The sequence below is a fragment of the Chionomys nivalis genome, chromosome 1 (assembly GCF_950005125.1).
Source record: "Chionomys nivalis chromosome 1, mChiNiv1.1, whole genome shotgun sequence".
Classification (NCBI taxonomy): Eukaryota; Metazoa; Chordata; class Mammalia; order Rodentia; family Cricetidae; genus Chionomys; species Chionomys nivalis.
Window position 1 is genome coordinate 8,692,957 of NC_080086.1, and position 144,179 is coordinate 8,837,135.

The 144,179-nt window shown below is 38.6% G+C and overlaps 1 protein-coding gene across 2 annotated transcripts; it reads left to right on the forward strand.

Moving 5' to 3' along the window:
* The first annotated feature begins 45,258 nt into the window (after positions 1-45,258).
* On the forward strand, positions 45,259-102,120 carry LOC130874234 (solute carrier organic anion transporter family member 1A5-like). 2 transcript variants are annotated; one of them, XM_057769254.1, is made up of 14 exons: positions 45,259-45,318; positions 53,117-53,258; positions 56,234-56,366; positions 58,683-58,789; positions 65,365-65,511; positions 70,980-71,078; positions 72,817-73,038; positions 80,462-80,626; positions 84,657-84,862; positions 86,514-86,669; positions 91,059-91,231; positions 97,809-97,873; positions 98,924-99,041; positions 101,901-102,120. In XM_057769254.1, the coding sequence occupies exons 1-14, from the start codon at positions 45,259-45,261 to the stop codon at positions 102,118-102,120; spliced, it is 2,013 nt and encodes a 670-aa protein (XP_057625237.1). The 2 variants fall into 2 exon arrangements, with proteins under 2 accessions (XP_057625237.1, XP_057625228.1); XM_057769245.1 differs by having other exon boundaries at positions 84,657-84,858; positions 86,504-86,669.
* Positions 102,121-144,179: the final 42,059 nt, after the last annotated feature.

Consider the following 144,179-nt stretch of genomic DNA (forward strand, 5'->3'; position numbering starts at 1 on the left):
GTTGGCCTATCAAATGGGCCTAGGCAGTTTCTTTATTAATTGACCAATGAAAGCAACAGATTAGAAAGAGATCACTCCCACATCATTTCCCCTTTTTCTGTTTGAACAAAAAAGGTTTTCATTTTAACATAGTAAAATTACATATAACAAAACAGTTATCAAGCAATAATTACAGTTACAATATTTATATCTACTTTATCTTTTATCATAACTAAGAAAAACTATAACTAACCATTCTTTAATTCCATTAAAGACTCCAGAAGGATATAATATTACCTAAGTAAACAAGAAATCCAAAACCCTAGAAATGACAGAGACATCTCGCTGCCTGTACAGTCACCCAAAGTTCCTCTGTACCATTGGGGCATCCATCTTTGTCCTTCAGGCCCATAGTATCCAGCAGACTCTTCCATGAAGCAGGAAATTCTAAAGCAGTTCACTCACTTTCTGCTGTGTACTGCAGAATGTCTCGTAGACTCTTTCATAGGTCAGGAACCCTGAAAGACCATCTCACCTTTAGGCAAGTTCAGCAGTCCTCTCTGCGGGTTCTCTGTGTCCAGTTTATGTAACAGTCCAGGCAAGAGCAGTTTCTTGACCAAATGGCTATCAAACTCCTTAAGGAGCCTCTTCAGTGTCCATCTTTCTCTTGAAGTAGATTGGTGCTGCCAGGAGCAGACGTGTCTCATTGTCATGAAAAGCCCTAAGTTATTAAAATATTTTAAATGCCATATTTTGTAGTCTTTGAAAGATATGAAGAATGCCTATCTAAAATATATCTATGCACTTCTAGAAAATCTAAATAACATGACTACAAGCTTGACTATTATTGATGATTATCCATTAACAACCTATATACCTTACATTTTTAAATGAACTATACAACCACAATACCTTAATCAAGATAAGAAATATGCATATACATATAACAAAATTGACCTACAAATCCACACCAATGCAAATTATTCATATCTATATCATATCCCCCTTTAAATGTAAAAGAACATTCATAAACAATATTTGGGAATATGGGCGCAGTTTTTTCTCTCCAAACTGATTCCTGGTGAATGGGGGCATTGTTAATTAGGTCTTTTATGGTATAACCTGTGTGCCAGGGTCATCTCAGTTGGCAGTTGAGTGAAGTAATTTTTTGAGGGTGTTTACAGTAACCTTTCAGGAGGGCGTGGTCTATCATACCATACTGGGATAGAAGAAATCCAGAGGGTCTCATCCTCTGTGAAAACAAAAGAAGATCCTCTCCAAAGCATCATATCCTTAGACCCATATTCTGAAATCATAATACCCTTGTATCCATTCTGGTTTAGCTTGGCAGCCCATATAATGAAATGTCTCTCTGTACTTAGCTCCTTCACAGGCAAAAATTTTAAAGAAAACACAATAATACAAAGTATCCAGACTCTCTATGAATTTTACATTTTTACGTGGCTTATTTTTTATTTTTTTTTAATCTACAACTATCTGTATTCTGTCTCTTTAAAGACTTTACCTTTTTTTTTAAACCATTAACTTTATTTTTTTATATTTGTTTTTTCTCTCTCTCAAGCCTACATACAGTCACCAACACTCTGGTCATTTATGTCTGAATCTGTTTTATTGTGAATCTGTAATTTTTTTACTTTCCAGGAGCATTTCTTAAAATGTTAAGCACTTCTTAAAAACTTAAGTTGCACCATGTACAGGTAATATGGTACTGCCTGTGTCCTGCCCAGTCTAAACCTTAACTGCGCTGTTATTATGGTAATTACAGTAGTTCCTGCCTGAGACCAGCACAGTTCAGCATGGTGGAGCTGAGCCGCTCCTGCCTCAGAGCCATTTGGTGTCCCTGAGCCATTCACAGTTCCAGACACATAGCAGTTCACATTGCCATCAAGCAAGCCATAGCACTTTACTCCAAAAGATCCATTCAAAGACTCTGTCTCCCGCAGGAGCCAGACAGAGATCGCGATGGCGGCACAGCCCAGAAAGCTGGCATTTTAAAACAGCCAAACTGTATTCTTTTGAACACTGCCTGACCCATTAGTTCCAGCCTCTTATTGGCTAGCTCTTACATATTGATCTAACCCATTTTTAATATTTTGTGTCGCACCATGAGCTGGCTTACCAGGAAAGATCTTAACCTGCATCTGTCTGGAGTGGGAGAATCATGGCGACTCCCTGACTCAGCTTCTTTCTCCCAGCCTTCTGTTCTGTTTATTCCACCCACCTAAGGGTTGGCCTATCAAATGGGCCTAGGCAGTTTCTTTATTAATTAACCCATAAAAGCAACAGATTAGAAAGAGATCACTCCCACATCATCAAAAATTGACCACATACTCGGTAACAAAGCAAACTTCTACAGATACAAAAAAATATTAGTAACCACCTGTGTCTTATCGGATCATCATGGAATAAAGTTAGAATTTAACAATAATTCTACTCCCAGAAAGCCTACAAACTCATGGAAGCTGAATAGTCAACTACTGAACCACCCCTGGGTCAAAGAAGAAATAAACAAAGAAATTAAAGTCTTCCTTGAATTCAAAGAAAATAAAGACACATCATAACCAAAGCTATGGGACACTATGGAAGCAGTGTTAAGAAGAAAGTTCATAGCTGTAAGTGCCTACATTAAAAAAAAAGGAGAAAGTTCACATTAGAGACTTAACAGCACAGCTGAAAGCTCTAGAAAAGAAAAGAATCAGATTCCCCCAGGAAGAGTAGAAGATTGAAAATAATCAAACTGAGGGCTGAAATCAACAAAGTAGAAACACAGAAAACTATCCAAAGAATCAGTGAAACAAAAAGCTTGTTCCTGGAGAAAATCAACAAGATTGACAAACCTCTATCCAAAGTAATCAAAAGGCAGAGAGAGACCATGCAAATTAACAAGATCAGAAATGAAAAGGGGGACATAACAACAGACACTGAGGAAATTCAGAGAAAAATTAGGTCTTACTACAAAAGCTTATATGCCACAAAGTTGGAAAATGTAAAAGAAATGGACTTGTTTTTAGATAAATACCATTTACCAAAATTAAATTAAGAGCGGGTGAACAATTTAAATAGACCTATAAGTCGTGAGGAAATAGAAGCTGTCATAAAATACCTCCCAACCGAAAAAGCCCAGGACCAGATGGTGTTAATGCAGAATTTTAACAGAACTTCCGAGAAGAGCTGATACCTATACTCCTTAATGTGTTTCACAAAATAGAAACAGAAGAGTCATTGCCAAACTCTTTATATAAAGCTACAGCCACCCTGGTTCCTAAACCACACAAAGACCCAACCAAGAAAGAGAATTACAGGCCAATCTCACTCATGAACATCGACACAAAAATCCTCAACAAAATACTGGCAAACCAAATCCAAGAACACATTAGAAAAATTATCCATTATGATCAAGTAGGCTTCATCCCAGAGATGAAGGGCTGGTATACGAAAATCTATCAATGTAATGAATCATATTAATTAACTGAAAGGAAAAAAATCATATGTTCATTTCATTAGATGCTGAAAAAGCATTTGACAAAATTCAACACCCCTTTATGATAAAGGTCTTAGAGAGATTACGGATACAAGGGTCATACCTAAATATAATAAAAGCTATTTACAGCAAGCCAACAGCTAACATCAAATTAAATGGAGAGAAACTGAAAGCCATTCCACTAAAACCAGGAACATGACAAGGCTGTCCACTCTCTTCATACCTCTTCAATATAGTGCTTGAAGTTCTAGCAATAGGAATAAGACAACAAAAGGGGCTCAAGGGGATTTGAATTGGAAAGGAAGAAGTTAACCTTTCATTATTTGCAGATGATATGATAGTATACATAAGCGACCTCAAAAACTCTACAAAGAACTCCTACAGCTGATAAACACCTTTAGTAATGTGACAGGATACAAGATCAACTCCAAAAAATCAGTTGCCCTCCTATACACAAAGAATAAGGAAGCAGAGAAGAAAATCAGAGCAACATCACCTTTCATGATAGCCACAAACAGCATAAAATATCTTGGGGTAACTCTAACCAAGGAAGTGAAAGATCTATTTGACAAGAACTTTAAGTCTTTGAAGAAAGAAATGGAAGAGGATACCAGAAAATGGAAGGATCTCCCATGCTCTTGGATTGGGAGGATCAACATAGTAAAAATGGCAATTCTACCAAAGGCAATCTATAGATTCAATACAATCCCCATCAAAATCCCAACAAAATTCTTCACAGATCTTGAGAGGACAAAATCAACTTTATATGGAAAAACAAAAAACCCAGGATAGCCAAAACATTCTTATACAATAAAGGAACTTCTGGAGGAATTACCATCCCTGATTTCAAACTCTATTACAGAGCTACAGTAATGAAAACAGCTTGGTATTGGCATAAAAACAGAGAAGTCGACCAATGGAATTGAATAGAAGACACGGATTTTAACCCACAACCATATAAACACCCGATTTTTAATAAAGGAGCTAAAAGTGTACAATGGAACAAAGAAAGCATCTTCAACAAATGGTGCTGGCATAACTGGATTTCAACCTGTAGAAGAATGAAAATAGATCCATATCTATCACCATGCACAAAACTCAAGTCCAAATGGATTAAAGACCTCAATATCAATCTGAACACACTGAACTAGATAGAAAAGAAAGTGGGAAGTAGTCTACAACATATGGGCACAGGAGACCACTTCCTACATATAACCCCAGCAGCACAGACATTAAGGGCAACATTGAATAAATGGGACCTCCTGAAACTGAGAAGTTTCTGTAAAGCAAAGGACACTGTCACTAAGACAAATAGGCAACCTACTGACTGGGAGAAGATCGTCACCAACCCCACAACAGACAAAGGTCTGATTTCCAAAATATGTAATCTTACATATCACCATAGAACCTTCATCTGGCGATGGATGAAGATAGAGACAGATACCCACATTGGAGCAATGGACTGAGCTCCCAAAGTCCAAATCAGGAACAGAAGGAGGGAGAACATGAGCAAGGAAGTCAAGACCGTGAGGGGGGCACCCACCCACTAAGACGGTGGGGCTGATTTATTGGGAGCTCACCAAGGTGAGCTGGACTGGGACTGAAAAAGGCATGGGATAAAACTGGAATCTCTGAATATGGTGGACAATGAGGGCTGCTGAGAAGCCAAGGACAATGGCACTGGGTTTTGATCCTACTGCATGTACTGGCTTTATGGGAGCCTAGCCTGTTTGGATGCTCACCTTGCTAGACCTGGATGAAGGGGGAGGACCTTGGACTGCCCACAAGGCAAGGAACACTTGTTGAAGGAGCTGCGGGCTGCATTCCTGCCGCCCGGCTCCTGGCCACCAACTAGCTTATGCTCCGAAGTAATTACACGGAAACTGTATTCTTTTAAAGACTGCCTGACCCATTAGTTCCAGCCTCTTATTGGCTAGCTCTTACATATTGATCTAACCCATTTCTAATATTCTGTGTAGTACCACGAACTGGCTTACCAGGAAAGATCTTAACCTGCGTCTGTCTGGAGTGGGAAAATCATGGCGACTGCCTGACTCGGCTTCTTTCTCCCAGCATTCTGTTCAGTCTACTCTGCCTACCTAATTTTCTGTCCTAATAAAGGGCTAAGGCAGTCTCTTTATTTAACTAATGAAATTAACACAAAACAAAAGGCTCTCCCCCATCATTTCCCCTAGTCTATTTAAACAAAAAGATAGGCTTTCACTGTAACATAATAAGATTACACATAACAAAACAGTTATCAAGCAAGAATTACAGTTACAATATTTATATCTATTTTATCTTTTATCATAACTAAGGAAAACTATAACTATAACTAGCCATTCTTCAACTCCATCAAAGACTCCAGAAGGATATAATATTACCTAAGCAAACAAAAAGTCCAAAGCTCTAGAAATGACAGAGACATCTCGCTGCCTGGACAGTCACCCAAAGTTCTTTTCTACTGTAGGGGCATCCATCTTCAACCTACATGCCCATAGTATCCAGCAGACTCTTCCATGAAGCAGGAAATTTCAAAGACAGTTCAGTCACTTTCTGCTGTGTCCTGCAGAATGTCTCGCAGACTCTTTCATGAATCAGGAACCCCGAAAGACCATCTCACCTTTAGGCAAGTTCAGCAGTCCTCTCTCTGTGGATTCTTTGTGTCCAGTTTATACATCAGTCCAGGAAAGAGCAGTTTCTTGCCCAAATGGCTATCAAACTCCATAAGGATCCTCTTCAATGCCCATCTTCCTCTCAAAGTAGATTCGTGCTGCCAGGAGCAGACGTGTCTCATTGTCATGAAAAACTCTAAATTATTAAAACATCTTAAATGCCATGTTCTGTAGTCTTTGAAAGATATGAAGAGTGCCTATCTAATTGAAATATATCTCTATATATCTAGGAAATCTAATTAACATGACTACAAGCTTGACTATTATTTATGATTATCCATCAACAACCTATATTTCCTAATTATACATTACATTTTAAAAATAAACTACATAATCACATTACCTTAATCAAGATCAGAAATACATATAACAAAACTGATCTTAAAATTCATACCAATGCAAATTATTTATATCTATATCATATCCCCCTTTAAATGTAAAAGAACAGTTATAAACAATATTCAGGAACATGGGCACAGTTTTTTCTCTCCAAACTGCTTCCTGCTGAATGGGGGCACTGTTATTCAGGTCTTTTATGGGATAACCTGTCTGTTAGGTTCATCTCAGTCAGCAGTTGAGCAAAGTAATTTTTTGAGGGTGTTCACAGCAACCTTTCGGGAGGGCATGGTCTGTCATACCATATTGGGATAGAAGCAATCCACAGTGTCTCATCCTCTGTGAAAACAAAAGAAGACCCTCTCCAAAGCAGCATATCATTAGACCCAAATTCTGAAATCAAGATATCTTTAGAACATATATTCAGGTTCAGTTTAGCAGCCCATTTAATGAAATGTCTCTCTGTATTTAGCTCCTTCATAGTCAAAAAATTTAAAGAAAACACAATGTACATAATCCAGACTCTCTGTGAATTTTCCATTTTTATGTGGCTTATTTTTAATCTATCACTTTATTTTATTGTCTCTTTAAAGACTTTACCCCTTTTTTAAAGGCATTAACTTTATTCTCTCTATTTTTTTCTTTTCTCTCCCAAGCCTATGTCTGAATCTGTCCTATTGAATCTGTAATTATTTTACTATCCAGGAGCAGTTTTGATTTGTGCCTTTAAATCACTAAGCACTTAAGAATCTAAGCTGTGACATTCCTAGATCAAAAACAGGTACTGCCTGCTTTCCCCACCCAGTCCAACATGGAGTGCTCGTGACTCTGAGCCGCAGCACGCAATGACCCCCTTTTAGGCACACAGCGAGTCTAATTGCCATCAAACAAATTGTAGCACTTTACTCCAAATGCTCCATTCCAAAGCTCTGTCTCCCGCAGGAGCCATACAGAGATTGCAATGGCGGCACAGCCCAGAAAGCCGGCATTTTAAAACAGCCAGTTTTTCCTGCTACTGAGTCAGGAAAATTTCTTTGCAGCAAGCCACTCACAAACAGCCAAAAGCTGTGTTAAACTCTCTATCCTTTTTGTTTTTTTAAAGCCCTCTCAGGTTTTTAAATGGATTTATGTAGTATTAGGAGCAGTGGGCTACATCCCTGGTACCTGGCTACCTGGGCAGCTAGCTTTATAAGAAATAATTACACAGAAACTGTATTCTTTTAAACACTGCCTGACCCATTAGTTCCAGCCTCTTATTGGCTAGCTCTTACATATTGATCTAACCCATTTCTAATATTCTGTGTAGCACCATGAGCTGGCTTACCAGGAAAGATCTTAACCTGTGTCTGTCTGGAATGGGAGAATCATGGCAACTGCCTGACTCGGCTTCTTTCTCCCAGCATTCTGTTGAGTCTACTCTGCCTACCTAATTTTCTGTCCTAATAAAGGGCTAAGGCAGTCTCTTTATTTAAGCAATGAAATTAACACAAAACAGAAGACTTTCCCCCATCAAACCCTGACTGCTCTTTGGACTGGAGAGGAAGGGGGAGGGGAGTGAGGTGTGGGGAGTGGGGGGAGGAGGAGTGAAAAGGGAAGCAGGGAGGAGGTGGACATTTTTAATAAAAAAATAAAGTAAAATAAAATTTAAAAAAGAGAAAAAAAGACTTCAAGAAACTAAACTTTAAAATGCTAATTAACCCAATTTAAAAATGGGGCACTGAACTGAACATGGAATTCTCAACAGAAGAATTTCAAATGGCCAAAAGACACTTAAGGTCATGCTCACCCTCCTTAGCGATCAGGGAAATGCAAATCAAAACAACTTTGAGATACCATCTTACACCTGTCAGAATGGCTAAAATCAAAAACACAAATGATAGCCTTTGCTGGAGAGGTTGTGGAGTAAGGGGTACACTCATCCATTGCTGGTGGAAAAGCAAACTTTTGCAACCATTTTGGAAATCAGTGTGGCTGTTTCTCAGGAAATTCAGGATCAACGTACCTCAGGATCCAGCAATACCACGAGATGCCCTATCGTATTACAAAAGCATTTGTTCAACTATGTTCATAGCAGCATTATTTGTAATAGCCAGAACCTGGAAATAACCTAGATGCCCTTCAGTGGAAGAATGGATGAAGAAAGTGTGGAATATATGCATATTAGAGTACTACTCAGTGGTAAAAATAACAATGACATCTTGAATTTTGCATACAAATGGATGAAAATAGAAAACACTATCCTGAGTGAGGTAGCCCTAGATCAGCCCTACCGTCTTGATGGGTGGGCGCACCCCTCGCAGTCCTGACTTTCTTGCTCATGTTCTCCCTCGTTCTGCTCTTCATTTGCACCTTAAGAGCTCAGTCTGGTGCTCCACTGTGGGTCTCTGTCTCTATCTCCATCCATCGCCAGATGAAGAGTCTATGGTGATATGTAAGATATTCATCAGTATGCCTATAGGATAGAGTCATTTAAGGTTCCCTCTCCTCAGCTGCTCAAGGATCTAGCTGGGGACACCTCCAAGGACACCTGGGAACACCTATGGTGTGGGAGTGTCATATATCAATCTGTGGCTTTCATTGGTTAATTAATAAAGAAATTGCTTGGCCTTATAGGTTAGAACATAGGTGGGTAGAGAATACATAACAGAATGCTGGGAAGAAGGGTAGTTAGGCAGTTGCCATGCCTCTCCTCCCCAGGTCAGATGCAATGGAGCCAGATATGCTGAATCCATTCTGGTAAGCTACTGCCTCATGGTGCTACACAGATTTTAGAAATGGGTTAGTCCAGATGTGAGAGTTAGCCAAGAAAAGGCTAGATATAATGGACCAAGCAGTGTTTAAAAGAATACAATTTGTGTGTTGTTATTTCAGGTAAAGCTAGTCAGTGGCTGGGAGCCGGGCAGCAGGGCAGCAGCCCGCAGCTCCTACTACACACCTCTAGAGTCAAGTCTCTGGACAACCCTAAAATGGCTCTCTAAATTAAGATTTATACTTCCCTGCTCCCATATCCACCTTTCCTCCATCCCAACTGTCCAATTCCCACAATCTCTCCCCATGCTCCCCTTCTCACTTTTTCTCCCTATCTCTCCTTACACCCACCCCATCCCCACCCCCAAGTTTCCAATTTTTCCTGGCAATCTTGTCTCCTTCCAATATCCAGGATGATAACTATATGTATATATTGGGTTTACCTTTTTACTTAGCTTATCTAGGATCACAAATTATAGGCTCAATGTCCTTTATTAATGGCTAGAATCCACTTATGAGTGAGTACATACCATATTCATATTTTTGGGTCTGGGTTACCTCACTGGGGATAGTGTTTTCTATTTCCATCATTTGCATACAAAATTCAAGATGTCATTGTTCTTTACCGCTGAGTAGTACTCTAATGCATACAAATTCCACACTTTCCATAGCCATTCTTCCATTGAGGGGCATCTAGTTGTTTCCATGTTCTGGCTACTACAAATAATGCTGCTATAAACATAGTTGAACAAATGCTTTTGTAGTATGATAGGAAATCTCTTGGGTATATTCCCAAGAGTGGTATTGCTGGATCCTGGGGTAGGTTGATCCCGAATTTCCTGAGAACCCGCCACACTGATTTTCAAAGTGGTTGCACAAATTTGCATTCCCACCAGCAATGGATGAGTCTTCCTCTTACTCCACATCCTCTCCAGCAAATGTTATCATTTGTGTTTTTGATTTTAGCCTTTCTGACAAGTATAAGATGGTATCTCAAAGTTGTTTTGATTTGCATTTCCTTGATCGCTAAAGAGGTTGAACATTACTTTAAGTGTATCTTGGCCATTTGAACTTCTTCTGTTGAGAATTCTCTGTTCAGTTCAGTGCCTCATTTTTTAATTGGGTTAATTAGCATTTTAAAGTCTAGTTTCTTCAGTTATTTTTATATTTTGGAAATCAGACCTTTGTCTGTTAAAGGGTTGGTGAAGATCTTCTCCCAGTCAGTAGGTTGCCTTTTTTTCTTAATGACAGTATTCTTTGATTTTCAAAAGCTTCTCAGTTTTAGGAGGTCCTGTTTATTCAATGTTGCCCTTATTGTCTGTGCTTCTGGGGTTATACATAGAAAGTGGTCTCCTGTGACCATATGTTGTAGACTACTTCCCACTTTCTCTTCTATTAAGTTCAGTGTGTTCAGATTGATATTAAGGTCCTTAATCCATTTTACTTGAGTTTTGTGCATGGTGATAGATATGGATCTATTTTCATTCTTCTACAGGTTGACATCCAGTTATGCCAGCACCATTTGTTGAAGATGCTTTCTTTGTTCCATTGTATATTTTTAGCTCCTTTGTTGAAAATCAGGTGTTTATAGGTTTGTGGGTTAAAATCCGGGTCTTCTATTCAATTTCATTGGTCATCATCTCTGTTTTTGTGCCAAATTCCAACCTGTTTTTTTTTTTTTTTTTTTTTTTTTTTTTACTGTAGCTCTGTAATAGAGTTTGAAGTCAGGGGTGGTAATGCCTCCGGAGGTACTTTTATTGTCTAGGATTGTTTTGGCTATCCTGTGTTATTTGTTTTTCCATGTAAAGTAGATTATTATTCTCTCAAGGTCTGTGAAGTATTTTGTTGGGATTTTGATGGGGATTGCATTGAATCTATAGATTGCCTTTTGTAGAATTGCCAGTTTTACTATGTTGATCCTCCAATCCAAGAGCATGGGAGTTCCTTCCATTTTCTGGTATCCTCTTCAATTTCTTTCTTCAAAGACTTAAAGTTCTTGTCAAATAGATCTTTCACTTCCTTGGTTAGAGTTACCCCAAGATATTTTATGTTATTTGTGGCTATCATGAAAGGTGATGTTTCTCTGATTTCCCTCTCTCCTTCTTTATCCTTTGTGTATAAGAGGGCAACTGATTTTTTGGAGTTGATTTTGCATCCTGCCACGTTACTAAAGGTGTTTGTCATCCTTAGGAGTTCTTTGTAGAGTTTTTGGGGTCGTTTATGTACACTATCATATCATCTGCAAATAATGAAAGTTTAACTTCTTCCTTTCCAATTTGAATCCTCTTGATCTCCTTATGCTGTATTATTGCTATAGCTAGAACTTCAAGCACTATATTGAAGAGGTATGGAGAGAGTGCAAGGATTAGTGACTACATCTATTCCACTTAGATGATACCAGCTCTAACCAAATAATTAGTTGGGTATGTCTAATGTGGAACTTAATTGTTCTCTAAGAAGTTAAAAGAAGGTATATTTACTCCTATAAACTCTTAAATTTTTTAAACCTGGAAGACTCTGAGATGCTTCAACACAGATTCAAAATTAAATAAAAATAGGTTTGGGAGAGTTTTGTATCAAGATTGATGAGATGTTTTCTTCATGATTCATTGGTGATTAAAAAATTAAATTTTATTATCCTGTGAGCAGGAGTATCCATCTTAAACAAAAGAAACAGCTTTGTAAATAAGGTTTACGGGTGTTACCACTTCAATTTTTTGTAGAACATTTTTCTTCCATCTAAAACAAGTAACTATTATGCTGTTTAAGAATGTAATGAAATCCCCTGTAGGAAAATTAACTACAAAGTTAAAGTATTTGGCTACTATTGCATCCTGGTCTCTTGAGATATTCACTGGGGAAGAGGCAGGGCAAATTCTTTGATAAAGGGAAAGAAAGGAATGAATATTTAAGAAGGTGAGAGATAATCCTTTCATCTGAAATGTGGGAGAAGAAATTATGCACGAGGAGAGTTGAAAGACAGACACACATGCTGTCTAAATGTGGGCACATTTTAGTTTTGTTTTATAAGTATTTTTATTTAAAGGATACTGAAAATAATTTTTCTTAAACTTATTAATGTCCATGTAGAAAGCATTGTGGTAGTAAATATCCACATATTTTTGTTAGAACACAGGTTTTTAGACTATCAATGGACCTACAAAACAAATGGACGAAATGTGTTTTATGGAAATAGTAAGGTGGCTCACTGGAAAAGGCATTTGTTGTCAAGCTCGAGGAACAAAGTTTTAGCCTTGATGTAAGGAATCAACTGATTCCTGTATGAAGGCGCAAGTCATAATCAATCCCACACCAGTTTGGAATTGTGATTAATAGGGTGGTATTTATTTAAAGGGGAATAAACTTACAGATCACCATCCCAGACAACAGCCCTCTGCGCAGTTAGGAAGAAGTCTAGTCGCCGGAACCGGAGCAGGAAGTAAGAGAGAGTGAGGAGGGAAGTGGCCACTTTTTTAAAGGGAGAGAGACAACGCCCCAATGGGCAGGTATCTCAGCGGCTATTGGCTGGAGGAGCGGAAGGACCTCCTGCAACACCTCCCCCTTTTGTTTAAGTAAGAGAGTTCTAAACCTACTATGAAATTATATACAATAAGTACAAATATCCTATTCTAACTAGCTTAGGTCTTATATAATAAATAGCTTGGCTAAGTCATGAGTCGAAAGTAACTACATTTATATAGTCTTCAACCCCATCGAAGATTTGAGAAGGGAAATAATGTTACCTGAGTAATTAGGAAGTGCAATCAAACAACTTCCAAAACATGCAACAAATCACAGAGACAACTAGCTACCTGGGCAATCACACAAGGTCATGTTTGCAGCATTGAAGCAACCAACTTTGGCTAAGGCCTAACATAACTGACATACCATTTTCAAAAGCAAGAAACTTATCAAAACTATCTTACCCTGTCTTGGCAGGATATGACAGTCCTGTTTTTTCCATTCACAGATACTCTGTATTCTGTCAGTGGTTGAGGTATGGGCATTTCTTTACCCAAAGGCCAGTTCAGCCAAGAAGAAAGGCTCCAGGTGGAGTGTCTTTGGTGCTCAACATTCTCTCGGGAATAGAGCAGTGTTGCCAGGAGCAATTGTGTCTCACTACCACAAAACTCTGAGTTAGATTAAAGGCCATTTTCTACAGCTCTTTGAAGAGGTTGAAGATTATCTATCTATACTGAGTATAATCTCTATGTATCTGAAGAACCTGATTAGTCTAATTATAAATGACAAACTTAGAATACTATTGATCTATATAATTCTCAATACCTACCTAACTTAAAGACTAAGACAATAAACAACTGTGAAACAAATGAGGACAATGACCTCCAAATATAAACAATGTACAAATATACATTGCAGTATGGTAAATATATATCAATAAACAAGCAATATGTAAGTATCTTAATCAGAGTTAGAAATGTACACTGCAATATGGTAAATATATGCAACATATATATATATATCAATACAATATATGTCAATACATAAAATATGTTTTTAAACAGAGGTAGAAACATGCATGCATACAATAGTCAATATAATTTCACTTTGTATCAATATATAAGAATCGATACCAATACATTTGTCTCAAAACAATAACTCAAAAGTACCAACAAGTACCAATCTTTTATCCCTCTTTTTTTTTCAAATGATCCCTGAGCTTATAAAATTCCTTCCCCAACCCTCAACCGTATACCACTTATAATCAACCCCTATTTGATGTCCCTAAACCCAAGGGCAAACTTTACTGGGAGAGGGGAAGTCATCCTCTAGAGTTACTTCCAGCTGTCATGGGGGCGACGTTCTTTCTGGGGGATCCTGTGAAAGTAAAATGATGGTTAAATTTCAAGATCAATGTCTTTTAAAATTGCAAATAGTCTCTGAGTATTTTGTGCAGGTCTGGCCAGAATGTTGTATAAGATATGCACCATTTCAGCTAACCAAGTTGGGATCGTCTTGTGCAGCTGGTACCCAAAACAGGTCTTGTAGTAGCACTATCAGTATCATGATGTCATATCAACCAGGTGGAGTCGTTGGGGCCCCATCTTCTTCCTGGAAACTTCAAATGTCACTTCAGGAAAAACTCATTGTTCATTGTGAAAAACTTAAACATTAATCATATAGACATACACACACACACACACACACACACACACATATATATATATATATATATATATATATATATATATATATATATTCAATGAAAGGCATGATAGATATATTCAATGAAAAGTATGATAGATATGAAGAAAAGCAAAGATGTTTTCTAAACTCATATTTCTTTCTGTCCCCTATCATGGCTCTTGACATGAGACAGAAACTCCAGAAACTCTGGGTTTTTCTCTTACCAACAGGCTTGGAATTGGAGAGGGACTGAGCCAGAGTCCAACTTCTATAAATTTAGAATTATGGTTTAGTATATTTTACTTACACAACTCATTCAGTTTTCTTGATAGTTCCTATTGGGCAGGTGTTTTTTCATCTGTCAGTATCCAAACATCCAGGATCCCTTGAATTTTTCAAAGATGAGTGTTTTCCTGTGGAGATAATAACAGAACCCTGCTCCCATTCTATATGTTTTTCTTACCACCTGTATGAATATCATCATTGTGGATGAGTTGTCATTTCTTCTTTCCAAGAGGTTTCTCCTCTTCAAATCGAACCTTTATTAATTTTGATGGTATCCACAATTTTTCTTCTCCTGTGGAAACAAGAGCAAAACCCCTTCCCCAACGTAGCACATCTCCTGGCTTCCATTGAGAGGTCAGCACATCTTTGAAATAAATTGGTTGATTTAGTTCAGCAGACTTTTCCATTATCCAATGTCTTTCTGCTGCTGTTGTTCCTTTCTCATTAGCGTTAAGAAAATTAAAGGTCAATAAAGCATTATGTAATCCATTTCTGGGGGTATTTTCAGTCCCTTTCTGTTTGTTCAGCATATCCTTTATAGTACGATTTGATCTTTCTATAACTGCATGACCTGTGGGATTATGTGGTATACCTGTAATGTGTTTTATATTATAATAAGCAAAAAAGTGTTTCATTTTCTTAGATACATATGCTGGACCATTGTCTGTCTTTATTTGTGCAGGTATACCCATGATGGCCATAACTTCCAATAGATGTGTGATTACTGAATCAGCCTTTTCTGAGCTCAGGACAGTAGCTCATTGAAAACCTGAATACGTGTCTATGGTGTGGTGTACATATTTTAATTTACCAAATTCTATGAAGTGGAACACATCCATCTGCCAGATTTCATTTCTCTTAGTACCCTTTGGGTTACTCCCTGCAGGCAACAGTGTTTGATTATAGAAAGAACAAGTAGGACATCTCTTTATAATGTCCTTAGCTTGTTGCCAAGTAATGGAAAATTCTTTCTTTAGGCCTTTACTATCAACATGATGCTTCTTATGAAATTCTGAGGCCTGCAACACACTTCCAATCAATAATTGATCAATCTCAGCATTTCCTTGTGCTAGAGGACCAGGCAGACCTGTATGGGACCGGATGTGTGTTATATACATCGGACAAAGCCTGTTCCTGATTATGTCTTGTACCTGGATAAACAATGAAGTCAACTCTGTGTCATCTGGTATAAATTCAGTGGTTTCAATATGCAAGATAACTCTTTCTGCATATTGTTAATCTGTAACTATATTAAGAGGTTCTTTAAAATCCCTTAGCACCATAAGAATGGCATATAATTCTACTTTCTGGACAGAATTATGAGGGTTTTGTTCCACCTTACTCAATTCATCTGACTTATAACCTGCTTTCCTTGATTTATTTGCATCAGTATATAATGTACGGGCTCCAGTTATTGGAGCATCACCTACAATTCTAGGAAGAATCCAAGAAGTTCTCTTTATGAGGTTAAGTCTACCACTTTTGGGATAGTTGCTATTAATTTCTCCCAAAAAATTAGCACAAGCTCTTTGCCATGGTTCATTGTCTTTGCATAACTTTTTATTTCCTTCAGTAGTAAAAGGCACTATAATTTCTGCTGGGTCTATACCTGCTAGTTGACGAAGTCTCAGTTTAGCTTTTATAATTAATTCAGAGACTTTTTCCACATAAGTTTTTAATTTTTTACTTGGTTTATTAGGTATAAATATCCACTCTAAAATAATATCTTCCCTCTGCATTAGAATCCCTGTAGGAGAAATTCTGGAAGGCAATATGACTAGTATGCAGCTAAGATTTGGGTTCACCCTATCCACATGTGCCTCCTGTATTTTTCCTCAATTGTTGTCAGTTCCTTTTCTGCTTCATCTGTCAGTTTTCTTGGACTATTCAAATCTTTATCACCATCTAAGGTTTTGTTTAAATGAACTATTAGATCAGGTGTTATCCCAACAGCTGGTCGTAGACTGGAAATGTCTCCTAACAATCTTTGGAAGTCATTAAGAGTCTTTAACCGGTCTCGCCTAATTTGTGCCTTTTGTGTTTTAATTTTCTCTAACCCTATTCTGTAACCTAGGTAATTAACAGAATTTCCTCTTTGAATCATTTCAGGGGCAATTTGTAATCCCCACCTAGGCAAGACATTCTTTACTTCTTCAAACATCCTTTCTAAAGTATCTTTATTTGAATCAGATAACAAGATGTCATCCATGTAATAATAAATTATGGACTTGGGGAATTGTTTATGAATTATTTCCAATGGCTTACTTACAAAATATTTGCACAATGTAGGACTATTGAGCATATCTTGTGGGAGGACAGTCCATTGATATCTCCTATTAGGCTGAGAATTATTATAAGTAGGCACTGTGAAGGCAAATTTTTCTCTATCCTTTTCTTGTAACGGTATGGTGAAAAAACAATCTTTCAAATCAATAACTATAAGAGGCCATCCTTTTGGTAATAGAGAAGGCAAAGGAATTCCAGATTGTAGTGGGCCTATTGGTTGAATTACCTTGTTGACAGCTCTTAAATCTGTCACCATTCTCCATTTACCGGATTTCCTTTTTACAACAAACACAGGAGAATTTCAAAGGCTGATTGATTCTTCAATATGGTGAGCATCTAGTTGCTCTTGCACCAGCTGTTCCAATGCCTGTAATTTATCTTCAGCTAGAGGCCACTGTTTGATCCATATTGGCTTCTCAGTTAGCCATTTTAAAGGTAGGGCTGTTGGTACCTCTAAAGGTTTGGTATTTGCTGTATGTTCTTGTAGAGCCTGAATGGCTGGTGACCTTTTCCCATAATATCTCATCATATCCTTCCCAGAATTATGAGTTCCTGGAACTACAGGAATGTTAATCTGGATATTCCATTGCTGTAGCAGGTCACGGCCCCATAAATTTATTGCAATATTGGCAATATATGGCCTTAGTCTTCCTATTTGCCCTTCAGGCCCTATGCATTCAACCCATCTTGTGCTTTGTTTTACACGAGATAGGGTTCCAATTCCCAAGAACTGAACATCTACCTCTTGAAGAGGCCAATTCGGATGCCAAGATTCTGGAGTAATGATACTTACATCTGCACCTGTGTCTAATAAGCCTTCAATAAAAGTGCCATTTATACAGACTATTAGCTTTGGTCTTTGATCATTAATAGAAGTCTGCCAAAATATACGTTTACTCTGTCCTACTGGTTTTTTTGACTCATCCTCCATGCGTAATTCATCATTTAGACCAGTAATATTTTTTACAGCAGAAATTGGAGCTTTTAATTTTCTTGGTGAGGCACATTCTCTAATGTGACTGGGAATGACTGGGCCACTGTTGGCTTGGGGGCCTGCGAGAGGCCCCTCAAGGAGTTTCCCGATGGTATCGGGTTGCCTTGTCTGTCTGTTGTTGATCTGCATTTGTTGGACCAATGTCGGCCTTTACCGCATCTCCTACATATACCTGAAGGCCGAGGTCTCCTATTTTTGTCATTCCCAGAAGAGATATTATTCCTAGAAATCCTTTGCCTGTAATTCGTTTTCAGATGTCCTAATTTACCACAATTAAAACATCTGGCAGTTTGATGTCTCCTCATTGCTTTGGAAATTGCTTCTTCTACCCAAGAAAAAATTGACCACATACTCGGTAACAAAGCAAACATCCACAGTTATAAAAAAAATATTAGTAACCACCTGTATCTTATCAGATCACCATGGATTAAAGCTAGAATTCAGTAACAATGCTATCCCCAGAAAGCCTACAAACTCATGGAAACTGAACAGTCAACTACTGAACCATACCTGGATTAAGGAAGAAATAAAGAAAGAAATTAAAGTCTTCCTTGAAGTCAATGAAAATAAAGAAACAACATACTCAAACCTATGGGACACTATGAAAGCAGTCCTGAGAGGAAAGTTCATAGTGCTAAGTGCCCACTTAAAGAAAACAGAGAAAGCACACATTGGAGATTTAACAGCCCACCTGAAAGCTCTAGAAAAAAAAGAAGCAGACTCACCTAGGAGGAATAGAAGAATGGAAATAATCAAACTGAGGGCTGAAATCAACAAAATAGAAACACAGAAATCAATTGAAAGAATCAGTGAAACAAAAAGCTGGTTCCTGGAGAAAATCAACAAGATTGATAAACCCCTATCCAAACTAATCATACGGCAGAGAGAGAATTTGAAAATTAATAAGATCAGAAATGAAAAGGGGGACATAACCACAGACACAGAGGAAATCCAGAGAATCATTAGATCTTACTACAAAAGCCTGTATGCCACAAAACTGGAAAATGTAAAAGAAATAGACACATTTTTAGATAAATACCATATACCAAAGTTAAACCAGGACCAGGTGAACAACCTAAATAGACCTGTTAGTCGCGAAGAATTAGAAGCTGTTATCAAAGACCTCCCTTCCGAAAAAAGTCCAGGACCAGATGGTTTCAATGCGGAATTCTACCAGAACTTCCAAGAAGACCTAATACCTATACTCCTTAATGTATTTCACAATATAGAAACAGAAGAGTCATTGCCAAATTCCTTTTATGAAGCTACAGTAACTCCGATATTAAAACCACACAAAGTCTCAACCAAGAAAGGGAATTACAGGCCAATCTCACTCATGAACATCGACACAAAAATCCTCAACAAAATACTGGCAAACCAAATCCAAGAACACATTAGAAAAATTATCCATTTTGATCAAGTAGGCTTCATCCCAGAGATGCAGGGCGGTTTAACATACACAAATCTATCAATGTAATCCATCATATAAATAAACTGAAAGAAAAAACCATATGATCATTTCATTAGATGCTGAAAAAGCATTTGACAAAATTCAACACCCCTTTATGATAAAAGTCTTGGAGAGATTAGGGATACAAGGGTCATACCTAAATATAATTAAAGCTATTTACAACAAGCCAACAGCTAACATCAAATTAAACGGAGAGAAACTTAAAGCCATCCCACTAAAATCAGGAACACGCCAAGGCTGTCCACTCTCTCCATACCTCTTCAATATAGTTCTTGAAGTTTTAACAATAGCAATAAGACAACGTAAGGGGATAAAGGGGATTCGAATTGGAAAGGAAGAAGTTAAACTTCCATTATTTGCAGATGATTTGATAGTGTACATAAGCGACCCCCAAAACTCCACCAAAGAACTCCTACAGCTGATAAACACCTTTAGTAATGTGGCAGGATACAATATCAACTCCAAAAAATCAGTTTCCCTCTTATACACAAAGGATATGGAAGCAGAGAGGGAAATAAGAGAATCATCACCTTTCATGATAGCCACAAACAGCATAAAATATCTTGGGGTAACTCTAACCAAGGAAGTGAAAGATCTATTTGACAAGAACTTTAAGGAATTGAAGAAAGAAATTGAAGAGGATACCAGAAAATGGAAGGATCTCCTTTGCTCTTGGATTGGGAGGATCAACATAGTAAAAATGGCAATTCTACCAAAGGCAATTTATAGATTCAATGCATTCCCCATCAAGGTCCCATCAAAATTCTTCACAGACCTTGAGAGGACAATAATCAACTTTATACGGAAAAACAAAAATCCCAGGATAGCCAAAACAATCTTATACAATAAAGGAACTTCTGGAGGAAATACCATCCCTGATTTCAAACTCTATTACAGAGCTACAGTAATGAAAACAGCATGGTACTGGCATAAAAACAGAGAAGTCGACCAATGGAATCATATAGAAGACCCGGATTTTAACCCACAAACCTATGAACACCTCATTTTCGAGAAAGGAGCTAAAAGTATACAATGGAAGAAAGAAAGCATCTTCAACAAATGGTGCTGGCATAACTGGAAGTCAACTTGTAGAAGAATGAAAATAGACCCGTATCTATCACCATGCACAAAACTCAATTCCAAATCGGTCAAAGACCTCAATATCAATCTGAACACACTGAACCTGATAGAAGAGAAAATGGGGAAGTACCCCACAACATATGGGCACAGGAGATCGCTTCCTATGTATAACCCCAGTAGCACAGACATTAAGCGCAACACTGAATAAATGGGACCTCCTGAAACTGAGAAGCTTCTGTAAAGCAAAGGACACTGTCATTAAGACAAAAAGGCAGCCTACTGACTGGGAGAAGATCTTCAACAACCCTGCAACAGACAAAGGTCTGATCTCCAAAATATATAAATAACTCAAGAAACTAGACGTTAAAATGATAATAAACCCAATTAAAAAATGGGGCACTGAACTGAACAGAGAATTCTCAACAGAAGAAGTTCAAATGGCCAAAAGATACTTAAGGTCATGCTCAACCTCCTTAGCGATCAGAGAAATGCAAATCAAAACAACTTTGAGATATCATCTTACACCTGTCAGAATGGCCAAAATCAAAAACACCAAGGATAGCCTTTGCTCGAGAGGTTGTGGAGAAAGGGGTACTCTCATCCATTGCTGGTGGGACTGCAAACTTGTGCAACCACTTTGAAAATCAGTGTGGCGGTTTCACAGAAAAATTGGGATCAACCTACCCCTGGACCCAGCAATACCACTCTTGGGAATATACCCAAGAGATGCCCTGTTATATGACAAAAGCATTTGTTCAACTATGTTCATTGCAGCATTATTTGTAATAGCCAGAACCTGGAAGCAACCTCGATGTCCTTCAATGGAAGAATGGATGAAGAAAGTGTGGAATATATACACATTAGAGTACTACTCTGCGGTAAAAAACAATGACTTCTCGAATTCTGCATGCAAATGGATGGAAATAGAAAATACTAACCTGAGTGAGGTAACCCAGACCCAAAAAGAAGATCATGGAATGTACTCACTCATAATTGATTTCTAGCCATGGATAGGGGCCACTGAGTCTATAATTTGTGATCCTAAAGAAGCTAAACAAGAGGGTAAACCCAAGGAAAAACATATAGTTAACCTCCTGGCTATGGGAAATAGACAAGATTGGGGATATAGGAAGGTTGGATAGGGAAGCAGGGAAACTCATATCTTAGTTAAGGGAGCTACCTAAGGGTTGGCAAGAGACTTGAACTTGGAGTGGCTACCAGGTGCCCAGGACAATGTACCCAGTTAGTTCCTTGGGCACCTGAGGATAGGGAACCTGAAATGAACCTATCCTATATCCATACTGATGAATATCTTGCATATCACCATAGAACCTTAATCTAGCGATGGATGGAGATAGAGACAGAGACCCACACTGGAACACTGGACTGAGCTCCCAAGGTCCTAATGAGGAGCAGAAGGAGGGAGAACATGAACAAGGAAGTCAGGACCACGAGGGGTGCACTCACCCACTGGGGCTAATCTATTGGGAGCTCACCAAGGCCAGCTGGACTGTGACTGAAAAAGCATGGGATAAAACCGGACTCTCTGAACATGGCGGACAATGAGAACTGATGAGAGGCCAAGGACAATGGCACAGGGTATTGATCCTACTTCATGTTCTGGCTTTGTGGGAGCCTAAACATTTTGGATGTTCACCTTCCTAGACCTAGATGGAGGGGGGAGGACCTTGGACTTTCCACAGGGTAGGGAACCCTGACTGCTCTTGGGACTGTAGCGGGAGGAGAAGAGGAGTGGGGGGAGGGGGAGAGGGGAGGGAAATGGGAGGCGGGGAGGAAGCGGAAAATATTTCTTTCAATAAAAAAAAGAATGATTTCTATTTCTTGTAAGTAAATAAATAACAAAGTCAATTCTGAATTATACAGAATAAATTCAGCAATTTCAATATGTAAAACAACTTTTTTGCATATTGAGAGTCAGTATCTATATTAAGAGATTCTGAAAAAAAATCTAGTTATCTTGAAAATAGGATATGATTCTGACTTTTAAATAGAATCATAAAGATTTGAACCACTCTACTTAAATTTTCTGACTTGTAAATTGCCTTTCCTGATTTTTTTTTGCATCAGCATAGAATGTAGTGGTTCCAGAAATCGTCTTCCCATACATTGCAAAGAAGGGTCCAATTATTTCTTTTTGTAAACTGAGTTCTCTTGCTTTTGTAATACTTGTTTCTAATCTCTACCAAAAATCACTGCAAGCTCTTTGTCAATGTCTATTTTCTGCTCCCAAAGAGGAAATTTCAGCATTAGTAAAAGATCCTACAATTTCTACTGGGTCTATTCCTGCTAATTGACAAAGCCTTAATTTTCCCTTCAGAATCAACTCAGAAACATTTTCTACAGAGTTCTTTAATTTTTTGGCTCTTTTGTGTGGTAAAATATCCATTCTAAGATATGACCTTCTCTCTGAATTAAAATTCCTGAAGGACAAATCATATAAGGTAAAATGATCAGAACAAAAGCAAGCTCCGGATCCAAACAATCCACATGAGCATCTTTTAATTTCTTTTCTACCAGAGCTAATTATCCCTCAGCTTCATCTGATAATTTTCTTAGACTATTTGAGTCCTTATGACATTGGAAGGTTTAAAACAAATTACTTAATTACTTAATTTATACCAAATGTTGATTATAACTAATTAATGTCTCCTAACAAACTTAAAAGTTATTAAGACTTCACAATTGATCTCTCTTAATTTGTACCTTTTGGAGTTGAAATTTTTTGTAAATTTATCTTATGTCCTGCTAATAGAATACCGTTTTTGTATTTTTATGAACCAATTTGTAATACCCCAATAAGGCAAAATTTTATTTACTTATTCAAACATATACCCTAAGTTATTTATATTGAATCATCTAGTGAGATAATGTCCATAATATGGAAAATTATAGATTGAGTAAACTGTTTACAAATTGTTTTCAATGTTCGTGGTGCAAAATGCTGGCACAGCGTTTGGCAGTTTAATATCTCTTGTGGGAGAACATTCTCCTGATGTCTTTCAACAGGGTGCAGATTATTTTAAGTAGGCACTGTAAAGACAGACTTTTTTTTTCATGTTCTTGTAAAGAAATGATGAAGAAACAGTTTTTTAAATTAATCACTTTAATAGACCATCCTTTCAGTAACAGAGAAGGCAGGAGAAGTTCCAGGCTATAGAGAGCTCATTAGCTGAATTATGTTATTTATGGCTCTCAAATCTGTTAACATTCTCCATTTCTCTAGATTTTATTTTAGTGACAAATATAGGAGAATTCCAAGGGTGAGTCAAATCTTTAATATGTCCAGCATTTAGTTGCACTTGTACCCAATGCTCTAAAGCCTGTAATTTTTCTGATGTCAAAGTCCATTGTTCCCGCTAGAGATCGTTGTCAGTTAACCATTTTAAAGGAAGGGATATTGGTACATTTGATAAATCAATAACTTTGTTTTATGTCCAATTTGAAAGGCAAGTTGAAGGACAATTAATAAAACCTCAGAGGCTCCAAGCCACAGAGAATCCTTGTCTCAAAAACCAAAACCAAAACAAACAAACAAACAAACAAACAAAAAACCTCAGAGACAGAAATTAGGGTTCAACTTGAAGATCGGAAAAGCAAAACAGCTAACCACTGTCTCTTACCTCTAACTCAGTCCAAAATGGTGATCCTGCTTCCAGGAATCCTCAGAATGAGACTGTGTCTGAGAACTTTCTCCTCCAGTCTTATAATCCTCTAGTTCTTGGATTGAAGCCATGCACTACTGAGATTACAAGCTGCAATATTATACAGTAACTGCTCAACCATCTTTTCATGAGTGACTTATCAAAGCTAAGAATTTTGATAAAGATTTTTTTAAACCAGAAGGCAAGACTTTTATCGTTATTGCTTTGTAAATGAATAACTGTCGTTTGCTGTAAATTTTTCTTTGTAGCTGACTTCCCTTTTTATTACATATTTGGGAATTAGTTCCCTAGTTCAGAACAGTTTCCTACTGCCAGGCCTTGTTCTTCTCTTCTAGGTAAATTTAGAGATCTGCCTTCCTGCAATTATCTTTATCAGTAGGTATTTGGTCAGTGTTTATGGTTCAGGCATAAAGCATTTCATTTAAGATATTCACAGATCTCCAAAGACACAGAATTACTACCTGCCCTAGTTGATTTTACCCTACTTAAAAGATTCTTAACTCCTTACACTCACTTTCATCTCAGTTTTCTGATGATTTTACTTCAGGAAATTTATGGTATTTGTCTTACTCTCAAGGATAGCAGAGTATATCTCGGCCACAGACCCACAACATGGACAGTCAGAATGGCTAATAATAGCATAACCCAGAACTGATAATTTAGAGGCCTGGTTACCCTTTTTGTTTCTACCTCCTAGAGAAAAACTCTAGACCTAGGCCAGTAGAACCTGCAGTATCTGTGTGTGCTATCTGATCAAGAAAGGCAGATTTTCTCTCTGTTTACATAGTTTGCCTCTATGTTTGGTGGGAGAAAAGAAGGAGCACACCCATTTAAACAATTCATGTCCTATTCATAATTGTACTAAAAAATAAACATATCAGTTCTTTTATCTACCACCTCAAAATATAGTGTAGTGCACTAACTTTCCCCTCAGAATTCCATGATGATTTATTTCCTTTCTTAAGTAACTTTCCCAATTAAGGAGTTCACTAGTCATGTACTAACCACTTCCATGGTTCTCTGTTTGTGTGTGTGTGTGTGTGTGTGTGTGTGTGTGTGTAAACCCTTATCTGATTTTCTATGGGGCAACAAGAATTCCAGCCCTGGAACCTGATAGTGATGAGGAATTGCTGATTTTAAGGGTATATATGACTGGGAATATTTGTAATAAGTAGAACAAGGAAGAACAGGAAGAGACAATGAAAAATGATGAAGAGAGAAGAATAAAGAAACATAGCTAGACAGAACCTGTTATGAGTAGACTTCTTTATCCTCAGATTTTTTTGCCCCCCTTAGCTCATCGTGGTGCCTTCAATTGGGTTCTGAAAGATTAAAGGCATGAACTGCCTGGTTTCTATGGCAGACTACTGTGGCTGCTGGTATGTGTCATCACTCTCTGATCTGTAACACTGATCAGTAGGTCTGTCTAACTGTCTGATCTTTGGCAAGATTTATATATTGAAATGTAGATGAAATGCCACCACATTTCCCCTTTTTGTCTAAAATAAAGATGAAAGCAATAACAAATATAAGAAAAACAATATACAATAAGTACAATATATACAATATATACAGGCAACAATGCCAAGCCCACATGCCTTTGACAAATTCAGTTAAAATTCATATCTATCCTATCTTGGTGAGTAAAAGTCTTGTACCCAATTTACTTTATATCATAACATGCTTTCTGTGTCACATAAACAAGGAAAACTATAAATATCTAGTCTTTAACTCCCTCAATGATCCTAAAAGGAAATATATTAACTGAGTAAGCAGGAAGTGTAAACAAGTGATTTAAAAAAAAATATGAGCAATGACAGAAAGAACTGGATGCCTGGACAGTCACTCAAAGTTCCTCTGCAACATTGGGGCACCTACAGGCCCAGCATACCCATGAGATCTTTCTGAGAAGCAGGACATTCTGAAGGGTTGTCCCTCCTGTGTGACAATATCTGGCAGTTACTTTCTTTTGTGTCTGGCTTGTCCACGTAGGACAACATACTTTCAGCAGTCAGGGCAAGGGCATTTTCTTGTCCAGTGGATTTCTTTTGTCACAAAGAAAGTAAACTACATTTGGTATTGCTTTGATGCCCATTATCTTCTCTGAAGTAGATTGGTGCTGCCAGGAAGGTGCAAATATGTCTCATTGCCATAAATATTTTATTAAAGCATCTTAAATGTCATATTCTGTAGCTCTCTGACACCTTTGAAGATGATATCTCTATAAAAATATATCTGTTTGACCTTTAAAACATACCTAATGTTACTCTAAATTCAATTATAATATGTGACTAATTACTAAAACACATTTCCTTATTATTCTTAGCAGTTGGTAATAATAATTTTCAAAGACAAGTAATTTGCATTGCATTGTTAGATGAGCTGTAGAGGTACAAGCTCATTTGAACAAGAATAGAAAAATAAGTACAATATGTTTTAACAAAATTTATCACAAGTATGTATCAATATACGTAGTTTGTATACAATACAAAAGTCCAATTCAATGTAAAACATTTAAAACCAGCCACTGTTTTTTAAATATAAATTTATTAATCTACCTTTTTATCTTATCCTACTATCCTCCCCTTTTTCTTTTCTTTTCTTTTCTTTTTTTGATGCACTTGCTATTTATTTTCTTGCATAATTAAAAGTATTTCTATCAGGATCATTGGTGCTATTGGGTTTAAAGTATGAAGTGGAAGATCTAAAATCATACAGAAATTTTAAGTGAAGATCTTTCCTCATTTGCCATAGTCTTTATTAGCATTGTGTGGGAGTGTCAAGGAAAAAAGAACACTCATGATTAATGGGAAAGCCAAAAAGAAGTAACTCGATAGCATCCTCTTACAAATTTCCTTAAGAGTAAATTCAGTAATCCACCCCTTTATCCTATCATATCTAGGTCCCCCCTTTTTGTTTTCAAAACAAGAACCTTGAGTCTAATTTTCTTTGTTTAGCTTGTTTCCTGACCATTATCCATAACAATTTGTAACCAACACTCTAAATAAAGACAAACACCTATAATCCATTTATTTTGGAATGTGGGCATAGTTTTCTAGAATATTTCCTCTTCCTGATTGGGGACATTGTTAATCATACGGGGATTCAAAGAAAATTCAGGATTCTGGTCAAGTTCTGACTAGAGTATTTAGTAAGCCTGAGTCATTTCAGCTAGCAGTCTCAAAGTTGTTCTGAATGTAGACCTCAGAGGAAACTGCACCAGAGGTGCTCTAAAATGGATCACCTGTGCCATCTGGTCCCATTGAAAATTAATCAGGGAGGCCTTCCTCAATCAAACCTTGTGTAGAAAAGATTCAAATGTGGTGGAATAGATTTGTCATCCCAGGGGTGGAGTGGTGAGGTTGTATGCATCCTGAAATGACCTAGCCAGCCTTCCTTGTCTACTTGTGAGTTTAGGTCAAAGAGATTCTGATGTGGAATTTCCCTCTGTACGCTATGAATACCATTGGTTAATAAAGAAACTGCCATGGTCTGATAGGGTAGAGTAGAGCCAGGTGTGGAAAACTAAACTGAATGTTGGGAGAAAGGAGGCAGCATCAAGGAGAAGCCATGGAGCCACTCTTGGAGACTGACATGCTGAAACTTTGCTGGTAGACCATGATCTCATGATGATGTACAGATTAATGGAGATGGGTTAAATTAAGATGTAAGAGTTAGCAAATAAGAAGCTAGAGCTAATGGGTCAAGCAGTGATTTAAATAATATGATTTCTGTGTGAATATTTTGGGAGTCTGTGTTGCTGGGAAACGAACAAGCAGCTTCCTTACTACAAATTGGTACACTAATGTGGTTGACTAAATCCACATAAAACCTAAGAAAGCTTGAAACGAATTCTAGCCACTAAAAAACAAAGGTTAGCCACCTTTTTTTCCATGGACGGGCTCTTCTTGCTGGCAGAATGCTACAGCTCCTTTAAAGGAAGTCTTTCTGATTCAGAGGTAGCAGAGAAATACCATGCTCTTTTGAAATGGCAGCTTCCTGGTCCATCATGCTGCCAGCACAAAGTCTGTTTTGGGGGGGAGGGTGATGCCTACCACCCACTTTGGTTTGGGATGCTTATGTGACCAGTCAGGATTGGGAGAAAAGTAGCTGAGTCCATGCCCAGGCTCAGCACTACCCACCTGGGCAGTTGGCAGGATCGAGTCTGCTAGGAGTACACAGGCAGAAAAGCATGGCAGATTCCTGCTGCTATACACAGAGATATATCCAGGCTGTTCACTGTGCTCCATGGCAAATTTAGCTTTTACTGAGATAAAAAGGATTTATATGCTGCACAATGATACCAGGAGTTGAGGTGGTGAGGATGGCTCCTATCCACTGGTCCTAGAACCTGTGGTGAACTACCTCTACCATATTTGAAGCCTGAGACATGCAAAGCCAGCACCCAGGGATGCTGATACCATGATGCTTAGCATTTTATAATGTACTCTTGGACAGAAAATGATTTCAGATACAAAACAGGCCAGATTTAGGCATAAAAGACCTCTAAATAAGACACAGTTTGTTTAAAAAATATACATAGGCGTGGAAAGAGAAGAAAAAGAGTAAAGAGACAATAAACGTAATATAAAGGAGTACAGACAGTCACAGATTGAAGAAATAAAAATAACAAAATAAATATTAAACTTGTAGAAAAAGTAATAGAATGAAAATAATAAGCCATGTAATTATAGAATATACACAGAGTCTCAATTATGTATATTTTTTCTTTGAATGTTTGGACTGTCAAAGAGCTACGTGACAAGATACATTTCATTATGTGTGCTGCTAAGCTAAACCAACATATATATTTTAAAAGTATCTTGATTTCAGAATTTGGGTCTAAGGATATGTTACTTTGGAAAAGAGGTTTTTCTTTTGTTTTCACAGAGGATGAGAACCTGTGGAATCATTCCAGACTAATGTGGTTTGATGGACCAAGAGCCCCTGAAAGAGCATAATGTCTCCCAAAATTACTTCACCCAACCAAAAGCAGGAAGCAGTTTGGAGAGAACTATGCCCACATTCCCTAAAGGATTGCTTATAAATGTTTGTTTACATTTAAAGGGAGATATGCTATAGAGATTTGCATTGGTATGGATCTTACTTTACTGATACAAATTCAAGTTCAATTTTTTTGTATGTATATTTCTGCTCTTGATTAAGTTATGGTGTTTGTTCTGCTCATTTAAAAATATAATGTATAGCCGGGCGGTGGTGGCGCACGCCTTTAATCCCAGCACTCGGGAGGCAGAGGCAGGCGGATCTCTGTGAGTTCGAGACCATCCTGGTCTACAAAAGCTAGTTCCAGGACAGGCTCCAAAGCCACAGAGAAACCCTGTCTCGAAAAACCAAAAAAAAAAAAAAATATATAATGTATAATTAAGAAATATGGGTTAGTAGATAATAATCTATAATAGTCAAGCTTGTAGTCATGGTAGTTAGGTTTTCTGGATATATAGAAATATATTTCAGTTAGATAGGTATTCTTAAATGTTTCAGAGACCTTCATCATATGACAATTAAAGAGTTTAAGGACTTAGGACTTTTCATTGCAATGAGACATATATACTCCTGGCAACACCAGTCTACTTCAAGAGTATGAAGGGCATCAAAGAGGCTCCTCATGGAGTTTGCTACCCATTTTACAAGAATCTGCTTTTTCCTTGAGTGCTTGAAGGTATTCTGTGTACGCATACCATCTGGGCATGCAGGACCCATCGAAAATGAGTGCTGAACTTATCTAAACATGAGATGATCTTTCAGGGTTCCTGCTTCAAGAAAGAATCTGGTAGACATTCTGCAGTATACAGAAGAAAGTGACTGACCAAACTGCCAATAGAGGCAGAAATATCTTTAATATTTCCTGCTTCATGGAAGAGTCTGCTGGATGCTATGGGGCTGTAGGCTGAGGATGGATTCCCCAATAGTACAGAAGAACTGTGGGTGACTCTCCAGGCAGGGAGATGTCTCTATTATTTCTAGAGTTTTGGAAGTTACCTACAATGCACTTCCTGTTTACTTAGGTAATATTATATCCTTTTGGAGTCTTTGATGGAGTTGAAGAATCTATATAGTTCTCCTTAATTATGGTAAAAGACAAAATGGATATAAATAGTAGAACTATAATTCTTGCTTGATAACTGTTTCATGTAATTTTACTATGTTAAAGTTAAAACCTTCCTTTTTATTTAAACAGAAAATGGGAGATATGTGGGATTTACCTCTGAATGCTATGAACACCATGGGTTAATAATGAAACTGACTTGCCCTGGTTGGATAGAGTAGAACTAGGCAGGGAAAACTAAACTTAATGCTGGAAGAAAGGAGGCAGAGTCAGGAAGAAGCCATGGAGCTGCTGCAGGAGACAGACATACTGAAACTTTGCTGGTAGGACGAGACCTCATAGTGATGCACAGATTAATGAACTTGGGTTAAATTAAGATGTAAGAGTTAGCAAATAAGAAGCTAGAGCTAATGGGCCAAGCAGTGATTTAAATAGTATATTTTCTGTGTGATTATTTTGAAAGTCTGGGTGACCGCAAAATGAACAAGGGACCTCCTTACAACAAGATATCCTGTTTGTTTTTGATAGTGGATAGTTATAAAACACTAGAAATAAAAGTGTAAGGCTGTTCCAAAAAAAAGAGGAAAGGTCCTAAAGCTTTTCTGTAAGCAGAACAATGAGGATGAATTTTTAAATAAGTCAACCTCATATCCTGTTACCTTCTGTTCTCATAGATAGAAAAATGATTGTGTCAGGTTACTGATCACATAGACCAACCTCTTTGTTGGAGGCAAGACAGTTATTATCTATCTTATATGATTCAGTCCCTACAGGTATATTTATTGAAAAAAGAACCTGAACTGAAGATGAGCACAATCTCAAACATTAAGGAAGCTCACCACATTGTGTCTAAAAGCAACCATCCAGTGTAGTCATTGAGCTGTAGTGTATGTATGCTTACAGTTGTGAGGTATAGAGAGGTTGCATCTGCATCCAGATATATTCCAAAAACTAGGTTTGTAGCATTTTTACCTAATGTAACTAGGAGATCTCTCAAACATCTTGACCTATGTGACCCGCCCAGCAGATCCTAAGTTATTCCAGGGTCTGAAGAGGCACTATCTGAAAGACATGAGAGAGAGAGAGACGGACGCCAAGCAGTATCCTTTTTGTCAAGGCATCCATTTATTGAAGCAAGTTTCATGTCTTAAATGCTCCTCAGAAAGGAGCTAGGGCAAGGGGGAACTGAGGAAAAGGGGAAGGGAAGGAGGGGCTCGGTAGCTAGGCAACTAAGTGGGGGCAGTTTGGCAGCTAAGCAGGGCAGTTGCAAGGTCAGTGGCTAGAACACCTGCTGTTAGTGATAAGCAGGAAGCCATGAAGACACTCTGTGGTGCTTTCCAGAGATTGAGTCTCCACGGTCAGCATGTAATGTTTTGGCTAACTTTAAGTTTTCTTGTCTCAAGATTTTTCCTTCAAGGCCCCGTGAGATGTGAGAAAGGAGAAGCCTGAAATGGCTCCTGACATCTACGAATGTTCGTTTTTTTCTTGCTGTTTTGTTCAAAAGACTTGGAAGTAAGCTGGGTTCAAGTTTGGAAAGTATTGATTGATATTTTTCGTAAACAGCCCATGATTTGGACAATTTCATAATATTCTAGGGAACAAAGTGTGCTATTATCCCACAAAGTGTTGCTATTTACAGAAGGTGTCTGCTGTATTGTGCCCTTTCTTCTCATTTCTTTATATGTATGTGTACACATTACTATTTAATGTGCAGTTGATGAAACTGAAGCTAAAAATTTGTTAGAAATGTACACCAATGTTTGACAACACACCCAGGATGCTGGGAGAGCTCTGCCTTGTTCCCAAATTTGACACTGATCATTGTGTCATTTGCTCAGCATGCCAGTCACGCAACTATTATTATTTTCAATATCCTTTTGGTATTTGACTATTTGCCTGCAATCTAATGGGAAAGTCCTTGAAGAATTGACCATGTTGGGATTACACACTCATCAAACTTCTCATTGGATCAAAAAAAAAGAAATTTTTCTAGTTTTATATCAAGCACAGAATAAATAAGCTCAATAGGAAAATGTATACAATGATGGCTAGAGGGTTCAGTGGTTAAAGGACTTTACACACCAGCTTGAAGGCCTGAGTTTGAGTCCTCAGGGCCCATGTAGAAATGGACAGTAGCTTCCATACTCCAAGAATTTCTGTGGTTAGATGTGAAAAAGAGTGAGGAGCATCTCTGGATGCTTTCTATCTGCAGTGAGGAAACTAGCAAACTGTGGAACCAGCCTCAAGTAAGGCAGAAGGTGGAGACTGACACCAACATTATCTTCTGACCTCCACACATGTACTGTAGCACATGTGTGCCCACACTCTCTCACATATACATGTCCATCAAACACATCACACAAACATGTAAATGGAGACTGTGCATTCATTTCCTAACTGCCCACACCTGCATAATCACACCAAAAACTGTATTAATTGCAACACTGTTTGGTCTGCTTCATAGATGTAATTCTAACTAAGTCTTACATCTTAAATTAACCAATTTCTAAAGCTGTGACCTACTGGTAAGGTTCTGGTGTCTTTCCCCTTCAGCAGCTTCATGATGTCTCTCTAACTCTGCCTACTCTCTATATAATTCTGTTTGAATTTTCTGCCTCTCTTTATTCTGCTCTGCCATAGCTAAAGCTTGTTCTTTACTAACCAATGGTAATAAAACATACTCATAGCATACACAGGGAAATGAACATCATCAATACACCACACAAACACACATATGCACACTCAAATGGGAATATACCATTAAAATCATTGACATTTTGGAAGGAAAATACATACTATGAGCAAACTTTTCAAAGTTGGAAATATATGTTTTTAGGTTTAGTGTTTACCACCTTTTTTTCCAGTTTTGATTTGGAAAATATAAGATTGAAGAAAATCATTGCATACTGTTGAAGCAAAGACCAGTTTCTCAATACTCAGTTCTTCACAGTTTGCTTTAGGCAATATTTCTCATCAGAAGAGTAGAAAAATTCTCATTTTTCAGTCATGTGATACTGGCACATACCTTTAATCCCTGCATTCAATAAGCAGAGGCAGGGAGATCACTATGTGTTCAAGAACAGCTGGTCTATGCTTTTTTAGTGAAGTCCCACAGCCATTTAGTCCCAAATAAACATAAATGGACTTTTATTAATTATAAACTGTTTGACTTGTTAGCTCAGGCTTATTATTAGCTATCTCTTATAACTTAAATTAACCCTTAATTCTTTTCTATGTTTAGTCACATGGCTTGGCACCTTTCTCAGTGAGGCATTCTCATCTTGCTTCCTCTGTGTCTGGCATGCGACTGACTCTTTGCCTTTTTTTATTTCCAGAATTCTCTTAGTCTGATTGTCCCACCTACACTTCTTGCCTTGCTACTGGTCAATCAGCATTTTATTAAATCAATGACTGACAATTCTTTACAATGTACCAAAGCATTATTCCACAGCAGTCCCCCCCCCTTTTTTTTTCAAAATAAGTCCCCGAATCTAACCTCCTTTGTTTAGGTTTTTCCTTATCATTGTCCATAAGAACTTGTAATTAATACACCAAACAAAGAGAAACATCCATACTCCATTTTGAGAGAATATGGGCATAATTTTCTAGCCTTCTTCCTGCTGATTGGAGGTGATAGTAATGTTACGAGGACATAAAGAAAATTTAGGATTATGGTCAAGTCATGACTGGATCATTCTCTGAGACTGGATCATCTCAGCCAGAAATCTTGAGGCTGTTTTGAATGTAGAATTCAGAGAACACTGCAACAGAGGTGCTCTGAAATATTGGCCACCTGTTCCCATTGAAGATTTTTCAGGAGGATTTCTTTGATCAAATCTTATTTTTCTTAACCCAGAATGAATCCACATCCTGTTATTTCCTGATGAAACAAAAGTAAAGCCTCTTCGCCAGAGTAACATATCTTAAATTGTCTTAACTTTGAAGTCAAGGAATTTCATTTATAATCAAATGTCTTGTAGCAGATGTTTTGACTTGCTCAGCAAACAATTCAAAAATAGCACAATAACATACAGTATTCAGATTCTCTGTATTTCCATCTTTATGTATTTGTTTTTTAACTCTATTTTATTTTTATTCTTTAATTTTTGGTATTTTGAGACAGAGTTTCATTGTGTATCTTTGCTGTTCTGGAGCTCACTCTGTAGGCCAGACTTACCTCAAAATCACAGAGATTCACCTGCCTCTGCCTCCCAAGTGCTGGGATTTAAGGCTTGTACCACCATGCCTTTCTACTCTATTTCTTCTTAAGGACTTTTTAAAAATCTTTCTTTCTCTTCTCTCCCAAGCCTTAATTTATTTTTAAACACACTGTAAACCATTTAAAATTTGTTTTGTTTTGTGTCTGAATATGTCTTTAGTGTATATATCAATCTTTTTCTTTGCACATGAGTATTTAATCTGATAAGTGATATAAGTAGGATTAAGGCTATAGTTTGATGGCTGGATCCACCCCATTTCTTAGATTTTTGAGAGTCTAGCTTCATGGCAGAGGTACTGGCAGGAGTTCCTTTATTGCCACAACTCTGTGGAGTATCTAGGTCCATGCTACCACCAAAAAATCGAATGCTAACTTCTCACAAGCACTATTTAAGTGTTTGGTGTCAGGACTTCTTAAAAGAGATGTTAGGTTTGTACTGCTAATCCTGAGTCAGGAAGTCTCTATTAAAGGAACTGTGCCTCTACTTGCCTCTAGCAAACAGAGTTCACCTGAGAAAATTATGCTAACATGAAGCCATGCTTGACTCTGTTCTTTTGTGTCTAGAATCACTTCCCATGCTCTCTCAAGTTCTATGTGGATGTAGTTGCTGAATGTTGGACATCATTTGTTGATGGAAGTTTCTGTCCCACCCAGTCCAACAGCCATTCAGTACCAAATAAACATATAGAAGCTTATATTAATTATAAAGAGTTTGGCCTATTGGCTCAGGCTTATTATTGACTACATGTTATATCCTAAACTATTCCATAATTCTTGTCTATGTTTAATCACAAAGCTTGGTTTCTTTTCTCCATGAGGCATTCTTCTTCTGTATCTGGTTGATGATTAATACTCTATCTTTCCTCTTCCCAGAATTATCATAGCCTGGTTTTCCCGCCCACACTTCCTATCTAGCTATTGGCCAATCAATGTTTTATTAAGCCCATATGGGTGACAAATCTTCACAGTGTACAATAGTGTTATCCCTCAGCAATGGAGCAAGTTTCAAGACAGTCAAATCTACACAGAGAAGCCATTTCTTGATAAGCCAAATATATATTTAAACTTGAGCCTTCCCATTCTGGGATTGAATATCAGGCTCTTGCACACTAGGCAGCACTCCTTCCCTGAGTGTTAGTCCCAGCCCTAGAATCTGTTTTCTTCCATATACTGAGCTGCACAGATGTATTTCATTGGTTACTACTCTTGACAATTTATGTTTCATTACATAATAAGCTACAAGAAAATGTTGAATTCTTAGTTGATTGGCTACTTAAGATGATATTTACCAGCAATTCTGAAAATTATTACCTGTATATCATATGCTAGAGTAGATAGCATATAGAATGCAGATAATGGGTATCTACTTACAGTGATGAAAATGAAGCCTACAAGTACAGAAAGAAAGACCACTACTCGGTCAGAACTCAAGCATTCCTAGAAATTATAATTAAAAAATTGATGTGTGTGAGTATGTGTGTCCGTCACATGGGTTTTGCTGCCAAAGGATGCTAAAAGAGGGTATTGAATCCTCTTGAGCTGGAGTTACAGGTAGTTCTGAACTATCTGATGTGTGCTCTGGGAAGAACACCAAGTGCTATTAACCAACAAATTGTCTCTCAGGCCTGTGATGTCCTCTGTAAATGGTCAAAAATCCCCCTCTTGCCAAGAAAAGGCAAAAGCAATGGTTCTTATCCACAAGCTACAGATAATCACCTAAACACAATGTCTGAGATTGGATTTGTAGTGCAGGAAGTCCTTCTGTATATATGTTGCTTTTATTGGTTAATGAATAAAGAATCTGGCTTGGCCTATGATAGGGCAGAGTACAGCTCAGCAGGCAAAACTAAACTAAATACTGAGAGAAAGAAGGCAGATTTGTGAGAAGCTGTGGAGCTGTCAGAGGAGAAAGATATGAGCTGCTAACTGGAACCTTGCTGGTAAGCCACAAACCTCATGATAAAATATGAAATAATAGAAATGGGTTAATTTAAGATATATGAGTAAGTCAGACATATGCTTAAGATATTGGCCAAACAGTATTGCAAATAATATAGTTTCTGTATGATTATTTCAAGTCAGGGCAGTCTGGAAACAAACAAGTGGCCTCCAATAACAGATTTGGTCTTGGGACAATGATAGAAAACCTATAAAGGATGCTTTTTAATGATTCAGTGGATAAAAATCAGTTGTTGCCATGGACATTTACCTGAATCACATCCCTAAAATCCATGAGGTGGAAGGACAATACTGACTCTTGCAAGATTTCCTCTGACCTATGCATGTATGTATGCATAACACATATTCAAGATGCACACATACACACACAAAATAAATAAGTGTGATGAATTTTTTCAAAAACTATACAAAGAACTTTTAGTACAATGGGTCTAAATGGCATATAAAAAGTTTATCAGGTATTTGTTATTAAATTAATGTTAAATCAGATTATAAAGATCAGAGTTTTGGTTGTATCAAAATAAAAAATTATGAAACAACCCCAGTACCTAAAAATAGTTTAAATAGAGCTCTTTATACAAATTTTGTATTCACAAAGTTATCTGTGCTGGATAGTTTTATGTAAACAGGCATAAAGACAAGCAATAAGTTAGATAGTGAATATATGCACCTGCTAGAAGAACAGGAATTTTAGTTTTTAATGTGTGTGTTGGAGAGCTCTAGTAGGCCTCTGTTTTCAAGTATTAGGGCTTCCATGATTACAAAAGGAGATTGTAATTGGACCAATGCTGTCAATTCTTTTTGACCTGTAAACATTTCTTAAACTTTGCCATTTCAAAAGAGTTAGGTTCACTGAGTCCACTAATTAATTTTTTACTTTCACCTCTGTGCCTTTAAGATTAGGAGCTTGTGGGTCATTGGTTTGTGGTAGCTTTCAAGGGAACTCACAATTTGGATTTTGAACTACAAATATGTGGGTGATGATGCATTAAGATGAGACTGTTGATTCAGCTGCTTGAATGCTTTGTAATTAAATACAGGGAAAGATGCCAGAATGACAAAATTAATCAACAGTACTCACATACACATCATGCCTTCATGATATGTAAGTCATTTATTATATGAACTCAGATGCCTTAGGGTCTACTTATTATGTTAACAACAGAGAAAATCATCACCAGGGAGACCTGAGTACAAATGCTCCATAAATTAGTAATGTATTAAAGGATCTCAAAACTGTGGCAATTGCAAAATGGAGGGCAGAGATATTTATCCCCTGTGTGATACAAAGTGGAGTTCTGGAGGATGGGTACACTTTGGTAATGATGTTCTAGCAACAGAACATATTTTCCAGAAGAAAAGCAGCTCTGGTGATGTGTTTAACAATACAGCACATGCTCTTATGCTGCAAGAAGCTCTAAGATGGGAAGCTGGGGCAACTGTTTAGAGAGCAGTATGCTTGCCATGAAAGTATAAGGATCTGAGTTCAGACCCCCAAACCCAAGTATAGCTGGAAACATCTGAAATCCTAGCATTCCCACAAAGAGAGGGGAGGCAGAGCCAGAAGAAACCTGGAAAGTTCAAACAACAGTTGACCTCAGAAAGGAGCAGCAAAGAGAATTATCCCCGTCTCAATCAAATGAAAGGTGAGGAGCAATACTTGAGGTTTTCTTCTGATATCCACATGTGTATCTGTATGAATGGGTATGTGCATTTGCATGCATGCATGTTTCTCTGCAAACACACACACACATGTGTACACCCCTCACATGCACATGCACACACATTCACATGCACATACACCACACATATATACACCCACACATGTACATGTGCTCACACACACTTGGACATGTGCATATCCATGTATCACAGACAAACACAAAACCAAAGATGAAGAAAAGACATTAGCAAAAAGTTATGTGAACATTTCTGATTGAGTTACTGCCACTTCCTGTTATTTTGGCATCCCTTGCTAGATTTCCAGTGATTTAATGGCTATCTACTGTGGGTGCTAGGGTCCAATATTCCCAGTGTCCTCTACCCAATGAGCAAGTGCTCCTAACAGTAGCGCTCTAGTTCCTTTTCCATTTTTAACTAGAAAAAATCCCCCAATGATACTTATAGAAACAATATAGTAATTGACATAGGATTTTAAAAACAAACTCTGTTGTAAACTCATTCAGAAGATTCTGGCGTAAGTCTAACACAAAGACACATGAACCTAAAAGGGGCAACTGGCTGCAATTGGCAAAAGTCTACAAGGATAAATAGTAACTTTACCATAGGCATGAGAATGTTTCTCATTAATCTTTTCCCTATGACCCTGACTGCATCTTGGCAATAGCTACCCTTTATCTGTCTCTCCCTTAGCTTCTGAGACTTCTTGAAAGTAAGCACAAGCTTCATCTTCTTCATCTTCAGAACCCTAACACCTACAACTGTGCTGGGAATTTAGTAAAGCCTTAATAAACATTTGTGGAGTGAATGAATAATATTTACTGCCATTGACAGGGTGACTGTTTTATTCCAGCCCCAAGTCAGGGTGTTGATGGGGGATATACAATTCATTCTTCATAACAGTCTTGCATGATAGACATAAATATTCCTGTGCTTCAATATAAACAGGCAAAAACTTCATATAGGCAAGTCAACACATCTGGGATTAAAGTCACAATGGTGTCTCATGCCTGACACTCTCCAGATGTCTTCTTTTTAAGATGTGAATGAGAAAATGCAACCATAAATGTATTAGTGGAAAACCCTGCAGTTTTGCTGTATTTGCAGATATGAGGGGTACATGAAAAGAGGTAAACTCTTTTTTATATGAGAAAAAAAAGTTCAACTATTTTCTTCCACAAGATTAAGATATCTATTTTTGTTCCTAAGCTCTGCCTGTATAGATAAAAAAGGAGAATAATTGAGACTATATAAAAATTACAATTTCCATTGCATTGCTCTCTGAGGAAAACCATATTGGATAGTGAGCAGAACAGGCAAGCTTTTTTCAGAAACTGCAGCAACTGCAGAGAACGCTTCATTCTAGACTGGGTACAGTTCAGGATTCAGTGGAAATCAGTGGGGACTTGCAGACAAGGAGGGTGGAGGGATGCCATTGAGAGGAAACTTACTGCCAGGTGTTTTGGTGCTTGCTAAGACAATCCTTATTGGTAATGAAGAGGGGTGGAGAAATTGATCAAAGAAGCAAGTAGATATCTGATATACATACATACATACATATATACATATATATGTGTATGTATATATATATATATATGTTACATAAAACAATTATAAGTGTGTGTGTGTGTGTGTGTGTGTGTGTGTTAAAAGAGCCAGGGTTCATGACTACCACATGACACCCAGTTGCATGCTGATAGGGGCTTGCATGATGGCTTTTGTTCATTCTTCCAACAAGGGTAAGGAATATGTCCTTGGTCTGTACTGCACCTCCATTCCACATAGTTGTCTGTGGGCCATTCTGCCTTCAGACACCACACTGATCTGAGTAACCTGAACTGCAACCTAAGGTCATAGTGATATCTGGGGCTGTACTGCTGCAGAGAGCTGTGTCTGGGTCCTATTGGGGCTGGAGTCTGATTTATGTCCATGGTCTGTGTTGTCACAATAGGCCATGGGGATGTCCATGATTATGCTGCAGCTGGAATCCATGTTGATGTCTGTAGTCTATACTGCTGCCACAGAAGCCATGTTGATGTGAGTGGCCATCTCTGCCTTCACAAGTCATGTTTGTGTCCATCAAATGGACAGATTTCAAGAGCATTGTATAGGTCTGTAGGCTTACTGAGGCTAAGGGCCATGTTCATGGTTTATGTCATAGCCAGAAGCCAGGTGGAGGTCCATGATCTGTGTTCTCATTGACTGAAGAGCAATGGGAAAACTGTTATATGATATTGATAACTGTAGATGCACAGTTGAGAGGGAGAGAAATGGAAGCCTTCTGTGACAATCTGTAGCCCCCAAACTCCATCTCCCAAAAGTAACAGCCTAGAGAGGAAGCACCAAAGAGAACTCTTAAAAAGTGTGATGCAGATGTTGAAGAGTAGTTTCACACAATTGATGGATTCTGTCAGAGGTTTGGAGGAATAGTGTGGGAGATCCTTCTGTCTATGTGCTGCTTTTATTGGTTAATCAATAAAGAAACTGGCTTGGCCTGATACAGTAGAACAAATAGGGCAAACTAAATGGAATGCTGGGAGGAAGAAAGCAGAGTGAGATAAATGCCACATAGCACCACTAGAGCTGGAAAAAACTTTGCCAGGTTAGCCACAGCCATGTGGAGATACACAGATTACTAGAAATGGTTAAATTAAGATGTAAGAGTTAACCAATAAGAAGCTAGAGCTAATGGGCCAAACAATGTTACAAATAACACAGTTTCTGTGTGATTATTTTGGGGCAGCCAAGAACCAACAAGCAGCTTCCTCCAACAAATTGGTGCCAAACATGGGAATCAAATCTATGACCCTGAGATTAAGAGTCTCATGCTCTCCAGACTGAGCTAGCCAGGCAGCTGGGAACCAATGAGTGGCCTCGCTCCTCCAACAGAGGGACATTACTCAGTTCTATTTAAGGAGCAGGACACTACAAATTTGATCATGCTCCACTGAGCATATAGATAACACAAAGTGGACTTTATTTTTCTTATTCTTAATTCCTTTGGGGGGTGTCACAAGGGGGTGTGGACATGGGAAGCTGGTAAAGGATTGTGATGGGGTGCATGATATAATACTCTCAGAGAGTCATTTAAAATGTGATGTGAAATAAAGAGAGCACTCTGTATAGTGACTTGGCCTGATTCCTGCTTTAAATGGAAAGCACAAGTTTAAACAGGACTGTGTCTTACAGAATTTGACACTGCCTGGTGAGACCTAGGTCAAAGCAAGTGTGGGTACCAATTTCTGCAATCATCTCTTCATTCTCTAGATATGTTTCCTTCAGGAAGTGACACTGATGATGTTCAAAACTGGCTCCGCTAAAGGCAGAACTAAAGGCAGTTTTGAATTTCTAATTTTGTTTCTCAGTCTTAGAATACATCCAAAGTCACAAACTGGCAAGATTGCTTGTGAAGAGTTTGTCCATGTTCCAGACTTCTTTTGCAAGGTAGAATCACATGAATGGGTAATGTGTTAGATGTTAAGGTTTCTCTAGAGCAGTACATTCCAGATATCTTGAATGTAGGATATAAAAGTGTGCCTGTATATGTCAGGTTCAATAATTGGAATTCAGTATTGTTTCATTTTATTTTTGACTAGAAGAGCTGACCAAGGTAAAATAATTTTTTTTAACTCAAAACCAATAGTCTGTCTCTAGCAGTTAGAAGCAATTTGAGGATTTCAGGGAAAGGTGGTTTTCATAAGATTTTGGCTGCTGTGACTTTTTTTATTTTCCTTACTGAGGAGAGGGCTATATTCCAAGGCTTCTTCAGGTATGTATTATTTGCTTTGCCATAGTAAAGCAAATCCTTTGATTTATTAATTTCATATATAGAGTAAGATGGAATGAACAGCATATATGTACTGATAATCAGAAACTGTTCAGATACTGAACATAAGTGAATGTTTTTATACATCTTAATAGAGTTGTATTCTCCTGGGATTGAGATGTCATTAAGGACTATCAACGAGAGTTCCCCCTCCTAGGGTTTATGTTCAGTGTGTATAGAGTGTCAGTACTGCAAGGTAGTTACTGTTCTAGAGATCTGCTATGTAGCATGCTCATCCACTGACTTAGCAATTCTGCACTGTGCTCTTAAAATGTTTGAGAGGGCAGATGTTATGCCATACACTTTAGAATGAAACAAACAGTGCAAAATCACTCAGAGCTGTAGTGTCTTTTTCTTGAGAATAACAGTAGTGTGTTCTTATGCTTCATTTGGGTGTTAAAAAGGGGGAGACTTGACAGTGTTCTCTGCTTAATAAAAGTGTACCATTCTGTTTTCATGAGGACTGATGAGTGATACACATTTGTCTGTGATACTGTGTGATCCTGGCAACAGAAGCATTGTTTAAAAAATCCTGAGCTAACAAAGGCACACTGTTCATGTGACTGCCACTTAGTGCACATTTCTCATTTTGGTTCAATGTTCACAACAGAGGAATGTGACATGATTCAATACTGGGTTTTGTTGAATAAATGAAATATGTTTGCTTTGCCTCATTTTTTCTATGGACATGTGAAAAATACATCTAAGAAGACACTATGTTTTTCACAGACAGCATTGGCACAGTAGAGGTAGGTGGGTGTTAGTCTATTTACATTGAATCTGGTTTCAAGAGCTTGGCTTTGCACACTTTATTTACAGTTACGACACTTGTTTGTAAAACTTCTCTGGCAGAGCAAAAGCATTTGGAAAAAAATCTCAAGGTGGTGATAAAAACTACCTCAATGTTTACTTAGTGTGTGGGGGAAAAGTCATCCAAAGATCTGGTTGACAACTCTAGCTCCTCTTGGCTAAAAAATGGAAAGTAGATATTGAGATAACTACATTTTAAGACACTAAGGAAAGAGAAGACAGCTTTGATATGGAAGAGGAGCAAGCTTTCTTAGCAATGTGCAGGGAGACCATTTTGGATTCAGGAAGGGCAAAAAGGCAGAGAAGCTAGAAAAGACTAATAAGAGATTACATTAAGGATGAGGAGAAGAGGCAGAGAGGAGAATCCAGAGGTTGATGTTTCATTTGTATTTGGTAAAGATTTAAATCATGAGTCATTTCTTTACTGAACATTGCCACTTTCTGCCATTTTTTTCTCAATCAGTATCAGGTCCTCTCAGGAAGTTAAGTGGACCTGAACTTTCTTGTGGGAGCCTTGAGTCTGTGATTTCATTCCTATGTCTGTTCAAAACTGCCAAGAGAGTCACTATAATTTTCTAGATCCTATGAATTTTCTTTCTTTCAATAAGGAAGTTGTAACTCAACCTATGTGATCCCATTCTATCCCAGTGCACCTCTATTTAAAAAAAAATAAAAGAAATTGTATCTTTTTCAGAAGAAGCCTAAGTTCCTAAGGATTTGAGACAAAAAAATTACTTTGGTGACTGAGGTGTCTCAAACAACTTCAATTCTCTATAGAATAGCAAGTTTGTCTTGTTCTTTGATCAAGCTTGATGCTTCATAATAAAACACCTACCAATGTAGTAATCCCATGCTAGCTCAGAGTTGAATATAATAAAGGGTTCTTTAGATGTAGACTCACAGATCACAGTCCTCTGCAAAAACAGGGAACAGTAACCAAATCCAGCAGCTGAGGGAGGGGAAGGGACAGATGGGGATGAGAGAGAGAGAGGGAGAGAGAGAGAGAGAGAGAGAGAGAGAGAGAGAGAGATTTGTGGCTGCATTTATCGTATAAGATACCAAGCCCAAGTGGGCTGGTATCTTAAAGGTTATTGACTGAAGGAGTTCCCATAGCAAACCAAACCTTCTCTTACAGAATTATTTTCAAGATCAGTCAGAATAAAAAACTTCCTAGGTAATTTTATAATATTCAAAGTATTAGTTAAATTGTTCCTATTCAAATGGTTATGTATACATGTATGTAAATGCAGTGAATATGTACATATGTATATGTAGGTAGGTATGTATGCAGGTGCAGGTGCACATATACAGATGAGTCAATACTGAATATTTTCCTTCTAGAATGCTCTAACTTAGGTTTTATAATGGAGTCTTTTTACAAATATGTTGGGTGTTCATTTGGTTAGAGTACCAGGTCGGCACACTACAGTGATTCTGCTGTCTGGAGCCTCCCAGTGTTGGGGTTACAGGCAGGTTCCCAGAAGTCTGGGTTTTCACTTCATTGCTAAGAATTCAAACTGAGGTCCTCAGTCACAGGAATCAAACATGTTACTCACTGAACCACCTCCACAGCTGTGCTGAACAGTTTCATATCAACTTCACACAGGCTAGGGACATTTGGGAAGGGGGACTAATTAATTGAAAAACTCTACCAAGGAGTCATAGTCTTTTCTGTGGTGCGTTTTCTTAATTGAAGACTAATGTGGAAGGGCCTGGCTCACTGTGGGTGGAACACAACTGGGAAGGCAGTCCTGGGTTGTCTAAGAAAGCAGGCAGTGCAAGGAATTGTAAAAGGAACAGCGGGCCTGCTTTTCATCCTGCCCAGCTCCCGCATGGCTAGCTTTACACCCAACATAACAACACAGAAACCATATTCTTTTAAACACTTCCTGGCCGATTAGTTCCAGCCTCTTATTGGTTACTTCTCACATCTTGATTAACCCATTTCTAATAATCTGTGTAGCACCACAAAGTGGTGGCTTACCGGGAAGATTCTAACCTGCATTGATCTCGGGCTGGAGCTTCATGGCGTCTGCATGACTCTTCTTTCTTCCTCCCAGAATTCTGTTCTGTCTACTCCAGCCACCTAAGGGCTGGCCTATCAAAAGGCCAAAGCAGTTTTTTTATTGACCAATGAAAGTAACACATAGACAGATGACCCTCCTACAAGGGATGAGGAAAAAACAGGACACATTGTTTCTCCATAGCCTATGCACCTGCACCTGTATTCAGGGTGCTGCCATGAGTTTCTACCCTGACTTACAACAAGGATGAACTGTCATTGAAACATTGTAAGTTAAAATAAAACCTTTCCACTTAAGTTGATTTTTTCCTGGTATTTTATCACAACAATAGAAATCATGACTAAGAGACCTATGAAAACTTTTATGTTCATTTTTAAAATGACTCGTTACAGCTCAGTAAATAATTTAATTAACAATTGTTTGCTTTTTTGAAAAGGAAGCAGTAAGACATTTAAAACATTAACATCTGGAAACCATCAGAAGAACATGGGAGAACCCCGGAAAAGGGTTGCAACCCATGGGGTGACATGCTTTTCGAAAATGAAGGTATGAATTGTTATATATACATATGCATGAATTGTTAATATATGCATGACAATCTTTTAAAGCAAACATTGAAAATCCTTGTAACATTGCTCAGCTTATATGAAGTTTTCCAACATAAAAACTACTTTGCTTAATGTGTTCTTAATTTATTGCCCTTAAAGAAGTTGACTTTATTATTATGGTTGTCGAACTAGGATTATTTAACTAGAAAGATTTTTCAGACCTAACTTAGAGGACAGATTCTCAACTTATGACTGAAGACCCCTTAGGGGTTGAAGATACTTTCACAGGGGTCACCCAGGATCATTGGAAAGCACAGCTATTTACTTTACAATTTATAACAGTAGGAAAATTGAAGCTATGAAGTAGCAAATAAAAATAATTTCACTGTTGGGACCAACAGAACATGAGCAATTGTATTAAAGGATGCATCATTAAGAAGGCTGAAAATCACTGTTTTAGGGGGTCTTAAAAGAGCATGACACTTTATACAGGCCGGGCGGTGGTGGCGCACGCCTTTAATCCCAGCACTTGGGAGGCAGAGGTAGGCGGATCTCTGTGAGTTCGAGACCAGCCTGGTCTACAAGAGCTAGTTCCAGGACAGGCTCCAAAAACCACAGAGAAACCCTGTCTCGAAAAACCAAAAAAAAAAAAAAAAATGTGTTATACATAAATTATACTGTGATGGAATTTGGCCTGAGGTCAGAGGTCCAGCCAGTGCTCAGTTCTCAGAGATTTTTGACATAAGATCAGGGGTCACAGCTAGGAACAGTTCCCAAGTAGAAGTGTTGTGCTTATTAATATACAAAGATGAGCTAATGATCTAGTTAGATGGATATATTCTATGAGTTTTGACATTATTGCAATCAGTTTGTAAGAGAAAATATTCATTCTGTTTACTATTTTGGTGGTTTTCAGTAGTTATTAGAGTGTTGTCCTCACAGTTCCAAAGGCATCTTAGTGTGGTCACCAAATATGAATGTGGATTAACACAGGGACTCTGAGCATTGCCCTAGTCTCTGCTGAGTCCTTCCCAGAGTCCTCTCTAAGCTGCTGTCTCCTAAGTCATCCAATCACAAGCTCATTTACCTTATTTACATGTAGTGTACTCCATACACTAATGTAAAAGAGAGGAGACGTCAGACTTAGCCCTGGAAAGTGTTTTTATGTGCGGTGATGCGTGAATTATTGAAACCCAACCCCTCAAGTTATCTTTCAGTTCTCATATTCTGAGGAGTCCAGGGCCCCTGAATCTTAACCTTTGGAAGAGGTCTATTAGATGTATCACTTTGGACAATTTGTGGAAAGTGTCAGTATTTCATCTGAAAAGGATAGTGGTAGTCCTACATTTTAAGAAAAAAACCATCATTCTGAGACGTCTGTGCTTGTGTATCCCTCTCTGTGTCTATCTCTGTATGCATGTGAGTGTTCAGCATTTGATGCCAACCTATTTGAGTAGTATGGGGGATTAGACCCAGATGCTCAACACAATGGGCAATTCCTCTATCCCTAATCTATACCTCCTTCTCCACTGTTAAATATGTTAATTACCTTCAATTTATGTTTTTTATGCATATGACTCTTTTGCCCCCATGTATGTTGGTGTACCACTTTTGCATCTGGTATCCTTGGAGGCCAGAAGAAAAAGTTGAATTTCTTGTAACTGAAGATACAGGTAGTTTTTATTTATTTATTTATTTATTTATTTATTTATTTATTAAAGATTTCTGCCTCCTCCCCACCACCACCTCCCATTTCCCTCCCCCAATCAAGTCCCCCTCCCTTGTCATCCCTAAGAGCAATCAGGGTTCCCTGCCCTGTGGGAAGTCCAAAGACCATCCACCTCCATCCCGGTCTAGTAGGAGGAGTATCCAAACTGCCTAGGCTCCCACAAAGCCAGTACATGCAGTAGGATCAAAAACCCATTGCCATTGTTCCTGAGTTCTCAGTAGTCCTCATTGTCCACTATGTTCAGCGTGTCCGGTTTTATCCCATGCTTTTTCTGACCCAGGCCAGCTGGCCTAGGTGAGTTCCCAATAGAACATCCCCATTGTCTCAGTGTGTGGGGGCACCCCTCGCAATCCTGAGTTCCTTGCTCGTGCTCCCTCTCCTTCTGCTCCTGATTTGGACCTTGAGATTTCAGTCCGGTGCTCCAATGTGGGTCTTTGTATCTGTCTCCTTTCATTGCCTGATGAAGGTTGCTGTTCAGGAGGATGCCTATATGTTTTTCTTTGGGTTCACCTTCTTATTTAGCTTCTCTAGGATCACGAATTCTAGGCTCAATGTCCTTTATTTATGGCTAGAAACCAAATATGAGTGAGTACATCCCATGTCCCTCTTTTTGGGCTGGCTTACCTCACTCAGGATAGTGTTTTCTATTTCCGTCCATTTGCATGCAAAATTCAAGAAGTCATTGTTTTTTACTGCTGAGTAGTACTCTAATATGTATATATTCCATACTTTCTTCATCCATTCTTCCATTGAAGGGCATCTAGGTTGTTTCCAGGTTCTGGCTATTACAAACAATGCTGCTATGAACATAGTTGAGCATATACTTTTGCTGTATGATAAGGCATCTCTTGGGTATATTCCCAAGAGTGGTATTGCTGGGTCCAGAGGTAGGTTGATCCCAAATTTCCTGAGGAACCGCCACACTGCTTTCCAAAGTGGTTGCACAAGTTTGCATTCCCACCAGCAATGGATGAGTGTACCCCTTTCTCTACAACCTCTCCAACAAAGGCTATCATTGGTGCTTTTTATTTTAGCCAAACTGACAGGTGTAAGATGGTATCTTAAAGTTGTCTTGATTTGCATTTCCCTGATCGCTAAGGAAGTTGAGCATGACCTTAAGTGTTTTTTGGCCATTTGAAATTCTTCTGTTGAGAATTCTCTGTTCAGCTCAGTGCCCAATTTTATAATGTGGGTGCTATGAACTGAGCCCAGGTCTTCAGAAAGAGCAGCCAGTGATCTTGACTGCTGAGCCACATCTCCAACTTCAAAGCTAAGGATAATGATGGGTATTCTGATTATCAGTTAACAACATTATTAGAATTTATAGTCCAAATATCATCAGGTATCATAAACATTTCCCAATGCTCATCTTTGATTACTGTCTCAGGGTTTCTATTACTATGAAGAAAAATTATAACCATGCAACTCCTATAAAGGAAAACATTTATTTGGGCCTGGCTTAAAATTTCTGAGGTTTAGTCTATAACTATCTGGTTCAAAGCATGGTAGCCCAAGGGAGATAGAGTTCTTGAGAAGGATCCAAAGGTTTAACACCCACGTCAACAGGCAACAAGAATAGAGTGGTACTATGTCCACCTGGAGCTTCTGAAATTTCAGAGCCACCCTCATTGACACTGCCTCCTACAAGGCCAGAGCTCCTAATGCCACTACTTGGTGGCAAGGCATTCAAATCTATGAGCTTATGGGGCCATTCCTAATCAAGCCACCACAGTTACTTCAGAGTTTAACAACAGTAGATACTGGTGTGCAGTTTATGGAAAAATGTTAAAACCATAAGTTTACAAGTCAAAATTTAGAGGTGATTGTTTAAAAAGATTTAGACTTCTCTGACTTTAGAACTGTCTAGAATGCTAGGGTGGTCAAGTAGTCTACAGTGCCAGAGTGGAGCTTCTGTTTCTTACATTTAGGAAACAATCATTAAGAAAAGTGTCCCAGGATAGGGCAACTGATGGCCTTAACGACCTTTAATCATGCATAGGCCCGGAAATATGAAACTCATGTGAAATGATCAGTTATCAATTGCATTCCCTGAAAGATTTGTAGTGGGAAGAGGGAATATTTCTGAAAATACCATTTACTGTTAGACAAACTTCTAGAACAGTGTTAAAGTATACTGAACTCAGTGTTCATTCTTACCATTTTATTTATTTTTATGTAAATTCTGCTTAGGTTAATCCAGATTAATTGGTACTGGTGATAAAAAATTTTCAAAACAGTAAATACTAACCTAATCCAGGATGGCTTGCCTATTATTTCAGATGAGATTCCAGAAATTCTGGAAGCTGGGATGATGACATTACCAACAACCTACTGCTGGGATATAAGTTAAGGGAAACAGAAAACTCATTCACTACATCATTCAAAATAAGTTCATTAGTAACAAGAGTTCATTAGTGAGGAGTCTTATCAGGAAACAGACACATTTTATCCTGCACCTGAGAGACACCCAAAATATTCTTCCCTGGGTTTATATGCCGTGACATAGACTATTGTGTTAGGGGGTTATAGGGCATATTGCCCCAGCAAGAGAAATAAAACAGGTTACTTTGCTTCATCTATTGCCTCCAGGAGTGAGACTATAGCTTGTTTTTCTCAAGAATGTAAGGAGGACAATTGTTGAACTAGCCAAGGGCAGCACAAATTCTAATAGTTCTCAATAATAGAATCAGATCTTTATTAAAGGGTGAAAGCTAGGCGATCAGAGAAGTAGTGTAGGTAGCTATGAGAGAGAAACTTTAGCTCTGCCAAATCATCAGAGTGCAGTGTAATCCTGAATGCCCTGTCTACAAGCCTCAAACTTCATCCTCTGATAGAATCTGTAAACTACATTTGTCTCTCTGAATCCTCGGACTGATACTGAGCTCCAGTCTCCTCCTTTCATCTAATTGTTCCAGTTTTAAATCATGCATTGCATACTCATACAGAGACTTAACTTTCAAAATTACGATAGTGTTTCCCTCCTTTTATCGTGGGAAAAAGCTATCTCTTTTAACTAATTCTTCCTTTAAGGAATCCCAATTTTCTCAACAAATCTGCCACCAATGACAATTCAGATGCTGGTGAAGGGTGAGGCCGACTGCTGCTGCATAGAACAGTAGAAGCCTGAGCAGGTTTAATGCAGCTTCCTAGTGTGGCAGTGGTCAGAGAAGAGGGTACAGAAAATTCTACCAGGAGAGAAGAACGGAAAACACAATGGTGATGTGGTGACCCTGGCTGTGTGTAGCTTCAGTCAATACTGGTGACTGCAAAACCATGGACAAGCAGCTTTTTCATAGTTCTCACCCCAAAAGTTGATCACCAGATGTAGCACAAACTCATTATTCTCAATAATAAAATTCCTTCCATCACCAGATGAAGGTTCTATGGTGATATGCAAGATATTCATCAGTGTGGCTATAGGATAAGGTTAGTACAGGCACAATCTCCTGTAGAAAGAGTGGTGGGCTGCTTCCTGCCACCCGGCTCCCAGCTGCCTGGCTAGCTTATGCCCCATAATGACAGCACACAAATTGTATTCTTTTAAACACTGGCTGGCCCATTATATCTAGCCTCTTCTTGGTTAATTCTCACATCTTGATTAACCCATTTCTAATAATCTGTGTAGCACCACGAGGTGGAGGCTTATCAGGGAAGATTCAGCATATCTGACCTGGTGGCTGGATCCATGGCATCTGACCCAGAGAGGAGAGGCATAGCAATTGTCTCACTTCCCTCTTACTCCCAGAATTCTGTTCTGTCTTCCTCACCTACCTAAGTTTTGACCTATCAGGCCACGCAGTTTTCTTTATTAATCAACCAACGAAGCAACAGATAGATAAAGACCCTTCAACATCACTCTCCTCAGCTGCCCATGGAACAAGTTGGAGAAATTACCTTGGCCACCTGGAAACCTCTCTAAAGCCAAGACTCTAGCCAACCCTAAAATGGCTCCCTTGGTTAGGATAACTTCTTCCCTGTTCCCATATCCACCCTTCCTCCATCTCTATTATCCCATTCCCCAGATAGAGATACCTACATTGAAGCACTGGACTTATGGAGGAAGGTCATTGGTTAATTAAAAAGAAACTGCTTGGCCCTCATAGGTTAGAACATAGGTGGGTGGAGTAAATAGAACAGAATGCTGGGAGGAAGAGGAAGTGAGCTCAGATGCAGGGCAGCTCCTCTCAGAGCCAGATGCGATGCCGCTCTTCTCCAGGGCAGACACGATGAAGCAAGCCGCCAGGTCAGACAAGCTGAATCTTTCCTGGTAAGACTGGTGCTACACAGATTATTAGAGATGGGTTGATCGGGATATGAGAATTAGCCAGTAAGGGCTAGAGCTAATGGGCCAAGCAGTGTTTAAAAGAATACAGCTTGTGTGTTGTTATTTTGGGGCATAAGCTAGCCAGGCGACCAGGAGCTGGGGCGGCAGGAACACAGCCCACAGCTCCTACTACACTGGACCGAGATCCCAAGATAAAAATGAGGAGCAGAAGGACGGAGAACATGAACAAGAAAGTAAGGACCACGAAGGGTACGTCCACCCACTGAGAAAATGGGACTAATCTAACGGGAGCTCACCAAGGCCAGCTGGACTGGGACTAATGGAGCATGTGATCAAACTGGATTCTCTGAATGTGGCTGACAATGAAGGCTGATTGAGAAGCCAAGGACAATGGCACTGAGTTTTGATTCTACTGCATGGACTGGCCTTGTGGGAGACTAGTCTGTTTGGATGCTCACCTTCCCTAACCTAGATGGAGGGGGGAGTACCTTGGACTTCCCACAGGACAGGAAACCCTGACTGCTCTTAGGAATGGAGGGAGCTCAGGAGAGGGAGTCGGGGGAGTGGGAGGGAAATGGGAGGTGAGGAGGTGGAAATTTTTAATAAATAAATAAATAAATAAATATAATAAAATTCCTGAGTCAGATATTAGGGGTGAAAGCTGAAAGATCAGAGAAGCAGTGCATCCAGCCACTAGGGAGACCTTTTACCTCTACCAAATCTCCACACTGAAGTGTGATCCTGTTTCCATGAATTCTCTCTCTATGAAACCCCAGACTGCATCCTCTGACTGAATACTCAAACTGCATCTGTCTCTCTGAAGCCTCAGACTGATCCTGAGCTCCTGCCTTATGTTTCTTTTTCCACCCAACCATATCACTTCTGTCTCTACCTCCTCAGTTCTGGGATTAAAGACATGTGATCCCAACTGATGGGATCACCTTTGTGTAATGTCTAAATTTCTTTTATATAGATACAATCTCATATAGTCCAGGTAGCCTTGAACTCACAGAGGTCTGTCTGCCTCTATCTCCCAAGTGCTGGGATAAAAGTGTGTGCCAGGACTTCCTGGTCCCTGTGGCTGACTAGTGGCTTCATTCTGCACTCTTGTCTTCAGGTAAATTTTTTTATTATATTACATACAAAATATCACTGTAGTCAAGGACTTCCAGAGACTAATCATTCCTGAAAACATGAGCAGAAATATGCTTTAGTTTCATTCTGTGTTCTTTTTTTTGTTTGTTTTGTTTTGTTTTGTTTTGTTTTTCGAGGCAGGGTTTCTCTGTGGCTTTGGAGCCTGTCCTGGAACTAGCTCTGTAGACCAGGCTGGTCTCGAACTCACAGAGATCCGCCTGCCTCTGCCTCCCAAGTGCTGGGATTAAAGGCGTGTGCCACCATCGCCCGGCTTCTGTGTTCTTTTTCTTACCTTCCTTAAAGTGGACAGCACTTGTCTTGGAGATAACCATATAATACAGAAGACCCATTAGTGACTGTGTCTTACATTGAGTAGTTCCATGTCTTTCTGTATGAATAAGGTACACTGATAAAAAAGCAAAGACATACCTTTCTACAAAACTCACTGCTGCTAACAACTATTCTAACTGCATTTCCAGAGTGAGGGCAATATGGTAGGGGAGAGATTACATTTTAAAGTTTCTTCCATTTTCAAGGACTGTTTTATTTGGAAACAAACCTCATGGTAGAGTCTGTTTTGTCAATAGTTGGCAAATATATAATTGTAAAACAAAGTTCTCACTTTTTTTTAAACATTTTTCTTCCTAGATGTTTCTGTTGGCATTAACAATGGCATATCTAGCCAAGTCAATATCAGGAAATTATATGGTTTCTATGCTCACACAAATAGAGAGACAATTCAATATCCCCACATCTGTAGTTGGACTTATCAATGGGAGTTTTGAGATTGGTGAGTTACATTTATTTATTACTGTGTATTTATATTCTCTCCCAATTTCTTGCTTAAGATTTTCTAATCTGACTGAATTACATGCTTTCTGATGGTCTGGTATGGTCTAGGTGTAGAGTAACCATTTATTTAAATGTACCCATGATAATATGTAATTTTTACCATATACCTTGATATGGCCTCTTTTTCTGACAATTGAAATAAGATTTAGAGTATTATTATCTAATTCCATTACTAGAATACTCAGACAGACACTAAGTCCTTTTTCAAAGCATTTTAGAAGGTTGCTGTGGGAGCCTGGAGGAACTAGTGTTCTGAAGGAAAGAACAAATGCTTCTCTGCCTCCACTGTGCCAGGGAAGTAGGCAGCTCTCCACTCATAGATACTGAGGAAGATGAGGATGCTTTCCTGTGTCTGAGTTGTATCAGACACAATTCCAAAGATTTGGGTAATGAGGGTAATGAACTGGAAGATGACAGTACAAAGGGGAAAGGAGGGAAAGATGCCTTCTATAATAAAGTGACTTGGACACCTTTTGTTCTTAGTTTTTATTTTCTTCAAAGTGAAATTGTTTTTAATGTATTCAACCAAAACAGCCATGAAAATCAGGGCTGTGAAGTAACTAACCCACATTGAGGTTGTTCCATCTTGTCTCCCAGGATGTCTTACATGTGTCCTAGGTTTTCCCAGTGCAGTCAGCATGAATGTCTTACATAGACTTTTTATAGTCATGTTCTAGTGTGTTAAATGCAGCAAGTGCTGTTCATTCGTTATTCAATGTTTTATGGAAGACATTGAGCTGGGGAAGGCAATATTCTGAAGGGGAAAAGGTGGTCCAGGAGGAGAAATGGACAGGTGAATGTGATGGGGAGATGTGTACAGGGGTGAACCATCAAGTGGTTTTGTGGGGATCAAGTCAGCCCTGTGATATGGGAAGGTGGAAATTGTTAGAACATGAACCTGGAGAAGTGTGCAGAGATGAAAAATGGGTAGAAACTATGGCCTGTTTTGGAATGTGTCTTTTATCCTTCTGGTGCCAGAGAGCCAGTATGGGGTTGGAAGAGGGTCATGACCTTTTTATGCTAAGGACTCCTATTGAAAACCCAATGCCACCTGATTTTAGGATATTTTAATTGCACAAAATGAAACTAATAGGTCAAAAGGAATGCAGTTACACTGAAGTATAATTATCAGAACATTTAAACATCCTGTCAGGAATGAATATTCATGCATTTTAAGAAGGCATAGATTATCTACATCTGATTTTCTACTAATTACTGACTGCATGGCCTTTGCAGTATTTACAACAACCACAAAGTTTTAAGCCTTTTGGAGACAGAATGATGACTCCTCAAGTTATTATTTCTTTCTACACTACCATGAACACAAATGCTATTGTCCAGTTAATAATTAGCTAAAACAATTCCTACCCTAGTTCATGGAAAACTTAATTTCTGTGAAATCTATGTTTTTAAACTAAAGGTAAAAAAGTACTACTTAAAGTAGAAATAAATGACTTAAAGGAAGTCTTAAATGTAATCATTGACCAGTGAATGCAGCATTTGATAGCCTTTTCCCTACCAAATAGTAGTTTTGATAGTTTTGCAAGCAACCTTCCAAGGCCTAGACAGCACCTTACTTTTTCCCACACACCTTCCACAAATTATTTGAGGGGGATAGCAAGGCAATGTAAAGGCCATCTAAGCCTATTGTGAAGAAGGGATGCTTTTCCTTTCAAACATTAGAGATTTCAGACAAGATTCTGTGCATTCATAGTTTTTCATCAATAGACTAGAAATATACTCAGAGTTCAAACAATCGGTGTCTTGGGACATTACCTTCTGCATGATGATCTCAATGACAGATCTCAGAGAGAGACAGCATAATAAGTATACATAGGTAGGTTACATACCATTCAAAATAATGCATCATCTCTTCTATGTAGATAGCAGACTAGAGAGAAATAGAATCTGAAGAGTCTTCAAACATCTTTGAGATATTTAAGATCACTGAGATATTTTCTAAGCCATTAAAAAGTGTGTTTGTGTTTTCTGATCCTTCCTTTATATATAGTATGAATGGTAAATAATCACCAAACTAAAAGTATGAGATTTGTAGAATGCTTATTTATATATTACTTTCTTTTTAATTTTTTCTTCTTTAATTAATTCTTCCCCTTTCTTCTGTGAGTAATATTGATTAAATGGACCTAAGTCTCACATATATTAGACAAAACATTTTACCAATATCCAGTTCCTTTATTTACTTTTTATTTTTAGAAAGTTGACAGTTAGATTCCCAGACTGGTCTTGAATTCACTCTGTAGCCCAGGCTACCTTTGATCACTCAGTCTTCCTGTCTTACCATCCCCTGTGACTGGGAATGCCAGGTCTGTGCCACCAGGCCTCACTTTTTCTTTCATTTCTTAAGCACATTTATCTAAGGCTTCTTGTCAGAATGGGGTTTCTCACTGAGTTTTAAACCTAAATGTAAGCTTTCTCCTAAACCACAGAGATGAATTTTTGGTTTCAACTTTTGACTCCTGCAATCTAGACCTAAGACGCATTTGGATGGTTAGGAATCTGACATTTCTGCTAACAGTATTGCCTGGTCTAAGGGAGGATGTGACAGTAGAAGCAGATATCATGATTGACCATGTTGAACAATTAAGGAGTTTCTGAATACTACGTTAAAAATCATGAATCCATTTGATTCTGCATAGAATTAGAGAAGACATGAGAAAAGAGGTCAGAGGTGATGTGTAGGCTGACACCTGCTTTTTTATGCTTTACCAAGAGCTGGATATGCCTGAATAGCGCATTTAATATTCTTCAGAATGGAAGGGAACTATTCATCAGGAATAACTATTCCATATATAGATTGATTTTTAAGGTGGTTATTTAAACAATAGAGAGGCTGTTGACTATGATATGCCAATACTTTACTGAAATAACATTATCATATCCCTTTCTTAGGAAACCTTTTGTTGATTATATTTGTAAGTTATTTTGGAAGAAAACTGCACAGGCCTATCATGATTGGAGCTGGTTGTGTGGTTATGGGTGTAGGTTGTTTCTTAATATCACTACCTCATTTCCTGATGGGACGGTGAGTACTCCAGCTTTTGATTAAATTTTAGATTCCACTCTTCCCTACACCAAATGACATCCAGAATTTCCTCCCTGGGAAGAGCAATGCTCCCCCAAAGTACAGAATGCTAAAATGGAAATTAGAAGATATGGTCTCCGCTCTACCAATATTATTTATGAATCTTATGACCTTCAGTCTCCTTAAGGTCCAATCCAGTTCACTGTGAAGTGGGGATTTGAAACACTTCTTTCAGGAAGTTGAGACACCTGAATGTTTTCTCTTAGTCTGCCTAAATATGTGCTGCATCATTCATAAGGACTACTTAGACACTCCAGATAAAAGGAGTCTACTGTTTGATCTAATCACAAATGAGTGAGAGATAGACTAATGTAAATATTAATTTTTATTTTTATGCTTTGCAAAGTGTCTTACACAAAAAATTCTAAAATTTAAATTATGTTAAACTATTTCTGCTTTCTATGGATAGTTTTCAGTTCTTTGTTTTGCTTCTCTGGGTGTCAGAATAAATTTGTTTGGCTTCCTTCCCTCATCTTCTTCCTTCTGCCTCTCTTCTACTCTTTTTTTTTGTTTGTTTGTTTGTTTTCGAGACAGGGTTTCTCTGTGGCTTTGGAGCCTGTCCTGGAACTAGGTCTGTAGACCAGGCTGGTCTCGAACTCACAGAGATCTGCCTGTCTCTGCCTCCCAAGTGCTGGGATTAAAGGCATATGCCACCATCGCCCAGCTTCTTCTACTCTTTTTTGTTGTTGAAATTTCAGCCCTTCTTGGTTCCCGCAATAGTTAAGTCCCAAAAAATCACCCATAGGACTACATTAGTTATAAACTGGTTGGCCCATTAGCTTCTTCTTTACTCTTATAACTTATATTTGGGCATTATTCTTACCTCTGTTAGCCACATGGCTCAGTACCTTTTTCAGCAAGGCAGTCACATCTTGCTTCTGTGGTCTGGTCAGGACTGCAGAAGAATGGGCTTCCTTCTTCCCAGAATTCTCCTGTTCTCATTGACCTGCCTCTACTTCCTGTCTTGTTATCCCACCTATACATCCTTCCTGGCTACTGGCCAATCAGCGTTTATTTAAAATATAATTGACAGAATACAGACCATTCTCCCTCACCACTTCCCTCTCTTTTTTTTTTAAATAAGAACATCCATAGTCCATATTTTGTGAGTGTGGGCATATTTTTCCAGGCTACTTTTTGCATGTAGGGGCATTGATAATGTTATGGAAACCTAATGAAAATTTAGAATTATGACCAAGTCCTCACTTGTGATTCTTGGTCATCTTAGGCAGCAGTCTATTTTTTTTTTTTTTTTTTTTTTTGGTTTTTTGAGACAGGGTTTCTCTGTGGTTTTGGAGCCTGTCCTGGAACTAGCTCTTGTAGACCAGGCTGGTCTCAAACTCACAGAGATCCGCCTGCCTCTGCCTCCCAAGTGCTGGGATTAAAGGCGTGCGCCACCACTGCCCAGCCTTAGGCAGCAGTCTATTCTGGATGTAGAACTCTGACATCTGGGCTATTTATTCCTACTGAAGATTTCTCAGCTGCTATTTCTTGATCAAACCTATTTTTTTAACTCAGAATGAATCCACAGCTTCTCATTTTCTGTGAAAACAAAAGCAAAACCTCTTCTCCAAAGCAACATACCTTTTGAGTTCCATTATGAAGTCAAGGTATTTTTAAAATACTTAGTTCTGCCCTGCCTCTTGCCTCAGACTGCTTTTTATTTGCTGGTTTGTTTATATTTTGTTTTGTTTTTATTTCAGATAGGCTCTTATGAAGCCCAGTCTCACCTCAAATTAGCTGCATAGCTGAGGGGGACCTTGAGCTTCCACCTCTCCAGTGCTAGGGTAGCAGGCAAGGACCACTCTACTCTGCTAATGCAGTATGGAGTTAAGCCCTACAACTACTTGGCCAACATCACGATACAAATTTCTGTTTCTATTTATTTGTGTGTGTGTGTGTGCATGTGCATGTGTGTGTGTGCGTGCTTGTGTGTATGTGTCTGAGGATGCATGGTGGTTGTAGGTATTCACATGTAGATATCAGAGGACCACTTTGTGGAGTCACTCCTCTCCCTCCATCTTTATTTGATTTTCAGGACTGAGCTCAGGACATCAGGCTGTACAGAGAGTTCTTTACCCACTGAGTCATCTCTCTGTCCTAGCAATAGGATTCATGATGGTCAGAATGACTGCTGTAGACACATGTCTGCGTGGCCTCTGGATACTGTGTTTTTAGGGAAGCAGGAGTCAGTGATCTGTAGATGCTCTCATTGCCCTGAGGTCCTCACAATGAATGTTTTCTGTGTCCACACAGATATGAATATGAGAAAATGATCTCACCTTCAAGTAACTTGTCTTCAAACAGCTTCTTATGTTCAGGAAACAGAAGTCAGACCTTGACACCAACACCAGACCCAAAAGGTGACTAGTACTTCTTACTGCTTTCTTCTAGAAGTCTCAAGCCCAGAACACTCTTTTATGAAGGACTTTGAATGTGACACTGAGTTTAGTAGGCACCTAAGACAAATGAACAGTCATTATCTCCCTCTTCATGGAAGGAAGCTGTGCAATAACATGAAATACTCTGCTCCCTGAGTTTGAATCTATTCAATAAGACTCCTTTGTTTCTTAATATGGGTATTTTAAAAATAAGTAAAATATATCTACTCCAGCACCATTGTAGAATTAGTCCCTCAAGAGAAAATGACTTAGTAGGATGGATCTAGACTTACATAGTGATCTATATGATTCGTCTAGTATGGTTTTCTGTTGCTATAGTAAAACATGGACTAAAATCAACCCAGGTAGGGAAGAAGTTATCTAGCTTATGAATTATACCCAATCATGAGGGAAGCTAAGGTGGGAACCTGGAGGGAGAGAACAAAGCAGAGAGCACTAAGGAGTGACTCATACTGTGTTGTAATAAGAGCGGCAGGTCTCCGGCACCCAGCCGCCCACATGGCTAGCTTATGCCCCGAAATAATTACACGGAAACTATTCTTTTGAACACTGCCTGGCCCATTAGTTCCAGCCTCTTATTGACTAGCTCTTACATATTGATCTAACCAATTTCTAATATTCTGTGTAGCACCATGAGCTGGCTTACCAGGGTAGATCTTAACCTGCTTCTGTCTGGAATGGGAGAATCATGGCGACTCACTAACTCAGCTTCTTTCTCCCAGCATCCTGTTCTGTTTACTCCACCCACCTAAGGGTTGGCCTATCAAATGCGCCTAGGCAGTTTCTTTATTATTTAACCAATGACCTTCCTCCATCATTTCCCCTTTTTCTGTTTAAACAAAAAAGGCTTTCACTTTAACATAGTAAAATTACATATGACAAAATGGTTATCAAGCAAGAATTACAGTTACAATATTTATATCTATTTTATCTCTTATCATAAGTAAGGAAAACTATAACTATCTATCCATTCTTCAACTCCATCAAAGACTCCAGAAGGATATAATATTACCTAAGTAAACAAGAAATCCAAAACTCTAGAAATGAAAGAGACATCTTGCTGCCTGGACAGTCACCCAAAGTTCTTCTGTACCATTGGGGCATCCATCTTCGGCCTACAGGCCCATAGTATCCAGCAGACATTTTCATCAGGCAGGAAATTCTAAAGACAGTTCAGTCATTTTTTGCTGTGTCCTGCAGAATGTCTCACAGACTCTTTCATGAGTCAGGAACCCCGAAAGACCATCTCACCTTTAGGCAAGTTTAGCAGTCCTCTCTCTGCGGGTTCTCTGTGTCCAGTTTATGCAATAGTCCAGGTAAGAACAGTTTCTTGCCCAAATGGCTATCAAACTCCTTAAGGAGCCTCTTCGGTGCCCATCTTCCTCTTGAAGTAGATTGGTGCTGCCAGGAGCAGACGTGTCTCATTATCATGAAAAGCCCTAAGTTATTAAAACATTAAATGCCATATTCTGCAGTCTTTGAAAGATATGAAGAATGCCTATCTAGCTGAAATATATCTATGCACATCTAGAAAATCTAACTAACATGACTAAAAGCTTGACAATTATTGATGATTATCCATTAACAACCTATATACATTACATTTTTAAATGAACTATACAATCACAATACCTTAATCAAGATTAGAAATACATATACATATAACAAAATTGACCTTAAAATCTATACCAATGCAAATTATTCATATCTATATCATTTCCCCCTTTAAATGTAAAAGAACATTTATAAACAATATTTGGGAATATGGGCGCAGTTATTTCTCTCCAAACTGCTTCCTGCTGAATGGGGACATTGTTAACTAGGTCTTTCATGGTATAACCTGTGTGCCAGGGTCATCTCAGTTGGCAGTTGAGTGAAGTAATTTTTTGAAGGTGTTCACAGCAACCTTTCAGGAGGGCGTGGTCTATCATAACATATTGGTATAGACGCAATCCACAGAGTCTCATCCTCTGTGAAAACAAAAGAAGACCCTCTCCAAAGCATCATATCCTTAGACCCATATTCTGAAATCATAATACCCTTGTATCCATTTTGGTTTAGCTTGGCAGCCCATATAATGAAATGTCTCTCTGTAGTTAGCTCCTTCACAGTCAAAAATTTTAAAGAAAACACAATAATACAAAAAATCCAGACTCTCTGTGAATTTTCCATTTTTACGTGGCTTATTTTTCTTTATTTCTTTTAATCTATAACTATCTGTACTCTGTCTCTTTAAAGACTTTACCCTTTTTTTAAGACATTAAATTTATTCTTCATATATATATATTTTTCTCTCTCAAGCCTACGTACATTCATCCAACAGTGTCTGAATCAGTTCTATTGTGAATCTGTAATTTTTTTTACTATCCAGGAGCATTTTTTAAAATGTTAAGCAGTTCTTAAAAACCCAAGTTGCACCATTTAGAGGTATTATGGTATTGCCTGTGTCCTGCCCAGTCTAAACCTTAACTGCACTGTTATTAAGGTAATTACGGTAGTTCCTGCCTAAGACCAGCAGAGTTCTCATGGTGGAGCTGAGCTGCTCCTGCCTCAGAACCATTTGGTGCCCCTGAGCCACATACAGTTCCAGGCACACAGCAGTCCACATTGCCATCAAGCAAGCCATAGCAATTTATTCAAAATGCTCAATTTAAAGACTCTGTCTCCCGCAGGAGCCAGACAGAGATCGTGATGGCGGCACAGCCCAGAAAGCCGGCATTTTAAAACAGCCAGTTTTTTCCTGCTGCTGAGTCAGGACGATTTCCTTGCGGCACGCAACCCAGAAACAGCAAAAAGCTGTCTTAAATTCTCTCTTTCTCCTCTTTAAGCCCTCTCAGGTTTTACATGGAGTTCATTAGCACGTTGGGTGCCACTCTGTTGTAATAAGAGCGGCAGGTCTCCGGCACCCAGCCACCCACATGGCTAGCTTATGCCCCGAAATAATTACACGGAAACTATTCTTTTGAACACTGCCTGGCCCATTAGTTCCAGCCTCTTATTGACTAGCTCTTACATATTGATCTAACCCATTTCTAATATTCTGTGTAGCACCATGAGCTGGCTTACCAGGGTAGATCTTAACCTGCTTCTGTCTGGAATGGGAGAATTATGGCGACTCACTAACTCGGCTTCTTTCTCCCAGCATCCTGTTCTGTTTACTCCACCCACCTAAGGGTTGGCCTATCAAATGCGCCTAGGCAGTTTCTTTATTATTTAACCAATGACCTTCCTCCATCAATACTGGCTAGGTCCTCTGACTTGCTCAGCTTCCTTTCTCATACAGCGTAGACCCTGCTACCCAAGGATGGCACCACCCATAATGTTCTGTGAAATCTCACATCAATTAGCCAGAAATAAAATGCCTCATACAAATGCCCACAGGCCAATATGATGGAGGCAGTTTCTCAATTGAGACACTTTCTTTCTGGTATATCTAGACTTGTATCAAGTTGATATAAACTAGTCATCACAGTGATTATACAATAAGATTTACAAACAGAAACTTTCCCAGATCTGTACTGTGGGCTTGAAGCACCATGGAAAAGCAGGTGCATTATCACTGATCACAACTCACTGATTACACGGTAACTTGTCTTTTAGTCTCCTTTTCCCTCTTTAAGAGAAGCATGGCTTTACAGTTCAACCAAACAGTAGTGGTTCCCTTACTTCCTATGGGCTCATGCACTGTGGTCCTGGCTTCTGCCATTTGTAAGTTGTATTAGTAACTTTCACATTCCTGTGATCAAAATGCCAAACAACTCAAGGGAGAAAAAGGTTGTTTTCACTTATTATTTTGGAGAGTTCAATCCACGGTCACTTCGCCCATGTTTATGTGAAGAATATCATGCTGAGATGAGCTTTGGTTCCTGCTGTTCTTCACTTCTTGGTGGGCAGAAAGAATGGTAAACAAGATACAGGAATTGGTGAGATATAACCTCTGTGGACATACCAATATGCTGACCAACTTACTTCAGTTAACAACACCTGATACCTGTCAGTCCTTCTCAATACTGAAAGTCTTATGACTCCATCAACAGATCTTATGACTCTTTTAACAGGTCAGTCCAATGATAATGTCAGAACCATGGTGATTGGTCTCTATACATACCCCACAGGTACAGCCAGATGCCATATCAAAGTATTTATTACATATTTTAGTTACTTTTATTTTACTTTGCTAGATTACCATGGGCAAGAGACCTCATATACAGAGTATATTTGGGCTTATGATGCTAAAGCAGTGGTTTTCAATCTTCCTAATCCTCAACACTTTAATTATGGGGACCATCAACAATAAACTTGTTTTGTTACTCCTTCATAGCTGTAATTTTGCTGCAGTTATGAATCATTTGTATACCCATATTATCAAGTAGTCTTCAACCCTGTGAAAGGGTCATCCCCAAATGAATCAAAACCCAGAGGTGGAAAATCCTGAGTGTAGGAGGAAGGCCGCTTGTTTTTCCTGACTGCTTAGAACTGAAATAATCCCACAGAAACCATATTCATTCAAACACTTCTTGGCTGATTAGCTCTAGTTTCTTATTGGCTAACTCTTATATTAATTTAACTCATTTCTATTAAGATGTATATCGCCATGTGGCAGTGGATTACCAGCAAATATTTGGCATGTCTGACTGTGGCAGCTCCATGGTGTCTCTCTGACTCCACCCTTCTCATTCAGTCCAGTCCTCCCAATCTAAGTTCTGCCCTATCAATAGGCCAAGGCAGTTTCTTTATTCATTAATGGTAATGACAGCGCAGAGAGGGGACTCCTACATCACCAGAGAAATGAGAATCAATCATGGCAGGGAAAGTGGCAGCAGGAGCCTGAATTTAGGAACTTACATCTCAACTATAAATATAAGGGAGAGGGAACAAACTGGAAGTAGAGTGAGGCTCCAAGCACTTTACAGCTATCTCCAGCAATATTCTTCCTCCACCTCCCCAAATACCACTTACTAAAGACTAAGTATTTAATTCCAAAGCTTGTAAAGGGGGACATTTCCATTCAGAGGACCACACCATGCTTACAGAGAGCCTAATTTGTTCCCAGCACTGACAATATATTTTTCTCAAACCCCTGTCATTCCAGTTCTTTGGAATTGGGTGCCTTCTTTTGTCCTTTTTGGGCATCTGCACACACATGGTGCACATATGCTCTTTAAGGTAACACATTTTAAAGAGTATTTTTTAAATCACATATGCTAAAAGACACAACATGTCTCTTGTACACATAGTCTGATACTGTCTCAGCAGGATCGTTTGAAGCCAAAACTTCTCCATCTTATGCAAGATCCATGTCACAGAATTTGCAGCAGTCTCCAAGGCTTGGAATGTCACTATTCCTAGGGAGTTAGTGGAGATCAAAATAACTTGGGAATCAAAGAGTAGCCATCTTTGAAGCTCTGAGCTACAGAAATCTTCTAAGCAAAGCAAGGTGAAATAGTGGCCTCAATGCTTGCTCATTTTTGTCTCCTGAACTGACCTTTGGAAATCCACCCATTGTGTTCCTTGCATTTTGATGGAAAAGATAAAGTCTTCCCTGTACAGTGCCCCGGGAAATCACTTGAGCCTCCAAAGTCTAATACTTTCAGTTCTGCTCTATAAGAGGGTTGAGAGTCATTCTGTGATCTGTAGACTGAAATCATCATGCTTATCAAAGATAAGAATTTGATTACATAGAAATGGAAATGGATTTTACTTTAATCAGGAATAAATAAGAGTTAGACCTCAGGACCCAATTGTGCTTAGGACATTTATGGTCATTCACTGATCAATCCAAAGAGAGAGTACTTTGTCTACTTCCCTAAAAACACCAAGTTGAGCTTCCCTACAGAGTTCATTTAGCTTAGGTGTGGAAGGTGCATGTAATAACTCAATGATTTCACCTTTGACCTTTCCCATCCATTTGCACTTGTTTATGTTATTCCAGTGTTCACCAATTGTGGGAGTATTATGTTGACAGTAAAAGATAAGATCTATAGGGAAAATATGTTTATTATTCAAGTAAATATTTATTTTTACAAAGTTATTGAGGCTTTGGGGAATTCAGACTTCCATCAGTATCCTCTCTGTATTATATCAGTACAACATGAATTGTTAGACATAAGCACATGTGTACTTCTTTTTTAATCCTCAATGTTGTGCAGAAATTATGCAGTGTACATATTAACTAACTGGGTCTACTAGTTGGTGGAAAACTCAGTCCTTAGAGGTGAACAAAATCTTGGTTTTACTACTTGCTTATTTTTTTTTTGGTGTAAATTCTTATAACAAATATGTTGTCACTAAACACTGAATTGGGAAGAGATGTAAAGTCAGTCATCTCTCCTGTAAAGTTGTAATCATCATAGCTAAGAATTCTTTCAAAATATGAAATAGGGGTGACTCAATGATTTATAGCTAGCATAATTAGATAAGTTACTTGATGGTCATCATAGGATTTTGTCTTCAAGAAACAAAGACAAATTTGAATTAACTGTCAGTAACACTTGACTGTCAAAATGCTCATGTAATTTTCTGTTGTTTTAATGTAGACTGTGAAAAAGAAATTAAATCCTCAATGTGGATATATGTAATGGTAGGAAATCTTATTCGTGGAATTGGTGAAACTCCCATCATGCCCTTGGGCGTTTCCTACATAGAAGATTTTGCCAAACCTGAAAACTCCCCTTTATACATTGGTAAGTTTGAAAATCAGACTTGGGATCATTTTTAACAAAGCTAGTTTTGGGATGGTTAAAAACAGTTATTGATTTGAATACCTGTGGTTTCCAGAACCATGAACAGAGTGCTATGGCACCATTGGCTGTAAAAGTTTTCAGTGGGGGAATTAAGCAGCAGTTCCAGACAAGCAGCGTCAGCAAGCAGCTTCTCACATTGGATGCCCTTCTTATTTGCTGCTCCTACAGTCCTCTGATGCTCCCACACTAACTCTAAACCCCTAGAAATTCACCAGTATTTCCTGGAAAATGTTTTTAGATATGATGTTTTGTTTTCTATTATTCTGCTTAGTTTGTCATTTTTTCATCTATAAGTTATTACAAATTCATTATTGGCCATTTTATGTCTGTTATATTTTAAAATAGCTTTGCTTTTTCTCTCTCCTTCTGTCTCTCTGTCTCTCTCTGTGTTTCTGTCTCTCTCTGTGTGTGTATGTGTGTGTGTGTGTGTGTGTGTGTGTGTGTGTGCATTTTCTTGGAAGTGTGATGGTCATAATACAGATATCAAGATTTGGCCTTGAGATTGAACTCTGGTCCTTGGGCATGGTTTAGTGGACAAATGCTTTTACCTGTTGAGACTTCTGCCTGACCTTAGTGTTTTCTTTTGTTGCCTTCTTGTAAACATTCTTGCAGGATAAGCCTTACCAAACCCTTTTTCCATCATGTCTACCATGTTCACAAAATGGTTTTTTATTTACTTTCTGTTCTCTTTTAGTCCTTGAGGTTCTACACCCTGCCTCTCTATGAAGTTAATGATATCATTTCCTTCCTTAAAATGCCTCTGCATTGACAGATTGGTTTCATGTCTAGTTTATGTATCCATCCAGGCAAGAGCAGTTTCTTGTCCAAATGGCTAGCCAACTCCATACGAAGCCTCTTTGATGCCCATCTTCCTCAGGAAGTAGCTTTGTACTGCCAGGAGCAGATGAGTCTCATTGTCATGAAAAGCCCTAAATTATTAAAACATTATAAATTCTGTAGTCTTTGAAAGTTATGAAGAATGCCTATCTAACTGAAATATATCTCTATATATCTAGAAAATCTAACTAACTACATGACTACAAGCTTGACTATTATTGATGATTATCCATTAACAACTATATTTTCTAATTATACATTACATTTTTAAATGACCTGCACAATTACAATACCTTAATCCAGAGCAGAAATATACTTATAACAAATTTGACCTTAAATTTATATCAATAAAGTAAAATCTAAAACAATGAAAATTATTCATATGGATATCATATCCCCCTTTAAATGTAAAAATAAATTTATAAACAATATTTGGGAATATGGATGTAATTATTTTTCTCCAGACTTCTTCCTGCAGTATGGGGGTGCTATTGTGCTAGGTTCATTTTAGTCAGTAGTTGGGTGAAACATTTCCTTTGTGGTGGTGTTCACAGTGACCTTTCAGGAGGCATAGGTCCATAAAACCACATTTGTATGGAGGCAGTCCACAGGTTTTCATCTTCTGTGAAAACAAAAGAAGAACCTCTTTTCCAAAGCACCATATCCTTAGACCCCAATTCTGAAGTCAAGGTACCTTTATGATATACATGTTGGTTTAGTTTAGCAGCCCATACAATTAAATACATTTCTGTACATAACTCCTTCACAGTCAAAAATTCAAAAATAACACAATAACATACATAATCCTGACTCTGTGAATTTTTCATTTTTACATGGCTTATTTTTACTCTATGTACTCACTCATAAGTGGATTCTAGCCATAAATAAAGGACATTGAGCCTATAATTCATAATCCTAGAGAAGCAAAATAAGAAGGTGAACCCAAAGAAAAACATATAGTTATCCTCCTGGATATTGGAAAGAGACAAGATTGCCAGGAAAAAATTGGAAACTTGGGGGTGGGGGTGGGGTGGGTGTAAGGGGAGATGGGGAAACAAAAATGAGAAGGGGGGATGGGGAGAGCTTGGGGGAATGTGACGGTTGGAATGGAGGAAGGGTGGATGTGGGAGCAGGGAAGTACATATCTTAATTAAGGGAGCCATTATAGGGTTGGCAAGAGATATGACTCTAGAGGTGTACCCAGGTGTCCATGGAGATGTCCTCAGCTAGTTCCTTGGGCAGCTGAGGAGAGAGAGCCTGAAATGGCCCTATCCTATAGCCATACTGATGAATATCTTGCATATCACCATAGAACCTTCATCTGGATGAAGCTAGAGACAGAGACCCACATTGGAGCACTGGACTGAGCTCCCAAGGTCCAAATGAGGAGCAGAAGGAGGGAGGACATGAGTAAGGAAGTCAGGACCTCAAGGGGTGCACCCATCCACTGAGACGGTAGGGCTGATCTAATGGGAGCCCACCAAAGCAAGCTGGACTGGGACTGATGGACCATGTGATCAATCCGGGATCTCTGAACATGTCGGACAAGGAGGGCTGACTGAGAAGCCAAAGACAATAACACAGGATTTTGATCCTACTGCATATACTGGCTTTGTGGGAGACTAGTCTGTTTGCATGCTCACCTTCCTAGACCTCGATGAAGGTGGAAGGATCTTGGACTTCCCATAGGGCAGGGAACCTTGACTGCTCTTTGAACTAAAGAAGAAGGGAATTGGGGTGGGGGAGGGGGAGGGAAATGGGAGGAGGGGAGGAAGTGGGAATTTTTAAGTAAAAATAAAAATTTAAAAGAAAAAAGAGACTTTACCCATTTTAAAGCATTAACTGTATTTTATGACTCTATATACTCTGTATTTTCTCTCCCAAGTTTACATACACTTATCCAATACTGTGACTCCTTTAGAGGTCACTTATGTCTGAATCTGTCCTATTGTGAATCTGTAATATTTTACTGTCCAGGAACACTTTTGCTTAGTGCTTTTTAAATGCTAAGCTTTTAAGAATCTAAGCTGCAACAATCCTAGGTCAAATACAGGTTACTGCCTTCTTGCTCCACCCAGCCAAGCATGGTGGAGCCAATCGTGTCTCTAAGCCATGTGCACCACTAGGATGGAAGAGCAGCTTGTGCCTCTGAGTCACTGTGCCTCTGAGCCATGTACAGTACCCCCCTTCCAGGCATACAGTGAATCCAGTTGTCATCAAACAAACCATAGTACATTGCTTACAAACCCCATCCAAATGTTCTGTCTCCCACAAGAGCCAGAGGTCATGCTAGCAGCATAGCCCAGAAAGCAGGCATTTCAAAACTGCGTGACTTTTTTTTCTGGATATAGCTGAATCAGGAAAATTTCTCTTAAAGCAGTTGCAGCAAGCCACCAGCAAACAGCAAGAAACTTTGTTAAATTCAGTATTGTTTTTGAAGCTCTCTCAGATTTTATATGGATTTAGTTGAGCATGTGGGCACCACTGTGCAACAGGAGGAGCAGGCTGCTTGTCATCCTGGCCACCTGGCTATCAAACACCCAAAATAATCACATAGAAACTGTATTCATTTAAACACTCCCCGGTCCATTAGCTCTAACTTCTTATTAGCTAATTCTTAGATCTCAATTTAGCCAATTTCTGTTAATCTGTGTATCACCACATGACTGTGGCTTACCAGCAAGATTCTAACCAGAATCTATTTCAGGCAGGAGATCAATGGCATCTGCTACTCTGCCCTTCTTCCCAACATTCAGTTCTGTCTAGTACACCTACCTAAGTTCTGTCCTATCAACTAGGCAAAGACAGATTCTTTATTCATTACCTGTTGCGGGAGGTCCTTTTGCTCCTCCAGCCAATAGCTGCTGAGATACCAGCCCATTGGGGTGTGGTCTCTCTCCCTTTAAAACAGCGGCCACTTCCCTCCTCGCTGTCTCTTACTTCCTGCTCTGCTTCTGGCGACTAGACTCCCTTCCTGATTGCGCAAAGGGCTGTTGTCTGGAATGGTGATCTGTAAGTTTTTTCCACTTTAAATAAATAACCATTATATTAATCATAATTCCGAACTAGCCTGGGATTGTTTGTGACTTACGCCTTCGCCTTCAATTACCCAATAAAAACAATACATAAACAGAAGGAACTTCTACATCAATGACTCCCTGCCTAGGGAATGGTGGTAGACACAGTGGGCAGGGTCTTCTCACATCAATTAATTAAGACAGTCTTCTATGGACATGTCCACAGGTAAACCCAGCATAGACAATATCTCATTAAGAATCGCTTCTAGGGAGTTCTAGGTTTTATCAAGTTGACAATCAAAGATAACAATCAGAGTCTTTTTGAATACATGGCTATGGAAGCATCAAAAGGTATTTGCTAACACCATGGCTTTGATGGGACTGCATATGATAGTGCAAGCTTTGACCTTAACTCAGAATGAAAGAGAATTTGAAATGTGTCTTTAAGTAACAAAACTTCTGTGTCAATCAGTTTTTTATAACTTTAATAAACACCTGATATAATGATTGATAAGTAGAAAGGATTACTTTGGCTCCTTACTTGGGAAGTTTTGGTCTATGTCACTGGATTGTGTATTTTAGAAGTATGTCATGAGGCAGTTCATTATGACAGAAGGACAGGTGGAGTGACACCATTCATACTGAGACTGGGAAGCAAGGTAGAATGAGGAAAAGGCAATGGTTGTACTCCAGATGACCTGAAGACCCAACACTATGCCCTGCCTCAGTAGGGTCCCATCAGATTCCAGTGGTGCCACCTGTGAAACAAGTCTGTCACACATGAGTTTCAGGGAAACATTCTATATTGAAAGAAAGGGAGATTCCTTCTTAATATTATAGAAACCAGTGCATGTACATGCAACACACATATTTACATGCAACATATATATGTACATATACATACAAATTTTAATTTTTCATATGTTGAATATATAAGAATACCTGAAGTAGTAGGGTATAACTCAATTGTAGAGAACTTCTTTGTTGAAAGAGGCTTCTGTCCTGCCCAGTTCTGCAGCCATTTGGTCTCAACAAAACACACAAAGATTACATTAATTATAAAATGGTTGGCCTATTAACTCAGGATATTTATTAACTAACTCATACATCCTAAATTACCCCATAATTCTTGTCTGTGTTAGCTATGTGGTTTGGTAAATTTTATCACTAAGGCATTCACATCTTCCTTCCTCTTTGTTTGGGTAACAACTGCAGACTGAGCCATTCCTCTTCCCAGAATTCTTTTATTCTCGTCAACCTGCCTATACATCCTGCCTGGCCACCCCACCTATACTTCTTGCCTAGCCACTGGCCAATCCATATTTTATTAAAGTAATACAAGTGATAAATCTTTACAGGGTGCAAGACCATTGTCCCACAGTACTTACCAATTTTGCCAAATTTGATACCAAGCTCTATGAAGGAAGGGAAATAAATCAAATGTTAAAAATAATTATGTTAAAAATGTTAAAAATAAAAATTTCAAGGCTTCTTTTTATTCTGAGAGCAAACTCTTTGTGTTATTGTGCAACTTCCTATTTTGTTTACTTCCAGGGATTTTAGAAGCAGGAAACATGGTTGGCCCTTTTATTGGACTTTTGTTGGCATCTTTCTGTGCAAACATCTATGTAGACACTGGATCTGTGAATACAGGTAAAATACATTTTATTTATAAAGTCTAGTCTCTAGATTGTAAGTGACTGCCCCAGATTGCTATTTTCCTGCCTCCTTTGATCCTTAGTTAGACATATTATCACTGCTTACAGTGTGCAGACCTAAGAGGGGCAGAGGTAAAGATAAAATGTCACTTTCTAATTAAGAATCCACCATTATCCCACCACATTGCAGCCACACCTTTGGTAACAGAGGATTTACTCACATAGATTTTTCTCAATGAGCCGGTCACTGTGGATAATGAAAAATATCTTTCTATTATGTCATATGCACCAATTTAAAAGGTTTTATATAGAAGATTCATTAACTGCTAGAAAATATATTTTACAAGGGGCCTAGCCCCAGAAGGGCAGAGAAACTACAGGGGAGCTATAGAGCAGACAAACTACTAGACAGATGCACAGACACTCATGAGAACTTTATCTGAGGGCCAAAGGTTAATTCTTTGTTTTATTTTTCTTTATGCTGGTTGTTTTTACTCAGTCCTTTGGCTGTTTAATTCTTTTACCATGTCATTTTTTTTACTACCTCTTCTTTCCTGCTCTTATTTTACTTCTCCTGCAAATCCCTTATCTAACAAAAAGCAAGGTAGCTACTAGACTGTATTTGCTCTTTTTGTATGTTTTATTGGAGCAACTGGCAGAATAACTTAAATCATGTCCTTAATCATGTTTACTAATAGTCCTAACTACCTGCATCTTTTATGCTAACTCAGAAAGTCAATCAAATCATTGATTGAACTAAGCACCATTGCTCTTATGAAAATCATCTTTATTATTATCTACAAATGAATTGACCAGTGAGGAGTGGGATTTTTTTCAAGAAACAATCACAGTATACTAGTTACAATGAAGTCCCTTTATACAAATTATACCATGCCAAATACAGCAGAAACATGGCAGTAGCATTCATAATGAAGCACAGAAAATATAATTGGCATTCTGCAAACAATCCTTAGGGGTTCTGCCTCTCCAGTATGTACCCAGGTAGCTTTGTCATCCTCTAGGCTGTATTCCGTAAGATTCATTTCTGTCTGCTCCTTCTAGCAATATATCACCACGTATGTCTAGATCAAATAGGTTAATTTTCTTAATGAATACACAAAACAAAAATAATTGGGTGTCATGTGGTCTTTTATTACCTTAACTTTTGTAATGTGTATATCTGTGCATTGTGTGTATGGGTGCCTACTGAGTTTGGAAGAGGGTTTCAGATGTTGTCAAATCAGAGTTACAGGCAATAGTAAATTTCCAGGGCCTCTGCAAGAGCAGCAATAACTCGTAGTCATTGAATTTTCTCTCCATTCCCCTTTCTCACTCCATGTGATGCTTTGAGAGATGAACACATCAGGTTAAAACTGGTTCCTTAAATGTCTCAAATCATTTTTATCTCTTTGAAATGAAGTTTTAACTACTACATTTATAGAAAGCCAGAACCTTTCTTTCTCAAATAATTTTATCTCCACCCAATTGATCAAACTCAGACAGATTTTCTACAGGTCAGAATTTGCCCAAAGGGGTAGCAGATATTTGTCATCATAACATTTAGTAGTAGAGGCAGGGACTGCAGTAAATAACCTCAACAAGAACAAATGTGAATAATTTACAAACAATACACAAATCTTTTGTTTAGATAGGATTATGTTTCTTAACAATTTTCTATAATTTACACTGGAAAGAATGAATCAAGCTAACAAAATATCTGTATTTTTCCACAGATGACCTGACCATAACACCTACTGATATGCGCTGGGTCGGTGCTTGGTGGGTCGGCTTTTTGATCTGTGCAGGAGTGAATGTCCTGACCAGCATTCCCTTTTTCTTTCTTCCCAACACACTCCCAAAGGAAGGACTAGAGGATAATGCAGATGTGACTACAAGTGACAAAGAAGAGAAACACCAAGGAAAAGCCAAAAAGGAAAAACGTGGAATCACTAAAGGCAAACAGACAAACCTTAACTCCTGTATTTGGTTTAGATGGGTCTGCAGGTAGTGGAGCATGTGTCTGCTGTGCTGAGTTAAGATGATTTGTCACTAAGGGTCCCTACTCAGATGCCTTAAACTTCTTCCCAAGTTACCGCTTGGAAACAACGCACATAATTTGTAAAGTTCGCATTTCAGATTAGACTTAATGGAAAATTCATCACTCTGGACACTCAATGAGAAAATATATTTTTCTCAGATGTTTTTGAAAAGTCTATTTTATAGAAAATATTGTTCCAAGTTAAAAAAAAATAACCAGAAATTTAAGGTAAAGACAATGGGAGAGTATTACCTGTACTAAGGTAACACCATAGATTGATAAGAAAAATGGCAGTTCAGCTATGAGCATGCTTGAAGTTAAGATTGGAGGAGAAACCTGAGAGGTGGCATGATCTTCACTATTTGAAAGTGTGTGATAAATTACCTGAGAACTGTTCCCTAAGGAGCAGACTGCTGTAAAACAAGCAGGAATTTTAGCAACCTGTGGTGCAGAGCAGTGGTGCATCTGTGAGAAGCTGAGTGGTCAAGACTGCCCATCCCTTTATGTATGTATGTATGTATGTATGCATGTATGTATGTATGCATGCATGCATGTATGTATGAATCAGTCTTTTCTTATATTACATACCAATCCCAGTTCCCAATCCCTCCTCTCCTGCTGTACCTCTGACCTCTATTCTATTCTACATCAATTAACTCATCAGAAAGAGTAAGGCTCCTTATGCAGAATAACAAAGTTGATCACTTTGAGGCAGGAACAAGGCCCTTCATTCTATATCTAGACCATCCCAGGTATCCCTTCATAGAAAATGGGTTCCAGAGATTCAGTGCAAGCACTAGGGATAAATTCTGGTCCCACTACCAGTGGCCTCACAAACTGCCCAAGCCACACAATTGTTACCCGCATTCAGAGGACCTACTTTGGTGCTATGCATGTTCCCCCACTGCCAGTCTAGAGTCAGTGAGCTCCCATAAGCTCAGCTGAGCTGTTTCCGGTCCTGATCTCTTTGCTCATATTATCGCTCATCCCTCTCTTGAATTGGACTCTCAGAGCTCAGCTCAGTGCTTTGCTGTGGATCTCTGCATCTGCCTCCTTCAGTTGCCGGATGAAGGTTTTATGATGACAATTAAGGTAGTCATTAATCTGATTACAGGGGAAGCCAGTATAAGAACCCTCTCCACTATTGCTTAGGGTCTTAGCTGAGGTCATCCATATGAATTCCTGGGAATTTACCTACTGCTAGGTTTCTTGCTAGATGCTCCCTCAATCAAGACATTTCTTTTTGCTTTATCTCTCTGTCCCCCTTCTTGACCATTCCAGTCCCTCAGGTTCTCCTCTTCCCCTTTGTCCTTCTACCTCCCTGTGTTCTTTCATTTCGCTCCCTATTCACCCTTCCCCCAACCAACCCATCCCCTTCCTGTATGTTCTCATCCCTTATCTGCTCTGCTCTACTGCCCCCACACTCCCAGTTTACCAGGAGATCTCATCTATTTTCTCAGAACTTCCTGTCTTTTTTCCCTTCGTAGGGAGATTTATGTATGTCTCTCTTAGGGTTCTTCTTGTTACCTAGTATCTCTGGGGGTAGTGAACTATAGGTTTGTTTTCCTTTTCTCTACATCTAATACCCACTTATGAGTGTGTACATACCATGTTTGTCTTTCTATATCTGGGTTACCTGAGTGAGGCAACAAGTTTATGTTTTTGTTCTAGTCCAAAAACACATCATCTGCAAACCTCAAGATGATATTTTTTTTTATTGCTGAGTAGAACTCCATTGTGTAAATGTACCACATTTTCTTTATCCATTCTTGATGGAGGTATATCTAGGTTGTTTCCAGGTCCTGCCTATTATGAATAATGCTGCTGTGAACACAGTTGAACAAATGTCCTTGTTGTATGAGTGTGAATCCTATAGGTAAATGTCCAAGAGTGATATTGGTGGGTCTTGAGGTATTTTCTGAGAGATTGCCATACTGATTTCCAAAGTGGTTGTACAAGTTTGCACTCCCATCAGCAATAGAAAAGTGTTGCCCTTATGCCATATCTTCTCCAGCATAAACTATCATCAGTGTTTTTGATCTTAGCCACTTTGACTGGTATAAGGTGGGATTATAAGAGTCGGTTTGATTTGCATTTCCCTGATGGCTAAAGATATTGAACAATTCCTTGGTTAAGATTTTTTTCCCATTCTGTAGGCTGCTGTTTTGTCTTTTTGACTGTGTCTTTTGCCTTTGAGAAACTTCTGTTTCAGGAGGTCCCATTTATTAATTGTTGCTCTCAGTGTCTGCACTACTGATGTTGTATTAGGAAGTGGTCTCCTGTGCCCATGCATTCAAAGCTACTTCTCTGTTTCTATTATGTGAGTTTCAGTGGGGCTGGATTTATGTTGAGATATTCGATCCATTTGGAATTGAGTTTTGTGCATGGGGTAGATATGGATTTGGATTTATTTGCATCCTACATGTCAACATCCAGTTATGCCAGCATCATTGTTGAAGATGCTTTCTTTTTTCCATTGTATAAATTTAGCTTCTTTGTTCAAAAATCAGGTGTTCATAAGTGTGTGGATTAATATCCAGGTCTTCAAATAGATTCCATTGGTACTCATGCCTGTTTTTATGCCAATACCAATTTTTTTTTTATTACTATACCTCTATAGTAGAGCTTGAAGTCAGGGATGATGATGCTTCCAGAAGTTTTTCTCTTGTTAAGGATTGTTTTGGCTCTCTGTTAAAGGAACTGTGGGTGGCGTTTCTGCCACCTGGCTCCTGGTCACCAGCTAGATTATGCCCCGAAATAATTACATGGAAACCATATTTTTTTAAACACTGCCTGGCCCATTAGTTTTAGCCTCTTATTGGTTAGCTCTTACATATTGATCTAACCCACTTTTAATATTTTGTGTAGCACCACAAGCTGGCTTACCAGGAAAGATCTTAACCTGTGTCTGTCTGGAGTGGGAGAATTATGGCGACTGTCTTAGCTTTTTTTTTTTTTTTTAGCATTTTGTTTTGTTTACTTTGCCTACCTAATTTTCTGTCCTATCAAAGGCCAAGCAGTTTTATTTTTATTATTAATTAACCAATGACAGCTCTCTCAGGTTTGTTGTTTTTTTCATTTGAAGTTGAATATTTTCTTTCTAGTTCTGTGAAGAAATATGCTGATATTTTGATGGGTATTACATTGAATCTGTATATTTCTTTTAGTAAGATTGCCATTTTTATTAGGTTGATCTTTCCCATCCACGAGCATGGCTGATCTTTCCATTTTCTGGTAGCTTCCTAAGTTTCTTTCTTTAGATATTTAAAGTTCTTTTCATACAGATCTTTCTGTTCTTTGTTTAGCATTACCTCAAGATATTTTTTTTTATCACTTGTGGCTAGTATAAAGGGTGATGTTTCTCTGTTTTTTTTTTTTTTTCAGTTTCTTTCATTTGTCATTTGTATATAGGAGCAATACTGATTATTTGAGTTTACCTGTATTCTGCCACATTACTGATGGTATTTATCAGTGGTAGGAGTTACAGGTTGAATTTTTGGGATAATTTATGCCTACTATCTTTTCATCTCCAAATAATGAAAGTTTGACTTCTTCCTTTCTAATTTATATTTCCTTAACCTCTTTTTGTTGTCTAATTGCTCTAGCTAGAACTTCAGGTAGTATATTGAATAGATACGGAGAGAGTGAACAGCCTTTTCTTCTTCTTGATTTTAGTGTAATCACTTTGAGTTTCTTTCCATTAAATTTGATGCTAGCTTTTGACTTGCTGTATATTGTTTTTATTATGTTAGGTAAGTTTCTTGTATCTTTGATTTCTCCAAGGCCTTTATCATGAAAGAGTTTTGGATTTTGTCAAAGGCTTTTTCAGTCTCTAAAGAGATGACCATTTTTTTTCCTTTCAATTTATTTATGTGGTGGATTACATTGACAGATCTTTGTATGTTGAACCATCCCTGCATCTCTGGGATGAAGCCAACTTGAACATGGGCATGATTTCTTGATGTGTTTTAGGGTTCAGTTCTGACAGTATTTTATTGAACATTTTTGCATCATTGTTCATGAGGGAGATTGGTATGTAATTCTCTTTCTTATTGATTGTGGCTTGGGTATCAGGGTAACTGTAGCCTTGTATAAAAGTGTTTGGTAATGTTCCTTTTGTTTCTATTGTATAGAACAATTTGAGGTACAGGTATTAGCTCTTCTTTGAAGTTCTGACAGAATTCTACATTGAAACCAACCAGCCCAGGGCTTTTTTTATGGGAGCAGAGATGGGGAGAAACTTTTGATGAAAGCTTCTATTTCTTTAGGGGTTATACATCACCAGCTTTTTTCTTAGGTCCATTTCATTGGAAATTGTTTTTTCAAACCTTTACCCTAAGGTAATGTCAGTTTTTGAGGTTGAGGTGTGTTTCTTGTATGAAGCAGAAGTCCTGTTTTGTATCCATTCTGTTAGCCTATGTCTTTTTATAGGTGAATTGAGTCCATTGATATTAAGAGATATTATTGAACAGTGATTGTTAATTCCTGTTATTTTTCAGTGATAGTATTTGTGTGTTTCCCTTCTTAGGGATTTGCTGGCATGAAGTCATTTGTTACCTGTGTTTTTGTGGGTACAGATAACTTCTTTTTGTTGGAGTGTTTCTTTTAGTATTTTCTGTAAGGCTGGCTTTGTGGATAGGTGGTGTTTAAATCTGGTTTTGTCTTAGAATATCTTGTTTATTTCCATCAATGGTGATTGAAAGCTTTGCCGAGTATAATAACCTGGGCTTGAATCCATGGTTTCTTAGTGTCTTCAGCTTATTTGTCCAGGATTTCAGGCATTCAGAGTTTCCATTAAGAATTGGGTTTAATTTTGATAGGTCTGCCTTCATATGTTACTTGACCTTTCCCCTTGAGTTCTTAATATTTTCTCTTTATTCTGTATGTTTAGTGTTTTGATTATTACATGGCATCAGGACTTTATTTTTATTTTTATTTTTTTTTGGTCCAGTCTATTTGGTGTTCGGTAAGTTTTCTGTACCTTCATAGGCATATCCTTCTTTAGATTGGGAAAGATTTTTTTTCAATAATTTTGTTGAATAAATATTCTGTGTTTTTGAACTCGAGTACTCCTTCTTCTATCTCTATTACTGTTAGATTTTTTTCTATAATTTTGTTGAATAAATTTTCTGTGCTTGAAATAGTTTTTCTCCTTCTTCTATCTCTATTTTTGTTAGGTTTGATCTTTTCATTGTGTCCCAGATTTCCTGTATGTTTGATGTGGAAAAAATTGTTGAATTTACATTTTCCTTGACTGATGAATCAATTTGATGTATTGTATCTTCAGCTCCTTAGATTCTCTCTTTGATCTTTTGTATTCTTTTGTTGTGCTGTATCTGTAGCTCTGTTCCTTTACCCAGATTTATTTTGTTTCCAGAATTCTCTCAGTTTCTGTTTTCTTTATTGCTACTATTTCAATTTTTGAGTTTTAAACTGTTTGTTACACCCATTTAATTGTTTTTTCCTTGGTTTTCCTTATGAAATTTATTAATTTCTTCCAATTTTGTCTTTTCCTACCTATTTTAAGGGATTTTTTCATTTCCTCTTTAAGAGTCTCTATCATCTTCATAAAGTTATATTTTTCTGTTTCTTCTGTGTTAGATATTTGGTTCCATATTGCTCTTTAGGTTTTTGAATGTATTCTTGCATTGGTGCCTATTCATCTCTTCCTGTAATTGATTCTGGCAGTATTTTTGCCCCTTGATCCAATCCTTGTATGTGGTGTCTGTGTCTCTGGAATCGTGTCTTGGACTAATTGTTGCAGTTGCTTTCAGTGTCAAGGAGCTGCTCTTGGTCAGCTTTGTACAGTCCGTGTAGGTGTCTCAGGGAGTCACTGAGGTCATGGTGGTCGGGTGGGTTTGGAGCAGAGTGGAACTTGGAGATAACTGGGTTTGATAAGGGTTTCTGAATCAGCCTGCCTGCAGATGGTGCGGCTGAGGCAGGTGGAAAAGGGGCCCAGGGTTTTGTCTTGTGGCCTAGGGTCTAGAGACTTAAGTCTACTTATTATTAAACCTTAGTACTAACTTCATAATTGTGTGGGAATTTATAATTGGAAGATAGGAAGGGGCTATTTCATTACAGGTAAAATGAGCAAAAAATCACAGTGTCTTCTTAGGTTTCTGTGCTATTCTGGTTCAGAGTACTGTTAGGAGAACTTTATCAATGATGTATCTATTTTTCCATCACTCATAAATTTTAAAACCATCATGTACTGAATAACACAAGTCTACCTTATACACTGTTAACCATAACTTGGCAGACAGTCATACTGGGAGCAAATTTTGAGACTTAAACACTCTTAGAATTGTGGTCATGTCAACGATTCTCCTAAAAGGGAAAATACTGATTGTATGTGTGATTATGTGGTCTGCTAGGTCAACCTGATATTCAAAATGAGGAAAGAACTTAGCATAGTATAAGACGCATAGAAAAATCAATGTGAAAAGTAGAGACTCATTTATGAATACAGAGATGTCCGCAAACATGGATGAGTTCAAAAGCTTCTGAGAATTTTTGTTTCAGCCCTCACTTTCTTAAGGATGGATTTTTCCACTATTTGCTCTACCTATTGTTCTAATTATTTTTTGATATTTTACTCTCTAAAAAGATTTGATAATTTATTAAGGATAGTATAAAATTAGAAAATGCAGTTAGAAAACATGAAGACAAGAAAAGAGATTATTAAGTGTGAAGTTCAGTGTAATCATCTATGTAAGATTCCATCTATTTACCAGAAAGAGGCTGCAAGCTTGAGTCACAGCCTGGTAAACAGGAAAAGGTTCTGGTTAAGTCAGTTGGAAGGTCTACACCAAGTGAGTCAGCATTCCTTGCAGTGAGACCCTTGTGTTGAGAAATTTAAAAATATCACTAATTCTTCTAATAAATGTTCTTCTTAGAAGTGTTTCAGGGTTGCTGTGGTTGACTGAGTCACAACAAGATTCCTGGAGTCTTCCTAAGATTTTGCTTCTCTGTTCTTGCACAATGGTGTGTTAACATCAGTATGTGAGCTCAGACTTCATCAAAGAGAAGACTCCAGAGAACAAATTAGTCACTCTCTAGTAAATTCAGGATATTAATAGAAGGAAAACAGGAAAAGAAATGAAAGGGTCTTGCCATAGATATAGTTTCATCTCCTTATATTTTTGCTTGATGGCACAATTGGGTTCTGATTCTTATAAAGCCAGTTCCTTAAACGATGATATGGAACTTTAGCGCAGAGGGGTCAAGATTTATCAAATGTATTCCTGTAACAGTACAGAATCTATGAGAAGATTTCAGTTTACCAGACATAAAATGCAAGACTGGGTTACCTTGATGTTATTGATACTCTCTTGTTTCAGATTTCTTGCCATTCATGAAGAGCCTCTTCTGCAACCAGATTTATGTGCTTTTTGTTATTGTAAGTGTGCTTCAGATGAGTTCATATACCATAACATTTGTGTTTATCCCTAAATACCTGGAACAACAATATGGAAAATCAACTGCAGAGATAGTATTTCTCATGGGTATGTAATTTTATTATTTCTTTAGTAGCACTTTCCCTTTCCTCAAGGACACGATAAAAATGTTTCCAAAGACAAGCAAAACAATATGATAATGTGACTAAGAAACTACAAGGCAATTGATGTGTGTTAGCATGTTTGTAAATTTCTTCTTTATAATCTCCAGGAAAATAAATCAAGAATAGATAAAGAAAGGAAGATGCCAGAAATACGCTCTCTGTTTTGTCTCTAATCAAACTGAAATCATCATTATTTTGGAAATATTTAGGGATGTTCATATTAGTCAATTTTCAGATAGGCAACATATTTATTCAAGGATGAATATAGATTTAAGTCACTGGGATTCAATATCTTACTCCCAGATTTTACCTCTGAGCTTCAAGTCTTGCCTTTCCCATCACTCCTAATTAAGTTGCTTTGTCCTCTGGTGGTTTGTGGAATCTGTGGAGTCAAATCTGTTTTTCTTGTTAGTAACAGTAAACCTAGGGATCCTACCTAACTTGAATTTTTCCTGGGTTCATTTATATAGATGAAAGTTTCAGTCTTTCCAAAAACTCCCAAATAAACACACCAAGGATTAGATGAAATACAAATCCTCAGTCAATAGCTCAGGTTTATTGCTAACTAGCTCAAATATTTTAAATTAATACACAATCCTTATTTACATTGTGCCACATGGTGGCACCATTATTAGCATGGCACATCCCTCTCCTGCTCCCTGGGAATCTGCTGGTGACTCCTTGTACTCCACCCTTTTTCTTTTCCTCATGCTTAGTTTCACTCTCCCACCTATCTCTATCCTATTGAGCTATTAGTCAACCAACTTCTTTATTAAGTCAATGAGAGTAATACATATTTACAGTGTACAAGTGGATTATTCCGCAGCATTTCTCACTTTTTGTCTAATTAAAATAGAAGGTTTAACTTTAACATAGTGAGATTATAAACAACAAAGACAGTTATTAATTAAGAATTACAGGTACAATATCTAGTCAATTTGTATTTGGCAAAAGTTGATAAAATATTTTGTCATCTATCTTATCTTGGTGATTCTAAAATTTTATACTTAATTTATTCATTGTAACTGATAATTATGACTATCTAATTTAAAATTCCATCAAAGACCCCAGAAGGATGTAATGTTACTTAATGACAGGACATCTTGCTGCCTGGACAGTCAGTCAAATTTCTCTGTAACTTTGGGGCATCCGTCTTTAGTCTACCAACTTAGAGTATCTGGCATAATTTTCTGTGATGCCAGAAATTTGAAGGACCTTCCTGTCTTGTATTAGCAAATTTCTTTAATTGTTTTCCTTTGTGTCCTTCAGAACACCTGACAGATTCTTTCATGAAGGAGGAATCTCAAAGGACTATCATGCCTTTTATTGGAAAAGTTCAACAGACGTTTTCCTATCTGTTCTGCAGAATGTCTGACAGACATTTCTATGAAGTAGGAATCTTGAAAGAGTGGCCTGCCTTGTTTTGGCCAAGTTCAGCTATCTTTTTCCTATGGGTCTGGCATGTCCAGTATGTAGAGCATGCAGTCAAGTAGTCAAGGCAAATATAGTTTCTAGCCAAAATGACTAATCTTGCCACAAAGAAAGCAAATGCCTACAGAGTTGAATTCATGCCTGTTACCTTCTCTGAAGTAAATTGGTGCTACCAGGGGAAGATGTGTCTCATTGTCATGAAAAACCTTATGTTGTCATAACATTTTATATGTCACATTTGTATGTAGAAGGAGAAGTGGGCTGTGTTCTTACCACCCAGCTCCTGGCTGCCTAGCTAGCTTATGCCCCGAAATAACAACACACAAACTGTATTCATATAAACACTGCCTGGCCCATTATATCCAACCTCTTATTGGCTAATTCTCACATCTTGATTAACCCATTTCTATTAATGTGTGTAGCACCACAAGGTGGTGGCTTACTGGGAAAGATTCAGCATGTCTGACCTGGCTGCTGGCTCCATCACTTCTGCCCAGAAAGGAGAGGCCTGGCATCTGTCTCACTTCCCTTCTTCCCAGCATTCTGTTCTGTCTACTCCACCCACCTAAGGGCTGACCTATCAAATGGGCCAAGGCAGTTTCTTTATTAACCAATGAAATCAACACAAACAGAAGACCCTACCACCTCATTTGTAGGTATTTGAAGTGCTTGAAACTCATTTATCTATCTAAAATATATCTCTACGTAATCTTAAAAATATACCTAACATATCTACGAGTATGATTGTTGTAAGTGACTAACTACTAACTTGTATTTGTTGATTAGCCTAAATATTTTATAACTTTCAAAAGCTAGAACTTTAGCTTTAATTTTTTATTAAACTGAAAACGTATAACAACTTAAGCAACAGTAGAAACATATATGCAATGTCACAAAATTACATCAATATACTGTATTCCCCTAATTAATAGCAAACATCTATAGGCCACCAAATAACCAAAAGGCTCCCCCACATCTCTTGGGAATGTGGACATCATGTTCTACAAACTGCTTTTTGTTGTTTGTTGCTGAAGGTATCTTTAGGGTGCCTTAGAAAATTTGAGATTATGACCAAGTGCTAAAAATATAAGCAATAAACTTATAGATATCATCTGAAAGATTCATAAAGTCTCCCATTATGAAACCTGACAAATACTATTCCTGAAGGAATGCACAGATTCTTGTTTCTTGTGAGAACAAAAGCAAATACTCTTCTCCAAAACATTTTTGATTTTTATTTGACAAGTATATTTATATTTCATTTTTAAATTTAAGATAGCCCTAAAGTTAAATTTTTCAGTCCTGTTCACAATACCATGGCCCTAGCAACTGTCTTTTGCTCATTAGAATTAAAAAATTTCAAATTGAATACAATAACATACCTTATCCAGCCTCTTTTTGTATTCCTCATATCTGCATTGCTTATTCTTTTTTATTATTGTACTTCTCTCTTTTTTTACTTATTTTTTTTCAATTTTTTTCCATTCAAAAATTTACATTTCCTCCCTTTCTCCCATTCCCCTCCTGCTCCTCCACTCATCCTTCTCCCTTTCCCCCTCTCCTTAAGAGAGGGAAGGGAACCCTGCCCTGTGGGAAATCCAAGACCCTTCCCCCTACATCCAGGCCTAGGAAGCTTTGCATCCAAATAGACTAGGGTCCCAAAATGCCAGTATATTCAGTAGCAACAAGTCCCAATGTCTTTATCATTGGCTTCTCAGTCAGCCCCCATTGTCAGCCACATTCAGAGTCCAGTTTGATTGCATGCTCATACAGGCCTGATCCAGCTGGATTTGATGAGCTTCCATTAGAACAGGCACATTTTCTCACTGGGTGGACCAACCCCTCACAGTCCAGACTTCCTTGCTCATCGTCTCTCTCCTTCTGCTCTTCAACTGGACCTAGAGACCTCAGTCTGTTGCTCTGCTGAAGGTCTCTGTCTCTATCTCCATCTATCACCAGATGAAGATTCTATGGTGATATTTGAGATAAGTCCAAATCACAGTGCCTACCCTCAGATATAAAAAAAAATTAAATGCAATGGTATGGAGTTAAAAAGGATGCATAAATTCTTCTGACTATAGGGCTGTTGTTATATGAATGCAACCTAGACAGAATTTTATCTTCTTTTTCTTTTTTTGATTTTTTTAAAGTGGTGGAGTTAGAGTCAGGAAGAAAGATTTCTGGGCAACATAAGCATGTTCTATATAAGAATGTTCTATATGTGATAAGCATGTGTTCAGTGGTGACCTTCAAAATTACAGAGCAAATAGAAGTACCTAAAATACCTAAGTGTGTATATACAAGTATGTGTGTATGTGTCTGTGTGTGTAAGCGTTATAATGTGTTTATAACTTGTTTCAAGTAATTAGGCAAATTGTCTTTTTATAGTGACATTATGGGACATTTGAAATATGTGAATGAGTAGGGGTTAGGATTACTGTATATTTGAGTTAAGTAATTTCCTAAGTAAGATGTTGTAAAAAAATTGATAACATTTAATTTTTTGCTGTATTTTTTAAATACTACTCTATTTTCATTTATAGGTATTTATAACTTACCTACAGTATGTATTGGATATTTAATTGGTGGTTTGGTTATGAAAAAGTTCAAGTTTACTGTCAAGAAAGCTGCATACGTAGCTTTTTGCTTATCCTTGACTGAGTGGCTTTTATTTTTCTTTAACTTTATGTGGACCTGTGATAATTTCCCAGTTGCTGGCTTAACTACATCTTATGAGCATGAACGGTATGTTATTTCTTCAATAAGTTCATGATATTTTCACTATTAATCAATTTTTTTCAAGCACTGTATATGGCCATGTCATTTTACTACAACATAAAGACAATCATCCATAGTTATCCTGAATTTTCTTCCATCCATAAATCATATACAACTGAGCCTATTAAAGAGGTCTAAGGAGTACCAATTAGTAAATTTATAATTCTATGTACACATGAGTGGTTGCCATAATGATATCCTAGTCTACTTTAAGGTATAATAAAGAAAATAACCTAGATCTTTGTATCCTAAATTATCCATGTATTTTGTACTCCAGATTACTTTAAAAGTTGACTATATAACAACAGATAGCTTTAAAACTCAACTATACAGGCCAAGAAACCTTCATAGATTTCTACAGTGGGCACAAATTAGAGTCTAATACATGGTAAGTCAATACATGTGCATATTTATTTATGACACTAGTATAATTATATCTTATATACTTTGTAGTCTTAGACTTTGTATTTTATGGATTACCTGGTCATATTCCATATTAGCATTGGAATGTAAAGCTTAGTTTAGGGCAGAGTTATATATCATCCAATCAGTTAAAATGAAATGACTCATATACATGAGGATTCATTTCAAGGTTCTGGGGAGACAACTTATTGGTAAGTATTTACCAAAAAGGCAGAAGAACCTGAGTTTAGATCTCCAGAATGCATGTACAGCTTGACATGTTATCTGTAATCCCAGCATTCCTACTGTGAACTGAGAGGCATGGTCAGGAAAACCTGAAAGTGCATAGGCCTGCTAGTTTGGCATATATATCAGTGAACAACAGGTGACTCTATATCTAACAAGATGGAAGTTTATCTTCTGCTCTTCACATGCATGCTCTTGTACATGTGCTTACATACAACCCCCCCACACACACATACACATACACATATACACATGAACCCAATAAAGAGGGGGAGAGAGAAACGGAGAGAGGGAAAGGGAGAGAAAGAGACTCAGGAAGGGAGGAGAGAGTAATGGGGTGAAGGGAAAGAAAAGCATTTTATCTCCTCCTCCAGAACAAAAACAGAAAATATCCAAATATCAATTTGTGAACTCTTGACTATGACACTGGCACACAAATCATGTACATGGCTGTTTTTTAATTACTTTAAAAATAAACATTAATTATATACCACGTAAGAAAATGCTGTACTATTAGAGCTAAAAATGAAGAGTATAATCTGTTATTGATTTTCACAATGGTAAAAAATAAAAAAGGACTAGCTTGAGCAAAATCAGCAATTTCAATTTATAAAATTGATGCTTCATTAAACCCCCAAAACAGTGGTTTGAGTAATCACGCATGCTCTTCTGCAATATAAAGCACCTGCCCCAAATTTTATAATGGGTTTGAAAAAGGGTAACATGGGATTCTAGAGGCTGAGTTCAAATCCTGTCACTCAAACCTTGTGTGAAGTCATCATGACTGGAGATGGAGTTATATGTATAATTCTACTTTGGTATTATTGAGAACATTTTTTGAAAATTCACTGATTCATTCTGTTTCATTTTCTATGTTTGTACACACACAGGCTGGGATGACGAGAAGAAAATAATTATCTTGGTGGTTCTTCACTATCTGTAACATTATTTTAAATCATTTCAGAATTCATCAGCCATTATATGTGGAGAATAAGATTCTTGCTAACTGCAACACAAGGTGTAACTGTTTAACCAACACATGGGATCCAGTGTGTGGAGACAATGGAATAGCATACTTGTCAGCCTGCCTTGCAGGCTGTGAGAAATCTGATGGAATGGGAATTAACATGGTAAACATCTTTTCAGTGTTGAGGCTGATGTTTGGTTCACTGCAATGATACGTGCTATGATCTAAGCCTACATCCTCTAAAAGGCAAAAATTAGTTCATGCTTAATATAGATATGAATATTTTTGTGAACTTTACTTTGTATATGCATATTTAACCTTAGAGTTCCAGATGTTATGTGAAGCCTTGACAGAGTATGAGAATTAGTTTGTAATTTAAAAGTAATTGAGACCATTTTTCAAATTATTAGAGTCAAAATCCTCATAATGTGTGGTAGAGCTAGCTTATCAGTAAGAGCACTTGCTGCTCATTCAGTAAACTTGTTTGGTTCCCAGAACAAAGATGACCAGCTCACAATCCAGCTCCAGGCAATCTGACACTCAATCTGACCTTTTTTAGGCATCACATGCACCTGCTTTTATACACACAGATACAGAAGCACACACATAAACATTAAAACCAATACTATAAAATGCTTTGGACAAAGTCTGACCATTTTTGTGATAGAGACTCATGAAGTTGAGCCAAACTCAAACAAGTTGTATAGTTGAGGCAGGCAGAAATCATATCTTTTCATATTACAAACTTGTTTTATTTATTTATTTATTGCAGTTTTGCATGTGTGTGTGTGTTGGAGGAGTGAAGTCGTTTGTTTGTTCTGGTCATCCAGAACTAAAATAACCACTCATAAACTATATTAATTAAAACACTGTTTGGCCCTTTAGTTCTAGCTTCTTACTGGCTAACTCTTGTATTAATTTAACCTATTTCTATTAATCTATATATTGTCATGAAGTTGTGGTCTACCAGCAAAGTTTCAGCACATCTATCTCTGGTGGTGGCCTCATTGTGTCTCTCTCTCTCTCTCCTCTTTCCTTCTCTCAGCACTAAGTCCAGTTTTCCCCCACCAACCTAAGTTCTGCCCTATCAACAGCCCAAGGGAGTTTCTTTATTCATTTACCAATAAAAGCAACACATAAACAGAAAAACATCCCACACCATTTTCCCTTTTCTGTTTAAACAAAAAGGAAGGCTTTAACATATTACATATAACAAAAAAATTATGAAGCAAGAAGTACAGTTAAAACTCGGTCAAAGACTCCAGAAACCCTGTTTCAAACCCCCCCCCAAAAAAGACTCCAGAAAGATATACTATTACCTAAGTAAACAGGAAGTGCATTGCAAGCAACTTTTAAAACTCAAGACTTGACAGAGACATCTTGCAATCTGGACAGTCACACAAAGTTCTTTTGTATCATTGAGGCATCCATGTTCAGCCTACAGGGCCATAGTATCCAGCAGACTTTTTCATAAAGCAGGAAACTTGAAAGACAGTTTCACCTTAATGGCAGTTTGTCGGTAACATTTTTCTGTGTCCTGCAGGAAGTCACGTAGATTTTTCTCATGTAGCAGGAACACCAAAGGACCATCTCACCTTAGGCAAGTTCAGCAGTCATTTCTCTGTGGGTCCTACATAGCCAGTTCATCAGTCCAGGCAGGAGTAGTTTTTTGCACAAAAGTCTAGCCAACTCTATAAGGAGCCTCTTTGATATCCATCCTCCTCTTGAAGTAGCTGGTGTTGCCAGGAGCAGATGTGTCTCACTGTCATGAAAAGTCTTAAGTTCTTAAACATTTTAAATGCAATATTCTGAAGGTCTTTGAAAGATTTGAAAAATATTTAGCTGACTGAAATATATCTCTTTCCATCTAGAAAATCTAACTTACATGACTACAAGTTTGACTATTATAGATGAGTATCTATTAACATATATTTTTTTAATTTTACACTACATTTTTAAAGGATCTACACAAACACAATACCTTAATCAAGAACAGAAATACATATACGTATAACAAAATTGACATTAAATTTGTATCAATATACCAAGATCCATACCAATGAAAATTATTCATCTCTATAGCATATCCTGCTTTAAATGTAAACAAACAATTAGAAACAATATTTGGGAAAATAGGCATTGTTTTGTCCATACTGCTTACAGCTGTTTCTGGGTCCTGTTATTTAGGTCTTTCATCGTGTATCCTATGTGCTAGGTTCATCTCAGTCATCAGTTGAGGGAAGTAATTTTTTGAGGGTGTTCACAGTGGCCTTTCAGAAGCTCATGTTCTTTCAAGTCATATTGATCTGGAAGCAATCCACAGGTTCTCATATTTTGTGACATCAGAAAAAAGAACTTCTTTTCTAAAACAACATATCTTTGACTCAACTTTTGGAATCAAGATACCTTTATGTTGGTTTAACTTAGCAGCACATACAATGAAATATCTCTCTGTACTTAGCTCTTTCACAGTCAAAAATTCAAAGAAAACACAATAATATACATAATCCAGACTCTCTGTGAATTTTCATCTTTACATAACTTATTTTTTTACTTCTTTTAATCTATGACGATCTGTACTCTGCCTCTTTAGAGACTTTACCTTTTTTAAAGCATTAACTTTATGAGTCTTTATACTCTTTTTCTTCTCTCTTCCAAGTCTACATACATTTATACAACACTATGACTTATCTGAATTTTTCTTTATTGCATATTTGTAATTATTTACTGACCAGAAGTGCTTCTAAAAATGCTAAGCACTTAAGAATATAAGCTGTGACATTAGTAGGCTACATAGGGTACTTCCTGCTTGCTGTGCCCATTCCAACGTGGGCAGTTCTCGCTGCTTCCAACAGCTCCACTTCCAGGTATATAGCTGGTCCACATGGCCATTAAGCAAACCATAGCACGTTTCTCACAAACGGCATCCAAATACTTTGTTTTCTGAAAGAGCCAGAGGTCATGCTGGCATCAGGTCTCAGAAAACCTGCATTTTAAAACGGCTTGGTCTTTCTTCTTTTCTACTGCTGAATCAGGAAATCCTCTCCAAAGGAGCCATGCCTCTGCTTGCATTTATCAAACAGAGCCCACCCAAGAAAATGCTGCTACCAAACTATGCTTAACTCTGTTCTTTTGTGTCTAGGATTCTTTTTTATGCTTTCTCAGGTTTTGCGTGGATGAAGTTACCCATGTTGGTGCCAGTCTGTTGGAGAAGTGAGGCTGCTTGTTTTTTCTTGGCCACCCAGAACCAAAATAAGAACACAGAGACTATATTAATTAAAACACTGCTTGGCTCATTAGCTCTAGCTTCTTCTTCTTCTTGCCTAACCCTTATATTAATTTAACCCATTTCTGTTGATCTGTATATTGTCATGAGGCCGTGGCCTACCAGCAAAGTTTTAGCACATCTTTCTCCTACAAGAGCTCCATAGCTTCTCTCTCTATGCTTTCCTTCTCCCAGCATCCAGTACAATTTTCCCCACCTACCAATATAAGTTCTTTCCTATCATCAGGCCAAGACAGTTTCATTATTCATTAACCAATAAAAGCAACAGATATACAGAAGGACCTCCCTCACCGTGTGCGTGTGTTTGTGTGTGAGTGTGTGTGAAGTTGCATGTGCATATGGATATCAGAAGACAACCTCTGCTGTGGACTCTCAGGTCCCATTAACTTGGACTGGAATTTGCTGATTCTGTTAGGCTGCCTGGCAAGTGAGCCCCAGGGAGTCACCTGTTTTGTCCTTTAGAGCACCAGTGTTGTGAGCACTTTCCCTACACATGCATCTTTCACATGTGTGCTGGGGATCTGAACTCAGGTCCTCATGCCTGTGCAGGACTTTACAGACTGTGCCATCTCTGCAGCCCACATAATTATAGCTCAGCAGATGAAGAGTTAAACATTTTTCCTTGCCTTTTACATGTTACAATACTTGCAGTGTTGGTTGGTAGTCAAAATGAAATATAAATTTTGATTCTTAATCGTACCCAGATACATAATTCAAGAAAGAATCAACTTTATTCTTAAAGTAAAATTGTTTTCTTGGGGACTTCATTAGTAAGCATGTAACTTGTTAGTATTCTATCACCATTCTGAAACACATTTTATTTTTGTACTTAGTACTGGTCCAAAACAAAATAAAAGAATTTTGGTTACTTTTTAAAAATATATGTGCAGGTTAGAAAGTCTGCTCAGTGCATAAAGACATTTATCACTAAGCAGTACCACCAGAGCTACATCCTGGGGCCCCACATGAGAGAAGAAAAGAACTAATTCCCATAACTTATCCTTGACTTCTATTTCAATGCCATGGCATATTCATGTCCACTCATAGACACACACACAAAAATGCATATATATATGTATATATATATATACATATATATATGCATACATACATAAAAAACAAAGAAACAAGCAAATAGATACAAAATATTTCTTTGCATTTAGGATAATTGAATTTTTGCAAATGTATTTCATGAATTTAGAAAAATTCAATACTTTTAAAAAATTTTTTGTTTATTTGTTTGTTTCATTTTGATTGTTTTAACAGGTGTTTCAAAATTGCAGCTGCATTCAGTCTTCAGGAAACTCATCTGCAGTTCTTGGGCTGTGTAAAAAAGGCCCTGATTGTAATATAAAGCTGCAGTACTTTTTCATCAGGGTGGTAATTGGAAGTCTCTTATTTTCAATATCTGCAATACCTGGGTATATGGTTCTTCTGAGGTAATAAGTAACTTGTTCATTTATCTTTGTCTATCTTCCTCATAGCAGTGTGTGCATACATGAGTGTATGATTGTGTTTGTGTTTATGTGTATGTGTGGCTGGCTGGCTGGCTCCTGTGTGCCGCTGAGAGCAGGGCAAGATCAAAAGGCAACGTTGGGGATCAGTTCTTTTGTTTCTGAGGCAGGGTCTTTGTTTATTTCCAGTGCCATGCTGGCTGAGTACTCCAGCCTACCTGGCCTTCAAGTTCTAAATAATTCTTTTTTCTCCTGTTTCACTATAGGAATGCTGGGTTTACAGATGCATGTCACTGAATTGGGCTTTTATATTTTTATTTCTTTACATATGTCTCTGGGTTCTAGTTGTTGAACTCAAGTCATATAGTCTTGTGGCAAGCATCTTTACACAAAGAATACCCTACCAATGCCATTTAGATTTTGTGGTCACTTATTAAAATTCCTTTTCCCAAGAAAGACGTTGGAGTAATGGTTTCCAGAACCTAAATGTTCTGATTTAGCTTTATCAAGACTCTTAATACAGAAATGGTATTGCTATACTTAAGAATAATGTAAAGTTTGCTGGAATTTTTCTTCTGGTTCTTTTTATTTTCTCCCTTTATATCTTAATCCTACATTAAGGGACATTTTGTTTTGGAGGGAGATAGTATTTGCCTACACCCATTTCCTATGCTCAGCTAAGTAACTGGCAAAATGTGAAACTCTATGTGTACAAGTGACCAGACTACATTGACATCCTGAGCTCAATCTGTCTTTATCAAAAAGCATAAATTCAATAATATTATCTGACCAGAGGCACATGGATGCAGTAGTGGATCCTCTCTAATGAGAAGATATAAGAATACAATAGTAGCTACTCTAATACCTAATATAATGTAAAGAAGTTACAGCGCCAAGTTTCAAGTTATTTTCTTCTTCCACATGTTCTTTTTAGTCTAGCAAACTTAACAGACACCAACAATGGGGAGACTATTCAACCCTTTTCTTGTCTCAATGGAATTCAGAAGAAAACTTGTTAATTACAATGTGTCATTCAAAATATTTTATCTGAATAGACTGGACCAATGTTCTCAGTTCTCTCTTATGGGCAACTGTACTTTTCTGTTTCCTTGCCCACATTCCCTTTTCATCCCCTCCCCTCCTCTTTCTGCTCCTTTTCCCAATCCCTTTTCTGTAGTAGGAGCTGTGGGCTGCATTCCTGCCACCCAGCTCCTGGACCCCTGGCTAGCTTATGCCCCAAAATAATGACACACAAACTGTATTCATTTAAACACTGCCTGGCCCATTATACCTAGCCTCTTCTTGGCTAATTCTCACATCTTAATTTAGCCCATTTCTAATAGTCTGTGTAGCACCATGAGTTGTGCTTACTGGGAAAGATTCAGCATGTCTGACCTGGTGGCTGGCTGCATCGCATCTGACCCACTGCCCTTCTTCCCAGCATTCTGTTCTGTCTACTCCACCCACCTAAGGACTGGCCTATCAAATGGGCCAAGGCAGTTTCTTTATTAACCAATGAAATCACCTATATCATTTCCCCTTTTTCTGTTTAAACAAAAAAGAAAGGCTTTCACTTTAACATAGTAAAATCACATATAACAAAACAGTTATCAAGTAAGAATTACAGTTACAATATTTATATCTATTTTATCTTTTATCATAACAAAGGAAAACTATAACTATAATTAATCATTCTTCAACTCCATCAAAGACTCCAGAAGGATATATTACCTAAGCAAACAAGAAGTAAGCAATTTCCAAACTCTAGAAATGACAGAGACATCTCACTGCCTGGACAGTCACCCAAAGTTCCTCTGTACCGTTGGGGCATCAATCTTCAGCCTTCAGGCCCATAGTATCCAGAGATGTTTCCATGAACCAGGAAATTTCAAAGACAGTCACTATCTGCTGTGTCCTGCAGAATGTCTCACAGACTCTTTCATGTACTAGGAACCCCGAAAGACCATCTCACATTTAGGCAAGTTTAACAGTCCTCTCTCTGCGGATTCTCTGTGTCCAGTTTATACAATAGTCCAGGCAAGAGCAATTTCTTGCCCAAATGGCTATCAAACTCCATAAGGAGCCTCTTCGATGCCCATCTTCCTTTTGAAGTAGATTGGTGCTACCAGGAGAAGACGTGTCTTATTGTCATGAAAAACCCTAAATTATTAAAACATTAAATGTCATATTCTATAGTATTTGAAAGATATGAGGAATGTCTATCTGAAATATATCTATGTACATCTACAAAATCTAACTAACATGACTACAAACTTGACTATTATTGATGAGTATCCATTAACAACCTATATACATTATATTTTTAAATAAACTACACAATCACAATGCCCTAAGCAATATCAGAAATATATATACATATAACAAAATTGACCTTAAATTTGTATCAACAAAGCAAAACTAATACCAATGTAAATTATCCATATCTATATCATATCCCCCTTTAAATGTAAAAGAACATTTATAAACAATATTTGGGTATATGGGCACAGTTATTTCTCTCCAAGCTGCTTGGTGCTAAATGGGGGCGCTGTTATTTAGGTCTTTTATGGTGTAACCTGTGTGCCAGATTCATCTCAGTCAGCAGTTGAGTGAAGTAATTTTCTGAAGGTGTTCACAGCAACCTTTCAGGAGGGCATGGTCTATCATACCATATTGGGATGGAAGCAATCCACAGGGTCTCATCCTCTGTGAAAACAAAAGAAGAAACTCCTTTCCAAAGCATCATGTCCTTAGATCCAAATTCTGAAGTCAAGGTATTTTCAAAATATCTATCTTGGATTAGTTCAGCAGCATTTATAAACAAATATCTTTTAGCAGCTGTTGCTCCTTCCTCAGCATTCAAACAACTCAAATAGAGCATAAAAGCATACAGCATCAAGATTCTCTGTGTATTTTCCATTCTTGTGTGGCTTTTCTTTTACCTCTATTTCTTTGATTTTTATTTATTTTTTTGACTTTTTGAGACAGGTTCTCTGTATATCTTTGTCCTGGAATAATTCTGTAGACCAGGCTGTCCTTGAACTCTCAGAGATCAATCTGTCTCTGCCTCCCAGGCATTGGGATTAAAGATGTGTGCTACCACACCTTGAAGTCACAGAGTTCAACTCCGAAGTCTATCTACCTTTGCCTCCCATGTGTTGGGATTAAAGGTGTGTACCACCACAAGCAACTACTCTGTTTCTTTCTTTCTTTTTTACTTTTAAGAACTTTAACCTTTAGCCTACATAGATTTTGTAACACATAGTAAACCATTTAGATGTTTTATTCAACTTTTAATCTTTCTTTTACTGTATATATCTCTTTTGTGACCACAAGAGTCTTTAATTTACCAAGCAATATCAGTAGGACTAAAGCTGTGGCTTTGACATCTAGATCCAGCATATTCCTTAGGTCTCCAGCCTCATGGTGGAGATAACAGATGTAGCCATTTTTATTGCCACAAGTCTATGGCATTTCAAGGTCCTTGCCAGCAAGCAAGCTTCAGCAGCGTGTGCTTGCGAATCACACAAACTGCCTGCATGAAAGAGTCAGAGTTTGCCCTGGCAGGACAGCCCAGAAAGCCAGCATTTTAAAACGGCTCAGCTTTTTTCCTGCTATGGCTGAAAACCGAAAAGCATGCATTCAGCTTTTCATCAACACCATTTAAGTGTTTCGTGGCAGGACCTCTTAATGAACTGCAGGGTTTTGCAGCTAAAGCTGAGTCAAGAAGCCTCTCTTAGATGACAGCACTTGCTTCCCTTTAGCAAGCAGAGCAGACCTGAGAAATTGCTGCTACCAAGAAAACATGCTTTACTCTATTCTTTCCCAAGCTTTCTCAGGCTTTCTGTGGATTCAGTTGTCCATCATTCTGTAGTAGGAGCTGCAGGCTGCATTCCTGCCACACGGCTCCCGGACCCATGGTGAGCTTATGCCCCAAAATAATGACACACAAACTGTATTTATTTAAACACTGCCTGGCCCATTATATCTAGCCTCTTCTTGGCTAATTCTCATGTATTAATTTAGCCCATTTCTAATAATCTGTGTATCACCACAATGTGCGCTTACCAGGAAAGATTAAGCATGTTTGACCTGGTGGCTGGCTGTATCACGTCTGACCCACTTCCCTTTTTCCCAGCATTCTGTTCTGTCTACTCCACCCACCTAAGGACTGGCCTATCAAATGGGCCAAGGCAGTTTCTTTATTAACCAATAAAATCACCTACATCACTTTCCCATTACTTTTCCATCACTTCATTCCTCTTCTCTCATGATGCCTCTCTTCTCCTCTTCTGTTCTCTTCCCTCCCCTCCTCCCCTCTCCTCTCTTCTCCTTTCCTCACCTCTTCTTCCTCATCTTCTCTCTTCTCCTCACCTCTCTTATCCTGTCCTCTCTTCTCCTCACCTCACCTTTCCTGTCCTCTCCTTGTAGAAAGAGCGGCGGTCTACATTCCTGCGGCCTGGCTTCCAGCTGTCTGGCTAGCTTATGCCCAGAAATAAAAACAGACAAATTGTATTCATTTAAACACTTCTTGGCCCATTAGCTCTAGCCTCTTACTTGCTAACTCTCACATCTTCATTAACCGTTTATATTAATGTGTGTAGCACCATGAAGTGGTGACTTACCAGGAAGATTCTAGCCTACATCAATCTTGGGTCAGAGCTTCATCGCATCTGCCCTTGAGAGGAGAGGCATGGTGTCTGGCTCACTTCCCTTCTTCCCAGCATTCTGTTCTGTCTACTCCACCTACCTAATTTTCTGACCTATCAGGCCAAGCAGTTTCTTTATTTTTATTGATTAACCAATGAAACAAGAGATTGACAAATGATCTTCCCACATCATCTCCTCTCCTCTCTGCTCTCCTCTGGTCTTCTCTCTTCTCCTCTTCCCTGATTTTCTTCCTTCCCTTCCCTTACCCTACCTTTCTATTCCTTGACCTTGGTCCTTGTTTCCCTCTACTTCTAACCACCATAACACTCACTGAAATAGGCTATACATATATGTTCTTCTATATTCAGTTTGCAAAGTAAGATGTGATATTTTTATATTCACACAAGTGAAGATGTGTTATATGTCTTGTTTTAGTTCATAGATTCATAGAAAGATAAACACACCAAATACCACTAGTTCTGCAGACTTATTCTTGCTAGTGAGTGAGATTTGGCTGTGTCATCTGTCACCCCATCATGTTTCAGGCTGATTCAGCTGATGTGGCTACAAAGTGTTTCTTTCCTCCTCAGTACTCCAGGTGCCTCTGTTCTAAAGCAGCATGATCAGTTGATAAGGATAAGTACTTCTCATGGAGGAGGATAGTCCTAGGTAAAGGGAATATGAACAGCTGATCCTTTAAACACATTCCCTGTTCCCACTTCCATGTCCCAATCAGTTTTTCACTCACCTTAATTTCTGAAGTTGACTCTTCAACTGGATGTAAAAACTGTGGCCCATTGATGTTTTAATGTGTGATTTAAAAAAAAAATAGTCTCTCTCTCTCTGCATGTGTGTGTATGTGGGTATTTGTGCATGTGTGTGTTAGCTATGGTATGCATGTTGAAATGAGAGGACACCTTGAAGGAGTTGGTTCGCTTGCCACTATGTCAGTTCCCATTATGGAACTCAGTTTTACAATATGATGGTACCCACTGAGCTACCTTGTACACCCTAATGTGGTGGCTTCTTCATGTAATGGGGTTAAGGTCTATTCAAATAAATTTTTTCATACTTCTTTGCTCTATTTTGCAATGTAAATAATAGTAGCCATAGTACTAATGTTTGCACACTGTTGTTACTCTTCTGTTACTTTTTCTTGAATTCTTCCATGGAATCACTTCCAAAATGAAATCTCAGAAGCTGTATTTCTTACACAGGCGTGTATTTGGTGGGGAAAGACTACATTTTGAAAGGATTTCTGTGTTCCTAATTTATAAGAATATTTTTTATATTTTATCTTGACTGCTTTATAAGCCTCCTCTTTGTATTTAATTCTCAAAACCATCTTATCTAATTTTGTGGGTGGTACAGGAAAGACAAATATCTAACGCTTCTACCTCCATATAACAAAAGCCATATTTAATGTCATAGCCTACATGATGCAGTCTTTCTCTGTTTATGTGGATCGCTCTTACTATAACTTGAAATTTTATATAATATGTGTTAGATTTTTTTTAATCATCAGGACAAAATGCTGCCAAACAATTTAAGAAAAAAGAGATTTATTTGGTTTGTGGTTTCAAAGGTTTGGGTCCATTGTTTTGGGTATAAGGGTACTTTGGGTATAAGAAAACCATGCTAGACACCGTGGTAACATAGGTTATGTAGGTTAGCAGTGTCCAACTGTTAAAGGGTTTCACCTTAAATCAGATGTGTGGATGTCACAGGAGAGCTATCAGAAGTCATTACTCTCCTTTCTTTGTGTATCTTTAACAGAGATAGAGCTGCATTGTCTTCTCTTCATGCTTAGCTTAACCATTAGGTTCATGAACTAGGATTGTCTTTGGGAGGATGCTAGGAGAGATATTTGTTTGCATGATGTACTTTTATTTATGTGAGTATTGTTTTTCAGGTGTATCAAGTCTGAAGAGAAGTCACTTGGAGTTGGATTACATGCATTTTTCACGCGAGTATTTGGTATGAACAATTTTCCCAACATATCAGATCGATATCAAATGCTTAGTAAACCAATTAAATTTTTCTGAAGAAAAAGACATCAACTATATTTTTAAGTCAAAACACAACACTCATCATAAATGGAATAAAAGTCTTTAATTTGAAATCAAGTAAGCATCACCATGAAGGCAACAGAGATTTAGACCATCCAAGTATCAAGTTTCAACATGATGACTGTTAGTGATGTTTATAGCTGTAAAATATCAGCAGTCATGAATAAGGAGCTTCTCAAACATATCTAAGGTGATGTTCAGTAAGTTGGTGACAACATAGAATGGAATTCTCTGCTGCAGGCTCAGATGCTGTTTGACAGCATCCTTAGTGCTTCCGTGAGTGGAGGATAGCATCCTGTTAACTCAATACATCCACAAAGGCTTCATGTGATAAATGCATGGATTTATGGTCAGACACAGAGATGGAGCAAGGAATGACAAAAAAAGAGAGAAAATGTAATTTGTCTCTGGATCTGTACTATCCCATCTGTCCACATCCAGGGAGCTCCAATGACCTAATGGCATCTTTAACATAGATGTGCTCTGCCCATGTTACTCAGAATTTCATCTTGAAGCCCGTATGGTTAGAAATGGCTACTGTTAATTAGCCTGAGAATAAAGTAACTTCAGAGACAAAAAATGTTTCCTATCGTCTTTAAAGAACTTATCTGACCTTAATTACATTTTTATCTCTTAGTAGATTCAATAAAAATATGAGAAGTAAACAGTTTTGTTTTTAGATGTATGTACAGAAAACTGAAAAAGACATTTCAGAAAATAAATGAGGTTCATAATTATGAATTTAGTGCACACTTCTTTAGCATTTTATACATAATTTTTAATTTGTCTTGATCTAAAAATTTTACAAAAACTGATAATTCCTAAAAGTAAACATAGAGACTTTTATTCATTATTTTTATATTTTTTTAAATAGGGAAATAGGAACACTTCCAAATAACATATTTCTCTTTGCTTTCTTCTTTCCAATGGGCTGTTTTTCTTTCTCTCCTCATTGCAGCAGGCATTCCATCACCTATTTACTTTGGTGCCTTGATAGACAGAACCTGTTTACACTGGGGAACTCTGAAATGTGGTGAGCCAGGGGCATGCAGAATATATGATATAAATAACTTCAGGTAATAATAATTTTGTGACATATGATTTTAGTACAAAAAATTTCCTATTCATATGTAACATTTTGAGTGATAAGATGATACTTGTTTCATTTTTAGAATGCACATGAATGGCATCCCATCCTTATTTATATATTTTAATATATTCCAATTGTTCCTAAAGTAGTTGATACATATAAATATGAGTGAGCTTCTTAACCTCACCCTTCTATAAACATTCAAAAGGGAACAGGGTGTCTACTTAGACACTCTGAAGCAGAAGGGGGAGAGATATATCTTGAGCTGAGCCAGCATAGGAAAACACCAGTGATAAACAGGAGAGCAAGATCCAGGCACCATGGACAATGGCACAGTAAGTGGGAACAAATCTTTCAACTCCTACCATGCCAAACCTATGGACAAAGAGGAGAACTCTTCCCTTATTCAAGGATCAGGATGACAATCCCAGCACATTCAAGCAGCATGGATCCTGACATTCTAGCCTCTGGGAAGTTCCCAAGCCTCTCATGTTTGCACCCTGAAATGCTAAGAACCCCAAATCTGTGTGTTGCCTTTGCAGTTTAATAGAGCATGTCAGGTCTCTTAGCCAAAGGCTATCTTGAGAAGGGACCTACCTGCTACCTGAATTTGACTGATGGTCTCATCTCTGATGCTCCACTTCACTTAGTAGTTGGCTGTCTCATGAATAAAATGTGGCTCAGTATAGGAGTGTGGTTCAAACCAGCTGACAGTGTCACAAAGCGTGAAGATGTTGCCACACATAGAAATAACTGAAACCATTACCATCAAGGTTCAGCAGACCAGGGACCCTAGCCTCTCAGAGATCCAGGTGCATCCAGTTGTGCTCTTTTATGCTGTGGCTTCAACCAAAAGCAATACCTGCATGGTTCTCATCACTCTCAGTCTATGCAGGCACCTGCCACTAACGGTATAGTGAAATAGTTGTATTTTCACTGCTTCACCTCTAGAGATCATTCTAGGCTCATCTTAAACCAGATTTAGTTTGTTACCTTGCTGGTCCTCGAGGGCAGCAGGTCTAAGAAAGCCCACAGAGAAGCTTTGCTTGCTACAGACTGCACTGGGCTCTTTATTGCTCCAAATATTAGCAAAAAAGCTATAAATAATATCCATTTATTTGTTTCTGGGTGAGAAATATACTGAAAAATTCTGGAAGAGAAAAGTGCTGGCGTTTCATGCCATTCCCAGGCTTGTGTATCCATAGTTAACAGTGTGGAAGATCTCAATTACTTCTATCAGTGTATCTGTGAGGATTAAAGTTCCACTTGCCTTGGTATCCCATAATAGTGGCGTGAAACCTAGATTTATGAACTAAATTGACACCTTCTTCCTTTAAGTAGATTTTTATTAGGGTCTTTTATAAAAATGAAAGAAACATAAACTGACACTTTTAAATCTATTATCCCTTTAGAAAAATATTTCTGAATTGTTATATCTGAAGTCTTAAGCATCTACACATATATACTATTTTTATGTTTTAACACTGTGGAAGTATGTAAGATTAATTTCTCTATCCTTTCATGGTCCCGGGTATCCTGTCTAAGGAATGATCCTGTCCCGTGACTCTATTTACAGGTCATCAAAATCCATATAGGTTTTCACTGAAACTTCATTCTCAGGAGATTCTAGACTGTGTTAAGTTGACAACACTATCTATCACACCAGATATTCCTATAAATATGTTGAGAATATGAAAGAATGCTTTCATGGTTATTTAGAAATGTACATATAAAAATACCTATTTTCCATACACATGAAGTCCAGAAATCTTAAGTCATATTTTATCAAATTTATAAAGAAAGATGTTTATGATAGTATAAAAGATATTCTCAGAAATGATGACAAGGAAAATTACTTAATTTATTTTAGGAGCATCCATAGTCTTCATGCTTAAACTAGACAAGTTCAGCAAATGAAAAGATTTTGTGGCTAAACATATAGCTCAGGGGTTAACAGCACATATTGCTTTTGCATAAAACCTGAGTTCAATTCCCATAACCCACATTAGCAGCTCAAAACTTGCTGTTACTTCAACTGCAAAGCATCCTGGATTCCTGGACAAATGCACAGAGAGAGACCCAACACATAACCATAGTAAAACAAGTAAAAGTAAATTGATCTTTATACATGCAAAATTATGCATGGAAATTAACAATTTAAAGCTATTAATATATAAAGCCACTAATAGGATTTATTTTAGATATACAGAAATTTGCATGTTCAAAAATCTATTAGTAAAACACACATACAAATTCTTAGTAGGAGAGAAATCTTGAAAAGTGACTTTATCATGTTTTATTCATGTGTGATCAAACTCTGAGCAAACAAAACAGAAGATCTCCCTTAAACTGACAGGGATATTATTCTCTCAGTATTTAAGAAAACAGGCAATAATGGCAGGGGAAGCATAGTGAGTTAGTGTGATGTAATTGCAGACATGGTTTGGCTAGGAATCTCGTCATGTTACTTGCTTTGACAGGAAGTGTTGAGAGCCATAAGCCCAGTGCATGGGATACGGGACTTCATTCTCAGCTAAACATTTATGAAAACATTCTCACAGCACACCAAGAGATGTCTTTCTATAATGATCCTAAATCCAGTCAAGTTGACAAAGGAAACTAGGCATCAACAAACTTAAGATATACATTCAAACTTTTATGCTGGATTTTTTTTTGACATTTTAACAAAAAGTATTAATAACTTAGCAAAGTAACTTATAGTAAGTACATGGACAAAATAATCACCTGATGTTTTTATTTGAAGAATAAATGATCGGTAAGAGTATACAAAATTAGATTTCACTGATCATGTTAAGATTTAATGCAGATTAGTTATTTTCTATAGGAACATTTTCTTTGGGTTGCCAGCAGCACTAAGAGGATCAAGCTTCCTCCCAGCAATCTGCATTCTGATACTTTTGAGGAAGTTCCAACTCCCTGAGAATACTGACTCTTCAGGGACTGAATTTGCAGAGATGAAGCTTGCAGAGAACCAAAGCGAGTGCATGGATGTGCACAGAAGTCCTGAGTTTGAGAATGATGGAGAACTGAAAACAAGGCTGTAATGGGATTTCTATTAACCTACACAAGCACATGGACAGTGTGCATTTGGTTCTTTTGAATTATGGGAAGTACTATGGGAGCTATTTTCTTATCCAAATTCTTATTTTTACATGATAAAAATATTTACTGATATTTTAGAAGCATTAGAGTGACACTTAAGATTTTCCCAGGGAAGACTATGGTGACCACCCCACAATGAACTTTAGAGCTGCCTTCATTGTCAAACAACATTTTCTCTTTTAACTCAATCGAAGCAAGTGCACCTTTCTTACATATCTGCAAAAAGCTTTAAGACTTTTTCATGATGAAACACTATTCAATTTCATGGAATTATGCTTTGATGTTACATTTATTTAGGGTGAAACATTTTCATCTTGGTTGTGTTACATTGAAATCATTTGTTCAAATTTATCCCTTCTATATGCAAAATATTCACACATTTCTTTGTCTAGTTAGGAATTCTTAATTCTCTTTTTTATTCTGGGTATGATGCTTCTAAAGTTAGACTTCTTATTAAATGTCATCTGATGTTTTCAATCCCCTGTTTCATTACTCATGTCACACATTTGATTACTTATAGCACTGAAAATTTTAATTATGTTTTTAAAAATCATGAAGCAAAGATCTTTGGAACTTTTTTCCTTAGCAATTCAAAGCTGGTCTTAAAACTCACTCTTAAAAGGAAGAATTTGAGGAAGCCTGTACTTTCATAGGCCTTCATAGAGAAGAAGTTGTATGTCAGTGGTACAGTGATTGTCTAGTACATATGAGGCTCTGGGTTCAACATCAAAGTAGAGCAATTACTGAAAATAAAATCAATAAAGGCTGGATACAGTATCAGATGTTCTCAAAAGCCTAGTATCTCATATTCAGTTGGCCTCTTTGATGAGAATTCATTTTACTCATGTGGCCTTAGACACATTGATGTCTATTAATTTTTAAAATATTCTTAGAGTATAACATTTAAATAGAGATCAGTTAGATGGCTCACTGGAAAGTTTGCCACCAAACCTGACAAGATGGGTTTGACCCCAGAGATCCACATAATGAAAAGAGAGAACCATCTCTTGCATGTTGTCCCATGTCATCTACTCCTGTACTGTGGTGTACATGCCCCACCTGTAAATAATTAATAAAAATGAAAAAAATTATAAATGTTTAAAGAGTGACTTATTCTATGAAACTGTAATTAATAATATTGAAAGCAAACATTAAAAACAAAATCAAGTTGTGGTAGTTTGAGTGAAAAATATCCTTCCTAGGCGCAGACAATTACACATTGGCATTCCAGTTGATAACTGTTTGTGAATAATTAGGATTCCATCCTTAATGAAGGAAGTGCATCATTGAGCTGGATGTTGAGAATTAAAAGCATCACTTACCTTCAGGTCACTCTCTGCTTTGTTCTTTGATTGAGCACGTGAACTAAATCCCTAAAGATAAGAAAAATGAAGGAAGAAAAGTTGAGGAGTGGAGGTCAATATAGCGTGTTTGTTTCTATATAGTGAGCATGTCTACGTGCAAGAGCAGAATAAAGCAAGGCACAGTCTTACAACTCTTTGAGGGAACCAGTTGTCAATGGGAGTGTTAAGTTTACAGTTTCATTATTTGAGCTGAAGCCAGTCCACTTCCATGAAAGAAAGGCTTATGTTGTTCATTCTCTCAGAAGTTTGAGGACATGATCTCTTGGTCCTGCTCTTTGGACTTGTGTCTATGCAACACATTGGGAAGGTAAATTATAGGAAGGAATTTGTTGGCATCATTTCAACTGGGAATCAAAAGGAGATGTATGTAAGGAACAAAGGGCTTTCCACATGTTTACCACCAAACTTCCTCCCTCTGTACCTCATGTCTTGATGCTTCCACCACCTCATGTGGTATGTCCTTATGTATTATGTGAATATTTTTTATTACCATTGGTTGATAAAGATCTGATTTGGCCACTAGCCAGAAAGAATAGTGCTAGGGGTAAATCCAAGTAAAGATAAAGGAAAAGGAAGATGGAGTCTGTGAAATACCAGCAGCCCCCATGGAAGTAAGATGTGAGTTCAGAAGCTTCATGGTAAAATATGGAAAAATAGAATGGATTAATTTAATTTGTAAGAGCTAGTTAATAATAAGCCTGAGCTAATAGACCAAACAGCTTGCAATTATTATTAAGCCACAGAGTGGTTATTTTAAAAGTGACTGTGGGACTGGGCAGAATAAGAAACTTAAAACTACAAATGGTATACCAACATGAGGTGCTCAAATTTCCACAGGGACTGCAAGATGGAGCTGGCCGACAGCTGCCATGAGCTAAGCTATGCTGTGGGTCATGGGTTTTGGCAGTCTCACACAGGACTTGGTAGAGAGAGGCTAATCAGCCAAGAACTGTGTGACAGATTTTGCTTTTACTCCATGGACGTAAAAACTGTGTGAGATGACTATAAGCTACCTGATGGCAGCATTGGGAGGAGGTAAGTGAAACAGTTGCTGAGAGACATGGATTGAAAAAGACTGATACATCAATCTGAATATCTTAAAAATGCCTTAGCTTTCCTATTTTCCTGAAACCTTGGTGGAACTCTGAAAAACAGCTTGCTCCAATACTGAGGGTACTTAATGAAGTGAGTGAACACCCACACAGTGGGAAGCTCCACTCTATAGGTCCTCCTTAGTGAGACAAAACCCCAGGATGCTCCCCCAACTCCCTTGGCTTTTCTATACAGCCAGCAGGGAGTTTTCTGTGGCTAGGCTCCCCCCAAACCCAAACACATCCACTTGACCGCACAAGCTGCTAGGCACACCATGCCGCAGAACTGAGAGCTATAATACTGAGGGGACCAAGAGCTTGCTACAACACTGAGGGAATAAGAAAGAGCATCAAAAGAGCAAACCAGGAGAGAAGATCAAGAGAGCAGGCTTATAGAGACCTCAAAGGCTTTCTGACACAGACATTGACAGTACAAAGAAGATTAAGAAAAACTCCCCAAAACTCAGACAGCCCCTGAAAAGATTGGACCAAGATGCAAAGACACTGCTGACCTCATTTGAAGGAAGAGATGGGCAGGCACCAATGCAAGAATTCCTCGAACAACCTAAAAAACAATATGGTAACACCAGACCCAGCTCCCAAGTTCCAGTTGAAGAGTGGATGGGATGAGAATGTGAACAAAGAAGTCAATACCATAAAGGGTTCATCCACTGAAACAGTTTACCTGAGCTGATGGGATCTCACCACCTCCAGCTGGACTCGAAAGGAACAAGCTTAGGATCATACTAGTCCCTCTGAATGTGGTTGACAGTTGTATGGCTGGGGCAGACTGAGGGGCCACTGGAAGTGGCAGCACAATTTATATATACTGCATGTATTGGCTGTTAGGAATACTTCTTAACATGAGCTCTCTGTCAATGCAAATTCCCAAGCAAGCCAAATCAAAACAAGCTAAATTAAGAAATATCCATGTTCAATGGTAGTTCTGCACTCTCGAGTGGCCCCGAGGGGAAACAGTGAGGCCACAAAAGTGACCACTAGAAGGAAGGAAAGGAGACCACATGTTCCTCTTTGGGAGTTCATTTACATACTCCGTGGGAGTGATTTTGACACCCGTGGCCTGCTGGGATTTGGAGTCCAAACCAATATAACTCTCAGGCCTGGGGGCTGGGATTGCTGTGAGTGGCTGGGGTGTATGCTCCCAACTTAACATTCCACACTCTTTGGATATAGGGGTGACAGAAAAAATGGAGTGATAATTATGACAAAAATTTAGGCTATCTTTGGAAAAAAGGCCATAGACTCAAATCTGGCTACTTCCTGTAAGCATGGGCAACATGGGGAAGGTGAGAGCTAGGTGTCCACATTCAGTGAGAGGTGTGGCTGGAGAGGTATCCCATGTACTGTCATCCCAGAGATGTCAGGCATCTGTTCCTTGGGGGAGGTGAGAAGGCATGTGTCTAGGAAATTGTTATCACCAAAGATAAGTGTGCCAGAATGAGGAGCGGGTAGGCCCTTCATTTTGGCATCTTGGAAAACTGGAGGGTAGAAGGTCTTTTCTGCTGGACAGACCAAGTGTCTTGAGTAGGTATCTGCTTGAGCCTGGAGAGATGATACCAGCATGGATGTCCCAAGAGCTTGGCAGTCAACAGGGTGTTGAGGATTACCATGTGAGGTCCTGTCCATTGAGGTGTAAGACACCTAGGACTTAACTGTTTGAGGAGTACTCTGTCCCCTGGGGAGAACAGGGCAGGTTTAGGGGCATTAGGGTCCACTGGTGTGATGGCAAGGAAACAACTGTCAGTGTGTGAACAGAGAAAGAACTTTAAAGGGGAGAGATAGGGTAGGTACCCTGCCAGTGGAAGAGTTTGGATTGGGAGGTGATGGTTAAGGAGAAAGGCCTGCTATAAAGCAGCTCAAAAGGGCTCAGCACATAGGGTAACATGGGGTGGCCCTGAGGCGAGTCAGAGCAATGGGGAGAAGGGAGGACCAAGATAACCTGGAGAGATTGGTTAGTTGTTGTTTGATGAGTCCCATTGTCCAGGAGATGTCCTGATGGAGGAGGGTCATCTGTCTATCTGTTGCTTTCATTGGTTAATTAATAAAGAAACTGCTTGGCCTGATAGGTCAGAACATAGGTGGGTGGAGTAAACGGAATAGAATGCTGAGAAGAAGGGAAGTGAGGTCAGGCTCCATGGAGCCAGCCGCCAGGTCAGACATGCTGAATCTTTCCTGGTAAGACACCTAAATGGGTTGAGCAAGATATGAGAGTTAGCCAAGAAGAGGCTAGATATAGTGGGCCAGGCAGCGTTTATATGAATACAGTTTGTGTGTTGTTATTTCCAGGGCTAAGCTAGCCATGTGGAAGCCAGGTAGGATGAAAAGCAGGTCTGCTCGCCTTATCACTACAATGTCAAGAGATTCTGACATGAGATCCATGATGCTGAGCCACCACATCTGCTATTTCCTGGAGACTGGAAACACTTTTATCCATCCTGTAGAAGTGTCCACTCATATACTCATAAAAAACTCCAACCTGCCAACCCTTGCCCAGTTGGTGTCCACGAACATGGTGTAGAGACTGACATATGTAGAGATCCCCTTGTGGGTTGGCCTGGGCACATGTGTGGCAGGAATAATCAACCTGTGAAATAGAATCTTGGAGATTGGTGGGGTCAAAAAGGGGCTCTAGAAAGTGGAACAAAGCTTTGGGGAAGCGGCTAAGGATACTCCACCCAGTAAAAGTGCTAGGCAAGCAGGTGTCACTAAGAAAGAATGAGAAAAAAAAATTGCCCTGCAAAAATGCAGGGCAGTGGCAAAGTTTTAAGTGGGGAGGAATGGGTCCCATCTATCCCTATAGCTGATATTGGTGAGGGAAACTTACGGCCCAAATGAGAATACTTACTCGTTACCTGCAGCTTTACCTTAGGCTTGGATAGGGTTACAGAAAAAACCAAGTCTGGGCAGCGTCAATCCTCTGCAAGGCTGAGAAGTTCTAGGGCTGGCACAGTTTCACTTGCCAGTGATGATGCTGGACCTCCACACATGGCATAAAGGACAAGCCCGCACAGGGACATTGTGGTTTCCAGTGTCCAGGTTGCTGGCAGATAGGGCATAACCTTCTCAGAGGTGGTGGGTGCCATGTGATCATTTAGGCCACACTTGAAATAGTTTGCCTGTGAGGTTGACTTAGGCTTAGCTTTATTAGGTTAAAGCCTTGTGACTGGTTTCCCTTGTCCCCATTCCTGTGACCTTAGGGCAGCTCCTCAGGCCTGGGCCTGTAGATTGTTGTAGCTTTGTCTGTCAGAAAGATTCAGCTTGTTTCTCTTGGGCATTAAAAACTTTAAAGGTCATTTTTACCATTTCTTGTATAGGGGTTCAGGGACCATCCTCAACCTTTCTTAATTCTTTCCTAATATCTGGTACTGACTGAGGAAAAAATGGGTAAGCAGAAGGATTCATAGAAAAGAAACCTAGCTGCTTTTCTAGCTGAGAGAGATCTGGAAGAGAGAAGAGAACATGGGGAGGATTGGGAGGGCTAGCCCAGTGCACAGAGGGGGTCCGGGAGTGGAGAGATAAGGGAGGAGTGGGAGGAGAAGGTTGGTAAATGTGGAAGCTGACCTTGAACCTTTAAATTGGGAAGGGAGGGGAAAGAATGTTGCTCCACAGGAGGGGTTTGGGTAGTGTGGGCTTGAGGGAGTGGAGGAGGGCTCAGTGCCTCTGGCAGCATGGTGCTGTGAGACACTAAGGGAGGGGCAAGAGCGCAGTGCCTAAAAACCATGGGCATATGTAAGCTCTGTCCATTTGTCCTGTCGGCAACAAAAATTTTCTAGGTCCCGGAGGACATTTGAGGCCAAATCTTAGTGAATAGGGAAATTAGTCATTTAGGACAGATTGCATTTAGGACAATTTAAAAGGATTTTGTAAGAGGCATCACAGGGACAACAGCGGATCTGACTTTGAACTGCAAGAGCCCATTTTTAAAGTCTATGCCCAGCCACATGACCTAACTCCATTCCAATGTGTCCACCAAAATGGCTCTTAGGTTTAAATGGGGCCATGGAAATTGCATGCTTGGCCTCCCAAAACAAACAAATCTCTACCTAAGCCAAGGCCAGATGGCCGGTCTGACCGCTGCTGGTAATTGAACCCCTGGCGCAGGCCCACGGCTTAAACAGGAATCTGAAAAATGACAAAAATAAGTATGAATGGGTCCCACCAAAACCCTATAGTATAGACAAGAAAAGGGACTTGTAATTCTTCTAGCCACCTGTAAGGCTGCACTTCCGAGTTCTAAGGCAGACACATGTGGGCAGAACCTTGGGAACAGGGCCCGCGTTACCCATATGGGCACATACATAGTTACCTCCACCCGTGACTCAACTAACCCCCTCTGTGCGCATGCGTGGGTCGCCCACCATCTGTGTCATCAGAATCTGATGTGCTCACACAAAGCCCCTGTGCATAGGTACAAGACGTAGTGTCACCCATCATTAGCATTTGATGTAGACACGGCTTTCCCCCATGCACATGTGCTATCTCTCTCTCTCTCTCTCTCTCTCTCTCTCTCTCTCTCTCTCTCTCTCTCTCTCTCTCTCTCTGCACACCATTTCCTCAGGCCCGTGAGCACATTCTTCTTTTAACAAACTCCTAAGTGAGTTTGTTTTTGTCTCGTGTCCTTTTCTCACTCTCATTGGACATTTCAGGACTCACCAAAACACAGCCGCTGTAGCCCAGAAGCCGGGGTAAGCATGTCGTGGAGAATTCAGATTGTAGACTAGGGGGCTATCAACACATGCTCTAGGACCACGTAAAAAGGGCTGCCCTGTCTCAGTGGAACCTCAAGATGTTAGGAATATTTCCTAACATGAGCTCTCTGTGAACATAAATTCCCAATCTGGTCAAATCAAAACAAGCCAAATTAAGAAATATCCAGGTTTAATGGGAGTTCTGCACTCTCTGGTGGTCCCAAGGTGACCTGCCCAGCAGGTCCTAAGTTACTCCAGGGTCTTGAAGAGGCACTATCTGAAAGACATGGGGGGGGGGAGAGAAACAGACGCCAAGCAGTATTCCTTGTCAAGGCATCCCGTTTATTGAGGTAAGTTTCATGTCTTAAATACTCCTCAGAAAGTAGCTAGGGCAAGGGGGAACTGAGGAAAGGGGGAAGGGAAGGAGGGGCTCGGTAGCTAGGCAACTAAGTGGGGCAGTTTGGTAGCTAAGGAGGGCAGTTGCAAGGTCAGTGGCTAGAACACCTGCTATTAGTGATAAGCAGGAAGCCATGAAGACACTGTGTGGTGCTTTCCAGAGCTTGAGTGTCCAGGGTCATCACGTAATGCTTTGGCTAACTTTAAGTTTTCTTGTCTCAAGATTTTTCCTTCAAGGCCCTGTGAGATGTGAGAAAGGAGAAGCCTGAAATGGCTCCTGACATATGCTCCTTTTTTTTTTTGTCACTCCTCAGCAAGACCAAAGTAAGCAGGTCTTTGACCTTAGACCACAGGGTCCCTGGCTTAGGCTATGTGGAGGGCGATCCTCGTTTCCCTGACATCATGCCAGGTTGAGCCGGCCTGTACAGCCTCTGTATGATGTGCTGTTCAGGGGAGGACTCCACAATATTCCCGTCATTGGGCCTCTGCATGAATCATCAATGAAAAGACTGCGAGGAGGTCTTTTAGGAGTGAGGGCCAGAGTGTCATGAGACATGTTTTAACCTATTTTTTTCTACCAAGGATCCTGCTCCAAGGGTTCCAGGGTTGAGGAGGTGGGTTAGTAAGATTAGAGAAGGGGTCAAAATCTAAAATTTTTAACATATGCATTAAACCCAAACATTTTACAGGGTGTGTCAAACTTTTTCCAACATCTATAAGCAGTTGCAAATATCATTAGGTCAATTCCAGTAAGAGTACAATGACAGACATTGTTGTTATCAAACATCACCAGTTCCAGTCTCTGAGCAACAGTTTAAACCCCAATTTTCCCCCTTCGTAAGTGAAGAGGGGTTAATATTTTAATCAAAATGAGTTCTGTGTACCAAAGATTAAAACAGTCAGATGTTTAGTCTGCATCTTAGCTCCAAAGTGTCTCAGGGCAGGTGGGACTTCTGGGCGAGGCAAGAAGGACCCAGCCACCGGAAGCACATCTTGGCAACCATCCCAGCAGGATCTCCTTGGACTCTTTGGAGGCAGAAGGACACCCTCAGAGTGGTGTAGCAGGCCCCGCCACCAGGCAGTTCTCTCTGCGGGGGCAGGGAAGATGGATCAAGGACTCCTCCCCAACTCGGTTTTTGGAACTCCTTTACGGGGTGTTTGTAGTTACAACATCATCATGTCCAGCTTATTTTCTTTCTGTGAAAAAAAGCACAAACATATCCTCGACCCCAAATATATATAGGTCGGGTCTTTTCATTAATGCATTGTAAGGGCTTTTTTACTTTGCCTTAGTAAATCTTGGTGTCATCATGTCAGATTCGTTTGTATCAGGATCTGTTTGCAACTTTTATAAGTTGCTTTAAAGGAGCCTTGGTACACTCCACAAATATTTATTATTATTATTATTATTATTATTATTATTATTATTAACCATATATGCAGTTCTTCCATTGGGAGAGCCATTTGTAAAATTTAGCATAAAATCCTTTAAGGGATTTTTAGCTATGACATTAGCAAAATACTGTTGTGTGAATTGTAGCAATGACCATCTGGGAAAAGATTATTGTTTTGGCCTTTGAATTGAGCAAACACAATTGTCCAGGAATCAGTCTTAAAACTATCAATGAATCTATTGTTTAGTATAAGAAACATTGATCATAGTCAATATTCTGTTAAAACATCTCCCAGATTTTATACTGCCCTTTTGTACCAGACAGGCTACTGTTTTAAATTAAGAGTTTAAAATCTTAACTGGCAAAACTGGAAAGGTTTACCCATAAACAGCATTTTGCCTTTTCATAAAACTGTTGTAGAATAAGTTTTATATTTAATACAATATTTGCCATAGCTGAATCATAATTAATATACTGTACTTGTTGATTATTATATACTTTACCTGTTGATCTATACTTTACCTGTTTGAGTACCTGTTAGGCAGGTTCTTTAAGCTCTCTATTGGAAATTGGCTCATTGTTTTTTGTAAGAATTTTACCTAGCGGCTCAATATCTCCCATAAAAAAATTACAACCAGGGCTTTAACCATTGAATATCTAATTAAAAGTTTATAAGCTATCCTCCTCTTAAGTTCTAAGTCTGCCTTACAGATAGGAAAATGGAAAAAGGAAGCATTTTAACTAATGATGTTGGCCTCATTAGACGTCAACATGTAGAAGAATAAAAATAGATCCACATCCATCTCCATGAACAAAACTCAAGTTTAGATGAGTCAAAGGCTTCAGCATATAAAAATTACATTGAACCTCACAGAGAAAAAATTAGAAGTACACTTTGCCACATCTCAAACATAGCCTCAGTGGCACAAACATTCGGAGAAACAATTAGATCTCCTAAACTGAGAAACTTTTGTATCACAAGACTATAGAGTGGGAAAAGATCTTTACTTATCATAAACCCATTTTAAAAACATATGAAGAACTCAGGAAATTAATATCAAAAAATTAATCTAATAAAAATATTTATTACAGACATAAACTGAAAACTCTTAATAGACGAACTTAAAAATGACTGAGAGACATTTAAAAAATGTTCAAACATAACATCTTTTAGCCATCAGAGAAATGCAAATCAAAACTATGAGGTTTTATCTTATCCTTGTAAAAATAACCAAGATTAAAAATTACTATTAACAATTTATGCTTAAGAAAATGTGGGTAGGCCGGGCGGTGGTGGCGCACGCCTTTAATCCCAGCACTTGGGAGGCAGAGGCAGGTGAATCTCTGTGAGTTCAAGACCAGCCTGGTCTACAAGAGCTAGTTCCAGGACAGGCTCCAAAGCCACAGAGAAACCCTGTCTCGAAAAACCCAAAAAAAAAAAAAAAAAGAAAAAAGAAAAAGAAAATGTGGGTAAGGAAAAAACTCCATTGCTGGAAGTGTAAACTGGCACAGCCACTTTTGGATTATAGTATGATTATTTTTTAAAATTAGGCAAATATGTATCTTAAAACTCAGCAATACCCCTTTTGGGTCTAAATACAAAAGTTGTTTAACCATATCATAAGGACCTGTGTTCAGCTATATTTATAGCAGAATAACTTTATCATAGCCAGATTCTGAAAACAACCCAAATGTATCTCTTTTACACCTAGGATAAAAGAGACATCCTCCTTTTAAATAGCCATGAATACCACAAAATATCTTGGAGTAACTCTAAGCAAGCAGGACAGAAGTTTGGGTCCTGTCATCACTGTTTATGAAGGGGGAACTGTTTTTTATTTTTAACCATTATCCCTTGTTAGAGTATAACTCTGGCCCTTGATAAATTTAGTAAGAGGTCTGAGTCTCAGCAGTCCACCCTGAAGCAACACCTGGCAGCAGGAAAGGAATTTAAGCTGAGACAACTCGACTCCCACACAGGAGCAGACCATACAAATGGAAAAACTTGTATGATAAGAACTTTAACTCTTTTAAGAAGAAAAAATTTAAGACATTAGAAAATAAAAAAATCTCCTATTTTCTTGGGAAAATAGAAGAAACACAGCAAAAATGACAATCTCATTGAAAGCAATCTACAGATTCAGTGTAAATGTCCATTAAAAATTATAGCAACATTTTTCATAGAACTCGAAAGGACAATCCTCAATTTTATAAGGAAAAGATAAGAACTCAGGATAGCCTAAACAATTTATAAAAGTCTCTGAATGTATTACAATGTTCTTTAACTATTATGATTGGCTTATTCAAAAAGGCTATTACCAATAATTAGCTGGAGAGTGGTTGCCAGATCAGATGAAGTAAAGGGAAACTTTTGAAGGTCACTTTGCCCCTTCCCAGGGATTAAGTCAAAACATCAGTAACTGAGTCAACACCTAAGAGTTATCATGCCCCTATTAAGGGAGATGGAAAGTTTCCAACATCTCAGTATGTGCATGCATAGCTGTTATGTCCTTGGTTCCAAGGGGAGGTGGGGAAGTACTGAGAGTCATCAGAAATGGCTTTAGAGTTTTCTTAAAGTTTTACATTTTCCCCTCTTATTTGGCTGAATATCCCAATCCTGGGATATTAGTAAATTTGGGGGACTAATTGGATCAGTACACAGAAATTAGCAGTATCATCAGAGATACAGGGGTTAAACCAATGTTGTAGGCTGATCATAGATCAATAGAGGGCACCAGGTACCAGTTTCCTGTCCTCTTGGCATTTGGGAGAGTTAGGTTACACAGGTACTGATATTGAGGGGTTGGAGTCCCCAAACATATTTTTGTTAAGGTTAACTTTTTCTGTTGCCCCCATCTACAGGACGTATGAGTGTTGAAACTGCCAGATGAGGCTATTTTCTCATAATAGGGAGATCCTGCTGACAGGCATAGCCAGCAAGACTGTGTCAAAATGGGGTCAGTACTATTTAGCAAGAAAAAGGCTCCCTGCACAAGGTTGAATACTCCTTGGCTGGTGGTAGGAGGTGCCATCAGAGAAGCAGGGAGAGTAGCTTAGTCCAGCCAGCAGCAGCAGGCTCAGTCAGATAGTACTTGGTTCTCTACCTTAGCATAATGGTGAAGGTGGCACCTAAATCTTGCTGCTGTATCCTGTTTGGGAAATACCATCGCATGCCCCAAGTCCTTCCTGACACCGATGGAGACAGTCCTGCTGCTTGCCCCTGGGAGACAAGTGTGAGAGATGTCACAGGTTCCTGTGTTCCACATGGAGCTTTGCTTTGGAAGTATAAATTTTTACGAACAGTTATCCAGTCCCAAGAAAAACTAGGTTTTCAATAAGTATCCCCAGTAGTTTTACATTTTCAGGCACCACAGTATAAAAATCTAGCCTTCCCAGGTAACGATGTAGGGAACCTGTTCTGGGTGACCATGTGGGCAAATTTAGAAGATATTTTTCCTTGACCTGTAAGGTAGTATCCAAGTTAAATGTCCCGTCCCATGGCCAGCCCACCTCAAAAGAGGGCCATTCTGAGGAACAGAACATCTGCCAGTGTTTCTTCTGGATTTTTACAGATTAATTATGAGCTTGATCTTTAACCTCCTTTCAATGATCTAAAGTCAGGGTTAAAGGGGTAGTTAATTGTTGTCCCATTTTATCAAAGACAAACTGATACACAAGAACAAAAATACAAAAAGACAGACACAAACTCAAATCCAGAAGCTGGTGCTCTCATCACCACCCTGATGCAGAACTGAAAATCACAAGAACAAAAAGACAGACATAGACTCAAAATCAGAAGCCATGTGGCATCAGATCCAAAAATACAGATGGAGGATCACACCTCCCCCAGGGACTAGGGCAAGTGACCTGGTCACTCCTCCCTCCCACATATGCCCTTGAAACGTCTTTCAGGGCTCAGGGCGAGAGGTCTGGGGCACGTCTACCCCCTCTCTTGGTCCTGTTTCAATACAGACTCTGCGCAGGTACAATTTTTAAATTACTGATTCACAATTACACAGAAACAGAAACACAATACACAAGCAGACAGACATAAAAATGAGCTCATTCAGGATCTCCTGTTTACCAAATGCTTGCCCCATGCCTGGGGGTGAATTTCTGGCCCTTTCAACACCAACCAGGGCATTTTTCATCAATAAAACACAAGAAGTTTATTAAATCTTTTTTTAACTCTTATTCCTCTCTCCCTGAATGATTGCTTAAATTCTTTTCTGAATTTCTATTCCTTTGAAAATGCCCATGTGTATGGGGTGACAATGAACCTGCGCCTACCTCATCCTGCAGATCTGTCCGAGTCCTATAGCTGCAGAATCTCGTTTTTTTCCTGGTCCCGGGGTGCACTCTGGTCGCCCGATGGGAGGCCGTGCTTCAAGTCCTTGGTTCGGGCACCACTTGCAGAACTGAAAATCACAAGAACACTTGACCTGCCCAGCAGGTCCTAAGTTACTCCAGGGTCTTGAAGAGGCACTATCTGAAAGACATGGGCGGGGGGGGAGAGAAACAGACGCCAAGCAGTATTCCTTGTCAAGGCATCCCGTTTATTGAAGCAAGTTTCATGTCTTAAATACTCCTCAGAAAGGAGCTAGGGCAAGGGGGAACTGAGGAAAGGGGGAAGGGAAGGAGGGGCTCGGTAGCTAGGCAACTAAGTGGGGTAGTTTGATAGCTAAGCAGGGCAGTTGCAAGGTCAGTGGCTAGAACACCTGTTATTAGTGTTAAGCAGGAAGCCATGAAGACACTGTGTGGTGCTTTCCAGAGCTTGAGTGTCCAGGGTCAGCACGTAATGTTTTGGCTAACTTTAAGTTTTCTTGTCTCAAGATTTTTCCTTCAAGGCCCTGCGAGATGTGAGAAAGGAGAAGCCTGAAATGGCTCCTGACACCAAGGGGGAACCAGGAGGCTGCAAACATGACCACCAGGAGGAAGAAAAAGAGACCACATGTTCCTCTGTTGAGAGTTCATTTAAATACTTCATGGGTGTGGTCCTGATCCCTCCCTGGTGGAGGGTCAGGACCTGGCCTGCTGGGATTTAAAGTCCATACCAATATAACTCTTAGCGTCAGGCCTGGGGGTTAGGGTAGATGCGAAGGGCTGGGGTCTACACTCCCAACTTAACACGGTTTTTGGGGATCTTATTGTCATTGGATATATACCTTGCTCAGTCTAGATGTACTAGGGAGGGCCTTGGACCATCTACAAATCAAGTGCCTTACCATCTCTTAGGATTAGGTGGGGGTGAAGTGAGAGGGTGTGTGGAGGGAATAGGAGGAGGGGAGGGAGTGGAAATTTGGATTGGTATTTTTAAAAATAAATCTGTAGGCTCATATTTTCCACATGGTGTGACAGCCAAGCTCTCAGACCATGGTTGGTATCAAAAGCAATTACTATCCTGCCAGACAGCTTGCCACTACCTAAAAAAAGGCTCAGGATATACTTATCCTTCTCTTTTGTTATTATGTAGATTGCCTGGGAAGAAGTCTGAATTCCAACCTAGTGACCAAGTTGCTGAAGTGACTGTAGTCCCACTACCCACCAGAAAGAGAATATTAATGAACTTCCACCTTAGTTTACCTTGAGGAATAAAAGGTGTTTGAATAATAAACATGGGTGATCCTCAGGTGTAGACTGCCTTGATGGGTTACTCTGTCTAGGGTCTGTAACCTGCCTGGCTGGTCAGTTATTCCAGGGTCATGGAGAGGTACCACCTAAAAGACATGGGCTGATGAGAGGAAGGAGGCTAGGCGGATTTGTCGAAGCCTCCCTTTATTAGAGTCATGGTTACAACTTATATAGCCTCTGGATGAGGAGCTTGGGGGGCTGGGCAACGGGATCTTGCCACGTGGTCCATGCCTGTCACCTAGGCCAAGAGGTTACAGTCAGGTCACGATTCCTCTGCCAGGAGTTCACAAGTTGACACACCTAGTTCTCTGGATAGTTTGGAATGTGAGGCGGGTTCCGGTAACAGATAGCTCTCTATTAACAGTTAATTTGGGTGTGGGATAGGCTTTGTCAATAAGACTATTCTCAATACAATTGAAAAGTGAAGCCCTCTGCAAAACTCCTCACAGCGGTGCTTCCTGTAAATTTTGGGGGGACATGGCTCCTGACATATCCCCCTTCCTTTTATAAAGGCAGGCATCTATCAAGTGGAGGGCACCAGGTCAGAGTCTAACCCTGATGTCAGATCTAAATGAGAAGGGACTGGGACAAGGAGGGACCCTCCTCTCGAATGGTGGAGCAATTTACCTCTCCTGGGAACAGAGGGGTGCCTTATGAGTCTTAGGTCGAGTGGGGATCAGGTCTTTTTTCCCCCCTTACCTGTCCTCGGGTTCCCAGGACCCTGTCTTAGGTTGGGGGAGGTTCTGCCACAAGTTGCCCATCCTTGGAGCTCCACAAATAAAAGGTATCTAGCAAGACCTAAAGTAAGCAGATCTTTGACCACAGGGTACCCTGTCTTAGGCCATGTGGAGGGCGATCCTCGTGCCTGGCACCATGCCATGTTGAGCCGGTTTCTACAATCTCTGTATGGTGTGCTGTTCAGGCGAGGGTCCACACTAACTCCCGTCATTGGGCCCCTGTATCTATCATTAATGAAAAGACTGTGAGGAGCTCCTCAAATAAAAGATATAATGATATAATTTGGGCACCAGTAGCTCCATCTTCCAGACAAGAAGAAAGGGCATTTTCCAAACCCAGTATTCACCGTTTAGTCTGGCCTAAGGTATATCCTCCTTCCTAAATGCCTACTCCACAATAAGATTATGAATGCTGCCTGCCAACAATTAGGGCAGTGTAAAGGGATGAAAATCTAAAACTCTTAACATATGCATTAAACCTAAACACTTTACAGCGTGTGTCAAACTTTTTCCAATATCTATAAGCAGTTACAAATATCATTAAGTCAATTCCAGTAAGAGTACACACATTGACAGACATTGTTGTTATCAAATACCACCAGTTCCAGTCTCGGAGCAACAGTCAGAACCCCGATCTTCCCCCTTCTTAAGTAAAGAGGGGTTAATATTTTAATTAAAATGAGTTCTGTGTCCCAAAGTTTAAAACAGTCAGATGTTTAGTCTACACCTCAGCTGCAAAGCAAACAGAATGCAGACTGAAGAAGCAGCTCAACATTTGTGCTTCAGGGCAGGGGCTTCCTGGGTGAGGTGGGCTGGAGTCAGCTATCTGAAGCACATCCTGGCAATTAGCTCAGGTCTCCCTGGACCCTCTAAAGGCAGCATGACATCCTGCAGAGTGGCATAGCAGGTTCTGTTATCAGGCACTCTTTTCCTTGGGAGGCAGGGAAGACCTGATCAAGGATTCCTCTCCAATCGCCTCTGGAAGTCCTCTGTGGGGTGTCTGCAGCCAAGACATCATCAGGTTCAGCTTTTATTTTCTTTCTGTGAAAAAAGCATAAACATATCCTCGACCCCAAATATATATATATATATATATATATATATATATATATATATATATATATGTTGGGTTATTTCATAATGCATTGCAAGGGCTTTTTTAACTTGCCTTAGTAAAGGTCAGCTTGATGTCATTATACTAGATCCGTTTGTATCAGGATCTGTGTGCAACTGTTATAAGTTGCTTTTAAGGAGCCTTGGTACACTCCATAATTTCTTTTTATTAATTATTAACCATATATGCAGTTCTTCCATCAGAAGAGCCATTTGTAAAATTTAGCATAAAATCCTTTAGGGGATTTATAGCTATAACAGTAGTAAAATACAGTTGTGTGAATTGTAGCAATGATCATCTGGGAAAAGATTATTATTTTGGCCTTTGAATTGAGCAAACACAATTGTCCAGGAATCAATCTTAAAATTATCAATGAATCTATTGTTTAGTATAAGAAACATTGATCATAGTCAATATTCTGTTAAACCATCTCCCAAATTTTATCCTGCCCTTTTGTACTAGACAGGCTCCTGTTTTAAATTAAGAATTTAACATCTTAACTGGCAAAACTGGGAAGGTTTAGCCATAAACAGAATTTTTTATAAAACTGTTGTAGAACAAGTTTTATATTTAATATACACACTTGTTTGCCATAGCTGTATTATAATTAATATACTCTACCTGTTGATTTATATATTACCTGCTTGAATACCTGTTTGGCAGCTTTCTAACCTCTCTATTGGAAACTGTTTATTGTAAGAATTTTACCTATCGGCTCAAGGTCTCCCATAAGAATATTATAAATAGAGCTTTAACCATTGAATATCTAATTAAAAGCTTATAAGCTATTCTCTTAAGTTGCAAGTCTGCCCCGCAGATAGGAAAATGGAAAAAGGAAGTATTTTAACTAATGATGTTGGCCTCATTAGACACCACCAATAAAAATATTTGTTACAGACCTAAACTGAAAACTCTCAACAGACGAACTTAAAAATGACTGAGAGACAGTTTAAAAAAAATGCTTAAACATAACATCCTTTAGCCATCAGAGAAATGCAAATTAAAACTCTGAGATTTCATTTTATCCTTGTAAAAATGACCAAGATTAAAAATTATTGCTAACAATTTATGCTTAAGAAAATGTGCTTAAAGAAAAAACTTCATTGCTGGAAGTGCATACTTGGCACTGGAAGTGTAAACTGGCAGTCACTTTTGGATCATACACAGTATTGAAAGACCTGGATAAATCCAGACTTCTCCAGCAGGAAGAGAAGAATCAAAAATCTAGGGCTAGCCTGTTCAGCGACCCTGCCCTAGGAACCAGCTGAAGACAAAACCAGACTGCAATCCTGATAATCCTCCCAAGTTTTCCCCCTGTGATTATCATCACACTGCTCTAGGAACCTGGGAGTGGTCCCGAGAGGAAGGGAGCTGTCCCCCTGCGACCATCACTGGATTTTGGAATTTTTATGATCCTCCTGGACCACAGGGCTGTGGTCTCTTTTCCAAAAATATCCTTTCCAGGTTACTAGAGGCCAAACTCTTCCCCCATGTGGGACATGAGCCTCAGTCCCAGTGCATCGGACCCCCGTACCATCTCATTAACCAAAGCCTCGTGCGATTGCAGCAAGGATGGTCTCCTGTAAGTCATTGGGGGGACTGTACCCTCCCGAGACCTGAGTGAGAGTCTCCCCAGCATTGGGAGTCCCTCATTATGGCCATTTTTTAAAATTAAGCAAATATCTACCTTAAAACTTATTAATACCCCTGTTGGGCCTAAATACAAAAGTTTTTTGACCATAAAAACATGTGCTCAACTATGTATACAGCAGAACTACTTTATCATAGCCAGAATCTGAAAATAACCCAAGTGTGTCTCTTTTACACCTAGGATAAATGAGACATCATAATTTTAAATATCCATGAATACCATAAAATATCTTGGGGTAACTCCAAGCAAGCAGGACAGAAGTTTTAGATCCTGTTACCTCTGATTGTGAAGGCGGAAATGTTTTTTTTTTTATTTTTAACCATTATCATTTGTTAGAGTATAACTCTGGCCCTCGATAAAATTAGTAAGAGGCCTGAGTCTCGAGTCTCAGCAGTTTACCCTCAAGCAACACCTGGCAGCAAGGACCACAAGCTGAGACAATACAACTCCCACCCAAGAATGGGCATACAAATGAAAAAACTTGTATGATAAGAACTTTAAGACATTAGAAAATAAAAAGGTCTCCTATTTTCTTGGGAAAGTAGAAGAAACATAGCAAAAATGACAATTTCACTGAAAGCAGTCTTCAGATTCAGTGTAAATGTCCATTAAAATTATAGCAACATTCCTCACAGAACTCACATACAAATTTAATGCAAATGCAAATTAAAATTATAGCAACACTTTTCACAGAACTCGAAAGAACAATCCTCAACTTTATAAGAAAGAAATAAAAACTCAGGATATCCTAAACAATTTTTAAAAATCCTCTGAATGTATCACAGTCTTTGATTTTAAAACTTTTCTACAGAACCACAGTACTGAAATTAATCTACCTTAGATATAAATTTATATGCCTACAAACTAAAGATTTTTGACCAAGAAGCAAGATTTTAGAAAGGAAAAGAAGCATATTTATCTTCTTTTATTGTCCTGAAGCTGTAACTTTCTGAGTCCAGACCTCCTTATAGCAAACCTGTCTGGCAGCCTCTGCTCCACATGGCAGGAGGCTAAGACACAGGCTCTCTAGCCCTAGGGGGTCTTCTATCTCAAGGAGTCTAAATAACATAAAGAGTAACTACAATTATATAATCTTCAACTCCGTCAAAGATCTGAGAAGGGAATAAATATTACTTAACAAACGATATCCAAAATGTGCAGCAATTGACAGAGACAACTGACTACCTGGGCAATCACCCAAAGTCTCGTTTGCAATGTTGAGTCAACCAACTTTGGCTAAGGCCTAATATAACTGACATACCATTCTTAGAACTATCCTACCCTGACTTGGCAGGATAAGACAATCCTGTTTCATCCACTTAGGGATATTTTGTATCTTTGTCAGAAGTTGAGGTATGGGCTTTTCTTAACCCAAAGGCCAGTTCTGCCAAGAAGACAAGCTCCCAGTGGAGTGTCTTTGGTGCTCAACGTTCTCTCGGGAGTAGAGTGGCGTTGCCAGGAGTAATTGTGTCTCGTTGGCACAGAAATTTTAGGTTAGATTAAAGGCCATTTTCTATAGCTCTTTGAAGAGGCTGAAGATCATACTATCTATACTAAATATAATCTCTATGTAACTAAAAGACCTGATTAACTTAAAAGTAAATATGACAAACACATAATTCTCAATACCTATCTAACTTGAAGACTAAAAGAATAAACAACTGTGCAATATATGAAGACAATGATCTTCAATTGTAAACAATGTCATAGTATCAGAGGTAGAAATGTACATTGTAATATGGTAGATGTATCAATACAATATAGACAAAGTTATAAGCATACTCATACAAAAATAGAGGTAGTAACACTCACATTCAATATTCAATATATCAATATACAAGAAACAGTACCAATACAATTTTCTATAAACAGTAATTCACAAAAACCAATCATCCCATAAAACCAGTTAATCCCCCTTCTTCCTCCTCCTCTTCTTCTTTTTTTTGTCCATAAAAATATCACCCCATCCCCTCAACCCTAAACCAACCACTAAAAGATGTCCCTAACCCTGAGAGCAAACTCTGTTGGGAGAAGGGATGTCGTCCTCTAAGATTGGTTCTAGCTGACATGGGGGTGATGTTCTTCTTAGGGGGGTCCTGTGAAAGCAAATGTTGGTAAAATTCCCAAATTAACCTTTGACCTAAGAAAATTGTAACTAGTCTCAGAGCATTTTGAGAAGGTCCGGCCAGAGTGTTATCAGCGAGCAGGGAGCGCGCTGTAAAAGCTAACAGGCTTTTACACTTCCTGAGCTCCGGTAACTAACTTGCTTGCAAAGGCTGGGAAAGATGGAGCTTGCGCCCCCCCCGTGCCGGGGCGGGGGGGCAAAATAGCCTGACGTTGGACGCCAAAATGTGGCGGCATAAATGAATGCAAAAAGATTATAAAAATATATACAGCTTTAATAAGGAAATAGACTTACAGAACCACAGGTTCCCGCAGAGAACAGGAAAGGCAGAGCAAAAAAAAAGGGGGGGGCTGCTGGGATCACGCCCCACAGATTTATCAGTAAACATTAGCCCAAGGCAAACACGCCCCCAATGGGTGGGGCTATATCCCTACAGGCATCTTTCTCCTTCTGCAGTTATATGGCATCAGTTTAAATCTATCTACTCTCTCTATATGTATCTCTAGTTGGATTTCCTGCCTGACTTTACTCTGCTAAGCCATTGGTCAAAATGGTTTTATTAGCCATTCAATAAAAGTAACACATATAAAGAAGGACCTCCCACATCATCTCCCCTTCTGTACAATCAGAAAGAAAGGTTTTAACTTTAACATAGTAAAAGATACAATATACAAAACAGTTACCATGCAAGAATTATAGTTACAATATTTACTCCACTTACATTTGACAAATTAAGAAAAATATTCTATCATCTCTTCTGTCTTTGTGAATCTAAAGTTTTATATAATGTATCTTTTTTCATGCCTAAGGAACACTATAAATATATATTTCTCAACTACATCAAAGAATACAGAGGGATATACTATTACCTAAGTAAGCTGGAAGTGCATTGTAAGCAACTTCCAAAGTTCTAGAATAGACAGATACATTTTGCTTCCTGGAAAATAACACAAAGATTTTTTGTAACATTGGGGACTCAATCTTTAGCCCATAATATCTGGTAGATTTTTCAGTAAAGAAGAAAATCCCATGCTTTTTCCGATCCCGGCCAGCTGGCCTTGGTGAGTTCCCGAAAGAACATCCCCATTGAGCAGACAGTAAGGTCTACTGAGAACTCAAGAACAATGGCAATGGGTTTTTGATCCTACTACACATACTGGCTTTGTGGAAGCCTAGGAAGTTTGGATACTCACTTCACTAGACCTGGGTAGAGGTGGGAGGTCCTTGGACTTCCCACAAGGCAGGGAACCCTGATTGCTCTTTGGGCTGACGAGGGAGGGGGACTAGATTGGGGGAGGGGGAGGGAAATGGGAGGTGGTGGTGGGGAGGAGGCAGAAATCTTTAATAAATAAATAAATAAAAAGAAAAGTAAAGAAGAAAATTTGAATATCTGTTCTGTCTTTTTCTGTTAAAGTTCATTAGTTACCTTCTTTTGGTGTCCTGCAGAATTTCTGATAGTTTCTTCTTTGAAGCAGGAAGGCTGAAATATTATCCTGTTTTTTTGTTTTTCTTTTCTTTTTTTTTTTTTTAGAAAATACAGCAGTCACTTTTCTGTGGTTATTGCATGTCTATTTCAAGAGCAGTTTCTTGCTAAAATGCCTAGCCTTATCACATTGAAAGTAAATTACATAATCAGTCTCTTCATTTCCCATCACCTCTTTGAAGTAATTGGTGCTACCAGTAGCAGACATGTCTCACTGTTGAAAAAAAATGTAAATTCTTAAAAACTTTGAATTGATATATTCTGTAGGTCTTTGAACTACTGAAGATTATTGATATAACCAAAATATATCCCTGCATATATAGAAAATATAACTATTAGGACTAAAAGTTTCATTATTATAGATGATAATATATTAATCTATAATTCTTAACTATATATTACTTTTGAAAATTGTTTCTTTTAAGCTATATATATTTTTTCTGCTCCCCTCCCTTCCTTTCCCTTCCCATCCTTTTCTCTATCATGGTCTCCATTCACCCAATTTACTCAGGAGATCTTGTAACTTTTTACTTCCCATGTACACTTGATCCATGTATGTCTCTCTTAAGGTGCTCTTTGTTTTCTAGTTTCTCTGAGATTGTGAATTGTAGGCTGATATTTTTTTGCATTATCTAAAAGCCACTTATGAATGATCACATATGATATTTCTCTTTATGGGTCTGAGTATGATATCTTCTAGATCCATCCATTTGCTTGCAAGTTTCAAGATGTCATTTTTTTCTGCTGCATGGTACTCCATTGTGTAAATGTACCACATTTTCATTATCCATTTTTTGGTTGATGAGCATTTAGGTTGTTTCCAGGTTCTGGCTATGGCAAATAATGTTGCTATGAACATAGTTGAGCACTTGTCCTTGTGGTATGATTGAGCATCCTTTGGGTATATACCCAAAAGTGGTATTGCTGGGTCTTAAGGAAGGTTGTTTCCTAATTTTCCAAGAAATCACCATACTTAAATCCAAAGGGGTTGTACTAGTTTGCACTCCCACCAGAAATGGAGGAGTGTTCCCTTTACCACACATCATCTCCAACATAAATTATCTGCAGTGTTTTTGGTCTTGGCCATTCTGACAGGTATAAGGTGGAATTTCATTGTTGTTTTGATTTGCGTTTCTCTTATGGTTAAGGATGTTGAGCATTTCTTCAAGTGTCTGTCAGCCACTTTAGATTCCTCTATTGAGAGTTCTATGTTTAGGTCTACATCCCATTTTTTTATTGGATTATTTGGTTTTTTTGTGGACCAATTTCTTGAGTTCTTTGTATATTTTGAAGATCAGCCCTCTATCTGATATAGGGTTGTTGAAGATTTTTTCCCATTCTCTAGGTTGCTGTTTTGTCATGTTGACTGTGTCCTTTGCTTTACAGAAATTTTTCAGTTTCTGAAGGTCCCATTTGCTAATTGTTTCTCTCAGTGTCTGTGTTACTGGGGTAATATTTAGGGAGTGGTTTCCTGTGCCTATGCATTCAAGTGTACTTCCCACTTTCTCTTCTATGAGGTACAATGTGGTTGGTTTTATATGGAAGTCTTTGATCCAATTGGACTTGAGTTTTGTGCATGGCAATAGATATGGATCTATTTTCATTCTTCTACATGTTGATATCCAGTTATGACAGCACCATTTCTTGAATATGCTTTCTTTTTTTCTCCATGTAGCTACTGGACTGATAAAGTGGTGTTAACTATCTGGAAAGGGTGTGGGCAAGAATCCCAAACCTATTCCACCCCCTGCAGTGTTTTCTAGGGTGTTGTTTTTCACATGGATTGCCTGTATTTTCTATTTTATATTTTATGATTCTTTGTCAAAAATCAGGTGTTCATAGGTGGATGGATTGATATCAGGGTCTTTGATTTTATTTTGTTTGTTCTCCTATCTCTTTTTATGCCAATATATGGCTGTCCTCAGTACTGTAGATCTTTAGTACATTTTGAATTCAGTTTTGTGATGCCTCCAAAAGTTCTTTTTTGTAAAGGATTGTTTTGGCTATACTGACTTTTTTCTTTTTCCATTTGAAGTTTTGTACTTTGCTTTCAAGGTCTCTCAAAATTTTAATGGAATTTTTATAGGCATTGCATTGAAAATTGGTATATTGCTTTTGGTTAGATTGCCATTTTTACTATGTTAATTATACCTACCCAAGAGACATTTCCTGGTGTGTTCTTCAATTTCTTTCTTCAAAGATTTAAAGTTCTTGTCATACAAGTTTTCTGCTTGTTTGGGTAGAGTTACTCCAAGTTTATGTTATTTGTGGTTATTGTGAAGGGTAATGTTTCTCTGATTTCTTTTTCAGCACACTTTCATCTGTGTAAAAAGGACTACTGAAGTTTTCGAGTTACTCTTGAGTCCTGCTACATTAGTGAAGGTTTTTATAAGTTGTAGATGTTCCTTGGTAGAATTTTTGGGATTGCTTATGTAAACTATCATATCATCAGCATATAATGTGAGTTTGACTCCTTTTTTTCCCAATTTATATCTCCTCGATCTCCTTTTTTTGTCTTATTGTGTCAGGAGCCGTGTCCCCCCAAAATTTACAGGAAGCACCGTCGTGAGGAGTTTTTGCAGAGGGCTTCACTTTCCAATTGTATTGAGAATAGTCTTATTGACCAAGCCTATCTCACACCCAAATTAACTGTTAATAGAGAGCTATCTGTTAGCTGAACCTGCCTCACATTCCAGACTATCTAGAGAACTAGGTGGGTCAACTTGTGGCTTCCTGACCAAGGAATCGTGACCTGACCCATCGTAACCTCTTGGACTACGTGACCGGCATGGACCACGTGGCAAGATCCCGTGCCCCAGCCCCCCAAGCTCCTCATCCAGGGGCTATATAAGCTGTAACCATGACTCTAATAAGTGGAGGCTTTGACAAATATGCTTAGCCTTCTTCCTGCTTATCAGCCTATGTCTTTCAGGTAGTGCCTCTCCGTGACCCTGGAATAACTGACCAGCCAGGCGGGTTACAAACCCTAGACAAAGTAACCCGTCGAGGCGGTCGACAGTGGCGCCCGAACCAGTGACTCGGAGCACGGCTAACTGTCCAGACGATGACGCGCAGTCCCGGGACAACAAGAAGAAATAGAAGATTCTGCAGCTTTAGAACTCGAACAGATCTGCAGGATGAGGTAGGCGCAGGTTCGCTGTCGTTCAATAAGACATAGGACAATCGCTCTCAAGGGAAGAGAAATTCATAAAGGAATTTCAGCAATCACTCAGGTTAAGAGGAGTAAGAGTAAAAAAAAGAGATTTAGTTGCATTTTTTTGTTTTATAGATGAAATATGCCCCTGGTTAGTTTTAACAGGTCCAGAAATACACCCTATTCTCCGCATCTTCCTTAGTCAGCCAAAAAGGACTCCGCAGCCACCGCCCTGTGCTCTGACTGCTCCTGATAACATGCCTTTGATTCAGGAATTGTTTAATACAAAGCGGCACTTAAAGCACAAATAGAAGGTCTCAAACAAGTTCTTGCACTGCAGCATGAACTCTCAGAGCTCTCCTCTCAGATTCGGGACTTACAATTCACTATGGAAAAAGGCAGGATTTTAGACAAACAGGCAAACTCTAGATGGCTATTGTCAGAGCTAGACAAGTGAAAGCTGCTGAACTCCACCCTGATTCCACAGAAGACCCCTTAGGGCTAGAGAGCCTGTGCCTTAGCTTCCTGCCATGTGGAGCTGAGGCAACCAGACAGGTTGGCTGTAAGGAGGTCTGGACTCAAAATGTTACAGCTTCAGGACAGTAAAAGGAGATAAATATGCTTCTTTTCCATTCTAAAATTTTGCTTCTTGGTCAAAAATCTTTAATTTGTAGGCATATAAATTTATATCTAAGGTAGATTAATTTCAGTACTGTGGTTCTGTAAAAAAGTTTTAAAATCAAAGCGTGTGATACATTCAGAGGATTTTTAAAAATTGTTTAGGATATCCTTAATTTTTATTTCTTTCTTATAAAGTTGAGGATTGTTCTTTCAAGTTCTGTGAAAAATGTTGCTATAATTTTAATGTGCATTTGCATTAAATTTGTATGTGAGTTCTGTGAGAAATGTTGCTATAATTGTTAATGGACATTTACACTGAATCTGTAGACTGCTTTCAGTGAAATTGTCATTTTTGCTATGTTTTCTTCTACTTTCCCAAGAAAATAGGAGATTTTTATTTTCTAATGTCTTAAATTTTTTCTTAAAAGAGTTAAAGTTCTTATACAAGTTTTTCCATTTGTATGCCCACTCTTGGGTGGGAATTGTATTGTCTCAGCTTGTGGTCCTTTCCTGCTGCCAGGTGTTGCTTGAGGGTAGACTGCTGAGACTCAGGCCTCTCACTAAATTTATCGAGGGCCAGAGTTATACTCTAAAAAGTGATAATGGTTAAAAATAAATAAACATTTTCACCTTCACAAGCAGAGGTAACAAGACCCAAAAACTTCTGTCCTGCTTGCTTGGAGTTACTCCAAGATATTTTGTGGTATTCATGGATATTTAAAAGGATGATATCTCATTTGTCCTAGGTGTAAAAGAGATACACTTGGGTTATTTTCAGATTCTGGCTATGATAAAGTAGTTCTGCTGTATACATAGCTGAGCACATGTTTTTATGGTCAAAAAACTTTTATATTTAGGCCCAAAAGGGATATTGCTAGAGTTTTAAGGTAAATATTTGCCTAATTTTAAAAAATGGCCATAATGAGGGACTCCCAATGCTGGGGAGACTCTCACTCAGGTCTCGGGAGGGCACGGCCCCCCCAATGACTTGCAGGAGACCGTCCTTGCTACAATTGTATGAGGCTTTGGTTAATGAGACAGTACGGGGCCCCGATGCACTGGGGCTGAGGCTCGTGACCCACGTGGGGGAAGAGTTTGGCCTCTAGTGACCTGGAGAGGAAATTTTTAAAAAAGAGACCACAGCCCTGTGGTCCAGGAGGGTCATAAAAATTCCAAAAATCCAGGGATGGTCGCAGGGGGACAGCTCCCTGCCTTTCGGGACCACTCCCTGGTTCCTAGAGCTGTGTGATGATAATCACAGGGGAAAAACTCCCTGTTTTGGGATTGTTATCAGGATTGCAGGCTGGCTTTGTCTTCAGCTGGTTCCTAGGGCAGGGTCGCTGAACAGGCTAGCCCTAGATTTTTGATTCTTCTCTTCCTGCTGGAGAAGTCTGGCTTTATCCAGGTCTTTCAATACTGTGTATGATCCAAAAGTGACTGTCAGTTTACACTTCCAATGCAAGTGTGCACTTCCAGCAATGAAGTTTTTTCTTTAAGCACATTTTCTTAAGCATAAATTGTTAGCAATAATTTTTAATCTTGGTCATTTTTACAAGGATAAAATAAAATCTCAAGAGTTTTAATTTGCATTTCTCTGATGGCTAAAGGATGTTATGTTTAAACATTTTTTTAAACTGTTTCTCAGTCATTTTTAGGTTTGTCTGTTGAGAGTTTTCAGTTTAGGTCTGTAACAAATATTTTTATTGGATTAAATTTTTTAATAACTAATTTTCTGAGTTCTTCATATGTTTTTAAAATGGGTTTATGATAAGTAAGGATCTTTTCCCACTCTATAGTTTTATACAAATTTTCTCAATTCAGGAGAAATAATTTATGGTTTCTCCAAATGTTTGTGCCACTGAGGCTGTGTTTGAGATGTGGCAAAGTATACTTCAAAAATTTTTTCTCTGTGAGGCTCAACAAAATTTTTATATGCTGAGGCCTTTGGCTCATTTAAACTTAAGTTTTGTACATGGAGATGGATATGGATTTATTTTTATTCTTCTACATGGTGGTGTCTAATGAGGCCAACATCATTAGTTAAAATACTTCCTTTTTCCATTTTTCCTATCTGCGGGGCAGACTTGCAACTTAAGAGAATAGCTTATAAGCTTTTAGATATTCAATGGTTAAAGCTCTAGTTATAATATTCTTATAGGAGATCTTGAGCCGATAGGTAAAATTCTTACAAAAAACAGTTTCCAATAGAGAGCTTAGAAAGCTGCCAAGCAGGTACTCAAGCAAGTAAAATATAAATCAACAAGTACAGTATATTAATCATAATACAGCTATGGCAAGTGTGTATATTAAATGTAAAACTTAGTCTACAACAGTTTTGTAAAAAATGCTGTTTGTGGCTAAACCTTCCCAATTTTGCCAGTTAAGATATGAAATTCTTAATTTAGAACAGTAGCCTGTCTAGTACAAAAGGGCAGGATAAAATCTGGGAGATGGTTTAACAAAATATTGACTATGATCAATGATTCTTATACTAAACAATAGATTCATTGATAAAATAAGATTGATTCCTGGACAATTGCCTTTGCTCAATTCAAAGGCCAAAACAATAATCTTTTCCCAGATGATCATTGCTACAATTCACACACCTGTATTTTGCTAATGTTATAGCTAAAAATCCCTTAAAGGATTTTATGCTAAATTTTACAAATGGCTCTTCCAATGGAGGAACTGCATATATGGTTAATAATTAATAAAAAGAAATATGGAGCATACCAAGGCTCCTTGAAAGCAACTTATAACAGTTGCACAAAGCAACTTATAACAGTTGCACACAGATCCTGATACAAATGGATCTAGTATGATGACACCAAGCTGACCTTTACTAAGGCAAGGTAAAAAAGCCCTTGCAATGCATTATGAAAAAACCCGACCTGTATATATTTGGGGTCGAGAATATGTTTATGCTTTTTTCACAGAAAGAAAATAAAAGCTGGACCTGATGTTGTGGCTACAGACACCCCAGAGAGGACTTCCAGAGGCAATTGGAGAGGAATCCTTGATCCAGTCTTCCCCGCCCCCATGGAGAGGAGTGCCTGATAGATGACAAAAACGGCTACGCCACTTTGCAGGACATCATTCTGTCATTCTGCCTCCAAGAGAGTCCAGGGAGACCCGGCCTTGGCTAATTGCCAGGATGTGCTTCAGATAGCTAACTCCAGCTCACCTCACCCAGGAAGCCCACCTGCCCTGAAGCACAAATGTTAAACTGCTTCTGCAGTCTGCACTCTGTTTGCTTTGCAGCCGAGGTGCAGTCTAAACATTTGATTGTTTTAAACTTAGGGACACAAAACTCATTTTAATTAAAATATTAACCCCTCTTTACTTAAGAAGGGGGAAGATTGGGGTTTTGACTGTTGCTCAGAGACTGGAACTGGTGGTATTTGATAACAAAAATGTCTATCAATGTATGTCATTGTATTCTTACTGGAATTGACCTAATGATGTTTGTAACTGCTTATAGATGTTGGGAAAAGTTTGAGACATGCTGTAAAATGTTTGGGTTTAATGCATATGTTAAAAATTTTAGATTTTGATCCCTTTTACACTGCCCTAATTTTTGGCAGGCAGCACTCGTAATCTTATTGTGGAGTAGGCATTTAGGAAGGAGGATATACCTTAGGCCAGACTAAACGGTGAATACTGGGTTTGGAAAACGCCCTTTCTTCTTGTCTGGAAGATGGAGCTATTGGTGCCAAAAGTATATCATTTTATCTTTTATTTGAGGAGCTCCTCACAGTCTTTTCATTAATGATAGATACAGGGGCCCAATGACGGGAGTTAGTGTGGAACCTCTCCTGAACAACACACCATACAGAGGTTGTAAAAACCGGCTCAACATGGCATGGTGCCAGGCACGAGGATCGCCCTCCACATGGCCTAAGACAGGGTACCCTGTGGTCAAAGACCTATTTACTTTAGGTCTTGCTAGATACCTTTTATTTGAGGACCTCCAAGGGACTAATGCTACTTATAAGGCACCCCTCTGTTCTCAGGAGAGGTAAATTGCTCCACCATTCGAGAGGAGGGTCCTTCCTTGTCCCAGTCCCTTCTTATTTAGATCTGACACCAGGGTTAGACTCTGACCTGGTGCCCTCCACTTGATAGATGCCTGCTTTTATAAAAGGAAGGGGGATATGTCAGGAGCCGTGTCCCCCCAAAATTTACAGGAAGCACTGCCGTGAGGAGTTTTTGCAGAGGGCTTCACTTTCCAATTGTATTGAGAATAGTCTTATTGACCAAGCCTATCTCACACCCAAATTAACTGTTAATAGAGAGCTATCTGTTAGCTGAACCTGCCTCACATTCCAGACTATCTAGAGAACTAGGTGGGTCAACTTGTGACTTCCTGACCAAGGAATCGTGACCTGACCCATCATAACCTGTTGGACTACGTGACCATCATGGACCACGTGGCAAGATCCCATACCCCAGCTCCCCAAGCTCCTCATCCAGGGGCTATATAAGCTGTAACCATGACTCTAATAAGTGGAGGCTTTGACAAATATGCTTAGCCTTCTTCCTGCTTATCAGCCTATGTCTTTCAGGTGGTGCCTCTCCGTGACCCTGGAATAACTGACCAGCCAGGCAGGTTACAAACCCTAGACAAAGTAACCCGTCGAGGTGGTCGACATTATTGCTCTAGGTAGTTTTTGTTGGTGTTGTGTTGCTCTTTGTGGTATTGACTGTGTCCTTACCTTGTCTACCTATCTTTTACTCTGATTCTTGTTGTTAGGGCTGTGTCTCTGGTGCTCAGTCTTCCAGGTGCCAGTTGATCCAAGGCTGAGATGGTTATTTCACATGGTACAGTCACAGCCATGGTTCAAGTCATCCTGGAGGTCACTTGGTGTTCCCAGGGGTCTTTCAGCACTCTTGGGGGTCCGTCTTTAATCTCTTGGGTCATTTGGTCCTGGTCCCACAGAGGTTACTTGCTTGGGGCTGTGCCCACTAAGGTCACTGCCTTGAACTTGCTCCAGCAGAGGTCACTGGCTTGGAGCTGCTCCCTCAGCAGTAGCTCCTTTCTACCTGTTCCTGTGGAGGTCATTGCCTAGGGCCTGCTCTGGTTGATGTCACTAGCTCAGGCCTGCTCCCACAAAGGTCTATAACTCAGGCCTGCTCACTTGGAAGTCTCAAGTGCTGGAATTAAAGGTATGTGTCACCACACCTGACTACTCTGTTTCTTTGTTAAAGAATGTTCTCTCTCTCTCTCTCTCTCTCTATATATATATATATATATATATATATATATATATATATATATATTAAACACACTGTAAAGTGTTTATACATTTTTTTCCCATCTAAATCTGTCTTTACTGGATATCTTTTTTTTGAGCACATGAGTCTTAAATCTGCTAAGCAGCATGGCTAGGAGTAAAGCTGCAGTTTTGGTGGCTGGCTCTACCCCATTTCTTTGATTTCTAAGAGTCTAGCTACATGGTGCAGGTACTGGTGGGAGTCACACTTATTGCCACAACTCTGTGGAATTTCTGTGTCCATGCCACCACCAAGAAGTCTGATGGCAGCTGCTCATAAACACTATTTAAGTGATTGGTGGCAGAGCCTCTAAAAAGAACTGCTATGCAGTTTTTGCTGTTAATGCCGCGAATACTGAGTCAGGAAACTTTTCTTAGAAGAGCCATGCATCTGCTCACCACCAGCAAACAGAAGTTACTAGAAAAAAGACATCTACAAAGAACCTACACTTGAATTTATTCTTGTCTGTTAAGAATCTGTTTTTAATAATGACTTCTTGAATTTTACATGCAAATGGACGGAAATAGAAAACACTATCCTGAGTGAGGTAAGTCAGACCCAAAAAGAGGAACATGGGATGTACTCACTCATATTTGGTTTCTAGCCATAAATAAAGGACATTGAGCCTATAATTCGTGATCCTAGAGAAGCTAAATAAGAAGGTGAACCCAAAGAAAAACATACAGGCATCCTCCTGAGTATTAGACTTCATCAGGCGATGAAAGGAGACAGACAGAGACCCACATTGGAGCACCAGACTAAAATCTCAAGGTCCAAATCAGGAGCAGAAGGAGAGAGAGCACGAGCAAGGAACTCAGGACCACGAGGGGTGCACCCACACACTGAGACAATGGGGATGTTCTATCGGGAACTCACCAAGGCCAGCTGGCCTGGGTCTGAAAAAGCACAGGATAAAACCGGACTCGCTGAACATAGCGGACAATGAGGACTACTGAGAACTCAAGAACAATGGCAATGGGTTTTTGATCCTACTGCACCAACTGGCTTTGTGGGAGCCTAAGCAGTTTGGATGCTCACCTTACTATACCTGGATGGAGGTGGGTGGTCCTTGAACTTCCCACAGGACAGGGAACCCTGATTGCTCTTTGGGCTGACAAGGGAGGGAGACTTGATTGGGGGAGGGGGAGGGAAATGGGAGGTGGTGGCGGGGAGGAGGCAGAAATCTTTAATAAATAAATAAATTTAAAAAAAAGAATCTGTTTTTAGAGAGAGAGAGAAAGAGAGAGAGAGAGAGAGAGAGAGAGAGAGAGAGAGAGAAAGAAAGAAAGAAAGAAAGAAAGAAAGAAAGAAAGAAAGAAAGAAAGAAAAAATATTTCTTAGATTTTATGCAGAAATTTGTGCCAAAAGTTTGGGCACCATGTATAGTATGAGAGTGCCTTTCTGTTTCTTAGTGGCCCAGATATGAATAATCACATAGAAATTATATTAAGTTCAGTACTGTTTGGCTAATGGTTCAGGCACATGCCTAGATAGCTCTTAGATCTTAAATTAACACATTTCTAGTAATTTATGTATTACCATGAGGCTGTGACTTCCCTGAAATGTTCTGGCATCTTATTCTCTCACTAGTTACATGGCATCTGCTTGACTCTACCTACTCTCTCTCTATATCTCTGTTCAGATTTCCTGCCTGACTTTACTCTGCTAAGCTATTGGTTGAAACAGCTTTATTCATCAACCAATAAAAGCAACATATATACATAAGAACATCCCACAGCATATAATTTTGAATTTGTATCAATATACAAATTATCTTAGACAACAATACACAATTATTTTATATATGTATCATTATACAAGAATATATATCGATGCAAATTGTCTATAACTAATAGTGGCTAAAATAGTTTACAAATACATACACTAATCTACCTTATTATCCTATCCTATTTAGTCCACTTTTTTCTCTATACCAAATGAGATTCCTTAGTCTAATTATTATTATTCTACCATCAATGCCATAAAAACATATAATGAACCATGAAAAAAAAAACACCAACCTTCCCATCTGTTTGAAGAGGGGAAAGAATTTTCTGAGAAATACTTCAAACTGTTTAGGAATGACAATATCTCTATGTAGTCCTATATAAAACTAAGACAGTGGTTACGTCTCAAGAGGACTAGCTGTAAGAGTTGTAGCCAGTCACTGGGTAGTGGGTAAGGCTTATCTGACCTTCTGGCCATTTAGAGGATATCTCCTACTATAATTTATCTTTCTAAGATCTCTGATGATATTGACAGCCCAAATTCACACCAAACACTGTCCATGAGCCTAGGCAATCACTACTTATGTAAAGTTGCCTCCTCACATTCCTTGCTCTCTTCACTCACTTCTCCTCCTCACCCATAGTCAGAGTACTCATCCAATTCTCCAGACCCTTGAAAACTCTACCCTCAAATCTCTTCTTTCAAGGCAGTTCCTTTTACCACTCCTTTCTCCCCATTCCCTAATGATGTCCTCCTCATTCTCCTCTTTCACTTACTAAGAAAGAACTATTATTTCCAAAACTGTCAGATATTTTACTTTCTACCACAGCAACAACTCTTTAAACACATTTTATATCCCTCTTCTTCTTTTTGTAGGTCTCTAGTTCTATACTCTCTCACTCTTCAAAATTACAAAACTACTCATACTTCTGCCTCCATCTTTAATTAGTCCTACTCTATAGGATACCACCTCTCCTTCCTTTGTTGCCCATAATAAACTCATCTCTGTTACCGCAAAATACTTTCCTGTCTACATCTCGCAACCTGAATACTCCCTATCCTTCATCAGTTTCTGAAGCCTCAAACCTATCATCCAATGCCTTTGATATATGCTCTTTCTATGTCCCATTTCTTCAACCTACAATACTCCAGTACTGATAGTCCAAAAAACCTAATAGAACCTTTTTCTTGGTTTAACACCTTCACTCAATTAACACTGGTATAGTATTTTCTACCTTATGGTCCCTTTCAAGGCACTCACTATGGACCCGACCTTCCCTCCTCTTTTCCCTCCAGCCTGTTTCAGTATATAGAGGATCTTCTCATTTACAGACATTCCCTCTCCCATAGCCAATCAGATACCATCCCATTCCTCTATTTAATTCAGCTGCAGGTATTATCAAACCTCACCCCCAAAGCTCAAGTCTCCACTCCCCACATCAACTACCTTCAATTATCTCTCAACCCAAAAAATAAACATCTCACTTTAAGCTGACTGGTCTATCTATACTCCTTTCCTCTGCCCTCAATAAAATTAAGACTACTTAAAATTTAAAATATTCCTCTTTCTGTCTCAGCACTCTGGCTGCAGAAGTAGCTATACAGACCCTTCCATCTTTACACATTCAAAACACACAAACATTTTCTAGGATTGTAAGCAAGGGTAAGTGAGCTTATTATAAAAGGGGATATTAAATATTTATTGGAGAAAAATTATGAATAACAATAAATTAGAGAGCCACCATGATTGTCTGCCTTGGGAGTATTGGAAGCTGTTGTAAGATTCTGGCCACCACACAAGAGGGAAGAGACATCTATAGAATATTCCATCCAAACAGAAAAGAATATACCTTCTTTTAGCACCTCAGGGAAGCTCCTCAAAAACCGACCACATACTTGGTAACAAAACAAACCTCAACAAATACAAAAAAAAAAAAAAATTGGAATAACCCAATGTATCTTATCAGATCACCACAGTTTAAAACTAGAAGTCAACAGCAATGTTAATTCCCGAAAGCCCACAAACACATGGAAATTAAACAGTGCTCAATCCAATCATCAATGGGTCAAGGAAGAAATAAAGGGAGAAATTAAAGACTTCCTAAAATTCATTGAAAATGACCACAAAACATACCCAAATTTATGGAAAACAATGAAAGCAGTGTTAAGAGGAAAGTTCACAGCACTAAATCTACATAAAGAAGCTGGAAAAATCCCACACTAGTGAATTAACAGAACATTTTAAAATTTTAGAACAAAAAAAAAAATCAAACTCACCTAAGAGTATTAGGTGGAAAGAAATAATCAAATTGAAAACTGAAATCAACAAAATAGAAACAAAGAAAACAATACAAAGATTCAATGAGACAAAGAGTTGGTTCTTCAAGAAAATCAACAAAATAGACAAACCTTTATCCAAACTAACCAAAAGGCAGAGAGAGAGAATATCCAAATTAACAAAATCAGAAATGAAAGAGGGGACTTAACAACAGACATAGAGGAAATACAGAGAATTATCAGGTCATATTTTGAAAACCTGTACTCCGCAAAATTGGAACACTTAAAGGATATGTACAACTTTCTGGATAAATATCACTTACCAAAATTAAATCAAGACCAGATAACTGAATTATACAGACCTATAACTGCAAAAGTTTGGCATAGACAAGAGATAAGCTCTGTTTTAAATATGAACACATCCTTTCCACTTATGATTTTTGAAAGCATAAAATCAAAGAACTATTGAAAGCTTTATACCAGTAACTTGGAGGCATAGTGGTTTGTATCTGTAATATCACTTTCTTGCTGCCTTTTCTGATTCTGCTTACTTAAGTCTGTGTATCCAATGTCTACATATATCCACGCAAACATAGGTGACACAATTATCTAACGATTGAAGCTGTCGTTGTTGCTATATTCAGAATACCAGCAACATTTCAAAACCATTTGATCAGAGTCCAATTAAATATATTTATTTTTCCTCACACAAATTTTGATCATATCCCCTAATTTTACTTACCCCAGACCCATGTCCACTTCTTTTCCCATCCAAATTTGTGCCTTCTTATCTTAGTAAAGCTCATCAACTTTAACCTGTGCCACCCGTATGGTCTTGGGAATGGCCTTTACCAGATCATGGTGAACCAATCACAGGCCACACTCTTAGAGAAAACTTATTCTCCCCGTTCTAGTTGCTATCAACTGCTAATAGCTCCTTACTTAGCGACAGAACTTACTATCTACCTCCCATCATGAAGCTATGGTTTTGTCATCTTGAACTTGTAAATTAATGGTTTTGTTTTGTGCAGCATGTTTTAAAGTGTAATAATATAAAGCACATTTTCCAAATAAGTTTTTTCTAAGTACATCAATTTACTTAGAGAGCTGGGGACATAGTTCACAGTTTAAAATCATTGTCAGTTCTTCCACATGTCCTGGGTTCACTTTCTAGCACCCAAATGTTGCTCATAACCATTTGTAACTCCAATTCTAGGACATCTGACACCCTCTTCTAGTATACCCCTGGGCACTGTGTACAGGTTGTGCTCTGACATGAATGCAGCAAATAAAACATATAAATACACATCTAGTAAAAATAAACAAATCTAAAACAAATTTGTAATAATTAATTTAGTAATGTTACCATTTGAAGGTTAGACCCAGAGAAATTAAGAAATTAAGGGCTGAACTGTACTTTGCCTAAGTACACAGAGGACTGACTCTATTTTACAAAGTCATCAATACAGGAAATTTCCAGGGGTCCTGATTGTGTTTCTCCTATTTCACAAAACATGATCCCCATCAAAAAACAAATCCACATATATGACTTGCATCAACTTTAAGAATATGAGAATGGCAGGTACTAGAAACCCTGTCTCGAAAAACCAAAAAAAAAAAATAATAATAATAATAAAAAAAAAAGAAACTTCAAAGCCCACTCCCAGTGACAGAACTCTTCTAACAAGGTCATAACTCCTTATCCTTTCCAAACAGTTCCATCAACTTGTGACCAAGCATTCAAATATGAGCCAATGGGGGCCATTCTCACACAAAGTACCACAGGCTAAAAGGTTATCAATATATGAAGTGCCTTTTATTCTAACAAATCCTGTTAATCCCTTTCCTTTTTTTGATTCATCTTTTTTCTTTCAATCCAGAGCTACATCAAAAAGCAAATTCTTTGTTCTAATATTAAAATGTGACCACATTATGGAATATGAGTTTGTGTCTCCCCAAATCACCATGTTGAATCCTTAGTCATACATACTGTTGGGGCAATTAGGAGGTTGTTGGTTCTTGAGAGTTGAACTTTCACACTGGGATGAGTGACCTAAGAGAAAGCAGAGTGCTTGCTTCCCTAGCTTTGTCATGCAAGGATGATGTAAGAAGAAATCCAGCTGCACATTCAAAAAGTTCTCACCACCTGGCTCTGAAGGAAGCTTGGCTTCAGTCTCCCAGCTTCCAGTGAAATGCAAAATGAATTTCTGTTGTTGAAGTTACCTACTCCTTCCTTTTCTCAGTTGAACATTCAGTTTAAAAAGAGGTAGAGTGATACATTCACTGTGTTGCGGGCGGGAGGGGGAATAAAACCTCTTAACTAAAAGCTGTAGTTAGAAAATTGTCCTTAAGAATTCAAAGAAAAATAATTATCTTCCTCAGATGAGTAAAATGTATGGGAGCTTATTTGAAAATTTTCACAGTGAGAGAGAACAGAGGGAAAGTGGAATCTGATGTTTATTCTCTTATTTTCATTAACCATTTCCATTTTTGTTTCCCTCAGTACAAACTAGCCCCCAAAGTCTACTCATTTATTTGGCCACTGACTCATTCCTGAGACAAAGCACCAAGAATCCACAACCAGAATTCACTAATTGGCTGATATATCCTAGGTTTCGATCTTAATACATGAACTGGCTTTATGGGAGCCTAGCCTGTTTGGATGCTCACCTTCCTGGACCTAGATAGAAGTGGGAGGACCTTGGACTTCCCGCAGGGCAGGGAATTTGGACTGCTCTTCAGTCTCGAGAGGTCCTCCCACTTCTATCTAGGAGTGTGGGGAAGGGGAGAGGAGTGGGGAGAGGAGGAGGGGAGTGGGGGGAGGGGGCGATGTGTGGGAGGAGGGGGAGGGAAATGGGAAACGGGGAGGAGGCGGAATCTTAATTAAAAAAGAATAAAATAAAGAGAAAAAAAAATTTACTAACTCACCCTAGCACAGACTCCCCTCCTTTCCCTTAAAAGCTCTCTCCTGCAGAGATAAACTCTCTTTCCCATTGTTTTTCTTGCTTACTTGCTCCTGCTACTACATTTGCAACCTCCCACTTACAACCCTCTAGAAGGGCGGTTGTGAGCTGCATAGAAACTCTGTGCAGGGGTGGCTTGGGGTAGCACTCTCACTTATAGGCTTGGCAAACCAAGTCAGGAGGAGGCAAAGCTCTCCCATCAGTAGAATGCCTTGCCAATAGTCAGTCCATGAGAACACAGATGTGCACTGTAGTTCAAAGGCTTTAAGTTGTGGTTTGTCTTCTGATCAGGTGTTTTTACATATTATATTACAGCAAGGGTTATTCCCATAACACCAGGCTTTTTGTTTAGATTAACTGAGGCACAAAGCTCTTGAAATTATTTGCAAACAAGTTACTAGTTTATGAAACTATTTTCATGTATTATGGGAATCTAGTTTGAATCATGATTTGAGTATTATAAAAGAGCACTGGCTTTGCAATAAAGTATGCAGGTGTATCTCCTACTCTGCATCCCCTGTGTCCTGATTTCAGCGGCACTACCCAGGGTCATCCATCACCAAGGATGTTGGGGAATGGTCCCCAAAAATTGGTGTCCGAACAGGGACCCTGAAAGAACGTTAGGAGTGCCAGATAATAATGTAAGTAATTAGAAGGTGATGGGACAAGCTAACTCTTCTCCGCTTCTGTCTATGCTTAAACATTTGCTGGAAACTCATGACACTCATATATCTATGTCAGACTTAGGGATGTGTCTTGAAATTATCAAAGTATATAATCCTTGGTTTCCCTCAGATGAGAATTTAATGGATATAGGAAATTGGGATCAGGTTCGGATGAACATTGAGAAGGCTGTGAAGCAAGGTGAAAAAATACCGGTGCACTTTTGGTCTGTATGGTCTCTTGTTTACGTAGTTTTTAAAGCCATGCAGATTGAGAAGCCAGTGAAAGACTTAGCATCCGAGGTTCATGCTCCTGTGAAAAAGTTACGGGTTAGTGAAGAAATGCAAACTGAGATTGAAAAAGATAATTCTTAGTTAGTTGAGCAGCCGGTTAAGGTTACTCAGAAAGATAATGAAGTTACTAAGGAGAGGACAAAAAAGGTAGAAAAGCAGCTGGAAGAATTGTCAACCATCGCCAAAGATAAAGTGAAAGAAAAGCTGTCAGCTCCTTCCCAGCAGAGGTATTCATTTAAGGCAGCTGCAGTCAGGGGATATGCAAAATCTTTGGATTCTTCTGATCTTGACTCCCAAGAAGAGTTTGGCCTTGATCAGGATGAAGATGACCCCCCTGACCATCATGTATTCCCTGCCATAGGACAGCTGCCTATTGGGGGAGTAGCCCAACCACCATGGTATGAAGGTATCAATGTGGATGATATTAGTAGGATTCGGAAAGCAGTTACTTTGTACGATCCACAATCACATTACACTAAAGAAATTTTAATTGGCACTGCCTGTCATTATGGAAATTGGGCTCCTGAGGATTGGAAAATTGTGGTGCATTCGCTGCTAAAAGATGGGGAGTATTTGCAGTTTCAAATGTGGTACCGGTATCTGTTTGTCTGTCATTACTGTCCGTTTTGTTTATTGATCTTTGTTATCCTGGAAGAGATGAGGCAGGCAGCCTCTGCCTCTAGCCTCCTGTACATTTTTATTGGATCAGTTCCAGGACTTTGGATCCTGAAAGAAAACCTTCTCTAAGGAGAGGCATGACACTGGCCACCTTCCTTCCTTGTTCTCTTGTCCACAGCCTGCCAGCAGCTCCTGCAGAGCTATCAGGTGGGCAGAGATACTACAGGGAGACATGTGCTTGTGTTCGGGGCGGCAGGGAATTAACTGCTTGAAGTTCAAAAACTGCACAGATGTATAACAGAGAATCTTTGATGGTGGCTGGAGAAGTTAACTTTTTTTTTTTTTTTCAGGAATGCTGGCAGTCAAGGACACTCTGTGCCCACCAGGGCTGCTCTCCCTCTTTTCTTTCCTAAGTCAAGTTCTTCTTCACTGTGATAACACTCAAGGTCTTTTCTGCTGGCCAGCAATTTCTCATTTTTACCCTTCTCTGTCTTGATACTGCTTAAAAAATGTTGAGTTATACCAACTTGTGTACTTTGAAAAGTTTTGATTTAAAATAATAAAGATGCATTATATTTGGGGAAAATTATGCTTTTGTTTTCACAGAAAAAAATATATATGTGTTTTAATCATTTAGATCCAATGGGTTACAAATACTTATCATCTTTAAAGGAAATTAGGTACAAATTGTTGGTTAAGAAAAAAAAGCTACTGCTGGTTTCAAAAGTTTCACATTAGTACAGGTCTTTATATGTCACTACAAATTTAAGTCATCTTTACTGTGACACATACACACATAAATACATATATTATATATTTTGGCTTTTGTTTGAAATGTTCTGGACTGCTGGATAAACTCATGACGGGAGACATTCATGGATATTTACATGTTGTCTAAAGGACAAGGGGACAAACGAGACTAAAATGATATAGAAAAACTCATACATGGACAATAATGAGTTTTAAGAAAAACTAAAAATTCTAAAATAAATATTTAATTATGTTGTGCTAATTCTGACTGACTTCTCCATTAATATGGCTAATGATTCTTTGCTGAAGAATAGTTATGTTAATTATCCAATCATGTTCTTTAAAGGCAAAAGGAAGACTGAGGTCCTAAATAAAAGTTAATAATTAATCATCATAATACAAGAAATCCTCTGAGTTACAAGGTTCTATATGATTGTCCTCCTATAAAATAACAGTGCTAAATGTCTTAGCTATTCAGACTCCCATAGAGAAGTCCAAACATGTTTCTTAAAAACTTCAACATCACATCTATGGTCGATAAATTAAAACTGTAGTCTGATCTCTCCTATGATGGTTAGTCGCAGTCAAAATGCTTTTATTGTGTGTCTATATTAATTCAGAGGGTTGAAAAAAATAAAAGACTGAGAACATCAATGCAGGTTGTAAGGATTTGAAGGCATAAAAGCTTGGAGATTATATGGGTCTTATAGTATATTCTAAAAATATAAAATTTATAAGAAATAATGGCTTTAGATGTATATAAAAATTTAAAAGCTTTCGTTCCCCTTCCTTAATTATTAACAATATGAGTAAATAAGATTCAAATGGGTCCATAAATTTAACTTCTGTTTCCAGTCTGTATCTGTTTCACCGGGTTTCCACTTGGCTGATAAACGCATCCAAGCATCAGTTGCTGATAACAACCTGCTCCAAATGACTATGAGTCCTGACCTTGCCGAAACCTGATGTGGAACAATCCAGCCAATGTGACTGCTGTCTTTTCAGCTTGTCAATGAACCAGATTCTTCTAAGTTTCCTCATAGCTTTTGACTAACATTCTAGCCTTCCAGAGCCCTGAGAAAAATGTCCTAAGGTCAGCAGGATGTAATTACAGAAATGAATACATCATCCTCCAAATACACCTCCCACCAAATGTTAGATAAAAAGGAAATTTCTCTGTCATTCATTACAGGGATTATGGCCATTAATGTCTTCAATAATTAATAATTTCTATCTGGGTGCCATTAAACTAATGTTACTAAAATCTTAATATCAGCCTCTGGAATAAATTCATCTCAAGGATTTGAGTCGATGTACAAAGCAGGGGCAAGGAATGTTTTAAAGAGCAACATTTTGTCATTAATAACTTTATAGCTGAACAAAACCATTTCACAAGCTTGAACTGTCTTTACTGATGGTTCTAGAACTCATGCCACTTATTGGACTGAATCAGTTTTGGTCACTATTATCTCCTTATTTTTCAATGCAACAGAATAAGTTATAGACAATCATTCAGGCATTGCAGGATTTTCCTACTGAAACCCTTAATAAAGTGGATGATTCCAAATATGTAGTTGGGTTGTAAAGAGCATCTGCACTGCTTCTATTCAAGTTAATAATCCTATACTACAAGCGTTATTTTTAACATTACAAAAGTTACAGCAAAAAATGAAATCATGTAGTGTTTATTGTGCATTTATGATCACATATCAAATTACCTGAATATCTAATATAGGAAAAATAATCTAGCTGATGCTCTTGTAAACTTTGCTTTGGCTGAGGATGAGCACACCAATGCTCCTCACTTACATGTTCAATATAAAATGCCTTACGGACAAGCTAAGTGTATTATTCTTAACTGTCCTATCTGTCATCCCCTGCATTTAATACAAAATATCCCTGGTACAAATCCTTGAGGTTTGGATTCCAACCATATTTGGCAGATGTATGTAACTCATATACCAG

Excerpts from the sequence above, each read along its gene's own strand:
- LOC130874234 (XM_057769245.1), top strand. The coding sequence starts at position 45,259 with ATGGGAGAACCCCGGAAAAGGGTTGCAACCCATGGGGTGACATGCTTT. Across the intron at positions 45,319-53,116 it reads CATGCTTTTCGAAAATGAAG|ATGTTTCTGTTGGCATTAAC; the intron begins GTATGAATTGTT and ends TTTTCTTCCTAG. Across the intron at positions 73,039-80,461 it reads AAAACGTGGAATCACTAAAG|ATTTCTTGCCATTCATGAAG; the intron begins GCAAACAGACAA and ends CTCTTGTTTCAG.